General features: G+C 42.2%; 2 protein-coding genes and 1 non-coding gene across 6 annotated transcripts; 2 read left to right on the top strand and 1 right to left on the bottom strand.

Annotated features, from left to right (window-relative positions):
* The first annotated feature begins 10,856 nt into the window (after positions 1 to 10,856).
* LOC135272223 (U4 spliceosomal RNA) lies at positions 10,857 to 10,997 on the top strand. Its single transcript, XR_010340305.1, has one exon. It is a non-coding gene; the product is annotated as a U4 spliceosomal RNA (small nuclear RNA).
* Positions 10,998 to 28,003: 17,006 nt separating this feature from the next.
* On the bottom strand, positions 28,004 to 64,574 carry KLF3 (KLF transcription factor 3). Of its 4 annotated transcripts, none has more exons than XM_064366308.1 (6): positions 64,474 to 64,574; positions 48,336 to 48,431; positions 40,188 to 40,677; positions 39,376 to 39,526; positions 34,310 to 34,470; positions 28,004 to 31,866 (listed from the first exon to the last, which is right to left on the bottom strand). In XM_064366308.1, the coding sequence occupies exons 2-6, from the start codon at positions 48,390 to 48,392 to the stop codon at positions 31,685 to 31,687; spliced, it is 1,041 nt and encodes a 346-aa protein (XP_064222378.1). In that variant the 5' UTR covers positions 48,393 to 48,431; positions 64,474 to 64,574; the 3' UTR covers positions 28,004 to 31,684. The 4 variants fall into 4 exon arrangements, with proteins under 4 accessions (XP_064222378.1, XP_012330407.2, XP_012330405.2 ...); XM_012474984.3 differs by lacking the exon at positions 64,474 to 64,574 and adding an exon at positions 54,782 to 55,605; XM_012474982.3 differs by lacking the exon at positions 64,474 to 64,574 and adding an exon at positions 54,796 to 55,605.
* On the top strand, positions 64,319 to 129,948 carry LOC105732678 (putative uncharacterized protein FLJ13197). The gene is made up of 6 exons (XM_064366314.1): positions 64,319 to 64,765; positions 103,684 to 103,889; positions 115,667 to 115,788; positions 117,004 to 117,104; positions 126,335 to 126,489; positions 127,009 to 129,948. The coding sequence occupies exons 1-2, from the start codon at positions 64,399 to 64,401 to the stop codon at positions 103,767 to 103,769; spliced, it is 453 nt and encodes a 150-aa protein (XP_064222384.1). The 5' UTR covers positions 64,319 to 64,398; the 3' UTR covers positions 103,770 to 103,889; positions 115,667 to 115,788; positions 117,004 to 117,104; positions 126,335 to 126,489; positions 127,009 to 129,948.
* The last annotated feature ends 9,684 nt before the right edge of the window (positions 129,949 to 139,632 follow it).

The raw sequence follows: 139,632 nt of genomic DNA, 5'->3' as shown, positions 1-139,632 counted from the left end.
GACTTTTACTGTTTACTGATTTGCAGTACTTCTAAGCCAGTGTTTGTCCTCCTGGCCTTCAGGGCCAGGGCCAAGGCCACAACAAGGCAGCCCTTCTTCAGTGGCCCTGTTACCTTCCGGGAGCAGGCAGGGCGTGGCAAGAACTCCAGGGTGTGGTGAGAACTCTGGGTGTGGCTGCCCAGCACAGGCCTTGGAGAAAGCAGTTAAGAAACAAGCAACAGGGCTTGGTGCTCCAGGTCTGAGTGTTGGAGCCCAAGGTTCTGACTGTGTTATGGAGTAGTTATGGGGACTCAAGTTCTCTGCCCCTCACTTTTCCTGGCTGTCCAACACAACAGCAGCAGCAGTTTTTTTTACTGAGCAAGTACTCAGTACTTACTGAGAAGTACTCAGTAAAAGTACTCAGCAGTGTATTTGTACTGAGTACTTACTGTCCACATGTGGGACTTCATAGCTCTCCCTTAACGGTTAAGACCAGATGCTGCACTTGCGTTCTATACCCACTCTCACTAGCTTTGTGACCTTAGAGAACAAGGGCCAGTGTGGTAACTCTGGCCCTTGTTCCTCAACTTTTTAATCTGTAAGAAGTGGGGCAGTTAAGAGTGCCCTCCTCTTTGGATTGCAAGAGGATTAAATGAGAAAGCCATGGAAGAGTTCGGGGCCCAAGGTAGTATTGACTAAGTACGAGCAATACTATGATAAATTTCACATGCAAGATCTCATGTCATTTTCTTTTCTTTTCTTTTTTTTCTTATCTTCTCTTTTTAGAGGGAGTCTTGCTCTGTCATCCAGGCTGGAGTGCAATGGCGCAATCTCTCGGCTCACTGCAACCTCCACCTTCCAGGTTCAAGCGATTCTCCTGCCTCAGCCTCCTGAGTAGCTGGGATTACAGGTGTCCGCCACCATGCCCGGCTAATTTTTGTATTTTTAATAGAGACGGGGTTTCACCATGTTGTTCAGGCTGGTCTCAAACTCCTGACCTCGTGATCCACCTGCCTCGGCCTCCTGAAGTGCTGGGATGACAGGTGAGCCACCACACCTGGCCTCATGTCATTTTCATAGCAACACTGTGAAATAGATTCTCCACAGGGGAGAGGCTCAGGGCACACAGAAAGAAGCAAGCAAGGCTGGGATTTGACCTCAGGATTATCTAGTTCTGAGTCCCAAACTCTGGATCTGAAATCACTGGGCCTTACTGCCTTTCATTTGCCCACGTCACCTGAAGAAACACTTATTGAGCAGCTTACTAGGAGCCAACCCATTGTGACCTTATTGAATTGGTTGAAAGTTCCAATTTAACATAGTTCATAAGCACTAATAGAGCTTCTCCTGACCAGGCACTGGGCTGGGTCCTGGCTCAACTGCAGTGACAATGGGGAGGATGTAGGCCCACAAGAAGGTCACAGGCAAATCTGCACACAAATAAAAGCTCCTGTGGGGATCCAGCACCTTTGTGAGTCTCCATGGTTCTCTTTGCTTGCAACTCCATCTGGAGAACGTCTTGGACTTCCTTATCTCCTTTGAGGGTCTTAACTAAAAACATCTAATCCCATTTGGCTTGAGATTCCCATTTCTAGGTTGAGGTTCAAAATGGACTGTGAAGGCCAGATATGGTGGCTCACACCTGCAATCCCAGCACTTTGGAAGGCTGAGGTGGGCAGATAACATGAACTCATGAGTTGGAGACCAGCCTGGGTAACATGGCGAGATTCTGTCTTTACAAAAAATACAAAAATTAGCTGGGCATGGTGGTGCACGCCTGTATCCCAACTGCTCGGAAGGCTGAGGTGGGAGGATGGTTTGAGCCCCGGAGGCAGAGGTTGCAGTGAGCTGAGATTGCACCACTGCACTCCAGCCTGGGTGATAGAGCTAGATCTTGTCTCAAAAAATAAAATAAAATAAAATGAACCATTAAATGAAATGACACAAATAAAGAAACTGGAGAGCTGTTTATCAGTTTACCCTTGAAAGACTGGAGAGATTTGATAAGGGTACAAGGAAAGGAAAGACTCCTATTGTGTATATACCGCACTGGGTAAGAGCCTCCTTGAGGAAGTGGGCTTTGGAAAATTGCTTCCAGATTCTGGAAAAGAGGTCAGGAGAATGACACTCACTGAGAAACTAGGAAGAAAGCAAGTGATGAGACGGGCTATTTGAAGGTATAACCCACCCCCAAGATGAGCTGTAGACTGATGCCCAGGGAGGCTCAAAAGACCAAAATCAAATCTGTGCATTGATGAAACATGGATATTTACAGGACACCCTGTAGGTGCTGTGTTAGTCAGGGTTCTCCAGAGGAACCAAACCATGAGACTAAGATGTGACTAAATTGCAGTGAGAGGCATGCCCAAATTTAGTACCGTCCACCTGGAATCAAGTGACCAGGAAACCCAACCATGAATGAGGGGGCTCTTCTGGGGCCTGTAGAAAAATCACCAGCACTGTGGGTAAGAATAGGGACCACGGAGACAGATTGCCCCTTACTGTAGGAGCCGCTCATCTTGAATCAATGCTTTACCCTCCCAAGGCCTCGCATTTTGGAACTCTTGGGGGGACAGCACATCTACTCCAGAGATTCGTCATGAGGATGAAATGGGCCATCAGGTGTGAAGTGCTTAGAACAGACCTGGCACACAGGAAGCCTCTATAAGTCCCAAAGTGGTTAAAAAAAAAAAAAAAAAGTTCCTCAGTTCTGGAGAGGCCTAACAGGCTGATATGGTTTGGCTGTGTCCCCACCCAAATCTCTTCTTGAACTGTACTTCTATAATTCCCACGTGTTGTGGGAGGAACCTGGTGGGAGGTCATTGAATCATCGGGGCGGTTACCCCATACTTTTCTCGTGGTAATGGATAAGTCTCATGAGATCGGATGGTTTTTTAAGGGGTTTCCGTGTTCATTTCTTCCTCATCTACTCTCTTGCTGCTGCCATGTGAGAAGTGCCTTTCGCCTTCCACCGTGACTGTGAGGCCTCCCTAGCCACCTGCAACTGTAAGTGCATTACACCTGTTTCTTCTTAAATTGCCCAGTCTGTTTCGTAAATTGGTGTGTCTTTATTAGCAGTGTGAGAAAGGGTAATCCAAAAGCTTAAAGGGCTTTCTATGGTCTGGCTGGGACCTGGGCCCTCTTGGGGCTGGATAAACCTTGACCCATTGGCCCATTGAAGGTCAATGTCCACTTGTAGGGCTTCATGCTGCCCACACACTTTCATGCTTACATCAAGGCTTTAGACCCTTATTTCAATGTGGATCATGTATATAGGTTTCCCTGAGCCTGACAGCCTCTGGGCGCTCACAAGAAAACCAGTCCCCAAAGCAAATGAGCCAGGGTTCCACCAGAAAACGGGTAGTCCAAGACCACATAGCAACAGAACCGGGACCAGAATTCAGTTTTCCTGGCTTCAGTCTTGGGCTTTTTACACCTGGAAAGGAACGTAAAATACTTCAAATGCACAAGAATAAAGTTTTAAGAATGTCAAGCTGCACTTAGAAAGACATTTTGAAAGTACCCAGCAACTGTGGGCTTAGCTGGGCATCATTTAGATTTTTTCTCTCTGTGAGGTCTTTACTCAGGGAGTGTGGGATCCCCCTGGATGGGACCCCCGGAAGGGATGGATGTCCAGGGTCCAATGAGAATGGGGAAGGTGGGCCCAGAGGCCTGGCAATGAGACTGAGGGTAGGCAGGCCTGGTTTTAGAATCTAGGGGCCGGGGTTTGAGAGCATGTGAACTCAAGGAACCTGCAGGGCTTTGGAGAGATCGGGAAATGGTTTGAGTTTAACAGAAACTGGATGCCAGATAGGCCCTCAGAACAGGCGTTCTTGGACTTTTGCTGTTAGAGCTGCGAGGCATTCTGTGGTTAGGGAGAGAAGGGCCTGGAGGTGCTAGCTTGGGTGTGGCCTGGGAGTTTACAGGGTCGGTGATAAGACAACCCCACCCACTTCCAAGCCCTGGAGGTATTAGAGCAAGACTCTGAGGATGCCATTCTATCAGAAAGGAACTTGGGTTTAGGCCTATTGACAAAGCCTTAAGGGAACAGAGCCTCTGGGGAGAAAGGGGGCCTGCCTCTAGAATCCAGGAAATCTGAAAGAGCTGGAAAGCATTCACTGTTCACATTCCATTCCATTCAATCCAATCCAACCCAAGAAATATTTACTAGGCATCTACTGTATACCAGCCTGGGAATGCAACAATGAACAAGATAGACAGTCTCCTCCTGCCCACGTGAAGGTTATAGGGTACACAGAGAGACAAATAAAAATGCAATGAAGTTGACATTTAATGACAAATCGCAGTACATGCCCTGGGACAGTTGTGACAAAGAATAAAAGAGGAGAGTTGGCCTTAGATGGGGTCATCCCAGGAAGTGACTTTTCCTCTGCCCACTAACAGGACGAGGAACCCCCAGGTTCTCCCTTCTCCAGAGGGGGGCCCCTTCTAATCCCTATTGCTTCACCCGGCCCTCTGATGCATTTAACAGATTTTTTCTTTTTAAATTACCATAATCTAGACTTTCCAGTTTTTCTTGGCAGGACCTTTGATTTGCTGCCGGCTACTCCATCCTACACAGAAGTGGTAGGTTTCTTTTTCTTTCTTTTTTAACTATACAAATTGTATATGAATACAGGGTCTTGGTAAAAATTAGCTTTAAACAGGAGTATATACGGTAAATTGTGACAGTTCTTTTCGTCCCTTTCACCAGACTTCCTGCCAATATAGGTAACTGAACCTTTTCACCCTCCTTGGTGATTCTCCCTGATGTGGAGTTGTGGCACCCTGGCCTCTCTCTCTCTCTCTGACTTTCTGTGGTAGCTGGGAGAAGAAGGAGGTGGTTTAACCTGGTTGGCAAATTTGAGGAAAATGCTAGGTGTGTCAGCCCAATGTTTCCCTTTCTTCCTCCTTGGAGTGAGCCGTCTGCAAAAAACACAACTGTCCCTCAGTGTCTACAGACCCTCCCTAAATGTTACCAGCTCAGCTCCAACTCCTCAACCCCCAGTAGGGAAGGCCACTGCCAGTCCTATGCTGCCCTGACTGGGAATACAGGCAGGTAGGCTGGCCAGATCCTGGGCCTCAATTATTAATAGTACGGCATTTGGACCTCACACTAAGCACATCCTTCATCTTAGCCTTTATCAATTGAAAAAGGGGAATATTTTGGAAATTATTTGACATGACTTTGGTGGGACCGAATTCTCTCTCCAAATCTCAGCTGCAAGAGAGGCTAGGGAATGTAATTTTCGGTTTTCTAGACTTTGCAGTACAGGAAGGTAAAGGATAGCAGAGTTTGCCACCCCAAAATATGCCACTTGGGCATAAGGATTATTTTGGGCTAAAGACAACTGAGAAGACGAAGATACACAAAAAGCTGGCATCCTTCTCCCTGTTTGCCTAAAATCAGGACATAAATTTGTACAACAATTAATCACTGACAATGCTAGACCCTTATCAGTACAAAGACAGCACCAGAACTTTCATATAACACATTTTCCTCACTGGTGCTGACCTTCCATATATTTTCCGGTCCACAATTTGCTGTCCTAGAAACTCAAAGTCCTTCTTCTTTGTCTTGTTATAGCTTTGAAATTTTTTTTTTTTTAAGAAAAGATGCTATTTAAGTCTAAGTTCTGGCCAGTTCTTTGGGTTACTCATCCCTGAATTTCTTGCATGTATACAGGAGATACACATGTTAATAAACCTCTGTTGTTTCTCTCCTGTCATCCGTCAGAGCCTCAGCTGAGAACCTACAAGGTGGAGGGAAATTTTTTCCTCACCTACAAAGGCATATTTAGAAAGAGTAGTCTGGCCAGGCACGATGGCTCACGCCTGTAATTCCAGCACTTTGGGAGGCTGAGGCAGGTGGATCACTTGAGGTCAGGAGTTCGAGACCAGCCTGGCCAACATGGTGATACCCTGTCTCTACTAAAAATACAAAAATTAGCCAGGCACGGTGGTGTGCACCTGTAATCCCAGCTACTCAGGAGGCTGAGGCAGGAGACTCGGTTGAACCCGGGAGGCAGTTTGCAGTGAGCCAAGATGGCACCACTGTACTCCAGCCTGGGCAGCAGAGTGAGACTGAAAAAAGAAAGAAAGAAAGAGAAAGAAAGGAAGGAAGGAAGGAAGAGGTATCCAATTCATTATATCCACCATGAGCATTAGTAGTGTGTCTGATAGTTTATCTTTCATCTCTGTACCCTTGGGGCAGTTAGTATTTGAAGCAGCCTAATCAGAAGCCCACAGTTGAGATGTGTGGCTCTCAGTGTTAAGGTTGTATCATCTACTTCTAGTCACTGGAGTCAGTTGAATTTTACCAAGAGAACCTGACAGTTGTTGCCCAGTCAAATTAGTTTGGATCCGTCCGCAAAAGGTTCCTAGAAATTAGATATGTATGGATTAAGTTTTGAGAAACACTATCGAATTACTTCCTAAACGATCTTTGTCAGTCTTCCTGTTTGCAGTGTTTGAGAATGTCTTGTAGCCTCCGCCATCCTGGGCTCTCTTCTTCTCATTTGCGTGTCCTTCTCATTCATTCTGAAAGTACAAACAGTAGTAACATAGTGAAAATATCAACTGTGACTTGTTGAGCAAATTCCAAATGTTGCACTAGGCATTTACCAACGTGATTTCATCAAATCCTAATAGCCCTATCAGCTAGTTATGAAGTGCTCCTGTTTTACAGATCAGGTAACTGAAGCTCAGAGAGCTTAAATAGCTGGTCAGGGAAGATAATGGCAAGGAGTAAAACAGGAACGTGGACAAAGGCGGTCTGTTCTGAGGCCTGTACACTTAGGCACAAAGATGTCAAAAAGAGAGTTTTAATGACAAGGGGCTGGGTGTGCTGGCTCACGCCTGTAATCCCAGCACTTTGGGAGGTTGAGGCAGGTGGATTACCTGATCTCAGGAGTTCGAGAACAGCCTGGCCAATGTGGCGAAAACCTATCTCAACTAAAAATACAAAAAATTAGCCTCTAAGCTACCTGAGAGGCTGAAGCAGGAGAATTGCTTGAACCCGGGAGGTGGAGGTTGCGGTGAGCTGAGACCACGCCCCTGCACTCCAGCCTGGGCAACAAAGCAAGACTGTCTCAAAAAAAAAAAAAAAAAAAAGATTTAATGACAAGGGTTGCTATTGCTTTAAAAATATTATTTAGTTAGTATTTGATTGTTCAAATGGAATCTCAGGGTCATAATTATAGAATCTTTTACCCTCTGGCTGTGCAGAAATACTTATTTTTTAAATGGAAAGTTCTCCTTAGGATTTAAGGAGCCTCCTATGAACTCCAGGTGGAATGCATTGACTTAATTTCTCACCTAAACTGTCTGCATGGGAGGTGAGTGGAAGTATAATTGCCTCCATTCTAGAACCCAAGGAGAAGACCAACGATTCCCAGTTTCCAAGTGACCAGTTCCAGATTCCAATCGACAGGTTCAGCTACGGATTTATTTTTTTCCCTGATGATAGTAATTTAGAGGAAGACACAGGTATGTGTGTGTATGTTGTGTGTCTCTTATTTTAAAACAGTCAGAATAGAGCTGCAAAGGGAGAGGCACGAAGTGTGTGTTTGTAATGGAGAGCAGTAATAGCAATCTGGAGAAGTTGGCCCTGGCCATTATTTCTTGAAATACCAGGACACTTTACAACAGTGGTGCTCAATTTTTGGGCTTCTCTGGGCCACATTGGAATAAGAATTATCTTGCGCCACACATGAGATACACTGACACTCAACAAAAGCTGATGAGCTTAAAAAAAAAAAAAAAGGCAAAAACATATCATAATGTTTTAAGAAAGTTTACAAATTTGTGTTAAGCCACATTCAAAGCCGTCCTGGGCGGCATTAGGCCCGCGGGCCACAGGTTGAACAAACTTGCTTTAAAAGATGATGGACGGGCCAGGAGCAGTGACTCACGCCTGTAATCCCAGCATTTTGGGAAGCCGAGGCAGGCAGATCACTTGAGGTCAGGAATTCGAGACCAGCCTGGCCAACATGACGAAACTCCGTCTCTGCTAAAAATACAAAAAATTAGCCAGGCGTGGTGGCACATGTACTTGTAGTCCCAGCTATTGGGGAGGCTGAGGCAGGAGAATTGCTGGAACCCAAGAAGTGGAGGTTGCATTGAGCCAAAATTGCACCATTGCACTCCAACCTGAGCGACAGAGCGAGACTCCATCTCAAAGAAAGAAAAAAAAGATGATGGACAGTTCACAGGTTGCCAGGACCAGCTCTGAAGAGAATGATTTTAGAAGGCTCAGTAAGTTCCACCTGTCCTCTCCTCCCTCCCACCTCCACGCACGCCTTACCCACCCCTCTTATAAGAGCTTCCAAAAGCTTCCCTTTTCCCTATCGAAGCAAAATCTGCAGAGGTGTTACCTTGAGGTCGTATTTCTCTAATAGGGCCTGCAGATGAGTTTGATTATCAGTCGGGTTTGCTGGCCTCTAGGGTTAGAGGTGGATTTACTGTGAAGTTAATGCACCTGCAGCTTTGGGGCTTTCCAAGTCCTGGCACGAGCCCCTGTGCTGTGTTCCCTTGCCACTGGGGTTTGTGAGATCTATGGAAGTACAGCAAGTCCTCACTTAATGTCATCAATAGGTTCTTGGAAATTGCGAACTTAAGTGAAACGATCTATAATTAAACCAATTTTCCCATAGACTAATAGATAAAAATACGAATTAAGTTCGCATGGCATATTTCTGGTCAGAAGAACATCATCAAACTTCTAAATAAAGACCAAAACACGGCAGGCCGGTGGTGGTTTATGCCTGTAATCGCAGCACTTTGGAAGGCTGAGGTGGGATCGAGACCATCCTGGCCAACATGGTGAAATCCCATCTCTATTAAAAATACAAAAATTAGCTGGGCATGGGGTTGTGTGCCTGTAGTCCCAGCTACTGAAGAGGCTGAGGCAGGAGAATGGCTTGAACCCGGAAGGTGGAGGTTGCAGTGAGCCGAGATTGCACCACTGTACTCTAACCTGGCGACAGGGTGAGACTCTGTCTAGGGGCGGGGGAAGGGCCTAGCACGGTGGCTCACGCCTGTAATCCCATCACTTTGGGAGACCAAGGCAGGCAGATAATGAGGGCAGGAGTTTGAGACCAGCCTGACCAACATGGTGAAACCCCACCTGTACTAAAAATACAAAAATTAGCCAGGCATGGTGGTGTACACCTGTGATCCCAGTTACTCGGGAGGCTGAGGCAGGAGAATCCCTTGAACCCAGGAGGCGAGATAGCGACACTGCACTCCAGCCTGGGTGACAGAGTGAGACTCTGTCTCAAAAGAAAAAACAAAAAACAACAACAGCCGGGTGTGGTGGCTCACGCCTGTAATCCAAGCACTTTGGAGGCCAAGGTGGGCAGATCACCTGAGATCGGGAGTTCAAGACCAGTCTGACCAACATGGTGAAACCCCGTCTTTATTTAAAAACAAAACAAAAAACAAAATGAAACAAAACAACAACAACAAAACTCAAAACACTTCTAATATTGAAATAAATGTGAGCTATATATGCATTTAAAAATATGAATAAAACAAGTGAAATAATTACCTAATTATTTCAGCTCTGGGTTGCAGGTGGCTGCAGCTGGTCCCAGGAGGGTAGGGCATAAGGTGGGAACCAGCACTGGACAGGCCATCCCATGGCAGGGCAACTCACTACCCCTGACACTCACTTGACCTGGGACCACGTCGATGCCAGTTAACCCAGTGTGCACAGCTTTGGGATGTGGGAGCGGGAAGCAGTGTGTCCAAAGAGAACCCATGCAGATGTGGGGAGATGTGCGACTCTGCATGGGTAGTGGTCCCGACCAGAAATCAGTTTTTTTCCTCTCAACGTTATATGGAAGCAACGTTGAATTAAACGATGTTGAGGACCTGCTGTTGGATATTGAAACTGCACATTGGTTAAGACTGCCTTCTCAACACCATTTATGGATTAAAGACTTAAACATAAGGCCTAACACCATAAAAACCCTAGAAGAAAACCTAAGCAAAACCATTCAGGGCATAGGCATAGGCAAGGACTTTATGACTAAAACACCAAAAGCATTGGCAACAAAAGCCAAATTAGACAAATGGGATCTCATTAAACTCCAGAGCTTCTGTACAGCAAAAGAAACAATCATTTGAGTGAACCGGCAACCAACAGAATGGGAAAAAATTTTTGCAATCTACCCATCTGACAAAGGGCTAATGTCCATAATCTACAAAGAACTAAAACAGATTTACAAGAAATAAACAAACCCATTCAAAAGTGGGCAAAGGATATAAACAGACATTTTTCAAAAGAAGACGTATATGAGGCCAACAAACATATGAAAAAATGCTCATCATCACTGGTCATTAGAGACATGCAAATCAAAACCACATTGAGATACCACCTCACACCAGTTAGAATGGTGATCATTAAAAAATCTGGAGACAACAGATGCTGGAGAGGATGTGGAGAAATAGGAACACTTTTACACTGATGGTGGGAGTGTAGGTTAGTTCAACCATTGTGGAAGACAGTGTGGCGATTCCTCAAGGACCTAGAAATAGAAATTCCATTTGACCCAGCAATCCCATTACTGGGTATATATCCAAAGGATTATAAATCATTCTATTATAAAGACACATGCACACGTATGTTCACTGCGGCACTGTTTACAATAGCAAAGACCTGGAACCAACCCAAATGCCCATCAATGATAGACTGGACAAGGAAAACGTGGCACATATACACCATGGAATACTATGCAGCCATAAAAAATGATGAGTTTGTGTTCTTTTTAGGGACATGGATGAATCTGGAAACCATCATTCTCAGCAAACTGACACAAGAACAGAAAAACAAACACCAAATTTTAAAAAAACCCAAAAAACAAAAAACAAAAAGCTTTGCACGGTGGCAGTATTGTAGCCAATGAGGTTTATCCGAGGCGCGATTATTGCTAATTGAAAACTTTTCCCAATACCCCGCTATGACGATTTGAAATATAGTCGGCATTGGCAATTTTTGACAGTCTCTACAGAGACTGAATTATAAAAAACAAGAAAAAAGAAAAACAAAGAAAAATAAACACCGCATGTTCTCACTCATAGGCAGGTGCTGAACAATGAGAACACATGGACACAGGGAGGGGAACATCACACACTGGGGTCTGTTGTGGGGGACTATGGGAGGGACAGCGTGGGGTGGGGAGTTGGGGAAGGATAGCATGGGGAGAAATGCCAGATATAGGTGATGGGGGATTAGAGGCAGCAAACCACATTGCCATGTATGTATGTATGCAACAATCCGGCATGTTCTACACATGTACCCCAGAACCTAAAGTACAATAAAATATATTTTTTAAAAATTGCTTACAGTGGTAAGCAGGGCACTCAGTTCTCATCAGCATCTGATTCATGCAGAAGTTCTTTCCTGTCAAGAATCTACTCAATAATGCAACAAATACAGTTAGAAATGAATCATATGAAATGGATTTTATCAGAATTTTTATATTTAGGGCAAAACCTGTGGCAGTTCTAGAAAAGTGAGTACATCTATGTGTGAAATCATCTATTTTATGAATCTGATTATTAATAATAAGAAAGTTTATGCCAGATGTGGTGTTCATGCCTGGCATAAACTTTGGTGTTCATCCCACTGCATGAACTTTGGGAGGACGAGGTGGGAGGATTGATTGAGGCCAGGAGTTTGAGACCAACATGGGCAATATAGCAAGACCCTGTTTCTACAAAATACAAAAAAAATAAAATTTTAAAAGAAAGAGTAATAAGGATGGGCATGGTGGCTCATGTCTGTAATCTCAGCACTTTGGGAGGCCAAGGTGGGTGGATCACCTGAGGTCAGCAGTTTGAGACCAGCCTGGCCAACATGGCGAAACTCTGATCTCTACTGAAAATACAAAAATTAGCCAGTTATAGTAGTGCGTACCTGTAGTCCCAGCTACTTGGGAGGCTGAGGCAGGAGAATGGTTTGAACGTGGGAGGCAGAGGCTGCAGTGAGCCGAGATCATGCCATGGCACTGCAGCCTGGGTGACAGAGCAAGACTCTATCTCAAAAAAAAAAAAAAAAAAAAGTAATGAAAAATAAATTTTAATAATCCATGCTAGGTAAAAGATTGCTTGTCTTCATAGTTCTTACAAAATTGATGTCATGGAAAAAGGCTATAAAGGTTATACAGCCAAAAAATATGTAGAAAACAAATCCTGTAGAGATGGTCAGGCGAGTCATTAAGAAATATTGCGAGATTTGTCTAGATTTGGTTATATTTAACATATCTATCATCTTTTAAAATTAGTAGTTTATTGAGACTTTTTTCTCATTTTATATAAATATAATCATCACTGGTTTCATATTCATATTTTAATATTCTGTTTCTTAAATCTTTTACTCCCCCACCCCCACTCCACCAAATAGGTAGGCGGCAGGCCCGACAAAACCAGGACCTGCCCCTGAGTAAATTACTCTGTACTTCTGAAACTCATTTCCAGTGTGGCTTCCTACCCACCTCCTTTCCTCTCACCCCTTCCAATAAAGCTGTGTTTCTCCTTGATTTTTTGGTTATTCTCACTTAGCAAGATAATCTCTTATTTAATCCCAGCCAACTTGTGTTCCCATGTATTAAATTCTTGTAAAATCAGCAGAGTGATTTTTGCTATGCCTGGCAGGCAAAATACTTGTAAGCATATTATATTGGGTCTAATTAAAAGCTCAAATACAACCAATTGTTCACTCCATTCTTTATTAGGGGAGAGAAGTCTTTAAAAGAAATTAGCCAGATGATGCCTGTTTCATTTCAAATACTCAATTCAGCATTTTGCTCAACCATTTTATTTTTAATAACAGGGAAGTTCTGATTGGTAAGGTTGAAAGCTTTTGCTTATTAAAAAAAAAACAACGGATCTAGGCTAGGTTGCACAATCTGACATGGATTTTCACAGTAGTGTAGAAAAGCAACTAACATAACTATATGACTAGCATGGGTCGGTACTAGACAGACATTTTACAAATGTTTTCTGATGTAAATTGTTTTTTCTGCTGAGAGGTGAGTTACTCATGGCTAGACTAATGATGGCCCTATGCTCTGAGCTGAGGTGTAAGTCTCTCTTATTTTCTTTTTTCCCTTCTTTCTTAGTCTCTATGCCCTTTTTCCTATCCCTATGCACACCAGCTTTAGTGTGTTTAAGTTGTGACCTTAAATATCCATGTGTTCTTGTAAAACATGTAGCTTTGTACATATATGTGTTTCTAATTTATATGAATGATGTGTGATATTATTTCTCGCATAAATTTGTCCAAACTCAGCTCGTCTAACAAAGGGAGGTTCTGCCTTTAATATTAATACAATGGTCCCCCATTGTCTCTGGGGGATATGTTTCATGACCTCCTGTGGATACCTGAAACCTCAGATAGTACCAAACCCTATATATACTATGTTTTTTGTTTGTTTGCTTTTATGTTTTCTTGATCTGATAGCCTAGAGGGCTACAAAGTGAATGACGAGTGGGTAGTGTAGAAAAGCATGGACAGGCTGAACAAAGGGATGGTTCATGTCCCAGGAGAGAGCAGGGCGGTACAAGGTTTCATCATGCTACTCAACATATGCAATGAAAAACTTATGAATTGCTTATTTCTTGACTCTTCCATGGAATATTTTTGGGCTATGGTAAATGGAATGGTGGAAAGCATGAAACTGTGGATAAGGGGAAACTATTGTATTTTTTTCTACTTTTCTTACTCAGTGCTGTTTTTGAGATCATTGATATTGATTTACTTGTGTTCTTAGGACAGTCCTCGTATAGATATACGAGGATATATCTTCTCCTACTCTGTTAGCTCCTGCTAACTTTTTCTGCTGAAATAAATTAATTTTGATATAGTCAGACCCATCAACATTTTGCTATGTGGTTTATATGTTTTCAGCCTTGTGAATATCTCTCCCCACTTGAAACTCACAATGATAAATGCCTGTATTTTCTTCAGTTAGGTTTCAGCTTCTTTCTTTTATACCAGACATTCATCTTCGCATAGGAGATAAGGGAGCAAATCCAGCTTTCTTCTTCCTTAAATAGTGAGCCAGTTCTTTTCATATCATTTCCTAAAGTACTTGTGTTTTTCTCCATCAATGTTTGGCACCATCTGTCTTACATCTCAAAAGCCCAGAGGTGCAAGGGTGCACAGCATTTCTCACGTGTCTACTCAGTCCCATTGGTCTATTTGCCCCATCTACTCCAGTATATTGCTCAAACAAAATCCCAGACACATGGAAACCGAGTTAAGTAACTCCTAGGTTAACAAAATCATAAGACAAATAAAATGCTTAGGGCTGAGCAACAGCCCCACCTCAGGACTCTCACTACCCAATATGGGATCTCTGTTTGAATCAGACAGAGGCACCTGCTTTGGATGGTCACAACCATGAGAGCCTATAAGGAGAGAGCTAGAGGTCCTTTTCTGCAAAGAAAAAACATTTCTTCCTTTTGCAGAGAGCTCTTCTCACCAGCTCATCCAGACCTTATGCAGTAAGCAAAATTGTTTACTCTATGTGGCTATTCTGCCTGTGAGAGTGACAAAATTTAGGGCACCGAATTAAAGCAGAATTTAGAAAGACATTTATAACTTGATATGCTTTGGCTGTGTGTCCCCACCCAAATCTCACCTTGAATTTTCATAATCCCCATATATCAAGAGCAGGGCCAGGTGGAGATAATTTAATCATGGTGGTGGTTTCCCCCACACTGTTCTCACAATAGTGAATAAGTCTCATGAGATCTGATGGTTTTAGACATGGGAGTTCCCCTGCACAAATTCTCTTGCCTGCTTCCATTTAATAGGTGACTTTGCTCTTCATTCACTTTCTGCCATGATTGTGAAGCTCCCCCAGCCATGTGAAACTGTGAGTCCATTAGTCCTCTTTTTCTTTATAAATTACCCAGTCTCAGGTATGTCTTTATTAGCAGCAGGGGAACAGACTAATACAGCAAATTTAAATACGTTTCTTAAAAAAACCTCATGAACTGGTGTGGTCTGAAAAATAAATAAATAACCCAAGGAAAACTGAAAACAAATGAATTAGGAATTACCTCAAGAAATTAAAAAATATAGCAGCAATACAAACTCAAACAAGAAGGAAGGAAATAGAAATTAGTGGAATAGAAACCAACAAGCTAACACAAAGCACTTCAGGATATTAATGAACTAAACATATTTGGCTGTTTGAAAAAAATTAAGAAGGTAGGCTTCTGGCAAAACTGATCAAGAAAAGAAAGAAGACACAAATACACAACATATATAATAAAAAGGACCTATAGACCTAGAGATTAAAAGAATTATAAAATGCTATTATGACTGTTTTCTAATAAATATGTTAACTTAGATGAACCAGATACATTTCTGGAAAAATATAAAGGGCAATAATTGGTGGAAGAATAGACTATTTCAATAGAATAATGAGTAAAACCTCAAAGGGTAAGCAAGAACCCCCTCTGCCCAGAATTTGGGCCAGTTTTTCAGAGGAATCTTACCAAACTTTCAAGGAAGAATATCTGCCTTTTATAAGATGTTCCAGAAAATTGAAAGAGTGAAAGTTGTCCAACTCAGTTGAAATGGTCTATATAAACAGACAATGGCCAGGCTATATATAAAAATGGAATTCTGCCCCACAGTCTGCAGCAACTGGCCCAGGAAACTAACCCATTATCTACAGTAGCCAGCCTAGAAAATCAACCTGCAATCTACAAATCAGACTTGTAAGAAGTCAGACCACTATCTCTAGCAGACAGTCCAGGAAGCCAAACAATAACCCCTGTAACAATCAGTCCAAAATAGCCAGGACTTAATTAATAATTGACAGCATCCCTAATTTTTTTTTTGAGGTGGAGTCTTGCGTTGTTGCCCAGGTTGGAGTGCAATGGCACTATCTTGGCTCACTGCAACCTCCGCCTCCTGGGTTTAAGTGATTCTCCTGCCTCAGCCTCCCCAGTAGCTAGAATTACAGGCACCCAACAGCATGTCTGGCTAACTTTTGTGTTTTTGTAGAGATGGGATTTCACCACGTTGGCCAGGCTGGTCTTGAACTCCTGACCTCAGGTGATCTGCCTGCCTTGGCCTCCCAAAGTGCTGGGATTACAGGTGTGAGCCACTGCACCCAACTAACATCCCTGATTTTTGTTCCTGCTTCCCACTTATGACCAACCAGAGAAAGCTAAATATGTACCCTAACCAATCACATAGGATATCCTGCTTCCAGTTAACCTGCTTCCCCAGGCTAACAGCCTCCAACAAGGGCTTACCTGTAGTCTTTCCTTTTTCTTCTCTGAAGCTTGCTCTCTCTTCTCCCTGTCTTTAAATATCTGTCAAAATGCAAGTGCTGGTGGCCAACTCCCTTACTCGCAAGCTCTGAATTAATTGCCTTTGTCTGTTCTCGTCTGGTTGGTCTTCATTCATTTGCACACGGTTTATGAAGCTAATGAAACCTTGATTGGGTAATTACAAGCTCATTTCAGTTATTCCCATGGATATAAAATTCTAAATAAAACATCAGCTAGCCAAATTTTACATTTTATTACAACTACATATTTGTATACCCCATGTACAAGCAAGCTTTATATAAGAAATGCAAGGATGGTTCTACATAAAAAAAAATCTATCACTGTCACTTGTCATATTAATGGTCTAAAGGAGAAAAATCCTAAAGGTATCTAAATAGATGAAGAAAGAGCGTTTGTTAAAGTTCAATACTTATTTACATTAAAAACACTCAGAAAACTAGAAAAAGAAAGAAGCCACTTTTACCCACATAAAGGTTATATGTCAAAAATCCTATAACAGAAATCATGCTTACAGGAGACATTTTAGACACACTTCCATGAAAATCACTATAAGACAAGGATGCCAGATGGTCGCTACTAATGCTTAATATGGTGTTGCATAATTTTGCCAATACCATAAAAAATGAAAAAAGCATAAAGATATGAAGATCGGTGGGGTTGGGGGGAAATTAAATAGTTATTACTGTAGTTATTACAGGTATTAAAACAGTAACAGCAAACCAATAGCATCATCAGGCAAAGTAATATAATTAGATAGTTCAGCCTGTTTGCCAGATGTAAGATGATATTGTAAAACCAATAATGTTCCTCTATACCAGAAACTAGAAAATATAATAGGAATAAAGAAGGAAGGGCAGGCTTACTCTAAACATTTGTGGGACCTGGGGCAAGAACATAAGGGAAAATACCATTGTGTATTTAAATATGTAAAATTTGAAGTCAAAGATATTTAAAATAAATTATAACTTTATACATTTGTACATTTAATAATAGCACCTACAAGCAAGCTCACCATTTGCTTGTCTCACTATACCAACATTTGAAAGAGGAGATGGGTGTCGTTTCTTTCTGCCTCTGTGCCAGTTGGCACGTATCTAGATCGGGTTCCCTGGAAATACATTCTGAGACAGAGATTTGCATGCAAGTGGTTTAAAGCAGGAAAGCACCTGCAATAAAGAAGTCTTACATGAAAGTGAGGGGAACAGGATAGGGCAGAGGGAGAAGCTAAAAAGTTTCATTTAATTTTTGAATAAAATATTAATGTTTTAATACAAATAAAACCATTTGTAATTCTAGTATTTCGTATCTATCTAGTTGTCAATGTAAAAATTCAATACCATGCTTCATGAATGTTATGTCTGACCACTCATTTTTTGGGTCTAGTTTTCAGCAGTTTGATTATGATATATTTAGGTAGAGATTTCTTTGGGCTTAATCTTTTGGGGGTTTGTTGACCTTTAATTTGTAGGTTTTTTTTTAATCTTTCAACAAATGTGGGGAATTTTCAGACATTATTTCTTAAAATATTTTTTTTAGCCCTGCAGTTTCTTCTCTCCCTTTGGAATTCTGAATGTTAGATCTTTTGTTATTGTGCTACAGGTCCCTAGCCTGTGTCCATTATTTTTCAATCAAATTTTCTTTCTTTTCTTTTTTTTTAATGAAGTCTCACTCTGTCACCCAGCCTGAAGTGCAGTGGTGCAATCTCTGCTCACTGCAACCTCCATCTCCTGGGTTCAAGTGATTCTCCTTCCTCAGCTTCCCTAGTAGCTAGGATTACAGGCACGTGCCACCACGCCTAGCTAATTTTTGTATTTTTAGTAGACATGGGGTTTCATCGTGTTGGCCATGCTGGTCTTGAACTCCTAACCTCAGGTAATCCACCCACCTCGGTCTCCCAAAGTGCTGGGATTATAGGTGTGAACCACTGTGCCCGGATTTTCAATCTATTTTTCTCTCTGTTGTTCAGACTGGATAATTTGCATTGATTTATCTATCTTCATATTACTGACTCTTTCCTCTGTAACCTCCATTCTGTTATTGAGCCTATCCAGTGGGTTTTTAAATTTTGAATACTATATTTTTTGGTTCTAAAATCTCCTTTTGATTGTTTTTTGTGTCTTGTATTTCTTGCTCAGATTTTCTAGTTTTCCACTTGTTCTAGGAGTGTTCATAATTGCTTTTAGGAAAATTTTTATGATAGTAACTTTAAAACTCTTTTCAGATAATTCCAATGTTTCTGTCCTTTGAGTGATGGTATCTGTTGATTTCTCATGCAAGGTAAGATTTTCCTGGTTCTTGCTATGCTGAGTAATCTCTGTGTGTACTGTTATGAGACTCTGGCTCCTTTTTAAATCTTCTATTTTAGCTGGCCATCCACCCATTTAGATTTAGAGCAGACATCCTGGCCCACTTTTGTGGGCTGTGGTTTGAATGTTAACTTAATTTTTGAACCTTTGTAGTACTATTCTGGTCAGCTACATTGTGCACAGAGGCCAGTTTGAAAGGTGGTGATATTCCATGCTGTAATTAATTCTCAAAGCTTCTTCTGTGTTGATTCCAGTTAGTCCGATGCTTGGGCTACTCAGAGATGAGTCAGGGACTTCAGATGTGGGTTTAAAATATCTCTTTCTTCTGATCCTTGCTCTCTATAATCCTCTCCCAAGCTCTATAATTGAAAGCCAATGCTGTGGCTTATGTGCAGTAATCCCAGCACTTTGGGAGACCAAGGCAGGCAGATTGCTTGAGCCCAGGAGTTCGAGACCAGCCTGGGCAACATAGCAAGATGTTTCATCTCTAATTAAAAACATTTTTCAAAAACAGTGTTATACTCCAGGTAAACACCATAAGAGGTGCAGCACCCCCTCACCATTGCCCAAAATATCAGGAAGAGAATGGTTCTGGAGGCTGGAGCCCTGTAATATAACTGCTGTAGTCAGCCACGTGCAGTGGCTCATGCCCGGAATTCCAGCACTTTGGGAGGTAATTAGCAGAAGGACTAGTGTGGAATGAATGCATTTATTAACATTGTGACTGGAACTCTTTTCCAGATACCCATTTTCTTAGGGCTTTAATTAATCCTATTATGACTTTAAACATACTTATACTGTTCTGACAATTCTACCATATAAATTTCTTATGTTTTGCTCTTTGCAGCATCTGTGCTTTTGCTTATAGTGTATGTTTCTTTATGAGTTTCGTTAGCTTGGTTTGTGAACTTAAATCAAAGTAGGGCTTTCTCTGTGAAAACTCTGTGTCATGGGTTAAGTGTGTTCTTCTAGATGTGTTTTGTGTTTGTTTATGTTCAGAGATTTATGTAGAAGGTCTCAGTTTCAACTCTCCATCTCATTCAAAGCCAGGATTTGTCATCTGTCCCTCTATGACTGCTAAACTCAATCCCCTGCACAGAGCAAGTACAGAAACCTTAGGTATAAATCTAATTAAATATGTCCATAACCTGTACAAAAAACCTATAAAACACTGATGAAAGAAATCAAAGAAGACGTAATAAATGGAAGAATAGATGACGTTCTTACATTGAAAAATTCATTTGCTCTATAAATTCAATGTAATCCCAAGCAAATTCCCAGCAGGCTTTTGTTTTGAGGGACTGATAAACTGGTTCTAAAATTTAAGTGGAAGCCCAAAGGAACTAGAACAACCAAATAATTTTTTAAAAAGAATAACTATAATTTTTAAAAAGAATAGCAATCTTAGCAAATTCAAACTAACTAATTTGAAGACTTGTTGTAAAGCTACTGTAATCAAAACAGTGTGAAAAGATAGACACGTAGATTAATAGAACGCAACAGAGAGCCCAGTAACTGACCCGTATATATATGGTTAATTGATTTTTTTTTTTTTTTGATGGAGTTTCGCTCTTGTTATCCAGGCTGGAGTGCAATGGCTCGATCTCGGCTCACAGCAACTTCTGTCTCCTGGGTTCAAGCAATTCTCCTGCCTCAGCCTCCTGAGTAGCTGGGATTATAGGCACCCACCACCATGCCCAGCTAATTTTTTTGCATTTTTAGTAGAGACGGGGTTTCACCATGTTGACCAGGATGGTCTTGATCTCTTGACCTCATGATCCACCCGCCTCGGCCTCCCAAAGTGCTGAGATTATAGGCGTGAGCCACCGTGCCCAGCCGGTTAATTGATTTTTTGATAAACGTGTACAAGCAATTTAATGGAGAAGGAATAGTCTTTTCAATAAGTGGTGTTAGGACAACTGGAAATACATATGAACCTTAACTCATAAGTTACATCTATGTGCAAAGATTAAGCCCAAATAGATCGTAGAGGTACATGCAAAGCCTAACTAAAACCATAAAGAATCTTAGGAGAAAATAGGAAAAAATGTTTGAGGCCTTGGATTAGGCAAAGATTTCTTAGATGAAACATAAAAATTATGATTCATAAAAGAAAAAATTGATAAATTAAACTTCATCAAAATTCATCTCTTCTGTTTAAAAACCCCATTGTTAAGAAAATGGAGTCGGGCACCATGGCTCATGCCTATAATCCCAGCACTGAGGGAGGCTGTGGTGGGCAGATCACCTGAAGTCAGGAGTTCGAGACCAACCTGAGCAACGTGGAGAAACCCCAACTCTACTAAAAATACAAAAAATTAGCCGGCTGTGGTGGCGCATGCCTGTAATCCCAACTACTCGGGAGGCTGAGGCAGGAGAATCGCTTGAACTTGGGAGGCGGAGGTTGTGGTGAGCCGAGATTGCATCATTGCACTCCAGGCTGGGCAACAAGAGCGAAACTCTGTCTCAAAAAAAAAAAGAAAGAAAATGAAAAGACAAACCACAGGCTGGGAGAATATATTAGCCAAACATTTTGCACATCTAGAATGTACAGAGACTTCTGAGAATGCAATAATAAGAAAACAAATAACTCAATACAAAATGTACAAAAGATTTGAAGAGATTCTCCACTAATGAAGATATAAGGCTGGCAAACAGGCACATGAAAAGATGCTCATCGTAAGTTATGAAGGAAATGCAAATTAAAACCACAGTGAGATACTGCCCTACCTATCTGGTTGGATAAAACAAAACAAAACACTTGACAATACCAAGTGTGCGTGAGGTTGTGGAGTACTTGGAACTCTCACACATTGCCGGTGGAAATGCAAAATGGCATAGCTGCTCTGGAAAAGAGCTGGGCAGTTTGTTAAAGGCCTAAATATTTACTTAGCATACAATCTAGCCGTTTAAGTATTTATACAAGAGTAAGGAACACACAACCCAATAATTGAACAAAAAAGGTTAATAATACCTGTACATGAATATTTATGGTGGCTTTATTCATAATTGCCTCAAATTGAAGATAATCCAGATATCCTTCCACTAGTGAATGTATAAGCAGATTGTGGTATATCCTGATTCAACAATGAAAAGGAACAAGTTACTGATACATGTAACCAAATAATTGAATCGCAAATACTAATGTGAAACAATACATACCAGACTCAAAATGGTGACACACACATATATAAGAGGTGAAAGTACAGGGAAATGAAATAGGCTTGGAGGAGGGGGTGAATACAAATGAGCCTGAGGGAATTTTTAAGGAGGGATGGGATTGTTCTCTGTCTTCATTGTGATGATATGACTGAATGTACACTAAAAAGAATGATTTTTATCTAAATGATACGATTCACCTGACATTAAAAAAAACAAATTGAGGCCAGGCACAGTGGCTCACACTTGTAATCCCACCACTTTGAGAGGCCAAGGTGGGTGGATTGCTTGAGTCCAGGAGTTCAAGACCAGCCTAAGCAACATGGTGAAAGCCTATCTCTACAAAATATACAAAAATTAGCTAGGCATGGTGGCATGTGCCTGTAGTCCTTGCTACTCAGGAGGCTAAGGTGGGAGGGTCGCTTGATCCCAGGAAACAGAGGTTGCAGCGAGCTGAGATGACACCACTGCCCTCCAGCTTGGGCAACAGAGTGAGATGGTATCTCAAAAAAAAAAAAAAAAAAAAAAAAATATATATATATATATATACACACATGCATATACATATATGTATATATACATATGCAGATATATACATACATATATGTGTGTGTGTGTGTGTATGTATGTATTTCTATATCTCAAACCTCTTATTTATAGAAACCAGCAAATTTCCCCCTTTCTTTACCCATCGGGGATTTCTGACTTCGCAAGTACTGAAGAATTAGCAGTATTTTTCTAGTGAAGGGATGGATGAGTGTGGGGCCTGGGATGGAGGGGAGGGCATCCCAGCAGATGGCACAGTATGACAAAACGTGAGCACACGTGTGTTGAATTTTGAGAGGAAGCACCAAATGGCCTGAGGGCCATATAATAACTAAGACAGCAGGCTCTGGACGTATGTGGCCTGAATTTGAACCTGGTTTTTCTTCTTCCAATCTTTGTGACCTTGGGTAAATTACTTAACCTGTCTGTGCCCCAATTTCCATCTATAAAAAGAAAATGGTAACAGTTACATGCTTTACAGTGTTGAGAATTAAACTAATTAATGCCTGCAAATTGCTTAGAATAGTGCGAAGTATATAGTAAGTGCTCACTTAATGTTAGCTATTACTACCCATTTGCTCATTCAGCACGCCTTCCTTGGCACACTTTCCACCATACACCCAGGCATACTTTGTGCCTGGTCCTGGGCATTGGACACTGGACACCCAGGAGAGAATCACGTTAGAGAGATCTGAGCTCTAGGGAGGGAAGCAGACGGACAAACTTATCATGCGGGGTGATAAGGGCTGAAAATTGAGGAAAATTCAAGGATTATGTGGTTACAGAAAGAAGTAGGAAAAGAGTATCTCTGCAGAGAGGGTGAGTGGAGTTCATTCTAGGAAAGCTTGAAGAAGAGGTGACTTTTGAGTGGGATTTTGACAAATGAGTAAGAATTTGGTATCTCCCTGAATGCCCTGTGCACCCATCAAACTCACTGAGCATGGGAAGTGTTTGAAGGTTCTTAGAAAAAAAAGGAAAAGGAAAACAAAAGTTAACTGATAAAAGATGAGGCTTTAAAGCGGGTAGGGCTGAATTAAGAAGAACCAGCTTCAGTAGAGTGAGGACCATGGAAGGATTCTAAGCAGAAGAGCATGACATGGTCAAGTCTTAGTTTGGGAAGGATGGCTTTGGTGGCTGGTGGAGGAGAATGATTGAAGTGAGAGAGTGAAGACACTTCTCTGCTAGCTCCAGTGAGAAACACAGGGGCTCACTGGCAATGAACACGAGAGAAAAGACCCAAAGTGGCCTCAGAAGCGATTAGCTGACTGAGAAGGGGTGAGAGAGAAGTTAGGGCCAGAGGTAGGAGCAGAACTCAGAATCACCTATTCCTTAAACTGAGAGGGAGCACCAACTTCTCTCAGGGGCTTGTTGGGCCCCCAAGAATGGAAATAAAAGACATTCTTGGCCGGGCGTGGTGGCTCATTCCTGTAATCGCAGCACTTTGGGAGGCCGAGGTGGGTGGATCACCTGAGGTTAAGAGTTCAAGACCAGCCTGGCCAACATGGTGAAACCCCATCTCTACTAAAAATACAAAAATTAGCCAGGCGTGGTGGCGCACGCCTGTAAACCCAGCTACACGGGAGACTGAGGCAGGAGAATTGCTTGAACACAGGAGGCGGAGGTTGCAGTGAGCCGAGATTGTGCCACCACACTCCAGCCTGGGTGACAGAGCGAGACTCCATTTTAAAATCAAGAAAAAAAGGAAAAGAAATTCTTGAGTTCCTTTAAGGGGAATTCCAGGCACCTAGCTAACCCTGAGAAGTAAATGAGCAATTTAATAAGCAAGAAGGTAATAGTGGCTTTAAACAATAGTCAAGGAAGTTAGAGTTACAAGATGTTTGGTTCCCTATATACACTAAATATAACATCTTAACTCATGTGCCTCAGTTGCTTTTCAGAAACCCAGAACTCCAGCAAATGGAGAATGCCATCTGCTGTCATGTAGACCTCAGATAAGGAGGAACTGAGGACTGAGTTCTGACCACAGCTTTTTGTTCTAAAGTTCTTCCTGAGGGGCCTGGAGGAAGCCATGCCCAAGGCTTCTGCTGACCCCAGGTCTTCAGATAAATCTTCCCTTCCTTAACCAATTGCAAATCAGAAAATCTTTGAAACTCCCTATGACCTGTACAGCTCCACTTCAAGATATGCCATCTTTTTAGGCCAAAGTATACATTTATGTATACATTTATGATTTTGCTTATAACTTTTGCTTTCCTGAAATTTACCTTTGCCTTTAAAACCCCTTGCTTAAAAGTCACTGGGGAGGTTGGGTTTTAAGCATAAGCTACCCAATTCTCCTTGCTTGGCGCCCTACAAATAAATGCCCTCCTTTCTCCTGCTGCAAAAACTTGGTGTGGATGTTTGGCCTTACTGCTCTGTGCTAGCAGATTCTGGGTTGGTTCAGAAACAAACTACCATCTAACAGTGTCTTCACAAAGATGAGCAAGTCCCAGCTCAGCCATGACGATCTCATCCTGGTGGTGAATGTGTGGGTGAGATATTAATTTCGTTGAGGGATCACATGAGCGTAGCTTTGGAGGTGTATAACTGACAGGCAAGCTATTGGACATTGCAGCAGGAGGTGATATCTCTTCTGGAGGAGATCAGCAAGGCTTGAAAGTCCCCAAGAGCCACCTCTTTTAATTCTTTAGACACCAAATCCTTAGACTGATGGAATTCTTGAATCATGAGAAAAGGAAGAAACGCTGAATGCATGAAGTGTATGCAGTGTGAAATAGCCATGATCCAGGAGCCTGAAGCTCCAGCTTCTGTTTTCTATTCTTAACGCCATCACTCAGGGTGCCTGTAGGGAATGCAAAACCAGGGAAATAATGAGCAGAAGCTCTCAAACCAATAAACATATCTGGACTTGATGAGAATAAACCTCCCACTTTTCTGTAAGTTTAAAAATAATTCTAATTTACAGCATGTGTCATTCTAATTTGGGAGTCACTTTCTCTATATACTGCACTATTACTAACTACTGTGACTGTGATCAGCTCAGGCAACAGGAAATGGTAACAGGTTCCGTTTACATTCTTAAAATGAAGGGACACTTGAACAATTCATTGTTGAGTTTTGTGCATACATACTGGTAACTCAGGTCTAGTAGTTTAACTTTTACATCTGTATGTTTATGTATTTCTACCATCTCAATCCATTGTTTTCATAAATGAATTGGGAGGCCATTAGGCTGAGACAGCTCCCATGCCTTGGTTTCCTGTGTAAGCGAATCAAAGCCTAAATCAGAGTGAATGACTGTAGCCTAGGAAAGCAATCTTAACCAATCAGAAACTGCCAACCAACCTCTAACTGCAAACTTTCGACTTCAACCATCAAATAATTTGTTTTGCTTCTGAGAACAGCTTATTCAGTCTCCTTGAATCAGCCCAACTGTTTACAACTGGTCCTGCCAGTTTCATGAATTGCTGTCTGCTCAAATAAACTCTTAAGATTTTAATGTGCCTGAGTTTATCTTTTAGCACTATTCTTCCCTGAACACAGCTATTTCTTCTCTTTCAGATTAGAATTGATAACTTGGCCCTCAGCAAGACTCCTAATCCTGCTTTCTTAACCTAATAGCATTTAAAATATAGTCATCCCTCGGTATCCATGGGGGATTGATTCCAGGACCCCCAGGGATACCAAAATCCTCAAATGCTAAAGTCCCTTACATAAAATGGCATAGTATTTGCACAACTTATGCACATCTTCCTGTATACTTTAAATTCTGTCTGGATTGCTTATACCTAATACAATGTAAATATTATGTAAATAGCTGTTATGCTGTGTTCTTTTTATTTGTATTATTATTATAGTTTATTTTTATTTTTCCTGAATATTTTCTATTTCCTCTGGGTTGAATCTGTGAATGTGGAACCCATGGGTGTGGAACCTACAGAGGGCTAACTGTGATGGGCAATAGTTATATATTGTCTTTTGTTTGGAACATCTTAACTTTATTCAATCATTTCCCCAAAGAATTCAGTTTCTCATAGAATCTACATTTGTCATCATCCTGATCATTCACCTGGGCATAATCCAGCTTGTAACAATTCTTCCTAGAAGGATGGATCTTATTCTGAACTCAGCAAGTGTCAAGTCATGCTTAAGAAATATAGTAGAAGAATTGGCCAGGCGTGGTGGCTCATGCCTGTAATCTCAGCACTTTGAGAGGCCAAAGCAGGTGGATAACCTGAGGTCAGAAGTTTGAGACCAGCCTGGCTAACATGGTGAAACCCTGTCTCTACTAATAACACAAAAATTAGCTGGGTGTAGGGGCGTGTGCCTATAATCCCAGCTACTCAGGGGGCTGAGGCAGGAGGATCTCTTAAACCTGGGAGGTGGAGGTTGCAGTGAGCTGAGATCATGTCACTGCACTCCAGCCTGGGGAACAGAGACTCCATCTCAAAAAAAAAAAAAAAAAAAAAAAAAGGAAAAAGAAACATAGTGGAAAAAAAAAAGGAAAAAGAAACATAGTGGAAGGATTACAGCCAGTCATCTGGACTAACTCAAGTCGGTATTCCACTAGGTTAACAGCCACATACACTTGCTTTTGAGCTTGCAGTCAACTACCTCGGTGTATAAGCAGTCAAGTTCCCTAGAGAAGGCTGGAGAGTGCCTCAAAGTCTAAACTTTGCCTTCTCCCAACCTCCTTCCACTCTCCAACCTGTGAAGGTAAGTCATGTGGGAAGTGCAGGCCAGACATTATCTTTTGTTTTGCTCAGATGACGTCCAGGCTGGAGGAAAGAGATCTAACAATCTAGCCTCAGTTTCAATTACATTGCAGGGATGCAGAGGGAAGAGGAGACGTGATTACATTTTGCCTTAAACAAAAGAACTCCAAATCCTTGGTTGGGCATGGTGGCTCATGTCTGTAATCGCAGCACTTTGAGAAGCCAAGACAGGTGAACCACTTGATGTCAGGAGTTGAAGACCAGCCTGGCCATCTCTACTAAAAATACAAAAATTAGCTGGGCGCAGTGGCACACACCTGTAGTCCCAGCTACTCGGGAGGCTGAGGCAGGAGAGTCACTTGAACCCAAGAGGTAGAGGTTGCAGTGAGATCACAACACTGCACGCCAGCCTGGGCAACACAGCAAGACTATGTAAAAACAAAAACAAAAACAAAAACATGCCAACTCTAAATCCCTATCAGAAATGACTTCTTCATGTGATGCTGGAGACTGCAGCATCCATGGACATGGTTACTAAAGGCTTGAAAAATATTTTTATCCAGAATTATTTACTTTATTGCATTATTGTCCTGTTCCTAGTTCCCCACTCCCCAGCATGAGTCTTGGTATTTTACTCTAAAAGTTTAAAGTATTATACACATGTGTCTTTTAATACAATACACTGCAAGTTCTTTTTGGAAGTAGGCAGGGGGGGTCATAAACAACAAAGTATTTCAAGAATGAACTAGGTGAGTTTCTAGATTTTTGCTGGATTGTCTGCTGTTTTATAATTTGAACCTGGAAGACTTCATGTTGGCTATTTTCAGAAAACCAGGGACATAGCTTGAGGGCTGAGTTCATTTCTTTAGTGCCTCTTCCAGTTAGATCTATTTTTCTGTCCCTCCATCAACAGTAACTGCCCATCAGAGTAAGTAAAGTTCTAAGCGAGGGTTCTTAAATTGCTCTGAGTTTTGTTGTAGTGATCACTGCATATGAAGTCATCACATGATCACATTTAATATTCTGATGGTTTTATTAACAAGTATATAATATATATTGCATACTGTATATAGTATATGAGGACTGTACAGTACAAATTTATGTTCACAGTTTGACATGACAAAATGTCATTACTGAATTCCCATTGGACTACAGAGTAGAAACAGAGAAGGTACATTAAACATTCACATCTTTAGTAAGAAAGATTACCAAAATGTTTCAGTATCTGCAAGTATACTAATGCATGCTAAAAACCTTTACCCATTCAGTCTTATTAGCTTATAAAATATATTACACTTTATTAAAAATTTCTGCATAGTTTATACAAGTATTAAAGTACTGTAAATGTAATAATCCTGCTATATTTGCAGGTATGGTTTAAGAGATGCTAAGCAGAAAGATTATTTTGACCCTCTAACACTAAGTACATAACAGAAAAAAAGTGCTAGTATTTGTAAAACAATATCGTTGTAGCCCTCGTTTAATGCATGTAAAGATGGCTTTGTAAATGTATTTATTGTTCAGGTAAATTTGCGATCATTTACCAATTGTTAACCTTGACCAAGAAGAGAATAAAGACAGCTTGGAGCAACTTCATGTATGACAGCAATTCCTTCAAGACAACTGTATATTTTCAAGCCAAATTATTTTAAAACCTTGGATCTTTCAGATTGTCTTTAAAACAATCTAATCAGGAATGATGAGCAGATATACAGTATCAGCAAAAGTCTTTCAAAAATCCATATTAGTGCAATACTGATAGTGCAGATGGGTGTTTAATAAGATATACATATACATATATAGTTCCCCTGTAATTCTGTTCCAAGGCTCTTGAAACTTCTGTGTATTTAGCATCTCCTTAGTTGAATATAGCTATGCTGCTAACACATTCTCCAAACCAAGCAATTTAGAATGTTAATGCCCATTGATGTAGATTCACAAAACTCTAAAATATGATGGATTCTGATTCTTCTGACTTCTCTAGGATGACACTTGGGTAACAACTGAAGAAACTCTCTAACAAACAGAATTTACATAATACAACTTCATGTTTACAAATCATTCTCATAAATTTAAAATATTGCGATTGAAATCACCATTGATGGTAACATGATACATCATTAAAACATGTTCAAGGGCATCTAATCTTGTATTTGAGGTCTTCCACAATAACAGCTAAAAATGACTAAGAGGCTAAATTTCTCAACTATCATAGTAAAATACAAATATATATATAAGAAAAGTTTGGTAAGGGCCAATTGGTAATGAAAGCGTATTGACCAGCATGGGAATAGAGAATGGCCGCTCTGGGTTGCTTTTGCTCCACAGTTAAAATGGATCTTTGTTAAATGAACTGTTAACACAATCTAAGCAAGCTGGACAGTAACATAGGAGTCTTTGCCAAGTCTTGCTTAAAATCTTTTGAACAAAATTTAAATATGCCACAGCAAACGCATCAATTCCATGAGATGCCCACGAGGCTATTCACTGAACTCAGGCTCAGGAAGCTGATCTTAGATCAGTTTTATCCTTTCTTGCCCTTTCCCCGCTTCTCTATGGATTGGAACACACATAAACTGGTTACCTCCATCAAAACAAGGTTTTCCTTGCATCCCATCTCGATTCTTGCGTGTTGTGGAAGAACCATCTCAAGAAATGAACACTCTGCCATGAATTATGACCAAGCATTTACAATACAGACAATATCTACTTTTCAAAGAGCCATTTTATCACTCAATTCATGTCATAGTTGCAAAAGAGAAAAACTTTAGCTTAAAAAAAAAACCCAATTTGCAGTGCTTTTAAAAAAAAGAAAATCAAACCCAAGTGCCAAGATAACACATTTCTTTGCATTTCTCAACTACGTGTCTTTACAGCTGGATCACAGGGCAGATGAGTGGGACCTCTGCACAGTCCCTAAAACTTTTATTAACATAGTGCCATCAAAGTAAGCTCCCCACACAATTCACAGGCCTCCGGAATCACTCATTCACAGATGTTGTAAAAATGGCGAAACAATGTATTCCTCCCAGTTAAAGTTGTGTTGGATCCTGAGTTGTGGCTGGGATGAATCTTCAGGATTTCATTCTTCTCTCTTCTCCTCCATTCTTGATGAAGAGGAATTTGGTTATATGCACCCACATTTAATGACTGTTGCTCACTTTCTTCAAATTCATGACCAATGACATTTCTATGTATGAATTATTTTTATTTTAGACTATGATGCTCAAAAGCCCGCTTTTGAATAACTTCCCCCAATAAATGGTGCTATTTATCTTCAACATAAACACGAGCCATTATTGTTTCTTCTGACACTGAAATTGTGATAGAAAATTGCCAGCTCTAACAGTAAACTTTTGGGAATTTTTGAGCTACATATATGAATCCCTGATCTGTGGTTTTCTATATTTTTTTATAAATTCCCAAAATAAAGGTATGTGTGCTTCACAACTAGTTATATTTACAAATAGTGTCACTCAGGTCTTAATTAGATCAATCTATTAAAGCATTAGCAGATGCTTTATGGTATGCGTCATGAATACAAATGACAGTCAATTTGGCACCTTACAGCTCACACAGAAGAGTTTCTGTATAAAAGCTATGTGATTAATTTGATAAGGGAATACAAGTACCACTCAACATTTCCCTGTTTACACAAAAAGCTCTAAGCAGATTGGGTAAAAGAAGAACCATCCATACTCTTACCCAAAAGATGTCTTACCATTACTGGGCAAATATTCCACGGAGTCCCTACTATCGATGTTTGATGATCTCATGTTAAGGACATTGTAGGAATGGAGACAGTTGCATCGATAACACCATCGGTGTATGGCTTTGCAGCAGGGTTCTGCAAAGCTGAGTATGCAGAGCCTGAAGCTCTGGGAATGCTGCGCACAGCTAACCAAATGTTGAAACCACACTGACAACCCCTAGCCCAGGAGGAATTGCCTCTTCTGCTGCCCCCTGCTCAGTGGCCCTCTGCTCTGACTCCATGCTATGAAAGCACAGCACCCTTCCCTTGAACTCTATACATCATCCACCCACATCGAAAACCTGGGCTCATCTCCCATTGGTGGCAAAGACCTCCATATGAGCCGCAGTCACAAAAGAGGGCAAAGAACTCGATTCAGCTGAAGTCTAAGATCCAGGTTGACAAGATTTGTGAAGGATGACGGAAGAGGTGACTGCACTAGCCTGAAATCTTGCTGTACTTCTTCTAGCTAACCGGTTCAAGGGGCCACCCTTCTTTTCAATGTCAAGCATAAAATATTAGCACAGGGCAGAGGTAAGAATGTCTCTGGCAAGGACTAGCAGTCTGGATACTGTATTTCTAATACATTTACTCTGACATTCTTTTGAGGAATACATGGATAACTGACAATTGGTTATGTTAGTTTACATGTTCCCTTGTTCTTATTACATTAAACGTATCTATAAGAAGGGTTTGCTTAGCATCCCCAGAAAAAAAAAAAAAAGTGTTCACATTCTTTAGGTCTGACCCGTGGTAAGGAGAGGGAGGATTAGAGAACATCTACTACTGACCATATGGAAGTTTTGGATGATATAAATCCAGAGATTCAGACCAGCTGAATCAAATTAAAATGTACATGTAAAAAATGTGTTAGATAATGGGAGGCAGGAGAGAGAGAGAGCCAGGTGAGTGGGGAGTCACGCTGAGGCAGGACACAGGGGCATTCAGACTAGCATGTGGCGTTTCCTATGAAGGGCAAGATGGTCAGAACGGGAGAAGCTGCGGTCACAGTCCGGGCACTGGAAAGGTTTGATTCCAGTGTGTTTTCGGAAATGTCTTGTTAGTTCATCAGACCGAGCAAACTTCCACGTGCATCCTTCCCACGTACATTTGTATGGTTTTTCTCCTGCAAAAGGCAAAAGAAAAGAGCTAAATTTTTTGGTAAAGGCAGTAAAGATCTTTGAGCTCATGCTTGACGAATATTATTTCCAAGATATGTTCATACATTTGTTCTTCAATAACACAGCGCATTATAAACTACTGCAGGTGAAGCAAGAAAAAAAAAGGAACTAATGTCTTATGTTTCATTGGCTCACTGCCGAAAAAAAGGGAGGAGAATTTTAAGAGTTCTTAAAACAGAGTCACTGAAATCCATTTGGAGGGACCACCACATAGTGAATCAACACATGGTGATCTGTATTTGCACATCTCCAAATCTTAAACCTGCTTGGGAGCTTAGTTATATGCAGTGTTATTCATTTAATGAGAACTCCAAATTGAAAGTTTGTGGGATTTTCCTATACTTCTCAATAGTTTTCTAAAAATATGAAGTCTCTAACAACTGAAGTATCTGTTAGGGATTAACATCTTATTATCTTGTTTAGTCAATAACAATTATGCATAAGTATAATGCTTTAATTCAGGGGTACTAAAATATATGAATTCCTCCCCATCTGTGCTGAGCCAGGTTTTTACAACCCCCTCCTGTAGGATAAGGATAATTTACAGATGAGGAATAGAAGCTCCTTGTGAGAAAATAATAGGGAGAACCAGGATGCAGGGAGACCTTCACAAATAAAAAGGCTGTTCTGGCAATCTTACACTTTAAATTAGTAATAAGGGTCATGAGTATGACAAATTAACTCCCACTTAACACCCCTTGTTCTCTAGAAGCCTTGCGGGATTACCATTCCTTGGGCATTTCAATGAGATATTTAGGATTTCTATAATCTGCTTCCTGGTACAGAATATACACACAAAGAAGCATTTTTTCCTACATCGAAACTGTCACCCAAATATTCAATGTCTTTTTAATTTTAGGCTGGAATTTGGTAACATCTACCTCTTGGGCCCCACTCATGCCCCAACGATGCCCTCAGTAATCATCGATTGGCCTCGCTGTTTGGGCATTCCTCTAGACACAAGGTTATCACCCGCAGCTCTCTCTGTGGCTGTTAGCTTTCTCTGCCTCCTCCCAGGATTCACTTAAAAACTTCACTTCCATTTTGCCAGACACTTTCCTTCCCTTTTCTCTTCCAAACCCCAGATTCTTCCTTGTTAAGTTTTCTTAGTAGAAATGATTTGCAAGACTCAGAAGAGCAACCTACACTGTTAAGGAAAATGCACACAGATGTAAACTGCTGTCAAACTAGAATTTCACCTTGAAGAGTCTGAGGTGAGATGAGCCTTACTGTATATACATCACCACCATGAATAGTCAATCAGGCTGTTCCAACAGTTCATTTTAAATTTTTTTAAGAGACAAGGCCTCTCTATGTTGCCCAGGCTGGACTTGAACTCCTGGGCTCAAACAATCCTCCTGCCTCAACCTCCCAAGTAGCTGGGAGCACGGGTGTATGCTGCTGCACCTGGCTGTTAAAACATTTTTGTATTATTTCCTTAAGATATTTGACTACCAAAACGTTCAGCACTGAGACCAATTTCGTATTTTCCTCGGCTATATAATAACTTTATTATGATCTGGCTGCTCATGCTCTATATTCAGTATTAGGCAAGATGGAAGAAATCCTAGAACCAATATGATAGGCAATGGCGGAAGAATTCCTCAATTTTAGATGATATGTATTATCCAAATTTCTTCACTTTTCTTTCCTTCAAGGATAGTCTTCTATCTGAATTGTGTTTAAACTATTGCATTATTATTATTATTAGTTTCACTCTGTCACCAGGCTGGAGTGCAGTGGCACAATCTCAGGTCACTGCAAGCTTCACATCCCAGGTTCAAGCAATTCTGCCTCAGCCTCCCAAGTAGCTGGGACTAAAGGCACCCACCACCAGGCCCAGCTAATTTTTATATTTTTAGTAGAGACAGGTTTTCACCATATTGGCCAGGATGGTCTTGATCTCTTGACCTCACGATCTGCCTGCCTCAGTCTCCCAAAGTGCTGGGATTATAGGTCTGAGCCACTGTACCTGGCCCTGTTGCATTAATTTGTGCTGCACAAAGACTGTTCTTCACTCTCAAAAATTTACAATGTATACATGTGAAATAGCTCATATGAAGGCCACATGGTCGTCTGTTAAAGCACTTCCCCTGTTCCAGCAGCGAAGGCTCCTACTCTTTCTCCCTCCTTTGCTAGAGAGCACAGAACTGCAAGTGACTATGAGCAGCCTTATTATGGGGATTACTTCGAATCTATTATAACTTATTACAAAGGGAAATCATTAGCAACTTCTTCATTCTGCACAACTCATATGGAGACGACACATCTGGAGACAACTATGATAACTTTCAAGATGCCTGAAAAAACTTTCATAGGAACAACCTTTGTATTCTATTCTAACACATCTTAAGAAGAAAGATAAAGTGACTCTGGTGTTTCTAATACCTGTGTGTGTTCTTCTGTGTGCTTTCAAGTGGGAGCTTTTAGTGTACACTTTGTTGCATCCATCATAATCACATCTGTGTATCCTCCGCTTCCTTTGAGTATCCGGGGATTCCACAGGTAAAGGTCTCTTCCCAGGCTGCACGATGACTGAAGGGTGATTCCTGTGAAAGCCAAGGTTAAAGGCAAAATGTTAAGAGCACGCTCTTTCTTTTTCATCAGTCTACTAAAAGCATGAACAACACTGGGCAGAAATAAACAAAAAATCCCAACAAAATAAACAAAAAGAAATTAGCTGATCAACCCAAGAAGCACCGCTATATTCATTCAACAAACATTGAGTGGGCACCTACCATGAGCCAGGCACTGTGCTTGGCACCGGGACACAAAGATGAATAAAAACAGGGTTCCTGCCCTCGAGGAGCTCACACTCTAGGGGGAGACAGACATGGAGATAAGTAATGACAGTCAGAAGGGTTAGGTGCTACTCTAGAGGCAGGCGCCGAGTGCTGGGGAGGCTCCTTCCCTCAGTCAACATTTGCCTATTTATAGAATCTTGTGGTTTCAGGCAATGCTGAACACTGTATTTTTCCACAGGCTGCTCTGATTTTCATTATTGTTCACTAGGGAAAAATGGAAAAGATCAAACTCCTAAGTCTCAGGAAACCACATGGTAGAGTATATCTACGTTTTTATCCTTTATGTAACTGGCATTTAATTGGAGTCCCTTAGAGACTGCCAATTCACATGCAATTTTCAAATGCCGGCTCTTCCAAAGGAAAAAAAAAAAGTTGGCCTTGCTGTCTTCACAAACTCAAACCTCCACTGTCACTGTGATTCCCGTATGAGGGTGAACCTCAATGCAGTGTGGTCACCCATGATGCTAGCTCACGTGGTGCCAGCTCCCTCATGGGACTGCCGTTCTCCCTACCTGATTTCTCTCTCATTCCTGAGTTTGCACCTTCCCTGGGTGGATTTGAAACCAAACCCTGTTAAAAATCTTATAATCTAAGCTTTCTCTTTTTCCACAAGAAGATGGTGGAGAAAAAAGGGAGCTGGAGGAACTGAGAAAAGTCTGTCAAGTTTTCTCAGGCTTCCCCCACTGATTAATGTAAGTAATTAAAATGTTCTAATCTGCTCATTCACTTTCCTAGTGACTAATTACTTGATACATCACAAGTGTATGTCATTGGCCTCTAACTGTCATGAAAGACTTCTTTCTCTTTCATGTTGAATCTATAGCTCCTAAAATGTTCCAGATAATGCAGGAATAATTTGCATAAGTGTGTTTGGGGAGAAAAAACATGGGTAAAAAGGAAAAAAGAATATGATGAGAGTAAACACTAACTCGTGAGCTTAAAAAAAAAAGGATAAAAAGAATTTATCCATAAAAATCAAAAGGGAGTCTCGATATAAAACGTCTTGGTAAGTATCTGAATACACATCCCTTGTCAATAACTTTTTCAAGTATGCTGAGAAGTGACTACAAAAGAATAAAAGGTGTGTTTCTTACGTGATCTTACTTCTCACGCTTTATTATGAGCAAAGGAAACTGTCAATTTTGACTCTCACCTTCCTACTCTAATATCTGGAAGGGGGGTAGTGATGGATAAAACAGGCCAAGTTTAGATACAAGGAAAAGTGAACATAAAATAGTGAAGAGGGGGAGAAGAACAAGGACTTCAATTATATGTGTATGTGCAAACAAATAGCAGAGCACAGCAAAGTGAGAGGTTTACAGACAACGTTTTTATAAGGCTGAATTATTCTTTAAAATCCTTCAATAAAAAGAAAATAGTTCAGTTTATTTTTAACTTTAATGCCATCTAATGAAAATGTTTCATCTCCATTAAAAGAACTTCAGGAAATAAAATGCCAGGGCAGAAATTTCATGATTAACCATAAAACTTGCATGTCTTTGGGATACTGGGAGACTATCTTTCTCAGATAACTTTAGAAATCTCTCCCAATTATTAGATTTTATGGGCTGGGAATCTAATCGTTTCTGTGCAGTAATTCTGACTGTCCTTTCCAGTTGTTTATTTTATATATAAAGGTGTATCCAAAGGCTGTGAGCTCCAATTACAAATCCCAGCCCTGTCACTGACAGTCTCTGTGACCCCGGGCCAAGATCTCACCCTCTCTGTGTCGTGGTTTCCTTTCTGTAAACTGGGAATGATGATGATGTTATCTCAGAAGACTCTATCTCAGAACAATGTCTGTTCCCAAGATAAAGCTACTAAATAGTAGTCATGAATACTGAGGTTTAAAATATTCTATTTGTAACTTTGTACCCTATGGTTGTTTAATTTCATGAGTTGTTTGAGGATGTCCCCAAACCAGGATACCTCTGCTTGAGCTGTGCCCCTCAAACATTCTGATCACAGTTAGCTGCCGCATCTCTTAAGAGACTGGTGTTGGTTCCGGCCAAGGCTAGATTAAGAGTGTTGGGATCTCACACTTTTTGGTCTCCACTCCCATTTTCAAAGAGTAATGGTTTGGGATTATTATAACCAACAAGTTAGAGAGTTAATACATGTATCTGTCCACTGTTTTGCGCGGAGACAGCCCATCTTTAAGGATGCTACAATTCACATACACAACTCAATAGGGAAATCTGATCCTTATGCTTTTTGTGCTAAATATAGTTTCATATATTTGTAACGAATAAATCTTTTTGTAAATCTGTAACAAAAGGAATTTGATGTACCTTTGAGTGCCTTTATAAATAATCCTAAAGCTGTAACACCACAATCAAGCAAACGGATTTCAAAGCTGTACTTTGAAGCCTGCCTCTGGAAAGGAAGGGTTTCCTAAGGCAAATATTATTGGGGTTGCTTCACTGCAGTGGTACTAAGTGCCTAGTTTCAAGTGATTCTTTCCTGGCTAGCTGGTTTCCTACGTGGGCTGCTACTGGGCACACTCCAAGACATTACTTAATCACATCTGTGGGAACATTACTTAAAGAGTACATGTCCCAGCTGTGGCTAATCTGTTGAATTCTTCTGAGATGCAAAATGCATTCTTAGGACAGCATTAAAATAAGCATATTACTCATTAATCATTAAAAGCCACTGGGCTTGAGATCATCAAAAGAATATTACTTAAAAGAAGAAAAAAGTATTTTCTTTTGAGCAGCATTCAAAGCACGAAATACTGCCTTCAAATCTTCTTCTGTAATGTTTTACATTGCAATTTGCAACATCCCAGACTTTGGAATAACACTTGTCCAGTCAACGGATCCCTCCCTATGGAGGCACTTGGCTTTATTTAGTTTTATAGCATCTTTTTCATCACCCATGCAGGAACAACTATAAGTGCATGCCCTGTTGCTTATCTTGCCAGAGACATCCCTCAACATAAAGAGTTAATTCCACCTATAAGATGTGTCCATTTTGCTTAGTCATGTTTTCCTTTCACTTGAGTGCATGGGCAGATGCAATGGGTTGGATATGACAAGACGCCAGGAAAAGCCCTGATTTGGAAGCAGGAGATCAATCCCAGGTTCCCTCAGTTGTTAGCAGTGTGATTACGGGTGAGTTATCTAATGTCTTAGGTAATCGGTTCGCCTTTTGCTCTGACTCCCACGTGCTTGTTGTGGAGGAATGACATAATTCCTTTGAAAACACCTGGGAAGGTTTTTTTGAGGGAAGAGGGCACTATGTGATTGAGAGGAATAACAACATACAATTCTATCAGAGACTCTCTCTCCCTACCTGCTCATGCAGCTGGCTGAGAGTCATTCTCTTCTTCATCTATCAGGGAGCATACAACAATCCAAACCAAAAAGGACTATCATTGGGTGCAGTGGACAATTAATCCATAAGCTACTATGAAGGTACCTACCCAAGCTGAATATGGATACAAAACTAGGATATATTTGAAGTTACCATAAAATAACTATTCTAAAATCAGAGAATTTGCATTCTGCTGCAGAGTTAATTGTGAGAGGGACCAGGGCGGAGGGGCTGGAGAAGATAAAGGAGAAAGGTGGGTAGAACATTTATTCAAGTTGGAGGAAAATGATGCAGGAAGACGATGGAAGGGGACCTGGTGGAGTTAACTGTTGCCTTTGTACTAGGAAGCTGGCTGCTGAATCCAATGTTGAAGCACCCATAACACAAGACAATTACAACAACTACAATCAATAATGAAAACAGAAATGAGGGCAGCGAGATTAAGTAGTCCAAGATCATACATATGGTAAAGAGCAGAGGTGGGATCCTTGTTGGACCCGAAGACCATCTTCTTAGCAACTATAAACCCCGCCCTTAGTGTAATCACTGGTAGAGGTCAAGGTTATCTATAGCAGGATCTTACAAATGAGGTTACTGAACCTGTGCGTGGCACTACCACCTTATACCATGTTAGACCTACAAGAAACCACCATTCGGGTGGTTGGATGCTGACCAATACTGCACAGCCTTCCTCTCGGATGGCAGTTCTACAGGATACTATACACTCTGTAGGCAGATATGATTAAAAAGACCAGAGAACAGTTCTTTCAATGCTGGTCTTCCCTGAGCTACACAGATGACTTTCTGTTGCCACCACTATTTCCAGGACTTGTTCTGGAGCATCTCTTTTGGGCTTGTGGTTGGCCTGCAGATGGTGATTACAGACATTTCCCATAATAGAAACAATATACTAGGTTAGAAGGGACAGCTGGGAGGACTATGTGTGTCCACATGAAAACTTTATATGACCCAGAGAACACCAAATTTAATCTACACAAGGATTCTCATCATGGAAGAACTATGTATACATAGCCTGGAAGAATGGAAAGAAAACAAAAATAATTCATGTGGTAAGGTGCAAAATCACAGATGACTGATTCAATGAAAACTTGATGTAACTTTTATCATAATGTTGTCAGTGTAACAGAGAGCATACTGTTTTTGGAGAGAGTCTCCCATCTTGGCCAGTGATACCCCGCCAGTTGTGGCCACAGACAATAAGCCATTCCTGGTCATTCACACCACATCACGTATGTGAAATCTTGTGCTTCCGTTCCAGGTTCCAAGAAGCATGCTACTATGCAAATGCTGGGTAGACCTAAATATACTTACTCTTGCAACAATGCTTGCGGGGGGGACACTGAGTTCATTAAGGGGGGTGACATTTCTTCAGGATAATAATCTGTCCTCTGTGGTTCGATCCCAGGTTCTATTTTAATTTTTTTCTGTGATATAGGCTTCTCATATGATTCAATTACAGGTACTAAAAAATAAAAATAGAAAAGTCACTCCACGTACAATTTACCAATTTCAGCTTATAAAGGCTTACTGCATAGCTCCTATCTACTAGACAGATAGAGAAATTTATTTGCCTTTGGCAGAATTATAGCAGGAACAAGTCTGTGGGAGATACTTGCTTCTCTTGACCATCATTTTGCCAGTAAGCAGCAAGTACAGGGACCTGGATTCTAAGACACCAGCCCTGAAATGATTCGTTCTTACAATTCTGGATTATTTCCTTTTAATCCCATAGTTTTGTCTATGACCAGTTAGTAAACAAGGTGGCTTTTGATCGGCATTAGTTTTCACCATGATCAAAAAGTATTTATTAAATGCCTTTTGTACCTAGAACCATGTTGGTATTCAATAAAGCAACATAAAGTCAAGGTTTTTTCTATCCCGATTGACTATCACACAGTGAAAGTAATCATGTCATGGTATCAAACAGACAAGCCTGATTCTTGGGATCTCTTCCAGTATCAACACTTTAGGGAAAAAAAAGAAAAAACGAAATGCCTTAGGCAGATGAGTATTTCCTTTGAAGAGTTCAACAGCCCTTGCCCTGTGCTTCCTCACCCAGCCCGTCTGGTGAAGCGCCAGTATGCTAGGCAAGTGCAGCGGCATGGAGCAGAGGCGGAATTTACCTTGCATGCTACTGCTGGAATTTTCCATCTCTTCTGACAAGGAGACCATGAGAGGCTGCTGGAGGTGACTCGTGTACATAAAGGGGACAGGTTGCACCACCACTGGCTGGATGACAGGCAGGATCCCCGGGCTCCGTATTCCGTGGCGTGAGAGGGCAGCTGCCATCACCGGCGGCATGGACAGTGGCACGCCAAAGGGCTGGACGCCTGGAGAAGGGGGTGAGTATTTTTTTATCGGTGGGCTAGAAGAAGGCATGCTCAATCCAGGAGAGGCTCTCCGGTGTGAGGACGGGAACTTCAGCGAGGAGGGCGAATTCCCAGCCGACGAAGGGGGTGAACTCCGCTTGTTCACCGTGAGGTCCACTGGCTCCATCTGTATTCCGTGCGACAGGCCTTCTGGGGTCTGAAAGAACTTATCAGGCAAAGGTGTGGAGTAGATGACCCCATACTTGTTGGGCTTCATGGATTCCATGTAATTAGATGGGTATGACTATAGGAAACGAAAAAGAAAACAACGTGTCAACAGCCAAATAAGTACATTTACTTGAAACATGAATTAAGACAAAAACATGCTAACAAGGCACTTAATCCCACGGGCTTTACAAAGTGGTTTAGATTTCGATCTATACTTGACCTTAAAAAAATGCTCTCAGAGAAGTGGTCTCAACAACATTAAAAATGCTACGAGAGCTGGGCGTGGTGGCTCACGCCTGTAATCCCAGCACTTTGGGAGGCTGAGGTGGGCAGATCACCTGAGGTTGGGAGTTCAAGACCAGCCTGACCAACATGGTGAAACTCCGTCTCTACTAAAAACACAAAAATTAGCTGGGTGTAGTGGCAGGTGCCTATAACCCCAGCGACTTCGGAGGCTCAGGCAGGAGAATCACTTGAACCTGGGAGGTAGAGGGTGCCGTGAGCCGAGATCACGCTATTGCACTCCAGCCTGGATGACAAAAAAAACAAACAAAAACCCAAAAAACAAAGAACAAAGAAAATGCTATGAGAGGTGGTCTCATAAACATTAAAACTAAGATCAATGTGGTCACTACTGCAGATGAAAAATCTGAAATTTAATCCCAAGATGATTCCTGTGTCAAACATTAAGGTTGATACCTGGCAAAATTTTAAGACGGGTGCTAGCACAGGCATGGGGGCCATTATCATTAGGAGTCAGAGCTGGGGTTCACCAAGAACCAGCCAAGCCAAACCAACCTGTTGCTTTTCTGGTGGGGTTTCTTGATGAGCAGGAAATGCTCTCTAGCTTTAGTGTCTAACTTCAGCAGGACATTGATTTCTCAGGATAAGTAGTGTCTTTAACTTCAGCAGGATATTGATTGCTCATCATACTTGTATATAATAAGGAAGAATGGGGCTGCATGACAGACAGTATCTTTCTTTCGAAGGGCTTCAGCAGCTGAACAATCCATGCCTAGGATTGGCCAACAATCCTAGTCGGCCTTAACTGTCCTGGTTTCAGCACTGAAAGTCCCACATCCCATGAAACTCTACAGTCTCAGGCAAACCAGGAGTGGGTCAGTCACCATACACACCTTTGTTCTGAAGGCCACCCTCACTGGGGCAATTATGTCCTTGGCCCTAACTTGCTCAACGTTCTTATTCAGAATCTGAATGAAGCTGTAGACTTGAATGCCAAGAACTATAAGAAACAGCTAATGTGCTATGACTTGAATAAGGAAATGTGGTAGTCAGGGTCATTCACACAAGCTGAGGCCCCGTGTTCTCTCCTCTACACGCTGCTACCCATTCATCAAATGAGGCTGGGGGACAAACAAGGGAGAGCAGGAGAGACAAGAGAGTCTGTTTCCTTCCCAAGATCTGATACACAACTGACCTCATTTATCTTCAAACACCTTTCTCTCTTAAAATATCACGATAACCTAATTTTCATCTGCCAGCTTTAAATACAAACCAATCATAATAATTTCACACTACGGGCACTAACCTTGACCATGGAGTTCACCTAAATTACTTCTATTCCTTAACTAACATTTTGTTGTAAATTTTCTTTGTAGAATGCAACATAATTTTTAATTTTTTAAAAAATTAAACAAGATAAACCAACTTCTTCACTCGGCATTTTAGGGAAACTGAAATTGTGCATGTCAAGCCTGCTTACCTGCAGAAAATTCTTTGTACATGAATGGCTGACATTGACAGTGATAAACCACATACGGTGCTGCTCTTCCAGCTCTAAAATCCTATGTGTTTATGATTTAGAGGCAATACTAACTCGGGATGCAACAAAGAAACCCCCTCAATGGCACCTTATAATTAAATATTAAATATTAAACTAAATATTAGGAGTGCAGGTGCTATGAGGATATGGCAACCTTGCTAAGGTTGTTCTGAATCCCCACCTTCCAGGAGGTTGTGAGGTTATGGGATAACCTACGCAATGAGCTCAACACACACTGTCCTAGAAGTCCCTTCTTGTCCCCGCTTATACAAGAAGCGCTCACTGTCACGGGCTCAGCCGCTCCCAACCAGAGCTTCTCAAACTTTACTGTGCACATCCATTTACCTGGGGCACCTGTTAAAATGCAAATTTTGAATTCCTGGGGAGTGGACCAAGAGGCCATAGACTACCTTTTGAATAGAAACACTCTAAATGACAGAGATATAAAACAAAGACACTAAAGGTCTATTTAAAGGAGGGGAAAACAATTTTCTTTTCTCTTTTTTTTTTTTGAGATAGGGTCTCACTGTTTCTCAGGTTGGAGTGCAGTGGTATGATCATAGCTCTCTGCAACCTCGACCTCCTGGGATCACATGGTTCTCCCACTTCAGCCTCCAGAGTAAGTGGGACTACAGGCATGTGACACCATGCCTGGCTAATTTTTGTAGTTTTGTAGAGCCTAGGTTTTGTCCAGGCTGGTCTGGAACTCCTGGGCTCAAGCGATCGGCCCGCTTGGGCCTCCCAAAGTTCTAGGATTACAGGCATAAGCCGCCACGCCCAGCCGGTTTTCACACTAATGCTGCTTAAAAACAAGAAAATGAAGGATATAACAATCACAAAACACAAAATGAATAAAAACAGCTTTGAGTTATATATATATATATATCAAGGATCAAATGAAGAAAAGCTTCTCTACCTTTCTTTAAAGCCAGGCACGCACAGTACCCACACAAGAGGTCCAAAACATAGCAACATTAAGTATTAAACAGATTTAAATTGAAATATTAAGAGAGGCATTATTAAAAGGCACACAAGGTTCATTAACAACAACAAAACACTATAAATCATGTACCTTGGAGAGTTTCAGGGAGTAAATACAGGAGGGAGAAGGATTTCCCCTAGTCCTAAAGTCTAATGTGCTTCATGTAATTCTCCAAAGGGCAATGGTTCTGGTATTAGAAAAAATAACCTTTAGGAAATGGGAGGCAGCATTTCTTCTATTGACCAAAATGTAGCTTCTCCCTTATGCTCAATCCAATTCTTCCAAGACCTCCCTATGACCTAGATTTTAATGCCAATAGTCACTGGCAGCTAAATGGGAAGCAAAATGAGGACATAGTTTTATGGCTGTCATTGCTGGATTTTTCTATGCATGGGGCGAGTTTTGGAAGAGAAGGAATTTAGAACCTCCAGATTTGCAAATTTAATAATATTCTCAGGTTTCTCAAGCCATTAAGACAGAAAAAGTCACATGTAAAGCTAAGTTTTATCAGTTTGCTGATATGCCTGTTCTCATATGAATGCCCTCACTCCCTCTATTAGTTATGCGATTATTGTAAGGCATAAGACTAACTGTGGGGAGACACATTTGCACACAGACACCCAACTCTGGGCAGATAATTAACTGTTTCCAGCCCAAGGCCTCACAAAAGGGTGAAGAAATGTGGCCCCTCAAACGGTTCATGTTATCTGGGTGGGTAGAGCACATAAGCTTTTGGAATCAGCTTCCAACAATCTGGTGTGGTGTAGGGACTGACACGGGGTGTGATCAGGGTGTGTGCCCTGGGCAGGTACAACCTGGTAACAGTCTTCCCCTCTCCTCCAGACTGTTCCCATGTTCTATCAAAGCAATGCACACAAGCACAGCTGTACTGGCCCGAAATCCAAATCAGAGACAAGTGTTGATGAGGCAGAAAATGCGCCTCTGGCCACGGACGGACCTCCAGTGCCCTCTGTGCATGCTGCTTAGCCCCAGAGGCCCTGTGTCCTGGAACAGAGCAGTCCAAAGACAAGACACAGACATGGGCTTTCCCCTTCCCAACTCTGGCCCCCACTGGGGATCACAAGGGCTTAAAACACAAGGGCCGGGTCAGGCACAGTGGCTCACACTTACAACTCCAGCACTTGGAGAGGCTGAGGCAGGAGGATCGCTTAAGGCCAGGAGTCTGAGACCAGCTTGGGCAATATAGTGAGACCCCGTCTCTACAGAAAAGGTAGGAGGATTGCTTAAGGCCAGGAGTTTGAGACCAGTCTGGGCAACATAGTGAGACCCCATCTCTACAGAAAAAACAAAATGTAGAGGGGTGTGGTGGTGCTTGCTTGTAGTCCCCAGCTACTTGGGAGGCTGAGGCAGGAGAATTGCTTGAGCCCAGTGATCTCGCCACTGCACTCTAGCCTGGGCAACAGAGCAATACTTTGTCTCAAAACCAAAACAAAACCAAAAAAAAAAAAAAAAAACCAAAAAACAAACCAAAACAAACTTCCCCCTGACAAAACCACCAATCTGCTATAAGGAAAAGTTCTTTCTGTCTGTAACACGCACTCAGATGTTCCTACGCCCAGTGTGCATTTATTGACTGACTGCTGCTTCTCACTGCAGTGTGAGGTGATGAGGGCCGGGCGCATGTTCTCAATTAATACTTGATGAATGTGGAGTAAATTAACACACTCTCTTAGCAGGGTTTTTACTACTGACAAGGTAAGGAAAAATATACCAATTATTTTGAACTTTGAGAAAATGATTTTAATTGCGACAGGGAAAGAGGTACAAGGTTTAGATAATTTCCCAAAGCTCTATCACTTTATGCTAAGGTGATAATTGCATACGTTTCTTGTTTTATTAGGAATAGTTTTGGTGAGTTTTCCATTGTAAGAGTTTCAGTGGATAAAGTGACTGAAACGTGGATGAAATCTCTATTTCACTATTCATCAACATGAAAAAAAGTGAAATGTCCGTGACAGGGCAAGTCAAAGGAATCTTCATCCAAGAGAGGGTTCCAGGCACAGAAAGGTGTGGTGCACGTATAAACACACACTCTGGAAAGAGCAAATGGCATGCACCCCCATGGAAACAGAGGTAGAAAGCTCTCTTTCTACCAGGCTTGAAGCGCCATGAAGAGTTTCTGTTAGAACACTGCAGAGGAAACTACTCATTTGACAAACTTTCCTATCTATAAGGTGTCTGTTAGATAACAGAATATTACTAATCCCATCTTCAAAAGTAATCTTTCTACAGGAATAGAAGAGTACTTTTTGTTTTATTTTTGCAATTTGTTTTCTTGCTAACTTCTTGAATTAAATCCTTTAATTTTCAATCTTTTGGGAAATGGTAAAAAAAAAAAAAATTTATGTACATGTACATTTTTTTACAGTTTCATATTTTGTAATTTTTCAAAAAAAAAACAAAAAAATCCACAAAACCGGAAGCTCAGGTTGCTGCTGGTGATTTGCCAACACTGGGTGAACAGTGAGTAGCAGAGATTTAAGGCACAGACTTGGGGAGACAGAGTCTACTCTGTTCCTCATTCTTGCAAATTTTAATAGGGTGACCCCAAGCCTCACAGTACAAGGCTTAGTGGAGAACAGTATGACATGTAGCAAAAGACCAACTGAGCAGATTGCTTCTGCTGTGCTGTCCTTTTAGGGGGTGGGAAGAGGGGGAGAAATAAGCTATCATATTTTTATTCATATGTAGACATTAAAAATATTTTTACAATGTCCTATTGTGCCTTAATGTTTACAACACTGACTTGAATAGCCAAAGACTTTGATCTTCAGGTCAAAGACTGAATTTAGAAAAAAAAAGGAATAAATTAGATTCAATATACTTCACCTATGAAGGCAGAAAAGATGAAATTTGAAGATTTAAGAGTAGGAACAAAAGCTTTTTAATTTTTTAAAGTAAAATCATTTTAACAGCCCACTCCTCAAATGTTTCTGTTAACTGAGGTTGCACAATTTGAATTAAGAAAAAAATACTTCCTGCTGAAAAAGTTAAAATCAAAAAAAGAAAAAAAAACCAAAAAAAAAAAAACCACCTTCATTTTAAGGACTGACAGTAACTTTTGGTGAAACTCAATTCTAAAAATGTCAGTTGCAGTTGAAATCTAGCACAAGAAGGAGAAAAAGATCATTAACTGCAAAAACACTTCTACATATTTTAACTTCGTGTATTAACATGTTAACAACAATACAAGTTTAACAGTTACTTCAAACTCATTTTACTCTACATTTTTTTCGGTTAAGTGCATTTCCTTGCACTTAATTATACATATCATACCAATTTAGCAATGTGGATCTTCCTTTTAGCTTTCTATTGGACTCTTGAGCCTGATTTTCATGCTTGATTAAAAGCACTGGAAGTACACTGAACAGTAAAATGTATCACTGATGGCTCGGCACCATTTGTAAAATGAATCATATTCTCCAGTGCTTAAAACCTATTCCTATTTCAAGAATATAATTAATGGGGAAATTTTATACCTTCATTTTCCTCTAATGTGATCATGCAGTAATGGCGGGGAGGGGGATTTGATGAATACAGTGACAGTACTGTGTAACATTCGAAGTAATTTAGTTTTCTGGTCAGGCTCGGTGGCTTATGCTTGTAATCCCAGCACTTTGGGAGGCTGAGGCAGGTGGATCACCTGAGGTCAGGAGTTCAAGACCAGCCTGGCCAACATGATGAAACCCTGTCTCTAGTGAAAATACAAAAATTAGCTAGGCGTGGTGGTGGGCGCCTCAGCTACTGGGGAGGCTGAGGCAGGAGAATCACCTGAACCCTGGAGGTGGAGGTTGCAGTGAGCTGAGATCACATCACTGCACTTCAGCCTGGGTGACAGATCAAGACTCCATCTCAAAAAAAAAAAAAAAAAAAAAATTTAGTTTTTTGATTAATAAAATCCTTATTGCTCAGTTGCTACCATATTCAGACACTCAGCTATTCAGTTATCATGCTGGAATATAAATGTTATTTCCTTAAAGCCCCTCTGACTTAACTCCCATTATAGATACTGGTAAACACTTCACTGGCTTAGTAATATCCATGGCAACTCAGCTCCAAGGGCCTTGGAGTGACCCCCGTGTCTTGTATAAACATTTTTGGCAGGAACCTCCAGAGCCAATGCATAAGGATGATCTAATTTTGCAAGCGTGTTATTACCAACCTTCAGATACACAACTCGGGCCAAGCTTTCCCCCTTGTGAATATTTTCCAAGCCCGTGGAAGAAAAGAGCAAGACAGAGTGGGGGCGTTGCCTTGTTATTCAATATTCACTCAAGCAGATCTCTCAAGTCGAAACCACTGCTGTCTCTGAAGTCAAGACACCTTTTTCTGTCACCATGTCTCCCCTCCATGGCACTGATGTTGTACCTACAGAAACCTTGCTAGTCCCTGGTGACCTAAAAGCAGCTAGTGGCCTGGCTCACAGGAGGGGCTGGCTTAGCGCTAAGGTGCTGAAAAGGACAATGAACTTAATTCCCACAGAGCCAGACTCTTCCAAGTAAATGAGATTCTGTCCTCACTGCCAAGTTCTTTCTCTCGCTGGCTTCCCTCAGTCATCTCTCATATAGTCACAGCTCCATATGGCTGTTGTCATTGGGCTTAAGCAAATCATTCTATTCTTAATATATTTTTACACACAAAAGGGCTGAGGAATTTTTGTGAACTTACTTCTGTCCCGAGAGGATTTGCCTACGGCCTAAGTCCTATGCTGATTATATCTTACTGGGACGCCAGGCACAGGTCTTAAGGAAGCACAGACCCCATTTATTAAAGGACCCATAGCAGCTAGGACAGTATTTCCCTCACTCATACCTAGGGATGTTGAGAAAAAGTTTGCCTATGAAATGCCTGTCAAGTAATGAGTGATTTTAAGGAATAATTCAACACACAATAATGTTATCATCACTTGGAAAAAATAAGGTGAGGTATTCCATTTTGGAAAACTTACCACTGAGACAGGGTCCATGGCCTCTTGCTTGACAGGAACTGGGTCAAACATGAGCATTCTTTTAGTTAAACCTTCTAGGGTGCTCTGGTGTATGGCCTAGAAAACAAAACAAGGTATCCATCTAAATCTCAAGGTTACTTTAAATACAAACTAGTAAAAATAAAATATAGGCTGGGTGTGGTGGCTCAGCCCTGTAATCCCGGCACTTTGGGAGGCCGAGACAGGCGGATCACCTGAGGTCAGGAGTTTGAGACCAGCCTGGCCAACAAGGTAAAACCCTGTTTCTACTAAAAATACAAAAATTAGCTGTGTGTGGTGGTACACGCCTATAATCTCAGCTACTTGGGAGGCTGAGGCAGGAAAATTGCTTGAACCCGGAAGGCAGAGGTTGCAGTGAGCCGAGATGGCGCCACTGTAACTCCAGCCTGGGTGATGTTGCTAGACTCCATCTCAAAAAAAAAAAACAACCCATAAATAAATAAAAAGTAAAATAAAATATAATACTCCTCATCCCACCTTTCCGCTCCTTTTTCTCCCCTACCCCTAGAATGGCTGAAATTTGTTTCCCTTACCTATGAAAGATGTCATTTACAAAATTAAAATCAGACTCCTTGGTCATAACCAGATGAGAAGCAACCAGCATTTCTAACTCAATACATAAACCCTGACATTTCTGGAACAATATGTACAGCGCCTCCTGAGCGGCAAAGCTTGCCTGGATTGCTGTGCAGCTCTTTAGAGAGGTTCACATTACATATGACGGTTAAGCACCTTCCCCTTTCCCCTTATGTTGGTTACAGGAAAATTAGGCGGCAAAAAAGACAAGCAAAAAGAAAATCTAGAACCAACCCTCATTAAAATCTCATTTTCATTCTAACAAACCCTCTTTAAAAGTGGTCTCACAGTGTACATGCTATTTAGCGCCTATCATTTCACTGAACAATTTATTGTGAAAACGTTTCTTCTTCAGTAAGTCTGATTCTGCACCATCAAATCCCCTGTGCCACTGTGTGAACACATCAGTTTACTTAACTTATGCCTTTTTAGTGGGCACTTAGGTTGCTCCTAAATTTTCACCATTACAAACAGCAATGAGCCTTTTAAATATATCGTTCTGCACACCATTAATTTTTAAGATAAGTTTTCTGTACGGGAATTCCTGGGTAAGAAGTATGTACATATCCCAAAGCATCTGATGCATCCATCATCTGGCAAAGACGAACTATTATTTTCATTAATAAAATACAACCTGTTTCCTCAAACCTCCTCCAGCAACATGTGTTACCACTTGTGTTATAAAAGATAAACATCTTGCCAACTTGTTAGTCTCAAAATGGCAAATGATTTTTATTCTAAATTGATTTGGTTATTGAAGTTAATTTTTTCAGCTTTATTGAGCATTTGGATTTCTTCTTTTGAGAAATGTCTACTCAGGTCTTGACACCCCTGCACAACTTCTTATTGTTTTCTAAGCACTTTTCACATATGAAGAATATTAGCTTGCTTTCACTCAGATTTCTCCTCATTAGAAAATGAGCCTACTGTAAAGGAAATGTCCTTTTCTTCTGTTGTTCTCTGCTTGTCATCCCTTCTATTTTCTTCTGTGTTCTGTATAGCCCACTCCTAACACTAATCTACATCAAGCCAACTGCTTCTTCACAAGACGAAATATTCAGTCCGCTTAACGGTCAGTGTGTCTCCTCAGTTACAGAAACACTGTCCTGCTACTAGACACATTTTCAGAAATCGACTTCAGGCACTCACTAGCCAAATCTAGTTTAGGTGCTCAGTGCTTTGGTTAGAGGTAAGGCCTTTATAGATCACCCTGGTTTGGGTGGCAAAGTGAACAAGTTCTAGAGCGAGTGCCAGCTGAAGAAGCTGCGGGAGCCCCGGGTTCTGGATGACTTCTTGCATTTCAGCGTTAACAACCCCCATCCCCATCTCCATGAGGGCAGCCCTGTAGTTTGTTGTGTTGGTGCTCCACGGGTTATACTAAGATATCTTCACACACAGTTATGGAAGTAATACTATGTAGTTCTTGTGCTTCATTGATTCGCTGAAGAAAGCCTGTTTTGAATCTCATGACAACATGTGAATTTCATCAGTAACTCGACTTAAGGTCCTGACTTCAAAACTGTATTTTCCTACATTACAGGGTATATTATAATCTGCAAACACAATTTGATACCAAGCTGCTCAAATCAATGGTGCTACTACCCTCTTATGTATTCCAGCAAGAACAAACCCCAACAGCCAGTGAAAAATAGATGATTTCATAATGAGGGATGAAAACGCTTTTGTGTCTTGGGATCTATTATTAACCAGTTCCCAGCCTAGCAGCTGTATGGATGAACGTGGGTCTAAGAACTGTCATCCAGTGCCCCACAGTGGACCATAAACAAAAGATGTGAGATCTCCTACTTACATCAATGAGGTCAGATCATTTAGCAGCCCTGACTCACGGCTGGCCACCCTGTGGCAGCCTCCCACCTCCACACCCCCAGCTTTTTACACTGAATTCACTCTTCCAGACTCATCTATTGCACTAGACAGTATCTTGATACAAATCCCCCTTTTTTTTGAGATGGAGTTTGATCTTGTTGCCCAGGCTGGAGTGCCATGGTGTGATCTCGGCTCACCACAACCTCCACACCTCTCAGGTTCAAGCGATTCTCCTGCCTCAACCTCCCGAGTAGCTGGGATTATAGGCATGTGCCACCATGCCCAGCTAATTTTTTGAATTTCTAGTAGAGATGGGGTTTCTTAATCAGGCTGGTCTCAAACTCCCAACCTCAGGTGATCCACCTGCCTTGACCTCCCAAAGTGCTGGGATTATAGGCATGAGCCACCACACTCGGCCTCAAATCCTTCTAAATAAAAGCATTCATATTCTCAGTTGTATAAGTAAGGAGCTACGGTCTTGAGACTCAAGCAGAGACTGCAAACTAGCCCAGCCACGGGGTAAGTGTGATCATTTGCAAAATGCAGACCATGCCTCCCTTACCTACTTCTCAAGGATTTAGGTCTATCAAATGAGAGTAAAAAAACACATGCACACACCTTTTGCCCTCATTTATATCCACATGCACATAAATTTTGGCTATATATTCCATACACACAACACTAAATGTGTTGGTTCCAACTTCTGGAGCAAAAATGTCTAGTGTTTGCCTCTTTGCTAACATACCCTCGCCTCAGAGGTCTATCCCCCATCCTTAAATAAAACTCACTAGATTCAGTTTCAAAGTTAACAGCTGCCTCCATCCTGTATGAGGTCTCCTATAAGGCCCTGTCATTTCACAGCTGTACTACTGCCACAGCTTCTGCGCGAGGCCACCATCTCCACACGTCATGTTACCCTGCACTCTTTACTACCACTAACTGCAGCACAGAATAAATTAAGATGATGGGCTCTGGAGTTCCTTTTGGTTCAAATTCTAAGTCCACTATTTAGCTCACAAAGCTTTCAACGACTTTGTCTAATGGCCACAGCAATGACTACTGAATCATTTTAGAAATGAATTACACATTAATCTGCTATATCTTTTTATCATTAAGACGTTATTTAAATAACTATGGTTCTTCAATTTTTTTGTTTTATCTAAGTTTAAGGAAATGCAAGACTTGTAATCCTAAGAGAAACATAAAGTCCAGTAAAAAACACCGGCACTAACAAAACCTGATTTGCTTTTATTAAAAAATAATTACAAAGCTATGTTTATTTGCTCAGAACTGTACCTCAAAGTAATCCAAATGTTGACGAATGGATATTCTCATTACAGAAGTATTTCAGTTAATAAACAAAGGAGTGATAGGATTAGAATACCTAATTTTGAAACTCCTAACTAAATAATGCATCCCTGGACATCAAAAAAAAGTCTGTGCAGAATTCAAACATCACAACGAATAGAATCAAATGCACTCACTATTTCACAGGTCTAAAAGCACTTTGTTCCTAATTGGGTAGCTTCTAAAATAGCTTTTAAATGACGATGCTTTTAGTGATAGTCACAGGATATAAAACAAGAAGATAAAGGACATGCAAAGAAAATGCCTGGAACCACACACCCAAAACTGTTAACAGGAACTTCTTGGGAGTCGTGGTGGTGGGTGGGACAGCTTTCTATACATCTGCGATCTATTTTTAAAGTTTGTTATTTCTATTTTTTTTTTCTTTTGAGATAGAGTTCAACTCTGTCACCCAGGTTGGAGTGCAGTGGCACGATCTCGGCTCACTGCAACCTCTGCCTCCTGGGTTCAAGCGATTCTCCTGCCTCAGATTCCCAAGTAGCCGGGATTACAGGCGCCTGCCACGATGCCTGGCTAATTTTTTGTAATTTCAGTAGAGATGGCGTTTCACCATGTTGGCCAGGCTGGTCTTGAACTCCTGACTTCAAGTGATCTGCCTGCCTCGGCCTCACAAAATGATGTGACTTTAGGCATGAGCCACCCCACCTGGCCAAGTTTATTATTTCAATAATCAAAACTTGTAATAAAGACAAGATAGGGAAGCTAAGCTAGGAAGGAACGAAATTTAGAAAGAAAATCAAACAAATGAACAGAAATTGGGCTTTTGTTTATGTATTTGCAAAAAGATTCTATACTTTGCACCCATATCTCTGAGTAGAGGGACCAGTTCTGTCATTGGTACGGATTTGTTTACACGTTCTGGTCTAGAATCATAAAAGAGTGCCTGTAAAGTCTTCAACGTGCTTTCCACATAACTGAGAAGTAACTTAAGCACTGGAAGAATTCGGGTCCCTAAACTTGGTGGTCTTTGGTACCCATGGGCGGCTCAGTGCAATGGGCTTATTATCACTCTGTAAGAATGCTAAATAAACCACAAATGTCTAGAAAATCATACAGCACTGACGGCAATCTTAAGTAGAACCAGTAGGTGGCGCACTAAAACAGGCATTAGAGACCAGGACACCGCAGTAAAAATCCAGTTTGCCAACGTCGGGGTCTTAAAACCTACTGGGTTTTAACCAGGCTCAAGAATTCTATTAATCATTTTATGTGAGTACCACAGAAGGAGGAGGCCCTAAATGTGGTTCTATTTTTTTTTTTCTGATGACAATTTTCCAATCCTAAACACATTTACATCTTCATTACATTAACTAGCTTAGTTAGCCTTAGAAACACATTAGCTAGTCTTAGAAATACATTCTAAGGCTAAATAAACTAAGCAATACCAGGATAACAAAACTTCATCTAAAAGGGCGGGGGGAAGGGAAAAACTTTTTATCAAACTTTCTAAGTTATAGAGGTGCTTAAAAGAAAAATATATAGGAACATCACCACCGCCAAAATAATTTTCCATAACTGGAGCTAATGCCATCTTCCCCAGCTGTGTTATTTTGCAGAGAAAGGCCAATAATACTGAATGATCCTCAAAAAAAAGAAACGGATTTCCCTTCACACTTTTTCCACCTATACTGACGTTTCCAATGTTAAAATAAGGGTCAAATTTCTGTCAAAATGCAAGACATAGCTTAAAGAGCTTGAAGATTAAAAGGCTTGGTGAATCATTGACATGAAATTTCAGAAGTAATGCAGTCCCGCTTTGGAGCCCCATCCAGTGGTGTCCTAGGCCTGTGCACTGCTGCTCTGTGGGGTGGGGGCAGTGCTGCAGGTGAGCTGCAGGGCTTAGAAACACACACGCAGTCCTTCATGGAAGACGAGGCTAGGAGGTTACTAAACCTCTGAAAGCAGCTTGCCTGGAGGCTACAGGATGATTTATTACAGAAACGACCTTAGAGATGACTGCCTGCCCCTTCCTGAGGGAGGAGGGAAGAGGAAGGTGGAGAGACAATGTGTACCTATCAGAAACAGTTTCCTCCCTGTTTCTTGGGGTTAGAGCAAGACCTGCCTCTGACATTTTCCCTTCTTATCTCCCTATTTATTCCCTTTTCCATGCCCTCATTTCTTCCCGCAGATCCTCAAAGGGTACCTGCATTATCTTCCCCAACCCAGGACTCACCGTGAACCTCCAACTCACCTGCCTTCCTCCAAGCAAACCTCAGTTTCCTAGCTGACCTCAGCTAGGTATAAGGAGCAATACGGCAACACACCATCACTAGGTGGCCCTTTCTATTCTTCCAAGTGTTTGGATTTTTAAACGAGGAAACATGTTATCTTCCCCCACCCCTACTCCCCAAAGGAACTTTAGAGAAAAAAAAAGAAAAAAAAAAGGCTGTGTGTGCATGTGTGTGTAATTATTGCCCACGAGGACCAGGCAGGCAAGCAACATCCTTGTAGCTAAACTTCCTGTCCAAAGAAACTTTTCTCTCGTTTCTTTACCCAAATTCTTCAAAATCTCCCAAAGGCTCCAGTATTTACGAGCAGTTGCCCTGGCCAGAAATACAGGGGACAGGCAACAGATGTCAGCAGGCATTTTTAAGCTGGACGCTCCCTTAAGAAAAGCCAAGCGCGATGGCACCTACCTGGAAATTCCTACCTGGAAATTCTTGGAAATTTTCATGCCACTCCGCGATTTTCACCTGCCTTACTCTTCTATTGCTCGTTTGAGAAGTAGAAAACTTCCATGGGATGTTTCTAAATCTTTGTCCCTTGTGAATTAGTTATTTTGCATTAATGTGTATTGTAAATGGGAAAGAAGTTAATTATTTCGTTTCAGATGAAATATAATGATCCAGTGAGCAAACAGCCCGCCCTCTCTCCTCTCTCAGCTAACAAGCCACCCAATTTTACTTTCCTGCTCCACCCATCTGCTCCACCCTATGGAGGGTTGCCAAGGCAAGTCCAACTTGTCCAAACAGGACATGGCTTCAGATAAGATTCTGCCCACACCCTGTACTTCGGAAAGACCAAGTGAAGCAATTGATTTTGCATGTCAATAAGGACAGGTGCAAAGGTAACAACCAAGCAAAAGCCTGACGCCTTTCCAAACGGGAGGCCCAGCAAAGCAGGGCTGGGGGCGGGGACGCCCACACCCATGCTACCCTGGCAAGTTCAAGGCCATCTGGCTAGTGGCATTCCACACCCTTCTCAGAGAAATTACAGCAAACTCAAATCATTTTCCCTACTAGGGTTACACACTTGTTTATGCTCTCTGACAAATTTGTGTTTTAGTTTTAAGGGCAAGCAACCCAAGCTAAATTGAAAAATACCCATAATGTCTAATCCTGCTGTGTACATATCTCACAAGGCCTCGCCTAAGCCCTCACAATTCTCTTCTGTGAAGCGTTATATAATCAAATCCAGAAGGGCTGCGTGAGGCCACGCTGCCTCTCATCTGCCTCTGCTCAGTGCCCTCCCTATCACTGGAGACCCACCCAACTCCACCCTCAGGAGCCTCCACCCATGGGGCCCCACCCTGCAGGGAGTAGGAGGCTGGGAGGGACCAGTTGGTGCTGGGCAGCAGCCAGTTCCTGGAAATTCCGGCCTGAACAGGGATGGTTGGAACCTTAAAAATAACCAGAAGGAACGGTGGGGTGGTGATCATTCCCTCCACTCCTGAGGATTCTCCATTGAAGTTTCTCCCAGAAAGCCACTGAACCTCTGGATACAAAACTATGAGCGAAGCCTGCCCTCTCCCTTTAAAAATAAGCAGAAAAGAAAAAAGCATTTTGAACCACTGCTTTCAACGTGGCCCAAGCCCACCCTACTCCTCTTCATTCCTGCCTCTAAGGCTGCCCCTCCCCACCTCCCACTGGCCTTATTTTCTGGTTCTTCACCATGGAAACCCAGAGGCCACCTCCAAAGCCGTCCTCACCTCCTTAGCTCTCCCCATCTCCACTCCTGCCTTGGGGGCCTGTGTAGCTAGCTGCAGCTTCTCTCTCTAGTCTCTCTTGGCCTCTCCAGTCCAGCCCTAGCCCCTGGCCACCGACGTTTTTCACAGTCCTCTTCTCCTGTCCTTTCCCAGCTCACAAACCTCCCTCCCATGCACTCCCCGGGACTGACAGCGGGCTCAGGCGCCCATGCTTGGCACCCCGTTCCCCACCAGCTGCCCCCTGCTCCAACAAGTGCCCTTCATGCTGGCTGCCCTGCCCACCCCCCAGGCCTTTGTTCATTTTTGGCCCTGATGCTGGGCAACCAGCGTGGAATGCCCCCTCCCCTTCCGGCTTATCTAAATCCTCCTAATTCTTCAAAGAGCAGCTCAAGGCCCTCCCCACTTCTCGCAGCCAGCTGATTGCTCCCTGGGGGAATCCAAGGCCGCCTCTTCTTACCTAGATACGCTGGGCCTTTTTGCTTTCCCAGTGGTGCGTGCCACACCGCCAGCAGTACTGGGAAGGACAGGCAGGCAGGCCTCAGCCTTCCTGAGAGGGCTCCCTCCCCACTCCCCACAGGAGATCGGGCTTGTTCCCTGAATGAAGTTTTTATGTCAAGCTGAAGGAGCTAACGTAAGAGCACTTAGCTCATAGTAGGAGTTCCACAATCATTTCCCTCTCCCTCTGAATGCACTTGAAATCTCTCCCTTAAACAAGTAATAGGGGTGAAGGGCCTAACTCTAAGGGAGACCTAGTAAACTAAACTTCCTAAGAACAAGTTACGGCCCCTAACCTTAGCCTGGCCCCTCACCTGTACTCCAGAGACCTTATCAGTACCATCTTCAAAGAATTTATCATCCACTCAGTGAGGTCTTCTAAACAAGTCTAGTGTCGAGCTCTCAACTGTTTTAAAATCTAAAATAGAAAAAAGAGAGCGAGAAAGGGAGGAGAGGAGGAGGGGGAGGAAACTGCCAGGGGAATGGGTGTGTACACAAACATAGGTTTTTGAAAAAGGATTAAGGAAAGCAAGGGACTAAGTGATGTCCCAGGTTTCCTGCCAATCACTACCACCTTCAGGATTGGTAATCACCAGGTACTGTTCTTTACATGAACTCTGTCATTTAATGCCTATGAGGTGGTTACTACCTTCCCAGTTTACTAAAAAAACAAAACAAAACACTGAAACAGAGAGGTCAAGTAATCTGCCCCCCAACATCACACAGCTGCTAACCTGTAGAGCCAGGACTTGAACCCAAGGTAGTCTGACTTCAAGACTGGTAGCCTTGGCACATCACTCTACCACTTCCCCAAGCAGAGGACATTACACCACCAACAGTTAAGTGCAGGATAGTGATTTCTGTGAATAGGTTGGTCCCTGGAGAAGACACAATGTGGGGACAGTCTATTTACAGTAGTGACCATTCCCACTCCTCCCAATTGGCCCCTGCTGCCCACCCTGTCTCAGTATACACACTTGGATGCAAGATCAAAAGACATATTCTGAAGGCCCCAAATTAGGTGATTATTCTTCCTAGCCAGTGCACCTGCAATTGTCCATATAACTGCTGAGAAAAATTGGCAGCTTGACCCAAGTAAATACGGAAATCCTTATAACAACTGTACAAAGGTGGAAGGGTCAGGTCCTCATCCCCATTTTAGAAATGAGGAAATGGAGGAACAGAGGTGAAACGACTTGCCCAATTTCACAAAGCTGCTTGGAGCTGCAGCCAGGAACAGAAGTGTTTCTGCCTGCAGACCCGGGCACTTTCTGTTCTGCTTCAGAGCCTGTGCTGTGGGACCGACTTTTAGGTAACATCTCCTCATGTTGGGGTCACTCCCCAGTAGGGAGAGTGTGGGTGTGCACGGCCACACTGGCCCATGGGAAGCAGGGCCCCGGGAGGTTCCAGCAGGCAATTAAGATTTCAAAATGCCTTTTCAGGTTAGATCACTGCAGGTCTACTCCATCCTATGGTACAACTCAGAGCAATGATTGCATATAATTTGAGATTAGCTCTAATAAGTAGGTACTCAATAAATACTTGTTAGATGAATAAATGAATGGATGTCAAACTACACTTCTCACGTGCTACGATAAATTAAGGGCAAAGGCCCTGGAATGATGGCACACCAGGTGTCCCACATGGAAACGCTGTCCGGCGGCTAGTGAAGCCGTCCTGACGTCTCATCTTCTAAAACGCAAAGTAAACGTGAAAATTTTGGGAGCCCAGGAGAAAAACTCCCTTGTTTGGAAACTCAGCGGAACAGGAACTTGATCTTACAAATGAAAGTGGCTTTGGAGTGTGAAGCTTTGGAAGGTACCAGGGGTGTAAAGTACAGGAAAAGATAAAGGAGTGGATCTCAGTGATTACACTTAAACAACAGTAGTAGTAGAAAGAACAACATACAGGCCAAAAGAGAAAAAAACCCCACGCTTGATTCACAGGTCGCTCTCCAGGGTAGAACCCACTGACCTCAATATCCATTTGATCTCTTATGTCAAGATTTGGCCAAACTCCACTGATTTGGGATAAGACTAGCTCTGGGCCATCCCTGGCGGGATCCCCAAGCCTTCCAGAGATTGGCAACCATCTTGAGGATGTCCTGGGCTAAGCAGGGCAATTCTGGGTCCTCCTGCAAAGGGCCTGCTTCAAGGAGCAACACCTTACTGGAAACAGGATAAGAGCCAGACCCAGCAGTTACATGAAATGCATGGGTTAGAGGGCCACTGAACTTGCTCTCTTCTGTCTCCAGTCCTTCCAAATAATTAGATGGAGAAATGATAATGAATTCAGCCTGCGACACAATGGAGTGAGTTTCAAAAACCTCCAGGAACCTGTTTTGCTAAAGAAAGAACTTTACTACAAACTCTGACCAACAGATACAAAACATACAGATAATTTTCTTTTTTTTTCAAATGTTCCATTGGGTATGGCCACATTACAGAATCAGGACAGGGCCAGTTAAGAGGATACCTTTTTTTTTTTTTGAGACGGAGTCTCACTCTTGTTGCCCAGGCTGGAGTGCAGTGGCACAATCTTGGCTCACTGCAACCTCTGCCTCCTGGGTTCAAGTGATTCTCCTGCCTCAGCCTCCCAAGTAGCTGGGATTACAGGCGCGTGCCACCATGCCCAGCTCATGCCCAGCTAATTTTTGTACTTTTAGTAGAGATGGGATTTCGCCATGTTGGCCAGGCTGGTCTAGAACTCCTGACCTCAGGTGATCCACCCACTTTGGCCTCCCAAAGTGCTGGGATTACAGGGGTGAGCCACCACACCTGGCTGAGGAGACTCTTTTTTTTTTTTTTTGGCTTTGGAGGAAATTAATCCTAGTTCTAATTCAGAAACTGTCAATAGCATTGTGCCTCTTCTATGACTACTAAATTTCAAGGAAGGAGAGCTGAGTTGGGGGGAAAAGTAGGGCTATCCCCTTCAGACAATGCTGTCCCTTATCAGGGCAGACTGCTGTCTGGTTTCCTGTCTCCAGCTTCGGCATGACTGCTTAAGATGAGAAACAGGGTCTAAGAAAGGAACAGAGTGGTCTTGAAAACGAGAATGCTAGTGACCATCATAATCCAACTCACTCCCAAGAGGAATTCTGACTAGAATATCACATACTAGCAAACCAGACATCAATTGTTTTAAGATTCTACAGATTTATTTTTTTAAAAAGCTAGAACCAATGATAAATGAAGCACTTCAGAAAGAGTCCACGTTCCAGAATAATTTAATTCTCAGTACCTTAAAAAATGAGGTTGCCTATATTTATTTTTCTTAAACACAACTGGGTGTGAAAACAGAGAACAAGAAATACTACCCAAGAAAGCTGTCATTTTATAGCAAAAATGTTGATTTGAAAATATTAAGAAGGCAAGTTCTCAGGGGGAGATGGAGACACAATGGAATTAAGAATCAGGATTTATTTATATGGCTAAATAAAACTCTTATTCCCATTTTTTTTGTAATTATAGCAACTATAAGATAGGATAATTTTCCTCAATTCTTCAGCTTAGCATTTAAAAGCTTGCAGAATGTTTTTCTGACAGACTATATTAGACCCTGATCACCTCTATCAACCACTTCATCTTCCTGCAAAAGGGAGAGGAAAGAGTTTTCCAAAAGCCAAATACAGACACTGTTTACCAAACCTAGTTAGATTGTTAACAACTTTGGAATCAAAACAAACAAAAAAAACACCCTGCTTCCATTTGACTTACTTATGAATTTTAAGCTTAAAAGCCTCTTGTCCTGCAGGTCAGCTTAGTATTTCAAGATGCTTTTCCCAAAGGAGAAAGAACTTGTTAGGACTTCCAAAACTCCGGGCCTTTTTCATAGAAGGTTATCAGTAGCCAAGTAATTGATCCAAGTAACTCTCTTAATACCATATTTTATACTTTCCATTTGTACATAAAGAATGTGGTGGAATGTGACATTTAAAACCAAAGCACCATTATCATCAATTTTGGGGAGCAGAGGGCCTGATTTGCCGCTTCAGCAACTCTTTGAATTAATTCCATGGCGACGTTGTAGATTATTCCTTTCGATTAAAAAAGAAAATCCCCAAATAAGTTTATAAAAGAACTTGCCAAAACTTTTCTTTTTCAACCAAATATTTCCTTAAATCTTAGTTTCTCAAGAACCAAAAGAAAAATAATATTAAGATAGGTCTTAAATAGTTAACTCAGAAATTCATTAACCCACAACTGACAGAATATTTAAAAAATAATGAAAAATGTTACTGCAAAAAGAAAATGAGAAGAGCATTCTTCTTCTGTTTTCAAAACAGAAGATTAAAATTTTCCAAACGATCTATCATTGAATGAATTTGTTATTGCCAGTTCTCCTTTTCTTTGAGTTTAATTCTTAAGAACAGGTTGAAAATGAGATGTAGAATATTGTACAGTGAATTTTTTGTCTTTAAAACATTATCCTGGTATTTAAATCTTTGTCCTTAAAAAGAAATAATCCTGGGATTTTCTCAATGTCTTATGCTTTGCTTCAATGATTTTTCCAAAGATTTCTTCTTCCAAACACAAGCAGGACTTTCAACTAAGCCCAGGCTGCCAACACTGCTTAAATCCTCCATCCACCGAAGCCACCTGGAGCATCCTGGGTTAAATGTGAACAAGGGTGGGCCACGTCTTTCAGATAATGCTAGGTCTTCTAAACTGTAAGGTGTTAATCCTGATCCAAAATTGACAGCTTCAGGGCAAAATGCCTATCTTAGAACAAATACCCTAACGACCTCAACACAAGAATCACAAACAAAAACAAAACTCCTTTAGGTTTCTTTGCCAAGATGGACTGAAATTTCCCCCAAATCACAATGTGGCAATGAAAAATTTAAGAAGGCAAAACCATTTATTCACCCAGACAAATGCAGTGGAGCAAAGGGTGGACGTAAAAAGGTTAACTGACTTCTCATTATGACATAACACAGGCATCTTAAGCAATATCAAGTGTGTAGAGACATGATAACTCCATGGGTGGGGATACGGAGTTTAGGGGCAGGGACCTCGGCCTGCTCTGGGCTACTGATCTACCAGAAAACAGCCTGAAACAGGAAAGAGCACACATATGCCACTTGGAATGTATGACGCAAACCCCAGCCTTGAAACAAAGAACAGGAAACAGCTCTGCTGGCTGTGCTGGAGAGAAAGCACAGAGAAACATTTAGCCGGCCCTCCCTGACCCTATATTCATGAGCAGCTGGAGTTTTTTAAGACAACAACAGGGGGGTGGAGGTGTTTGTTCTATGGGTGTGAATAATAACACCAGCTTTATACAGGGGACCTGCCCTATTTACAAATAAGAGCTGCCACATACAGTAAACATCATAAGTGAAATGTGATTTTATCATATTCAAGCAGCAGAGACCTCCCTAATGAACACTAGCCTCCCTCCTGATTTCTTTTGTCCCTTTCTGCCCCATCCCAATGGCTAGTCCCTAGCTCTGGTCAAATCCCAGGTTAGGGTAATGATTATGGTTCAGCCTCAGTGCATCAGGAGGAAAATGAAGATAGAACACTGTGTTAGGAATTCAGATTACAATTTGGGTACCCCACAGAACTAAAACTGGAGCAATGGTAAGCCTCCTTTAGTCACAAAATTCCAAGACAGACTGTGGGACATCTAGAGCAACCCAAAATTTTCACTGTCTTTTTCAAATGCAGTTATACACATTTTTGCAGAGCTGCTCATCTGTTTAGCATATACACACATTTACAGAAATTTACCTTTTAAGAATGTGATTCTGTTTCTGACATTTAATCTAAAAATTGTTACACAATCTGTACGCCAGAGTACTAATTTCTACAAGACATTCTAAAATGTCTATTTTCCCTTTGGGTTATTTTTAAGATAGTAAAATCCATTCACAGTTCCTTTCCCATTATTTCTCTTTACTTTGTTAGCCAGGACTGTTTAACTCAAGCTTACATTATCAGAGATTTAAGAATCTGGTGTGTGCAGATGTTAAGTACAGGTAAGGAAAAAAGAAAAAAAAAAAAAAAAGGAAAAAAGAAGCATCACTGTACCCATAGCAACAAAATTGGGTTTTAATTTAGAAACTTTGCAGTGAATAAAACAATAGCTTTCTGCAAAGCTCTGTTGTTTTGTATCTGACAAGGTTTTGTGGTCTAAGTAGCTACTTTTCTTTGTTATTTTCATGTTGAGATTTTCATACTTGTATTCTCTTTCATGCAAGCTAAATGTTCTTTACAATGTATCATCATTAAACTTACGGATAGATAGTACATTAGGTTTTTTCCTTCTAATAAATAGTTTGCAGCAAAGCCCACTGACTGCAGAAATGAAGAAATCAGTTTCTCTAGGGAGTTTAATTTAATCAAACATCTAATTTCAGGTTTCTATTAACAGCCTAAAGTCAACTAACAAACCTCTTTTCAAACCAGAAGAAATCATTCATGGACACTTTCTTTAAACACTATTACAAACTGAAAAAAAACTGGAGATATCAATGCTAACAGATTGTTTTTCCCCCTAAAAGCAAGTCTTCCCTAGGGTAAGGCAGATCATCCAGATGAATTTCTCTTGTACAAATGCTCCTCAAATTCATACAGAATAGGATAGCACAAAACTGCTGTGTAGAAAAACCTATAATGAACCACTGGCCTATTCCCCACTTGATTTTGCTGGCATGTTTCACATACTTGTCAGAATACCACTTCATACTTTTCCCCATATACCAGACTCTTAAGAGAAAATAATCAATATATTTAAAGTATCTTGAGTGATATTAATGGAAACATAAATTCTGAGTAAGAAATTCAGTGGTTCAGTGTAAAATGTTTATTTTAGTGAAATACAAGAAGGTGAGCAATTTCCAATTTCCGTTTAACTTGACTTATTAAGTCCCATTCACATTCTTCTAGTATTATTGTATAGTGCTATAAAATTTAAACCAGAAAAGTATTTCTCCTTGTTAGTAGTAATATGCCCAAAAAATGAATATGAGAATTCCAAGTCTTATCTGCCATCTCTAACAAAGCCACTTGGAAATGTTAGGTAGGTCCCAGGGGTCTTGGTCCAGGGATCTGCCCCTGGGTCCCCACCAGGTTCGGCTGCAGGCAGTTGCCTAAGGCATCCTCCGCCTTCAGCCACGCTGCAATCCTTGCTCCAGGCACTGCGGCAGGTTCTCTCCATGCCCCCAGGAGGACTCTCCAAACCCAGCCGGCTCATTTCTCCTGCCCCGGAGGATCCAGACGCCCTGGCAGCTCCTGGGCTCCAGGACGGAGAATGGGATGCTGCCTCCAGTCCTAATTGCCCCAAGTTTCTTTCCAGAGGGCCCGGGAGGCTGCTCCAAGTTTGCTCTGCCGGGCGAGCGACCGAGCGCCGGGTCCCGGGAGGGGGGCGGCGGGGGGCGCGGGCGGAGGGCGGGGAGGGGAAGGACGCGGGAGCCGGGGTTGGGGGGGCACCGGGAGGGGGAGGAGCAGGAGCGCGAGGCCTCGGCGCTACCTTTCTCCAAACAACGTTGCCACACGCGGAGAGCACAGAGATTTCTGGGGCTTTGGAAGGAATCGTGAGCGGGCGGGCGGAGGCCGGGGACCACACAGGTGAGCCCCCGCTCGCGCCCTGCCCCGGACCGCGGCGGGCGCTGCCGGCCCCGCTCCTCCGCACCCAGGGTCCACACGCTGCCTCGCCTCAACCCCTCACTTTCCACTGCGAACCTGTGGCCCCCTCCCCCGTGCTCGCCCTCCGCCCCCACCCCGGCTGTGAGGGGCTGCCGCACTTTCCCAAGCCCGCAGGCGCACCACCCCCAGCGCAGCGCTGCACCCCCAACTCATTCCCTGCGGCCCCCTCCGAGGGAAAAAAATGAAACCAGAGCGGCCGAGGAGGCGGGCGGCAGGGGCCGGGACGCGGAGGAGAGGTGAGGGAGAGAGGACTTACTTTGCGAGGCGCGGTGCGGGGCGCCGCCGACGAGAAATAAAGGCCCGGATCCGGGCTACCTGGAGCCCCTCGAGCGCAGTAATGTCAGGGCTCCAGTCCGGGCGCCGTAGGCGGCGGCGGCCGCAGGGGACGGGGACTGGCGCGCGTGCGGCGGACGCTCTCGCTGCGCTCCGGCTCGGGCCCCGGCTCCGCGCGGCTCCGCTCCTGGCTCCCCTCTGGCTCCCGGCACCAACTCCGGGCAGTCACATGACGCCGGCGCCGCTCGCTCTGCGAGCCTCCCGGGGCTGGCGGGGTAAGTAGAGGCTGGGACCCGGGGTGGGAGGGTCAGGGAGGGGAGAGGGAGCCGCCGCGGCCGCCCGGGCTGGGCGGGTCCCCACCCACTTGGGTGGAGGCAGCCGCCGGAGGGGTCGGCCGAGTCACTCGCGCAAACACGCACCCCGCCCTGCGCCCTTCCCCCGCCACCCCCGCCTCCCGCGCCGCCTCCGCCCCGCCCCGCCCAGTCACCCGGGGACGGCCTGACAGACACTTATTATTCCCCGGAGCCGGGCGCCGCCCCGCCGGCCCAACCTGTCCCGCGAGGCGCGGCGCGGCGCGGCCTCCACCCCCCGCTCCAGCCCGCCCGGCCCCGCGTCCCCGCCCGCGTCCCCTCCCTGCGCCCTCCGCCCCGGAGCCCGCGCCCCGCCCGCTCGGCCCGGCCGCCGCGCCGCCGCCCGAGCCCGGGGGGAAGGAAGGGCGGCGCTGCCCGCTCCGGGCGTCACACGGCCGCGGCCCGCTGCGCCGCTTCCAAAACACACAGCCGAGCTCCCGGGCGAGCCGGGGCGGGGGGCGCGGGCGGCCGGGGCCATCAATCAGCCGGCTCCGGCGAGAAGGGCGGTCCCGGGCGCGGCGGGAAGGGCTGGGCCCCGCGGCCGGCGCGGCCCCTCCTCGGCCGAGCGCACTCAGCTCCCTGCAGGAGAAAAGCGGAGCCGAGGCGGCCGCTTTGCAGGAGCGGGTGGGCCGGGCGGGTTCGGAAGGGGAAGAGCGGCCGCTGGGGCGCGCCGAGCCTCCCTGGCCCCGAGTCTGCGGGGGTCAGGGGACACGCTGTGGGTGCGCTGTTTCTTTGTGCCCCGGGGCGCCAGGTCCCTCTAGCGGACGGCCCAGGCGGCGCCCCCCGCCTCATGGGACTTTTCTTTGAAGGCCCGGAGACCCCCGGGGCAAAGCTTCCGGGGCCTGCCGCTGGAGCGAAAAAGCGGCATTTGCGCAGCCGGGCTTGCCTGGAAACTTGGCAAACTTTGGTCGGATCCTCCCCTGCAGAGCGAGGGCCCGGCCCAGCAATTCCTCATTTCAGGTCGCTTGCTAGGGACGGAGCGCCCCAAGCTCAGTGGCTTTCTGGGCGCTGCGAGCGGGCGGCACAGTAGGGCGTTTCGTCCAAGCCAGGCCCCTTCGAGGACTTTGTGTAGATTCGTACTGAAGTTTAATGCCTTTTGAGTTTCTTTTTAAACAGTATTAATGTAATCAGGAATGCAATAAAAAGAACAAAGGACAAATTGGTTCAATTGTTTCAGTCCTGTGTAATGTTTAAAACCGCCGCTGCTTCAGTGTATGGCTTGTTATTGCTTCAAGATGTTTTAAAGACCCTTTAAGTTCACCCTTCTCACTTTGATGCTTCATCCAGACATGGTACTGCTTAAAACAGAGTGGTATAGTATATTCCAAGCCGCTTCATGTAGCTACACAGTATTGTAAAATTAGTACCCGATAACCTCAAGTAGTGAAATAGCATATTGTAAATAACGCGAGTCCGGGAAAGGCCACGTGAAGGATACCCAGAACTGACACTGCTCCTGGGCCGGTCGTGCTGTCGCGTGAGCTTCATCTTTAAAATGTAAAGGGTGTTTTTTTTTTTTTTTCATAATGAATAAAAGACCTTCAAGAAAAAAAAGTTGGATTCGTGTCAATTACTAATTGCAATTTATTGATCACTGACATCATTAAATGTCTGATCGGCTGCCTTAAGGTTTGCATTAGCGGAACACTGTTAGGAATGGCTGGTGGAACTGACTCCTAGTAGGTTCTCAAAAAAGTATGGATTTTTCTCTAGGGACACTGATGAAAACTAGAAGCACATAAACCATGTTTTTTACATTGTTCATGTGGTTGTGGACGCAAAGGGGAAGAGCGAAATAGGCCTGTCGGAGAAAAGTGTGACCCAAGATAAGGGAGTGGTTTTGATATGAAAGGGGCAGGCGGCAAAGGAGAAGAAAAGCCATTTTAAAAAGTTAATTAGTAAACACAGCGTGTTTGGTGCCCTGTGGGAAGCTGTTCAAACGCAACTTGTACAAAAATGATTACCATCCAGTGCTGGGTAGCTCAGTGAAGGACACCATCATTCTTCAAAATGCCCAACAGGGTGGGGCGCGGTCGCTCACTCCTGTAATCCCAGCACTTTGGGAGGCCGAGTTGGGTAGATCGCTTGAGGCCAGAAATTTGAGACCAACCTGGACAACTTCGCGAAACCCCATCTCTGTGGAAATCACAAAAATTAGCCAGGCATGGCAGCGCACGCCTGTGATCGCAGCTAGTAGGGAGGCTGATGCAGGGGAATTGCTTGAACCCGGGAGGTGGAGGTTGTAGTAAGCTGAGATCATGTCACTGAACTCCAGCCTGGGCAAGAGTGAGACTCCGTCTCAAAAAAAAAAAAAAAAAAAAACCAACAGAAGTTCCGGACACTACACTGGTCCAGCCTGTTGTCACCGCATCTCGTTGGTTATCCTGTTTGCAGTATGGCTAAAGCGTGGGAAAGGTATTAGAGTATGGGAGTAAGAGTGCCCTTTCCAAAATGCAAGCCTAATCATGTCAGTCCCTCAATGGCTTCCCTTGGGATGAAGTCCTAAGCTTTCCACCCCTATTGGCCTGGCCTCTGACTGTCATTACAGACACTTCTCCCTCTTCTCTCTTCCTACTCTTTTCCAGCAATGCTGAACTTCTTTCTGCTCCTTTCTTCCAACTCTCTCTTCCCACCTCTGGCCCTTTGCACATGCTCATTTTTCTAGGTAAAAAAGCCTTGCCTTCTCCCTGAACTCGTGACCTCTACTCCCATTTCCCTAAATTCTATCCACCCTTTCAGCCTTGACCTAAATGACATTTTCTCCAAATATGTATTCTCTCACCGCACCTTTGGATAAGTTGAAGTGCTTTGGTAACATCTGGTGGGGGCTGCTGTTTGGGTCATCGGAGTGGGTCCTCCTATTTCCCCTCGTGTAACAATTTTCATTCTTGTAATTGGCTATTGACTGATCTCTCTGTAGCACTAGACTGGAAACTCTATGAGGGCAGGCACCTTGTCTTTTCAGCAAAATTGTATTCCCAGGGCCCAGATGTCTAATGAATATTTGTCAAAGGAAGAAATGTAGTTTATGAGTTGAGAGGAAGACTGAGTTGAAGAGATGAGCAGAGGCTACAGGGAGGCAAGTGGCTGTAAATTATATCTCCATTAGTACAGGGGCTTTGAAACGGTGAAGAGGAGGGAAAAGGGCGTTACTCCCACTGAGTGCTCTTTTTTCTTTTTGAGATGGAGTCTCGCTCTGTCACCCAGGCTAGAGTGCAGTGGTGTGATCTCGGCTCACTGCAACCTCCGCCTCCCAGGTTCAAGTGATTCTCCTGCCTCAGCTTCCCAAGTAGCTGGGATTACAGGCACCTGCCACCATGTCTGGCAAATTTTCGTATTTTTAGTAGAGATGGGGTTTCACCATCTTGGTGAGGCTAGTCTCAAACTCCTGACCTTGTGATTCACCTGCCTCAGCCTCCCAAAGTGCTGGGATTACCAGCGTGAACCATCGCACCTGGCCTCCCCACTGAGTGCTTTTAAGCAGCAGAGTGAGATAGTGAAAGTGGTGCCTAGGTCTTTTTAAAATTCCTAACACTAGCACAGTACCTGGAACATGGTCAGGTGTTCAGTAAATCCTGCATGACAATCTCAAGTGTGATCTTTGTAGTGGCTGCTTTGCCCTTTTTCCTTGTTCATGGCAGGCCAGTCTGGTTGAGGTGCACGAAGCCTATGCTCAGTGAAGGATACCCGTGCCTCGTCCCAGCAGAGGAGCCTGGTTACTCCCAGCTAATCCCAGTCTCTTTTGCCAGTGACTGGTTGGAGGGTAGGTGTGTGACCTAGTTCTAGCAAGTGGGACATGAAGGGAAGTGTGTTGGGGGTTTGTGGGAAATCTTTTTCTTCCTGATACAGGGAAATCCCCAGACCTGCTTTGGAAGTTGTTATGTGAAGATGTGATGCTTGAAGCTGTGGCAGCCATCTTGTATTCTTGAAAGAAAGCCAAAGTTTCAATTTCCATGTGGATAGTTCTTTTTTTTTTTTTTTTAAACCATTTAGTTTTCAGCTCAAATGTTACCTCCTCAGTAATGACTTCTTTGACCACAAAATTTAAAACATACCCCTTTCCTCTTTGCTGTGGTTCCGATATTTGTCCTCTCCAATTCTCATGTTGAAATATGATCTTATTGTTGGAGGTGGGGCCTGATGGGAGGTGTTCAGGTCATGGGAGTGTGTCCTTCATGGACAGATGAATACTCTCCCTGAGAATGGGGAATAAATGAGTACTTCCTTTGTTAGTTTCCAAGAAAGCTGATTGTTAAAAAGAGCCTGGGTCTAGCGCAGTGACTCAGAGCTGTAATCCCAGCACTTTGGGAGGCCAAGGCGGGCAGATCACCTGAGGTCAGGAGTTTGAGACCAACCTGGCCAACGTGGTGAAACCCTCATCTAATTATCCAGGTGTGGTGGTACGCTCCTGTAATCCCAGCTACTTGGGATTACAGGAGTATCGCTTGAACCTGGGAGGTGGAGGTTGCAGTGAGCCAAGACCATGCCATTGCACTCCAGCCTGGGCAACAAGAACAAAACTCCATTTCAAAAAAAATAATAATAATAAAATAAAGAGCCTCCCTCCCGGCTCTCTTGTTTCCTCTCTTGCCCTGTGATCTCTGCACATGCTGGCTCCCCTTCACCTTCCACCATGCGTGGAAGGAGCCTGAGGCCTTCACTGGATGCACAATCTTCCAACTAGAAGAACTGTGGGCCAAATAAATGTTTTTTCTTTGTAAGTTAGCCTCAGGTGTTTCCTTTACAGCAACATGAAATGGGCTAAGATGCCCATTCATTGTCTAGTCTTTGTCCCGTTTTACTTTCTTTTTTTTTTTTTTGCAAATAATTAACTAAAATTACTCTTTTTTTAAATTTTGTTTATTTGCTACCTTTTTTTCTCATTAGAGTATGAGCTCTGTGAAAGCAGGGACATTGTTTTATTCACTTTTTCCTCAAGCTTCTAGAACAATGTCTGACAAATAGAAGTAGATGTCCATAAGAATTTGTTGATTAACGTATAACAACTAAGCCACCCCAGGACAATAACACCATGTTGAAATGGATTCAGGGGCTAGTGGACACAAGGCACTGTAATCCTCCACTTTCTCTTTTGTCACTTATATCACAGTTCGTTCCATCTCAGGCAGTCTCTTCTTGCTACACAAATACATTTTCTTGAGATTCCTTCTTTCTTCTCCACTCTATTTTAGAGCTTTTCTATTCCTTCCCAGGGAATTTCTCCTCCTCATTTGATGACAGACAAAGCTACCAAGGCAGAAAAGTGTCATGTGCTTGTGAATTTATGAGCAGCACAGATACATTTACCTTAAAGGAAAACAAATCTGTATGTTTTGAAGTAAAATCAGAAATGCTAGGCTAAGGATTATCCTTCTTTAAAGCATTACAAAAGGTCTGTAGATTCTCTGCATCATCTCTACAAGCTTCCACTCATTATCTATCCATCCATCCAGTTTAGTATTGCCAGGAAATACTGACGTGGAGTTAGGTGACTATGAGTTCTGGTAAAGATCAAACTGGATGTATGATCCACCCCCACCTCCAGAAGCTCTTAGCATTTCTACGGCAGGTAGACAGTTGTCTTGGATTGTGTTTGGCAAGCCAGTGCAATCCAAGGACGGTGGCACGGTGGAAATGTTGGTTCTTGGAATCGAAGTCAGAGAAGTAAAACAGAAGAAGGCTGTAGAGAAGTTGGGGTCCTGTAGCTCACGCCTGTAATCCTAGCCCTTTGGGAGGCCAAAGCAGGCAGATCACAAGGTTAGGAATTCAAGACCAGCCTGACCAACATGGTGAAACCCCGTCTCTACTAAAAATACAAAAATTAGCTGGGCATGGTGGCGGCACGTGCCTGTAATCCCACCTACTCAGGAGGCTGAGGCAGGAGAATCGCTTGAACCTGGGAGGTGGAGGTTGCAGCAAGCCAAGATTGTGTCACTGCACCCCAGTCTGGGAGACAGAGCGAGACTCCATCTCCTCGCTCCCAAAAAAAATCGCTTGTATTTCATTGTTTATTTTATTGGTTATTTTGCCAATAAAATATGTCAGTAGTTTTGTTTTCTCCTTTTTATTGAAAATATATTATTTCTGCTTCATTGAGAGTTTCAGTCAGCTTTTGGAGACATGTCAGAGACCTTAGAATATTATTTATACTATGACTTCAAAGGAAAATGATTTATGATTTCCAAATCAATGTCCTACACATACAAAGAGACTGCAACTTCTTGCTGAGTTGGAGACCACCTAGATTTTTCCTGTGCTGCTAGTCAGAGTAAGGAAAGAATGGGAGACCTACAAAGTGAGAAAAACTACCTCCCTTGTTTTGGAATGAGGCTTTTTTTTTTTTTTTTTTTTTTTTGCTATTTTGGAGTAAGGTGGACTCTTGATGTTTCTAGCCCTGTCCTCTATGTTAAGGAAGAATTATTGGCATTTAAATCTTGAATTTAGTCTACTTCAGTTAGTATTGCTTGAACATTTACCATAGGTCTGGGTTGGGGTGATAGTACAAGAAGTATATATGACATAATCCCTGCATTCAAGGAATTAGAGAGAATATATGTATTATTCTGCTGAATTATTACACAATGCAGAATATAAGAATATCATGAATAAAATTTATTTATTTATTTTTATTTTCGAGACAAAGTCTCACTCTGTTACCCAGGCTGGCGTGCAGTGGCATGATCTCGACTCACTGTAATTTTCGCCTCCTGGGTTCCAGCATTTCTCCTGCCTCAGCCTCCCAAGTAGCTGGGATTACAGGCACATGCCACCACACCCAGCTAATTTCTGAATTTTTAGTAGAGACAGGGTTTCACCATGTTGAACGGGCTGGTCTTGAACTCCTGACCTCAAGTGATGCTCCTGCCTTGGCCTCCCAAAGTGCTGGGATTGTGGGTGTGGGCCACTCTGCCTGGCCAAGAATATAATGAATAAAATTTAGAAAAGGACAGTGATATGAGAGCTAAATGGATAAAAAGGTAAATTTATTTGTTCAAAAAATGAGTAGTAATGTGTGGTTTGGTTTTGGTCTTCAAGGAGCTTACAGTCTCACAAAAGAAATCACATCTGGTCAGGAAATCCTCGAAATCTTCATGGAGGAGGTAATGTCTGTGTTAGAACTTCATGGCTGCAGAAGGGGCTACAAATCACATTTTAGGGTCTGGAAAGGGCATGGAGGCAAAGGGCCCAATAGGAACCTGAGTCACTTGGGAATGGAGTGAGACAAGGCAGGAGAGGTCAGCCAAAGCTATGTTGTGAACAAAATTGGAATTGACATTGGGAAGCCATGGAAGGTTTTGAAGCAGGTGAGTTGCATAATAGCATGTCAAAATGACGTGAAGTATTATGTTAATATAAAGCTCCAACAGGGCAGAGCAGGAGGCAGCAGCCAAAGGGTGCATACATCTATTCATGTATATATACATATACCATCTCTCTCTCCCACTCTGTACACACTTGCACACATACATGTGCATGCGTGAGCATTTTTCTGTCTTAGCAACTAAGCCAGCCAAGAGACAGTATGTACACTGTGCTCTAGGAAAGTGGTCTTGCCACTTTTCTTTTCTGCCCATTCCAAGATCATTGCATCCCACACTTCCAAAACCCTGAAGTTTGAAGCACTTCCCTCTGTGTAAAAGCTCAGTTGCACAGGCTTCCCTGTTCTTGGCTGGGAAACAGCCTTTTATTCCTTGGTCTCCCAACCTGGCAAGCCATTCTGCACTCATGAATGCTTTGGAAGTTTCGCTGATCTGTCCTAGAAAAAAATAAGCACATGGTTGTACCACATGAACAGTGGAGAGTTCTTCATCACTCTGGTAATTAAGCTCATATTGAAGTGATAGGAGTAGAGGGGATATTTTTTCTTTGCCTTTCAATATTCTGTGTTTTTTTTTCTTTAATGAGCATGTAATCCTTTTGTAATAAGAAACAAGTGTTTTTTAAAAAAAATAGCTAAGATGCTGGGTGCAGTGGCTCACGCCTGTAATCCCAGCATTTGGGGAGGCCGAAGAAGGTGGATCACTTGAGGTTGGGGGTTTGAGACCAGCCTGGCTAAGATGGTGAAACCCCTGTCTCCACTAAAAATACAAAAATTAGCCAGGTGTGGTGGTGCATGCCTGTAATCCCAGCTACTTGGGGTGCTGAGGCAGGAGAATTGCTTGAACTTGGAAGGTGAGTTTACAGTGAGCCAAGATTGTGCCACTACACTCCAGCCTGGGCAAGAGAGTGACTGTCTCAACAACAACAACAACAACAAAAAGCCAAGAAAGAAAGAAATGGGCAAGTTGTGTATAATTAAGTGTCAGATCTGAAGCACGGTTTTGCAAGTTGGCCCTTTGAAAGCACCTCGGAGTCAGAGGTGCAGTCCTTTGCTTGGGATTTTGAAGGGGGCTGAGGCTAGGGGGGCAGGAGGTGTTGACGAGGGAGGCTCTAGGAATTGAGGGCAGTGAGACAAGGTGAACATCTCCTTTTATCGACTCTTTCCCTTTTTTTGAGACAGAGTCTAACTATGTCACCCAGGCTGGTTTGAGACAGAGTCTAATTATGTCACCCAGGCTGGAGTGCAGTGGCACAATCTCGGCTAACTGCAACCTCTACCTCCCAGATTCAAGCAATTCTCCTGCGTCAACCTCCCGAGTAGCTGGGATTATGGGTGTGTCCTGCCACACCCGGGTAATTTTTGTAATTTTACTGGAGACAGGGCTTCACTGTGTTAGCCAGGCTGGTCTCAAACTCTTAACCTCGTGATCCACCTGCCTCAGCATCTCAAAGTGTTGGGATTACAGGCATGAGCCACCACGCCCAGCCGACTCTGGGTTTTTAAAGACTGCTTGGATAGTTGGACCTGTGCTGATTCTTGGAACTGAAATTTCTTCTTCAAGATAATATGTCCAGTATTTACTTGACAAATCTTTCCAAAGAGAAAAAAGCTAAAAACAAATAAAAAACAAAACAAAACTAAAACAAAAATAGAAAAGCCAGCAAACTAGAGTGAATAGAGCCGAAGTTCCTATTTCTCAAGATACAGGAATATATTAATACTTCCTGGAGCAAGGTCCATTCATCCTCTCTGGGAGTCTTTTGCCAGGATCTGTTGGTTCGACGGGAAACAGAGGTGTCAGCAGTTGTGTATGTGAGTATGTGAGAGATGACCCGCAGCCCCCAAGCACCATTAACACTCTGGTGCGTTGTCTCAGCAGGAGGGGCTTCTAGCTGCTCCGTTTCTTTCTGAGCTGCTTCTGTTTGTCTGTTATTGTTCATAAGGTTTTCTGGGTAACTATAAGCAACGGCCTAGTTAGTTCCTCTTGAGATTGCCCACTACTCCCCACCCTTATTTCTCACCTCCCAGCATCCTGTTTGTCTCCCTGAGTCTGTTCCCCACCCTGTCCCCACCCTTACAGAGCTACCAGCCCTTTTAGCCATGCTTTTCTTCCCTTAGCTCATTAATTTTAATCTTTTTTAAAGTGTTCTCACATCAAACAAGGCACACCACCTATCCACTTTTTTATTCATCGATTCGTGCTTTCTTCTATCATGAATATCTTTAAAATATGTCTAGATACATATTGTAGTGTGTCTTCCCTTCCTCCCCTTGTCTCAAAAATACTGTATTTCCAGAAATTCTAAAAGAATGGAAGGGGATAAAAGGAAGCATGGACAATTTTAAATTACGTAAAAGGAGTTTCTGGGGGCGCTTTGCCTACTTAAAGTTACTTGGTTATGATAGGAACAAGAAATCTACAACATATAATGTGTTCACGCTCACATCAAGATGATGTTTAGTTTATTAGATTTTCGAGAATATTTTAACCAGTCAATAATTTTATATGAAGTATCTGGACTTACATTTTAATTTTTCTCGTTGTTGCAAATGGATCTATAGACTGTGAAACATTATAGACTCTAGCACTAAGTTTTGCAGGTTTATGAGAAATATTTAAACCTTAAAAAAATGCCATCATAAAAGAAGTCATCAGTGCCCCAGCACAAGTAAATATGTAATTCTGCCTAGTAGTCATGATATCTTCACAACAGAAAAAATTCATTTTAGGCTGGGCGCGGTGGCTCACGCCTGTAATCCCAGCACTGGGAGGCCGAGGCGGGCGGATCACGAGGTCAAGAGATGGAGACCATCCTGGCCAACATGGTGAAACCCCATCTCTACTAAAAGTACAAAAATTAGCCGGGCGTGGTGGCACGCGCCTGTGGTCCCAACTACTCGGGAGGCTGAGGCGGAAGAATCGCTTGAACCCGGGAGGCGGAGGTTGCAGTGAGCCTGGATTGCGCCATTGCACTCCAGCCTGGGCAACAGAGCAAGACTCCGTCTCAAAAAACAAAAAACAAAAACAAAAAAACAAAACTATATATATATATATAAAGAGAAAATTCATTTCCTAAGAAAGAGAAACATTTCGTTTTTAAGCAAGGAGGGAAACACTTTCAAAATTTGAGTACCACTTTTGCTACACAGTAATGTATCTCATCAGTTTTCTTTTCTGCACTAAAGGTAAGGAAAATGGATTCAAAAGAAGCAGAAATTGATGATAATGGCATTCTAAACTCATATCAATATCTTATGTTTCTTTTGCTATTTCCTCAATATCTGAAACATAAGTTTCCTTCCCAGATTCACACGAATGTGTCTCCTTTTCCATGTTTGTTTATTTTCTTATGTGGCAAATTGTTTCAAATGCAATTCATTTTCTTTCATTTGGTACTATGAAGATGAGGAGTTCTCAGGATTCAGGAGGAAACAGAAGTCTTGAGCATTTATCATCACGTCCCAGGAGAGATATTCTTGGTAGGATATTAGCTTACTTTCTCAAACCACCTATCTCAAGGTATTCCCAGTTGTGATGCTTTTCAAAGTACCTGTCTAAAGTTCAGTCCTCAGGACTTTAAAATTTTCATTAGGTGGTAGTTATCACATGAGTAGTGTGGTTTGGGTAATGACAAAATTAGTCACATTTCTTACAGTATTTCCCTTAACTTTTTTCTGTACCTGAAAGTACCCTTAGATCCAAACAAACAAACAATAAAAACCAACAACAAACCCAGTTAATTTAATCTAGACCATTTGGTACAGATGACTGACAAAGATGCATTGTGTAAGAGGCCCTCCCTAATTACACTGTTCGCCCCCAACCCTACCCTCTCTGAGATGGAGTCTTGCACTGTCACCCAGGCTGCAGTGCAGTGGCATGTCTCGGCTCACTGCAACCTCCGCCTCCCAAGTTCAAGCAGTTCTCCTGCTTCAGCTTCTCGAGTAGCTGGGATTACAGGCGCCCACCACCACACCCAGCTAATTTTTGTATTTTTAGTAGAGACGGAGTTTCACCGTGTTGGCCAGGCTGGTTTTGAATTCCTGACCTCATGATCTACCTGCCTTGGCCTCCTAAAGTGTTGGGATTACAGGTGTGAGCCACTGTGCCCGGCCAACACTATTGATGGTTATTACTTTAATTCGAGATAACAGTCTTAATTTCTTTCTTTCTCTCTCTCTCTTTTTTTTTTTTTCTGAGATAGAGTCTTGCTCTGTCACCCAGGTTGGAGTACAGTGGCTCGATCTCTGTTGACTGAAACCTCTGCCACCCAGATTCAAGTGATTCTTCTGACTCAGCCTCTTGAGTAGCTGGGATTACAGGTACGTGCTGCCACGCCCAGCTGATTTTTGTATTTTTAGTAGAGACGGGATTTCAGCATGTTGGCCAGGCTGGTCTTGAACTCCTGACCTTGTTATCCACCCGCCTTGGCTCCTAAAGTGCTAGGATTACAGGGGTGAGCTACCACGCCAGGCCATATAAATGCCTTTTAAAATTTGAATTTATTTCTCCATAAATAGAATGCCTATTTATGTATTGATTTGTATTTTTATATCTTATACCTTATGGTATATCATTTGCTTTAGTACCTCTGTTATATTCCTAAAAATATAAACTTTACTCAAAATAGTATAATTTAAATAGCATAATTTAAAGCCTATTTCCCAAGGAAATTTAATTATAATGTTTAATAATTGCATATTATATTTAAAGGATTATAAAGAGTTTTATGTAAAATGTCCTATTATATCACATAAAAATGGATGTCCTATTGAAATGAAAAGAATTCCCTTGTCCCCTTCTCAGGACATGCAATGGGGTGTGGCTTGGACTCGCTTCTTCGGTGTCCAGCTGCTCAAAACCTCTAAGGGGTGGCTGGGCGGGTGGCTCACGCCTGTAATCCCAGCACTTTGGGAGGCTGAGGTGGGCAGATTGATTGAGAACAGGAGTTTGAGACCAGCCTGGCCAATATGGTGAAACCCTGGGTCTACTAAAAATACAAAAATTAGCTGGGTGTGGTGGCACATTAAAACCCTGTCTCTACTAAAAATACAAAAATTAGCTGGATGTGGTAATCCCAGCTATTCAGGTGGCTGAGGCAGGAGAATTGCTTGAACCTGGGACGTAGAGGTTGCAGTGAGCCGAGATCACACCACTGCACTCCAGCCTGGGCAACAAAGCAAGACTGTCTCAAGAAAAAAAAACAAAAAAACTCTAGGAGGAGCAGGCAGATGGGTAGGTCATGGGGAATGTGGGCTCCAACCCCATGGCAGCGTCTAGGGGTGAATGTTTACAGCTCTTGAAGCCCCAGTGGGCGTGTGTTACCGTGTGCTCTTTTAGTTTAGCAGTCAGTCCATAGGCGGCTTGTGTCAGTCGGCTCAATTAGACCCCCTGCGTTATTGCAAGGACAGAGGGCTTTCTGTATGTTGGGGTTTCTTGCCTTAGTGTACTGGAAGAACTGGATCACATGTGGGCTTGGAGAATGAGTGCAAATTTTTTTGTTTTGAGACAGAGTCTTGCTCTGGAGTGTGGTGGCACCAGCTCGGCTCACTGCAACCTCTACCTCCTGGGTTTAAGCGATTCTCCCGCCTCAGCCTCCCAAATTGGTGGGACTACAGGCATGTGCCACCACACTCAGCTAATTTTTGTAATTTGGTAGAGATGGGTTTTACCAGATTGGCCAGGCTGGTCTCGAACTCCTCATCTCAAGTGATCTACCTGCCTCCCAAAGTGCTGGGATTATAGGCGTGAGCCACCACACCCAGCCTGCGTACAAGGTTTTATTGAGTGAAAGTAGCTCTTGGCAGATGGGGAGTGGTTTTCCCTTTGAGTCCAGCCCCTCAGCAGCCTGGGCCCACCTCCAACCACTCTGGCCAAACTGCGTTGTTCCCCAGTTGATGGCCTGCCAGCGTCTGTCGGGGTACTCTTATACCAGTGCATTCCTATCAACATCCAGCTGCTTGTGTCTCTGCCTGTTTGGGTCTCAGGGTTTTTATAGGCACAGGATGGGGGCATGGCAGGCCAGGGTGGTCTTGGGAAATGCAACATTTAGGCAGGAGAACAGAAATGCCTGTCTTCAGGTAGGTCCGTGGGCACAGGCTCAGGGGTGGAGCTCTCGCCAGGGACCACACTCTTCCCTTCCCTGCACTTCCCTGCCCCCCTCTTGTATCACTGTTATATCACATAAAAATATTAGACTGGGGATTAAAGGAGGAATGCTTACTGAAATAGTCAAGGACTGACATTCATGCTTATGTGTGAGGAACCACCCTCCTGCCTCACCCTAACTACCTTTATTTATCATATTGCTTAGATGCAGTTATATGGAAAGAAACATAGCAACAAGATTTTTAAAGGTCACATGAAGATGGGATCAAGTGGCTAGAAAGCCACTTGAGGAATATTACTCTCCTTTTTCCTAAAGGGTTTGCATTAAATTAGAGAAAAAAAATTTTTTTTGAGACAGGGTCTCCCTCTGTCACCCAGGCTGGAGTACAGTGGCACAATCTCAGCTCCCTGCAGCCTTGACCACCCAGGCTCAAGTGATCCTCCCACCTCAGACTTCCAAGTAGCTAGGACCACAGGCACACGACGCCATGACTGGCCAATTTTTTGTATTTTCGGCATGTTGTCTAGGCTGGTCTTGGAACTCCTGAGATGCCTCGGCCTCCCAAAGTGCTAAGATTACAAGCATGAGCCACTGTGCCCGGCCAAGAGAAAAGAATTTTTTTGACCTTGGCTCATGTTTTATATCAAATGAATCAGAAGAATCAGATAGTGGATTAAAAAAAGTATTACTTTATGGTATTTCTTCTACTTATGATTGCACAAACACACACTAACTGTTTGCCAAAGCCCACAAAACAGAGCTGAAATGTATTTCTCAGTCCTGCTGCTGATGTGGTTATCTGAGGCAATCAAAAAAACAGCAAGAGGGGGACCAGGAAAGGTGGCTCACACCTGTAATCCCAGCACTTTGGGAGGCTGAGGTGGGAGGATCACTTGAGCCCAGGTGTTTAAGACCAGCCTACTCACTATGTTGAGACCAACGTAGTGAAACCCTGTCTCTACAAAAAATGGAAAAATTAGCCAGGCATGGTGGTGTATGCTTGTAGTCCCAGCTACTGGAGAGGCTGAAGTGGGAGGATCCCTTGAGCCTGAGAGGTTGAGGCTGCAGTGAACCGTGATTGTGCTACCGCATGCCAGCCTGGGCAACAGAGCAAAACCTAGTCTCAAAAACAAGATACAGAGCAAGCAGTAAGAGAAATAGTATGAAATATTGGGAAGAAAAAAAAAAAAGAAATATTGGGAAGGAAATGCCCAGCATTAATCAAATAGATATTCAAAAATAGGGTATGATGGATATTTACTGTACTGATGTTAATGGTAAAGCGATACCTTTTGGAAGCCACAACATCACTGTGGACCATGTTATTGTGGTTCTTCTCTATTTCCCACTTTGAATAGGCTTGTGCTCAAGTTGTTAATGTTAAGAGACTTGGATTTGCCAGTGCCTTCTCTGGCTCTCTGTGCTGTCAAGGCTGGGGTTGGGTGTAAATGCCGACTATATGTTTTTCAGTGATTTAATTAAAATCTTTTTATAATATTTGCTGGATTCCAACCTGGATAGGGTAGAATTAAGTGTTTTCAAAAGTTCCTGTCCTCAAGGAGTTTTTAATCTAGAATGGAAATCAGAAAGACTCACACAAAGATAACTAATAGTATGAGGAAGTAAGTGATAACATTAGAAAAATAGAAGTCCCTAAAGTAAGTGGTATCACTTTGGTTTCAGAGGGTGAAGAAGGCTTTGTGTGAGAAGAGGGGTTTGAGCTGAGCCTAGCAGGATGGTATTTCTGGAAGTGATGCAGAGACCAGTGTGGTTTCAGCAGATGATCCTCTGGGGGACTTGGGGAAATGAGGTTGGATTGGCGAGAGAGAGAGAGAGAGAGAGAGAGAGAGAGAGAGCTATGGAGTGCTTTAAGTTTAGGCCGAGAGGTTTGGATGTTAAACAATTAAGGACCTACTCCACCAAAATTGGAGTTTCCAAGACCAGCTTGGATTTCATGATATTTTCTCCTTTTCAATTAAGGTGATTTAAGTGTGACAATATTTAAAGTTTAACAAAGCTTACATACATACATTTAAAATTCAGGTAATATATATATATTTTTTCAGACTGTGTTCTAATTTGGTATTTGGAAATAGAATCACTTAGCCAGTCTCAAATATTTGCTAATTATCTGTGCTAGGCTCAGGATTGGACATTTATGGAATAGTTCAACAGTTATTTATTAGGTGCTTACTAGGGGCCAGGCTCTGTTCTAGGCACTTAGGGTACAGTGTAGAGCAAAAAGAAAAATACGTGCCACCATGGAACTTTTATTTTAGTGGGATATTAGTTTGCTAGGGCTGCCATAGCTGGGTGACTTAAACAACAGATACTTATTTTCCTACAGTTCTGGAGGTTGGAAGTCTATGATCAAGATGGTGTTGGCAGGGTTGTTTTTTTCTGGGGGGCTCTGCAGAAAGGATCTGTTCCAGACTTCCTCTTGTTGACTTGTTGATGGCCCTCTTCTCCCCTTGTCTTCACATTGTCTTCCCTCTGTCTGCATCCAGATTTTTTTTTTTTGTTTTTTTTTTTTTTTGAGACAGAGTCTCACTCCATCACCAAGCACCAGGCTGGAGTGCAGTGGCTCGACCTCGGCTCACTGCAACCTCTGCCTCCCGGGTTCAAGCAATTCTCCTGTCTCAGCCTCCCGAGTAGCTGGGACTACAGGTGCGCGCCACTACGCCCAGCTAATTTTTTTGTATTTTTAGTAGAGATGGGGTTTCGCCATGTTGGCCAGGATGATCTCGATCTCTTGACCTCGTGATCTGCCCGCCTTGGCCTCCCAAAGTGCTGGGATTACAGGCATGAGCAGATTTTCTGTTAAAAAAAATCAGTCATATTATATTAGGACCTACTCTAATGCCATCATTTGAACTTAATTACTTCTGTAAATACTGTCTCCAAATACAGTCACATTGGGCTGGGCGTGGTGGCTCATACCTGTAATCCCAGCAATTTGGGAGGCTTAGATGTGCAGATCACTTGAGTCCAGCAGTTCGAGACCAGCCTGAGCAACATGGCAAGACCTTGTCTCTACAAAAAATACAAAAGTTAGCCAAGCGTGGTAGTGTGTGCTTGTAGTCCCAGCTACTTGGGAGGCTGAGGTGGGAGGATTTCTTGAGCCCTGGAGGTTGAGACCAACTTGAGCAATGTGGCAAAACTCTGTCTCTATAAAAAATTAGCCAGGTGTGGTGGCATGTGCCTGTAGTGCCAGGTATCCAAGAGGCTGAGGTGGGAGGATCACCTGAGACTGGAAGGTCAAGGCTGCAGTGAGCTGTGATCACACCACTACACTCCAGCCTGGGTGATGGAGTGAGACCTTGTCTTAAGAAACAAGCAAACAAACACAACCCAAATGCAGTCACATTCTTGGATATGAAGGTTTAGGACTTCAACATGAATTGTGGCTAGGGACACAATTCCACCTGTAACAAGTGGAAATTGGTGATAGAGCAGTGAATAAACCCTAGAATTTGGGTGGTCTTGTTTGCAATGTGCAGGCATTGTAACCAGCATGCTCGTGTGCATCATTTCATTGAATGCTTGTATCCAACCTATGAGGTAGGTGTTGTTATCTCCACTTTACACTGAGGAAACTGAGGGCAGACCACATTCATTCACAGGGAGGTTTACTTTTGTGATAGTATGTTTAATGCCTTCATTGGATCAAAGCCTTGGAAATAGAAATTGAGCTACAGCTAAATGTGTAGGGTATATATTTGTGGCAAATTCCTATTCAGAACAGACCAAAGTCTGGATGGTAAAATAGAGCTGGGGGTGGGGAAGGTTTGTTTGTTTGTTTTACATTAGGTTCTAAGAATAAAACCAAAGATGGGAGTGTTGTTTTTTGTTTGTTTGTTTTTTTGAGACAGAGTCTTGCTCTGTCATCCAGACTGGAGTGCAGTGGTACAATCTCAGCTCACTGTAACCTCTACCTCCCGGGTTCAAGCTATTCTCCTGCCTCAGCCTCCCGAGTAGCTGGGACTACAGGTGTGCACCACCACGCCTGGATGATTTTTTGTATTTTTAGTAGAGATGGGGTTTTGCCATGTGGACCAGGCTGGTCTTCAACTCCTGACCTCAAGTCATCTGCCCGCCCTGGCCTCCCAAAGTGCTGAGATTACAGGCATGAGCCACACACTCGGCCAGGAGTAATCTTTACAATTAAGTATCTTTTTCTCTCTGTAGACAGTCCAGTATATTATATAATAACATTTATATATATAATACATTATTATACAAATTTATGATAATTCTAAATAATGTATCATCAATATATAATCATTTTACCTATATCCTACATTTTATATAGTACTGATGATTTCCTTTTGATTGTCTAGATTCCAACAAGTTTATAGGTCATTTTTGACCTGTCCCTTTTGATTTATCTCCAGACTAGCAAGCTGCCTGGGCACTCTTCCTGTGGGAGAAACCCTCTTTGCATCGTCGGCTTTGCTTTTGATTTATCCCTGCTGCTCCTCTGGTGGGCAGATTCAGATTCAGCAAACACGGAGGTCCTGCCCACCATGCAGCAGGTCCTTTTACATCAATCCATGTTTCTCAAAAATATGGAAAAGAAAAGGATAACATGATATGTGTTCTATGAACATACATTTGATTTCATTATTTTATGAAAGAAAGGCTATCTAAGCTAACTGGCGAATAATTTAAAACATAATTTAAAGATTAAAACGATGCAGGTATATATGCAAGAACTTTTTGCATGAACTTTTAAGATAAAACCTGTTTCAAAGAAGTTGCTTTTCTTTTTTAGTGTACCTTGAGTTCAGCACAGATGTGAATATCCCCTTCTTCCAGAAGGGTTCTTGGGAGAAAACATTTGAGAAGTTCTAAGCACTTTTTTTTTTTTTTTTTTTAATGAGATGGGTTCTAACTCTGTTGTTCAGGCTGGAGTGCAGTAGTGCAATCATAGCTCACTGCAGCCTTGACCTCCTGAACTCAAGTGATGCCCCTGCCTCAGGCTCTCGAGTAGCTGGGACTACAGGCATGCATCACCATGCCCGGCTTGAACACTTTTTCATCCAAGTTTCATAACAACCATGTGAGGTATATGATCCTCATTTAAGAGATCAGAAAACAGAAGCTGAGATAAATTATCTTGTCTTAATTAATAAAGTCAGCAAATAGCAGAGGCAGATGTGAAGTTTTTTGGCTCTAATTCCAGGGCATTTTCTATTGTGCTACAGCCACTCCTGGGATGAACAGGCTCAGTCCTCATGGGGCTGAGCAGGTCTTGCAGCTCTGCATTTCTGCAAGTACCACCCTCCTTCATTCAGAAATTCATGAACATACTTATACCTTTACTCAACAAATATTTATTGGGAGGTAAATTTGGGCCAGACTTTATTCCAGATCCTGATGACAAGAGGGTAGTGATGAAGGCATACCCTCATGGAGCCTACCTTCTAGTAGGAGAACATATATTCAACAAATAATTATCAAAACGTTTTTAAAGACTGTAATAAGTATTGTAAAGGAAAAATACAAGGTGCTAGAAGAGGAATAAAATGGGTGCATTCATCTAGACTGATGCTCGAGGCCTGTTTGAGAGAGTTGACCTTTGATACGAAGTTTCAAGCATGAGTTAACCGGGGGCAAACTTAATTGCACTTAAAATAGTTACAAATTATCATCCTACAAAACCCTTCACGACAATTCTGTCTATCTCCGTTAGACTTCTTCTCTGGTTTACAAGATCACATACTAACTCTCAGGTATCACGCTTATTCTTTTCTATTATATTGTTCCTAGTGTCCATCCATCCATCCATCCATTATCTATCTAATAAACTTTCCTTGAGCACCTAATATGAGCCTGGCACTGTTGTGCCTCAAGTTCTTTATTTTTTTTTCCTCTTTTTATTTTTTCTTTTTAGCTGCTCTCTTCTCCTTTTTTCTCTTTGGCTCCTTTTTTTCTTTTTCTTTTTGATCTACCCCTTTATATGATTCTCGAATCTCCTATTTTTGACACCCATCTTTGATATTATTCTCTTCCCAATTCTCTTCCATCTTCTCCATCTTGACTAAGACTCCAGCTACTTACTCTATTTTCAACAAATGGGTTCTTCACATTTTTATGAAACAAATATTTTTCTAATCAGGTTCAAGAAAATAGATACTTGTTTGTTTTTACTTTTAATTTCCTTTTCCATTTTATCGGCTGATTGTAGTTTCTGTCTCTTAATAAATAAATGCCACTAATGTGAAACAAACTTTTTGGGGGATATCCATCTATTTATCTCTATCATTTATCTGTATTTTGGATCAGTTCTTTCTTTTCATTATAAATGCCTGGAGGTAGACAGCTCTGTTTGTTTCACATAATGTAGCATCTGGTGCTAATGATAATTGCTTCCTAAACTTTTCACATGCTTTAAAAAGAGGTAGATCTTTTCTAGGCCTGCTAATATGCTTGTTGTACCTATGATATAAATGTACAAATAGATTCAGAAATGCACAGCTACAAGCTAACCTTCTTTCAGCTTCTTCCATAAAGTCCTCTTTGTCTTCTCTATCATAACCTGGACATGAGACACTCTGGTCAATGGTAATATAGCATATCATCAACTATTTAGGCAAACCTCAGGAAAAGTTCTATGCTTTCTTCTCTAGCTCCATACAAGTCAGTCAAATCTAAATCTTTGTAAAGTCTGAAGACCCAGAGTATACTACATGGTAAGTTCTACCTATCAAATGACAAGTAGAGGGGATGTCACCTTATAGTCATGATCAGAAAAAAATGAAAGATGTAAAGAAGAACCAAGAGGGACTTCTAGTGATGAAAAAATACAGTATCTGAAATGAAAATTTCACTAGATGGGATTAATAACAGATTAGGCAGTGCAGAAGAAAAGATTAGTGAATCTACAAATATAGCAACGTTATCTATGCAAGATGAGTCACAGAGAGAAACAAAAAACTAAAAACAAAATTAGTGAACAGAGAGCCAGTGATTTGTGGGATAATATCAAGCAATCTATCATACATAGAGAAAAGGAGAAGGGACAGAAAAAGTATTGGAAGAAATAATGGTTGAAATATTTAGAAACTGGATGAAAACTGTATTTGATAAATCTAAGAAGCTTAATGAATCAGGAGCTGAAAAACATTCATTTAAAAAAGTTAAGGTCTAGGCACAGTGGCATGCACTTTGGTCGTTGCAGGTACTCGAGAGGCTGGGGTGGAAAGATTATTTGAGCCTAGAGTTTGAGACCAGCTGAGGCAACATAACAAAACCCCATCTCCAAAACTAAAATGAAATAAAGAAACAAAGGCACATAATCAAGTTGTTGAAGATCACTGCTGCACAGAAAATCTTAAAGGCACGCAGAGAAGAATACACGTTATATACAGAACAGACATCAGAAGGATCACAGACTTCGCCTCCAACTTTGCAAGCCTGAAGACAATGAAATAACATCTTTAGAGTGCTCAAAGAAAAAAGGCAGCCTAGAATTCTATATTTAATGAAAACATCTTCAAAAACAAAGATGAAGTAAAGTTTATCAGACAAAACTTGAGGGAATTTGTTGTCGGCAGATATATACAACAAAAAATGTTTAAAGGAAATTATTGAGGCCAAAGCAAAATGATACCAGATGGAAACTTGAAATACACTATGCCAGAAGTGATAAATATGTGGGCAAATAGAGAAGACTTTGTGTTTTCGTTTTGAAATTTCTTGAAAAGTGAATTGACTGTATGAAACAAAAATAATAATGTGTTTTTGAGATATATGAAATGTGTATTAATAGAAGTAAAGTATTTGACAATAACTTGAAGGACAGGATAGGGAGAAATGGAAGTCTATATAGATGTCCTTAATTTATAATGGGGTTACGTCCTGATAAACCCGTCGGAAGTAGAAAATATCATAAGTCAAAACTGGTGTTTTATGGACACGATGGGATGCAAAACCACAAAACACAGTATCCAAAAAACACTGGCAGCACAGTACACTGTAGAGTGTCTGTTGTTTACCTTCGTGACTGCACGGCTGGCTAGGAGCTGTGGCTTACTGCCACTGCCCAGCCTTGTAAGAGTCTATCACACAGCATATCGCTAGCCAAGGAAAAGATCAAAATTTAAAATCTAAAGTATGATTTCTACTGAATGTGTGTTGCTCTCCCACCAACACAAAGTCAAACCATCATAAGTCGATAGCTATAAGAGTTTTACATTATATATGAAGTAGTATAATATTAGTTGAACATGTATTATGAGTTAGAAATGCAGATTATAAAATGTAGGAAAATTAGGAAAAATAAAGAGGTTTTATACATATGCATAAAAATATGTGTGTATATATACATATATATATCTCCAACAATAGAGATAAAATGAATATTAAAAAGCACGAATTAATTCAAAAGAAGCAGAAGAAAAGAAACAAACAATAACAAGGATGGATGAGTGTAATGGAAAACCAATAGCAAATAGTAGATTTAAATTCAGCCATATCGATAATTATGTGAAATGTAAGTGGTCTAAACACTCCAATTAAAAGTCAGAGATTGTCAGACTGGTTAAGGAAAGTGAGGTCCTGTCATGTGCTGTGTATAAGAAAATCACTTTAAATTTATGGAATGGAAAGTTAGAACTAAAAGGATGGAAAAGATGTACTATGCAAACATGAATTACAATAAAGCTAGACTGGCTATGTTAATATCAGACAGAGCAGAAGATATAAAAAGGAATATTACTAGGAATAAGGAAGGACTTTTCGTAATGATAAAGGCATCAATTCATCAGGGTGATATGACAATCCTAAATGTACTAGAGCTTCAAAATACATGTAGCAAAACCTGACAGAACTGAAAGGAAATTTTAAGAAAACCCACAATTATAGTTACAGATTTCAACACTCTTAGTAATCAATAAAGAAGACAGAAAATCAGCAAGGATATAGAAGACAGCACCAGTCAACTGGACCTAATTGGGCTCTGCTCAATGACAGCAGAATATACGTTCTTTTCAAGTTCACATGGAACATTAACCAAAAGAGACTATAGGTTAATCATAAACAAGTTCCAACAAGTTTAAAAGTATTGAAATCATAGAGTGTGTCCTCCACCCATACTGAAATTAAATTAGACATCAACAGCTATTTAGGAGATCTCCAAATATTTAGGAAGTAAATAATAGATGACTAAACAATACATGGGTCAGAAAAGAAATCACAAGAAAACTGAGAAAATATTTTGAACTGAATAAAAATGAAAACACGCATATCAAAATTGTGGGATGTAGCTACAGCAGTGTCTCCAGGGAAATGTATAATATTAGATGTTTATATTAGAAAAGAAGAGCCAGATGCAGTGGCTCGCGCCTGTAATCCCAGCACTTTGGGAGGCTGAGGCGGGCAGATCACGAGGTTAAGAGTTTGAGACCAGCCTGACCAACATGGTAAAACCCATCTCTACTAAAAATACAAAAATTAGCCAGGCGTGGTGGTGTGTGCCTGTAATCCCAGCTATTCAAGAGGCTGAGGCAGGAGAATCTTGAAACTGGAAGGCGGAGTTTGCACTGAACGGAGATCGTGCCACTGCACTCCAGACTGGGGGACAGGGTAAGACTCTGTCTCAAAAAAAAAAAAAAGGTCTAAATTAGCAATCTAAGATACTACTTTAAAGAATCAAGACACGGAGGAGGACAAATTAAACCCAAAGAAAATGGAAGGGGCAAAATAACAAAGACAAAAGCAGAAATCAATGAAATATAAAACAAAAATTATAGAGAAAATCAATGAAACCGAAAGCTGATTCTTGGAAAATTTCAACGAAGTTTATAAACTTCTAGCTAGATTTGTTAAGAAAAAAGGGAGAAGACACATACTATCATACTAGAAATGAGAGTAGGACAGATGCTACAGACATCACAAGGAAAATACATGAATATGATGGATAACTTTATGTCAATAAATTCAACAGCTTAGATGAATGGACAATTCCTTAGAAAATACAACATACCGTATGTGACTGAAGAAGTAGAATAGCCCTATATTTAGTAAAGAAATTAAGTGTGTAGTTTAAAAACCTCCCACAGAAAAACCTTGAGGCCCAGATGGCTTCAGTTGTGAATTCTATCAAGCATTTAAGAAAGAAATATACCAATGTTTTACAAACTCTTAGAAACTAAGAGGATGAAATACTTCCCAATTCATCTTATGAGGCCAGCATCATCTTGGTACAAAATCTGACAGATATTGCAAGGAGAAAAAAGAGAAAAACGGCAACTAGAAACTAATGTCCTTCATAAACATAGATACAAAAATCCTTCCAGCACTTTGGAGGTCGCGGTGTGTGGATCACACCGTCAGCAGTTCAAGACCAGCCTGGCCAATATGGTGAAACCCCATCTCTACTAAAAACACAAAAATTAGCTGGGCGTGGTGGTGCACAACTGTAGTCCCAGCTACTCGGGAGGCTGAGGCAGAAGAATCGCTTCAACCTGGGAGGAGGAGGTTGCAGTGAGCTGAGATCGCACCACTGTACTCCAGCCTGGGTGACAGAGCAAGACTCCGGCCACACACATACAAAAATAATTTGAAAAAAATAATTCTTAGCAAAATACTAGCAAATGGAGTGCAACAATTTCTTAAAGAAATAATATGTCATGGCCAAATGGGGGTTACTGCAGGAATGTATGAGCAGCTAGAGGAAGACCATCGAGGGTGGGGGTATATGACAATGGGAAGTACAAATAAAAATAAAAAGAAGCATCTTTGACTCCAATAGTCTTGATTTCTATTTTGACTGTGACCAACATTACTGAGCATTTACCACATTCCAGGAAGCATGTTCAGAGTGTTGTGTGGATTCTTCTGTTTAGTCTTTATTAGAATCCCCTAAGGTAGGTACTGTTGTTGTGGGCGTTTTATAGATGAGTAAATTAAGGCACAGATAAATTTGAAAACCTGTCTGCAGTCCCCTGGCTGTTAAGATTTGGACCAATGCTAGTCTGACTTCAGACCCTGTAACTCTTTATTAATGCACCTCTTTGCACAGAACTGCTCATTTTCTTTGCTTTGGCCTAGCAAGTCTTATTTATTTATTTATTTATTTATTTTTTATTCCATTTTAGGTTTTGGGGTACATGTGAAGAACATGCAGATTGTTGCATAGGTACACACATGGCAGTGTGATTTGCTGCCTTCCTCCCCATCACCTATATCTGGCATTTCTCCCCATGCTATCTCTCCCCAACTCCCCACCCCACGCTGTCCCTCCCCTACTTCCCCCGACAGACCCCAGTATGTGATGCTCCCCTCCCTGTGTCCATGTGATCTCATTGTTCAACACCCACCTATGAGTGAGAACATGCGGTGTTTCTCTGTTCTTGTGTCAGTTTGCTGAGAATGATGGTTTCCAAATTCATCCATGTTCCTACAAAGGACATGAACTCATTGTTTTTGATGGCTGCATAGTATTCCATGGTGTATATCTGCCACATTTTCCTTGTCTAGTCTATCACTGATGGGCAGTTGGGTTGGTTCCAGGTCTTTGCTATTGTAAACTGTGCTGCTATGAACATTCGTGTGCATGTGTCCTTATAGTAGAACGACTTATAATCCTTTGGATATATACCCAGTAATGGGATTGCTGGGTCAAATGGAATTTCTATTTCTAGGTCCTTGAGGAATCGCCACACTGTCTTCCACAATGGTTGAACTAATTTACATTCCCACCAATAGTGTAAAAGTGTTCCTATTTCTCCACATCCTCTCCAGCATCTGTTGTCTCCAGATTTTTTAATGATTGCCATTCTAACTGACATGAGATGGTATCTCAATGTAGTTTTGATTTGCATTTCTCTAATGACCAGTGATGATGAGCATTTTTTCATATGTTTGTTGGCCTCATGTATGTCTTCTTTTGTAAAGTGTCTGTTCATATCCTTTGCCTACTTTTGAATGGGCTTGTTTTTTTCTTGTAAATCTGTTTTAGTTCTTTGTAAATTCTGGGTATCAGCCCTTTGTCAGATGGGTAAGCTACAAAAATTTTTTCCCGTTCTGTTGGTTGCCGATTCACTCTAATGACTGTTTCTTTTGCTGTGCAGAAGCTGTGGAGTTTGATTAGGTCCCATTTGTCTATTTTGACTTTTGTTGCCAATGCTTTTGGTGTTTTGGTCATGAAGTCCTTGCCTATGCCTATGTCCTGAATGGTTTTGCCTAGATTTTCTTCTATGGCTTTTATGGTGTTAGGTCTTATGTTTAAGTCTTTAATCCGTCTGGAGTTAATTTTAGTGTAAGGTGTCAGGAAGGGGTCCAGTTTCTGATTTCTGCATATGGCTAGCCAGTTTTCCCAACACCATTTATTAAACAGGGACTCCTTTCCCATTGCTTTTGTCAGGTTTGTCAAAGATCAGATGGTTGTAGATGTGTTGTGTTGCCTCTGAGGCCTCTGTTTTGTTCCATTGGTGTATATTTCTGTTTTGGTACCAGTACCATGCTGTTTTGATTACTGTAGCCTTGTAGTATAGTGTGAAGTCTGGTAGTGTGATGCCTCCCACTTTGTTCTTTTTGTGGCTATGTGGGCTCTCTTTTGGTTCCATATGAAGTTTAAGGTGATTTTTTCCAGTTCTGTGAAGAAGGTCATTGGTAGCTTGATGGGGATAGCATCGAATCTGTAAATTACTTTGGGCAGTATGGCCATTTTCACGATATTGATTCTTCTTAACCATGAACATGGAATGTTTCTCCATCTGTTTGTGTCCTCTCTTATTCATTGAGCAGTGGTTTGTAGTTCTCCTTGAAGAGGTCCTTTACGTTCCTTGTTAGTTGTATTCCTAGGTGTTTTATTATTTTGTAGCAATTATGAATGGTAGTTTGTTCTTGATTTGGCTCTCTTTAAGTCTATTGGTATATAGGAATGCTTGTGATTTTTGCACATTGATTTTGTATCCTGAGACTTTGCTGAAGTTGCTTATCAGTTTCAGGAGATTTTGGGCTGAAACGATGGAGTCTTCTAGATATACAATCATGTCGTCTGCAAATAGAGACAATTTAACTTCCTCCTTTCCTATTTGAATATGCTTTATTTCTTTTTCTTGCCTGATTGCTTTGGCTAGAACTTCCAATACTATATTGAATAGGAGTGGTGAGAGAAGGCATCCTTGTCTAGTGCCAGATTTCAAAGGGAATGCTTCCAGCTTTTGCCCATTCAGTATGATATTGGCTGTTGGTTTGTCGTAAATAGCTTTTATTATTTTGAGATACGTTCCATTGATACCTAGTTTATTGAGAGTTTTTAGCATAAAGGGCTGGTGAATTTTGTCAAAGGCCTTCTCTGCATCAATTGAGATAATCATGTGGTTTTTGTCTTTGGTTCTGTTTATGTGGTGAATTATGTTTATAGACTTGCGTATGTTGAACCAGCCTTGCATCCCCTGGATGAAGCCTACTTGATCATGGTGAATAAGTTTTTGATGTGCTGTTGCAATTGGTTTGCCAGTATTTTATTGAAGATTTTTGCATCTATGTTCATCATGGTTATTGGCCTGAAGTTTTCTTTTCTTGCTGAGTCTCTGCCGGGTTTTGGTATCAGGATGATGTTGGTCTCATAAAATGATTTGGGAAGGATTCCATCTCTTTGGATTGTTTGGAATAGTTTCAGAAGGAATGGTACCAGCTCCTCTTTGTATGTCTGGTAGAATTCGGCTGTGAACCCATCTGGACCTGGGTTTTTTTTGTGTGGTAGGCTCTTAATTGCTGCCTCAACTTTAGACCTCGTTATTGGTCTATTCAGGGTTTCAACTTCTTCCTGGTTTAAGCTTGGGAGGATGCAAGTGTCCAGGAATTTATCCATTTCTTCCAGGTTTACTAGTTTATGTGCATAGAATTGTTTGTAATAATCTCTGATGATGGTTTGAATTTCTGTGGAATCTGTGGTGATATCACCTTTATCATTTTTTATTGCATCTATTTGATTATTCTCTCTTTTCTTTTTTATTAATCTGGCTAGTGGTCTATTTTGTTGATCTTTTCAAAAAACCAGCTCCTGGATTTATTGATTTTTTGAAGGGTTTTTTTGTGTCTCTATCTCCTTCAGTTCTGCTCTGATCTTAGTTATTTCTTGTCTTCTGCTAGGTTTTGAGTTTTTTTGATCTTGCTCCTTTAGCTCTTTCAATTTTGATGATAGGGTGTCGATTTTAGATCTCTCCTTGCTTCTCATGTGGGCTTTTATTGCTATATATTTTCCTCTACAGACTGCTTTAAATGTGTCCCAGAGATTCTAGTATGTTTCTAGAACATTCTTCGTTCTCGTTGGTTTTGAAGAACATCTTTATTTCTGCCTTCATTTCATTGTTTATCCAGTCAACATTCAAGAACCAGTTGTTCAGTTTCCATGAAGCTGTGCGGTTCTGAGTTAGTTTCTGAATTCTGAGTTCTAACTTGATTGCACTGTGGTCTGAGAGACTGTTTGTTATGATTTCTGTTCTTTTGCATTTGCTGAGGAGTGATTTATTTCCAATTATGTGGTCAATTTTAGAGTAGGTGTGATGTGGTGCTGAGAAGAATGTATATTCTGTGGATTTGGGGTGGAGAGTTCTGTAAATGTCTATTAGGTTTGCTTGTTCCAGGTCTGAGTTCAAGTCCTGGATATCCTTGTTAATTTTCTGTCTTGTTTATCTGTCTAATATTGACAATAGGGTGTTAAAGTCTCCCACTATTATTGTGCAGGAGTCTAAGTCTCTTTGTAAGTCATTAATAACTTGCCTTATGTATCTGGGTGCTCCTGTATTGGGTGCATATATATTTAGGATCGTTAGCTCTTCTTGTTGCATTGATCCTTTTACCATTATGTAATGTCCTTCTTTGTCTCTTTTGATCTTTGTTGGTTTAAAGTCTATTTTACTGGCCAAGTGCGGTGGCTCACGCCTATAATCCCAGTACTTTGGGAGGCCGAGACGGGTGGATCACAAGGTCAAGAGATCGAGACCATTCTGGTCAACATGATGAAACCCCGTCTCTACTAAAAATACAAAAATTAACTGGGCATGGTGGCGCACGCCTATAGTCCCAGCTACTCGGGAGGCTGAGGCAGGAGAATTGCTTGAACCCAGGAGACGGAGGTTGCGGTGAGCCAAGATCACGCCATTGCACTCCAGCCTGGGCAACAAGAATGAAACCCCGTCTCAAAAAAATAAAAATAAAAAATAAAAAAATAATGTCTATTTTATCAGAGATGAGAATTGCAACTCCTGCTTCTTTTTGCTCTCCATTTGCTTGGTAAATCTTCCTCCATCCCTTTATTTTGAGCCTTTGTGTATCCTTGCATGTGAGATGGGTTTCCTGGATGTGGCACACCAATGGGTTTTGGCTTTTTATCCAATTTGCCAGTCTGTGTCTTTTGATTGGGGCATTTAGCCCATTTACATTTAGGGTTAATATTGTTATGTGTGAATCTGATGCTGCCATTTTGATGCTAGCTGGTTGTTTTGCATGTTAGTTGATGCAGTTTCTTCATTGTGTTGATGCTCTTTACCATTTGGTATGTTTTTGGAGTGGCTGGAACTGGTTGTTCCATTCTATGTTTAGTGCCTCTTTCAGGAGCTCTTGTAAAGCAGGCCTAGTGGTGATGAAATCTCTAAGTACTTGCTTGTTCGTAAAGGATTTTATTTTTCCTTCACTTATGAAGCTTAGTTTGGCTGAATATGAAATTCTGGGTTGAAAGTTCTTTTCTTTAAGGATGTTGAATATTGGCCCCCACTCTCTTCTGGCTTGTAGGTTTCTGCTGAGAGATCTGCTGTGAGTCTGATGGGCTTCCCTTTGTGGGTAACCTGACCTTTCTCTCTGGCTGCCCTTAGCATTTTCTCCTTAATTTCAACCCTGGTAAATCTGACAATTATGTGCCTTGGGGTTGCTCTTCTTGAGGAATATCTTTGTGGTGTTCTCTGTATTTCCTGGACTTGAATATTGGCCTGCCTTAGCAAGGCTTATTTCATCAATCTGAAACACTTATCCACTTTTTGGGTCCATAATTAAGAACTGACCTCTGAGTTAAGATGCTAGCTACTTTCAAATGCAGAATATTTCCAAAATAAAAGTATGTGTCTTAAATTGCAAAAGTCACAATACCACAGTGGGAGATGTGTTCTGTTATCCCCTCCTCGATTTTGATGTGGTTACAAACATTGTGGTGTCCAAGAAGAGGAAAAAAATCCTTTCCCCAGCTATGTGTAGAACAAAATGCTTTTCCTTTCCAGTATGTGTAGACCTAGATTTCAGTGCTGGCACAGTGGCTTGATGGCACATAGACCTGGGCAAGTTCTTTCAGTCCTGTGAGCTTCATTCCCCGTTTGTAAGATGGAATGTTCTGCCTTCCACACAGGATAGTGTGAGGATTAGAAAGCTACGTGGACATACTCCACTGTTCTTTTCCTCCCTCTGCTTTTGCCTGGCTTTTCCTCCTCAATGCTGTTTCGCCAAAGTCTCAGAAGTTTGAATCTCTCAAGAAAAGTGTTTATCAAATTTTAATTTTCTTTTTCTATATTCACCTTATCTTATATAATTGCAAACTTTTTTTGACCGTTGTCCACTGTAAGAAATATGCTTTACATCATAAACCAGTATATACATAATACACAAATGTATGTATAATGAATATAATCAACCAATTTACGGTACACATTGGAAAAGTTATGATTTTGAAAGTGTAACTATGCTGGGCTAATAAGAATAAAGCAGGCTATTCTGGGCAAATTGGGCCACGTGTCCCCAAATCACTTTACCTTATGTATTTGGATGCACTCTCTTATCTTATATTCTAGCTAATTTTAAAAAATGCTTTTCAGGACCTATTACATTAATTTTGTAACCTACTAATGAGTCTAAACCAAGCATTTCTGATTACCTCTAGAGAATAACTTGTCTGACTACTCCAGTATTCTTGGAGTATTCAGACATGCTGGAGATGAACACACACACATGTGGAGAATTTCTGGAGAATTCAGCTGCTCAGAACAAGGTGCATATTCCAGTTGCCAGAATGACACTCATTCTAACTTCTTTCATTTATTCTCTAGCCATTCTTTCATTCACTCATTTGTCAAATGCTTTGAGTGCATTCTGTATTACTGAGTGCTGGGAGTTATCAGACACTGGGTGCTGGGACATGGTTTCTGCCCTGGAGGAATTCCTGTAGTCTAGTGGAGCTGACACAAAAATAATCACAGGACAGGGAGATGAGTGACACCTTAGAGGTGAACAAAAGGCCCTAGGAACATGGAGGAAAGATCCAGCAGCTGTGGCAGGGAGAGGGAGTGGGTTCTGAGAAATAGAGTTAACATTGAAATTGATGAAGTTCTTGAGCAAGATGTGGATGCACTCAGGGAGTCAGAGGAGCGACTCAAACCGGCCACCACGCTGCTCAAGGCAGCTCACAAGCAGGTGTGCACAATATTTTACTATCAGAGTTAGTATGTATGTGTATCTGTTTCTGTTGTTTTTCTCAAACTTAGTTTAAACTTCATGAGCACACACTTATGTCACTTCATGACACCCCTGCTATGTCTGTCTCCCCAACCTAGTTTTTTAACCTACAACAAATGGGTGTGGGTTCCCTCTTCTCCTTTCTTCTGTCATCCGACTTACCCACCTTTCTTTTTCTTCACAGCGCTTTTCATTTTCTAAGTATACTATATACTTTACTTATCTATGATGTCGACTATCTGTTTCTTCCTAGAATGTAAGCTCAAGGAGATGACTGGTCTGTTTTTTGTTTGTTTTTGTTTTTTCTTTTTCTACTGGGTGCCTAGTACATATATGGTAGGTTCCTGATAAATACTGGGAATGCTTTGAAAGGGTTAGCAAATTTCTGTATCCAGGACATAGTTACTATCCTCTTATGTTGGAAGGAAAGTGTAAAGAAAAATAAAGGCCTACAAAGGATCATTTATGAAAGCATCCTTTTCCTCTGCCCGCTTCAACAGTACTCACTGGTCATCTGCTCCGGGTTAGCCTTGCTCTGGGATTTCGAGAAGAGCAAAACAGATCCCATCCTCTTTTCATGGAAGTCTCCTGCCAGAGTGGAAGCAGATGTTAATGAACTATATTATTGAAAATTTGGGATAACTGCTAAGAAAAACAAGTGGAGTATTTTATGCTTTTGTTATGAAAGCATGAAATAGCAGCACATGACTTGGCCTGGGAAGTCAGGGAAGTTATTTTTAAGCTGAGTGGAAGTCAGCTCAATGAAAGAAAGGAGTGAGAGAGAGAGCATTCAGGCAGAAGAAACAGAATGACAAAGGTCATGGCGTGGGAGAGAGAATGGCTGAGTGTCCCAGGTGTGGTGGGAGCCAGGGTGAGGGAGGAGGGGCCCAGCATCATAAAGGAGGTAGGTCGGGCAGACAGCACAGTGGGGCACATGCACCAAGGGGTTGGCCCTTTAGCCAGAGAGCAAGGAGGAGCCATGGGCAGGTTGTGAGCTGGTGAGTGAAGATAGTTTTGGTTAAAGCATGGACAGTGAATTGGAGAGGATGGCAGAGAATATAGGGAAGCAGGGTAGGATATAGGGAAGCCGTGGTCAAAGCATTTAGTGTGATAGTTGGAGTGGAAATGAAGAGAAATTAGCAGATTAGAGAAATATTTAGGAGATGGAATTGAAGTTAATGTCTGTCCTGATTTCCAAAAAAAGGGTGGCAGCTTGTCTGTATAAGGTTTTGAATGTGTCTATAAACCAGAATGTAAATAAAGCAGCATCTTGAATTGTTTGTCCTTATTCTCTGTGATATGTACAAACATATTAGTAAAGAAATAAGCCCAATCTGCAGTAAATCTAGTAGCCTGCCTCTGGTTGGTGGGCGTTCTGGGAAGGAAAATGATAAAATATTATTGGGAAGACCTATTGTAACTGAGGGAGGAGAGAGGTAATAAAAGGGGTGTGTGTGTGTGCACACTCTTGTATGGAAACATAGAACCCTGCCTCACCTCTTTTACACCCTTTCTTCTAGACCTGCTTCTTTTTTTCCACATATACCTTTCAGCCTATACATGTTAAAATCAGTGGTTCTTTATTTTTGTATTTTTAAATTTATTTGTTTGGTTTATTTTTATTTTTATTTATCCTTGCCAGCAGGAAGTCAAAAATCAGTGGTTCGTAATGTTCCTTGGTCCCTATCCTGAGAATAACGCACAACCAATAAGCACAGAACATTTTACACCACGTATCAGGGGCCTTGGGAACACAGATTGAGAATCTCGGGAGAGCAGAGTTTATAAAGAAGCAATTCATAGACAAAAAATGCATTTAGTCAATAAATGTGTGAAAAGCTGGTCTAGTGCATTAACAACAACAAAAAAGCCAACAGAACCAATCATGAGATAACATTTTTCATCTCTCAGAAGGGCAAAGTTTCAAAGGCTTGATACTACCCACCTTTGGCCATTGTGGGTGGATTGTGCAGTCTTGTGTAACCCTGGGCGAACATAAAATGGAACAACTTTTTAGAGAGCAATTAGGCAGTAGCTTTCAAAATTTTAAATGCATAGGTTCTTTAACCTACTAATTCAAAGTCTAAGAGACTGTCCTTTAGGAACACAAACATACATATGAAATAGTCAAGGATGTTCATTGCAGCAACAACTGGAAAATTAGGAACTGATTGAATGACCACCAACAAAGAAATGGTTCAATTAATTTTTAAACATACCCATCCCATACAGTGGAATGCTGTGTAGTCAAAAATAATGAGATCTGTCTGTACTGATAATTAAGTGAAAAAGGCAAGTTGCAGACCAACATATGTGGCACAATGTATTTTCTTTCTTTTTTTTTTTTGAGAGGGAGTTTTGCTCTTGTTGCCCAAGCTGGAGTGCAGTGGTGTGATCTCAGCTCATGGCAACCCCCGCCTCCCAGGTTCAAGCAGTCCTGCCTCAGCTTCCTAAGTAGCTGGGATTACAGGCATATGCCACCATGCCCGGCTAATTTTTGTATTTTTGATAGAGACGGGGTTTCTCTATGTTGGTCAGTCTGGTCTCGAACTTCCGACCTCAGGTGATCCACCCACCTTGGCCTCCCAAAGTGCTGGGATTACAGATGTGAGCCACCATGCCTGGCCGACACAATTCATTTTCTATTAGAGAACTCACAAAACATTATTTGTGTTGGACATAAATGCTTTTGCAAATATTTGTATATGCTTAGATAAGATAAACATAGATTTCCCTGAAACTCATAATAGGGATTAACTCTGGGGAGTAGGATTTGGTTGAGGGGATTGAAATATTTTCCTTTTAATTTTATGTACTTCTATACAGTTTGAACTGATTTTAACAGGCTTTACTGCGTAACCTTTTTTCTTAAAACATAAAGATAATATAGGAGTTTCTGATCTTGAGATTCTTTTCTGAAACAACACTGTTTTAAAATTTGAGCTGGGGGAAGAGGCAAACTGTGAGATGTGCCTCAATCTCCTCCCCTGATTAAAATAGTTCAGTGACATCCCAGTGTCTTGGGGATCAAGTCCAAACTCCTGAATGTGGCACTGCAGGTTTTCTTGATCTGGCAATGTGTCTACTTCTCCAGTATCTTCTGCAACTCTCCAACCCATAGACTCTGTTCTCACTGGAACTCACTAGGATGTGGGGTTTCGCAGGTGCTCTGTCACCCAGGCTGGAGTGCAGTAGCACGATATTGGCTCACTGCCACCTCCTCTGCCTGGGTTCAAGTGATTCTCGTGCCTCAGGCTCCTGAGTAGCTGAGACTACAGGTGTGTGCTACTAGACCCAGCTAATTTTTTAGTAGAGACAGGGTTTTGCCATGTTGGCCAGGCTAGTCTCAATCTCCTAGCCTTAAGTGATACATCCACCTCAGCCTCCCAAAGTGCTGGGATTACAGGTGTGAGCCACCGCGCCCGGCCGGGATTCTCCCTGACTTCTGACATGCTTTAGCTTTACACAGGATGCTCATGGCCTGTAGTAGCATCCTCAGCTGCCAAGATTCAGTGTAAGTGTCACCTTATCCAGAAGATCTGGCCCACATGCCTTCTTTACCCATCTGGGTCCAGAGCTGCTCCTAAATGCTCCCAGGTACCCCAGGTGTACCTCCTGTGTTATATCACTTGTGCCCTCCTGGGTTTTGGTCTCCTGTTGCTCCTTAGGTGACGGCACCCTGAAGGCAGAGGCTGTGCTTTGTGTAGCTGTGTCCTTATTGCATGCATGGCTCACTGCCTGGCCCCAGGAGGCCCTCCCTCAGAAAGCATGCACTCCCGAAATATCCTTCACGGGATCCACTCATTGGCAGCCTCAAAGAAGTAAGAGAGACTGAATTTTAAAAGTCCTTGCAAAGGCCAAGCACGGTGGCTCACGCATGTAATCTCAGCACTTTGGGAGGCTGAGGTGGGCGGATCACGAGGTCAGGAGATCAAGACCATCCTGGCTAACACAGTGAAACCTTGTCTCTACTAAAAATGCAAAAAATTAGCCGGGCGTGGTGGCATGCACCTGTAGTCCCAGCTACTCAGGAGGCTGAGGCAGGAGAATCACTTGAACCCAGGAGGCAGAGGTTGCAGTAAACTGAGATCGTGTTACTGCACTCCAGCCTGGGTGATAGAGCAAGCCTCCTTCTCAAAGAAAAAACCACAAAAAACAGTCCTTGCAAATGACTTACTTACAAAGAGCCTAAATTAAAATTTAGAATCACAAAACACCGCATTTTAGGACCTGGAAAGGATTCAGGAGTTATCTAGGAGGGAAGTTGTTTTCAGTCAAGAGTTGGTGGACTAGTACAAGTCTGAGACAGTTTTCACACTCTAGGGCAAAATGAGAAAAACATGAGCAATGGAGCAGACCAGAAACTCAGGTTAAATGCATTAGGTTTAGTGATACTTTCTTATTCAGAGATTATGTTGCCCTCCTCCTATTGAAAGGTTATTTATGAATGATATGCTAGTAGGTGGTGCTGTTTTGTTTTTATTGCCTTGGTAACCCGTGCATTAGTTGTTATTTCCTTCTTGATTTTTTTTTTTTTAGTTTAATTGGTCTATTAAATCTAAAAGTCTGGAAACCCTAGCTCTTGTGTCTTTCCCCTCAGAACTGAGATCCAGAGAGATGATGACTTTGCCCATAAACCAAACAAAGAAATACCTGTTTCAGTCCTGGGTCCTTCTGCTGTGGTGTGTAGTGCAGTTGTGTACTTTAAACAATATTGTCTGTATTTGGTGTGATTGGTTTTCTGTTCAGCATTTTAAATTCAGAAATGAACCAGTCAGTTAACATATTTGTTGTATTGCATTTGGAAACAGGCCTTCTCTCTCAGAAACGTCTATAACCATATGGTATTACTGTCTGTCAGTATTTGGTGAGGTTTTAAGACATGTCAGAGTCCTGAAGTTATATATTAAATATATGTAATGTTATTATTGACTTCGATATGAAAATAAAGACTGTTCTCTTTTAATTTTTGAATGCTAAGTTTGAAGATGCTGTAAGCACCTTAAAAAAAGAATTTAAATGACTGAATTTGGCTGTTGCTGTAATTCTGCTTTTTAACATCTGAATACTGTTCAACTAAGAAATTCCACTTCTAAGAGCTTATCATAAGAAAATAATGAGAGATACATTGTGCAGAGATGTATGCATAAAGATGTTCCTTTTAGCATTTGTGTTAAAGATCAGGAATATCATAAATGCCCAATAATAGGAAATTGGTTAAACACATTTTGTTGTAGTCATGCAATGAAAAGTACTTTCGTTACTAATAATGGCTGTATAGTGGCCCCTTGAACAACATGGGTTTGAACTCTGCAGGCCCTTCCACCTCTGTTACCCTTGAGGCAGCAAGGCCAACCCCACCTCTTCCTTTTCCTCTGCCTGTTCAATGTCAAGACTATGAATATGAGAAGATAAATACTTTTTTTTTTTTTTTGAGACAAAGTCTCACTCTGTCACCCAGGCTGGAGTGCAATGGCATGGTCTTGGCTCACTGCAACCTCTGCCTCCCAGGTTCGTGATTCTTCTGCCTCAGCTTCCCAAGTAGCTGAGATTACAGATGCGTGCCACCATGCCTGACTAATTTTTGTATTTTTAGTAGAGACGGGGTTTTGCCATGTTGGCCAGGCTGGTCTTGAACTCCTGACCTTGTGATCCATCCGCCTCAACCTCTCAAAGTGTAACTCCCAAAGTGCTGGGATTACAGGCATGAGCCACTGCACTCGGCTGAAGATGAAGACTTTTATGTTGATCCATTGCTACTTAACTAATGGTAAATATATATTCTGTTCTTTATGATTTTCTTTTCTCTAGCTTACTTTATTGTAAGAATACAACATGTAATACTTTTAACATACTAAATATGTATTAATTGATAGTTTAACTGTAAGGCTTCTGTTCAGCAGTAGGCTGGCAGTACTTAAGTTTTTGGGAAATTGAAAGTTATCTGCAGAATTTTAACTGTGGGATTTGTGGGAAATAGACACCTTTAACCCCTGTGCTATTCAAGGGTCAACTGCATTTTCATCTTTTATGTTCTTGTCTAAATTTTCTGGTTTTATCTACCGAAATTATATTGTACTTATATAACCAAAAAGTGATAAAATTTGACTAGCTCAATGCTTTGTACAGAATAATGTTCCTTGTTTTTCATTTGCTTTTTTTCAACTTGACATTGTTGATTAATATAATTTGACAGCCAAAGTTCAGTATATGCAGACTCTTAAGTTTTAATTTTTCAGTTTCACCTTTTACATCTTCCATTTTTATGTAGTTTTTCTTTTTAATACCTGAGACTGAACTACTGTAAATCAGCACATAGTCCAATGGGAAGCTGTCATTTTCACTTCCAGCCCTATGCTCTCATGCAGGTTCTTATTGGAGGTTCTAATTAAGTATCAATAGGGACAAGCAGCATAAACTCAAAGATCTAGAAGACATTCGGAGAAGTAATTGTCTAAATATTTCTTTTTTTTTCCTCTAGACCCAACAGCATCTTCGCTCAGAGTAGGAGTATTGGCCACGGGATTTTCTAGGCTTGCAGCCAGCCCATTGGCCTAAAAATGAGAAAGAATAGCATCCTTAGTGTTTCCAGCCCCAAAGTAGTTTCCTTGAAAAAGGAAGATAGTAGGAGCCTGATTATATCGTGGTTGTGTATGCCTGTGTATGTGCCCACTTGTGTGTGTGCCAGAGAGGGAGGGAAGGTGAGCTGGAATGGGTGAAGGGGTTTCTGGTATCTTTGGCACTAGGTTAGTTTGCCCTTTTATAGCTCACAATCTCCAATCAGTCTTCCTAGGAGCTATCCTACTTTTAAATAAAGAATTATGCCTGTAATCCCAGCACTTTGGGAGGCGGAGGTGGATGGATCACCTGAGTTCAAAAGTTCGAGACCAGCCTGGACAACATGGCAGAACCTCATCTCTACTAAAAATACAAAAATTAGGCCAGGTGTGGTGGCTCATGCCTGTAATCCCAGCACTTTGGGAGGCCAAGGTGGGCAGATCACCTGAGGTCAGGAGTTCAAGACCAGCCTGGCCAACATGGTGATACCCTGTCTCTATGAAAAAAAAAAATTAGCTGGGTGTGGTGGCACATACCTGTAATCTCAGCTACGCAGGAGGCTGAGGCAGGAGACTTGCTTGAACCTGGGAGGCAGAGGTTGCAGTAAGCCAAGATCTCGCCACTGCACTCCAACCTGGGCAAGAGTAAGACTCCATCTCAAAAAACAAACAAACAAACCAAAACCCCACAAAAATTAGCCAGGCATGTAGTAGGCGCCTGTAATCCCAGCTACTTGAGAGACGTAGGCAGGAGAATCACTTGAACTCAGGAGGCGGAGGTTGCAGTGAGCTGAGATCACACCACTGCACTCCAGCCTGGGCGGCAGAGTGAGACTCTGTCTCAAAAAAAAAATTAATTACTTGTTCTACATCTGATTCTCTAGATTGGAAAAGACACAAGGGCAGAACCATGTCTTTTCCTCTCCCCCACTATTTCTCAGGGCCTTTTTGTATATGCTGTGAAGGTTTCATAAATATTTATTGAGTAAATGCCAGTATGGGTCTTAAAAACCTATCTTTCTCCCTTTCCTTTTTTTTTTTAACCTTGGCTAACAGCTTCTATGGCTGTTGTAGTTTTTCTTCTTCTTCTTCAAGCCATTTCTAGAAGAGAACTACACCATTAGCCTGGAGCAGGTACTGGGCTGCTTCTGCAGCAGAAGGTAGGCCCACCCTCCATCTGTAGTTATCTCAGAAGCGGGAATCTAGGCCTCTGCCTTGTTTATGGATTGAGGTTTGCTTTTAGCTGTTCCTATGCTCTAGGTGGTTCTGTGGCAAAAGCCAAGGATCTGTCTCAAGGTCTGCAGTAACACAGGGCTGTCCTAAACACAGTTGCCTTATTAGGAAAACTGATTTGGATGAGAACAAACATCTTTAATTTGTGCAATGTACTGTGTTTTATCGTAGGAGAGCATGGTGAAAGCAGAGGGTGTCTACCCTGGAGGACGATGCATGAATGCCAGCTCTGTGGGCCCTCAGAATCTACTGGCTGAATGAGTGAGTGAAGGCTGGAATGTCCTCAGCGCTGCTGTATGTCATCCTGTGTTTGAAGTGCTGTTTCAGCTATCATTCGTCCAGTTAAGAATTGGAAATGAGTGCTATTTATGACAAAGGTGACACTTTGCTCATCCTTTCCCCAAAATTACAGTTCCAAAACTTTTCTATACAATCCTTCTAAATTGAATGACAACTTGCCCATTTTCCTTTTTGAAATGTACCAAAATATTAACATTGGTGACCACGGGCTAGGGATTATGATCCTAATAAATTTACAAATCTTCTGATCAACCATAGACTTTACAAATATAACAAATCAATTTTTTAAATAAAATTCTATATATATGTGTGTGATTTAGTCTTGCTTTGTCGCCCAGGCTAGAGTGCAATGGTGCGATCTTGGCTTACTGTAACTTCCACCTCCTGGGTTCAAGCGATTCTCTGGCCTCGGCCTCCCAAGGAACTGGGATTACAGGCATGTGCCACCGTGCCTGGCTAATTTTGTATTTTTAGTAGAGATAGAGTTTCACCATGTTGGCCAGGCTGGTCTCAAACTCCTGACCTCAAGTGATCCGCCGCCTTGGCTTCCTAAATTGTTGGGATTACAGACGTGAGCCACCACACCCAGCCAAATGCTCCACTTTTTAATCAGTGTTTTCTATAATATGGATTTTTGCTATGTGCTTCAGAAATTAGAGAACAAATGGTGATAATATATGCTAAACTTAAAATTAGTATGCCTCCTTTTATAGACAACAAGAACTTTGTCACTTCCCAGTTTGTCTTGTCATTCAGGAGGCTCAGAGCTACGATCTGTGCCCACTCGTGCTGCCTATTCTTAACTTTGATTTCCTGAAGCAGTGATTTCATCTCCATTTCCCCTCATCACCTTGTTTTTTTAACCATTTAACAACAGCATTACATTTTGTTGAAAGTGGCCTCAAATTCTTTTTGGTAGAAGGGAAATTGTAATTCGAGAGAAGAACATTTTCCTAACTATTCTCAGGTGCGTTTAAGGGCTGCATTCCATGATGCTATCAATGACTTCTTTCAGCTCATAGGATATCAGCCCTCTTAATGAGCCTGATGTTGTTAGTATCACAGGACCTGGAAAATATGCACATTATGCTGGAGTATTAGAATGCAACAGAAAGAGCCCTGGGCTTGGAGTGTGCAGAACTGGTTCTTGTTACAACTCCTCTTACTAGTGGAGGAAGTTACTTAGCCTCCTTGGACAAGTTACTTAACCTCTCTTTGCCTCAGTTCTCTTCTATTGGTTATAAATCACGTGTGGTACCTACTGCAGTGGGTTCTCATGATGTGAAATGACATAATGCATGCCAGTGTGTTTTGTAAACATTGCAGTTGTCTGCACTTTTGTGTCCCCCACAAGTCTGTAAGTTTCTCAGCATCAGGTACTGCATCTTGTTCAGATGCATGCTCCTAGGGCCTAGTTTCAGTTGACCTAAAGATGCACTTTAAGAGAAGGTCCTGGCTAGGTGCGGTGGCTTACGCCTGTAATCTCAGCACTTTGGGAGGCTGAGACAAGTGGATCACAAGGTCAAGAATTTGAGACTAGCCTGGCCAACATGGTTGAAACCCTGTCTCTACTAAAAAGACAAAAATTAGCTGGGCGTGGTGGTGCGTGCCTATAATCCCAGTTACTCAGGAGGCTGAGGCAGGAGAGGCGGTGGAGGTTGCAGTGAGCCGAGAGGTTGCAGTGAGCTAAGATAATGCCACTGCACTCCAGCTTGGGCAACAAAGTGAGACTCCATCTGAAAAAAAAAAAAAAAAAAAATAGAGAAGGTCCTAAATGTAGCTGACACTACGTTATTCATTGTTTTCTTGCAGAAAAGCCTACTGGTGTTTATTAACAAACCAGATCATTGGTCAGCTGGGTTTCATTGAGTGCCTTCTGTGTGCATTCTCTTGCCCCTAGGGTGTTCAGCTGAGGAAGAAGTATGGATGATGAACACAGAAAAATGGAAACACACACGTTATAGATTCATACGTGTCTGAGGTGACAAAACGGTGACTTAAGGGAAAAATCTGCCTCTAGATATGCTCTATTTGGCTCAAACACTAATTTTTAAAAATGTAAACTAACAACTTAAAATCCAGAAGTTTGGATTTTGCTTTCTCTTGAAAATATGAAGAGCTGCTCACACAGAGTCAGGCCCTCCGTGGAGACAATGGAATAGTGCAGCACGGCTACGGCCACTTCAGGCATGCCCTCACTTGCTTACCATGGAAGTGGCCCCATCACTTCTCATCATCTCTTGAACACCAAGGCAGATAGGAACCGCCATTACCATCACACTTGTTGTGCTTGCAGTTAGGTATCATTTATTGCATACCAGGCAGTAGTCTGAGCACTTTGGTTAAGTATCGTCCATCCATCTGTCTCTATCTGTCTGTCTGTCTGTCTCTCTATCTATCTATCTGTCTGTCTGTCTGTCTCTCTATCTGTCTATCTATCTATCTATCTATCTATCTATCTATCTATCTATCTATCTATCTATCTATCTATCTATCTATCTATCTTATCTATCCATCCACCTGCCTGCCCACCTACCTACCTACCTACCTACCTATCTATCTTAAAGGTAAGGAAGGCTGGGTGTGGTGGCTCATGCCTGTAATCTCAGCACTTTGGAAGGCCAGGTGGATGGATTACTTGAGTCCAGGAGTTCAAGCCGCCTGGCCAACATGGCAAAACCGTGTCTCTACAAAAAAAACACAAAAAATTAACCAGATGTCGTGGCACATGCTTGTAATACCAGCTACTTGGGAGGTTGAAGTGGGACTATTACTTGTGTCTAGGAGGTCAAGGCTTCAGTGAGCCATAATCAGGCCAGTGCACACCAGCCTGACCAACAGAGCAAGACCTCGTTTAAAAAAAAAAAAAAAAAAAAAAAGCCGAGTGGGTGGCTCATGCCTATAATCCCAGCACTGTGGGAGGCCAAGCTGGGTGGATCACCTGAGGTTGGGAGTTTGAGAGCAGCCTGGCCAACATGGTGAAACCCCATCTCTACTAAAAATACAAAAATTAACTGGGCATGGTGGCGCACATCTGTGATTCCAGCTACTCAGGAGACTGAGGCACAAGAATTGCTTGAACCTGGGAGGTGGAGGTTGCAGTGAGCCAGGATTGTGCCACTGCACTCCAGCCTGGGTGATAGAGTAAGACTCTGTCTAAATAAATAAATAATAAATAAAGGCAAAGAAAGTGAGGCACAGTTAGTGTGTGGTGGTCCAGGATGCAAACCCTGGCTATCTGGTCCTCCAAGTTCTTGCTCTTAACCACTCAGCTATTCGAATCTCAGTACTCCTGTTGTGGGAAAGATATCAGGCATCGAGCCTAATAGAAGTGTAAACTTGTACCTAAGACTCTTTTCCAGGACACTGTGTTCTGTTGAATTAGAGAAGGACTCATAAAAGAAGTGATTTTGTAGAATTTATTTTTATTTTTTTGAGATGGAGTCTTGCTCTGTCACCCAGGCTGGAGTCCAGTGGCATGATCTTGGCTCACTGCAACCTCCACCTCCTGGGCTCAAGTGATTCTCCTGCCTCAGCCTCCCGAGTAGCTGGGACTACAGGCGCCTGCCACCACGCCTGGTTAATTTTTATATTTTAAAGTAGAGACAGGGTTTCACCATGTTGGCCAGGCTGGTCTTGAACTCTTGAGCTCAGGTGATCCACCCGCCTCGGCCTCCCAAAGTGTTGAGATTACAGGCATAAACCACTGCGCCTGGCCAATTTTGTAGAATTTTAAAGATAAAAAGTCCAGGCCTGTTAAACACACCATGCAAAGGCCTCTTTGGGGATCTGGGAGTAGCACAAACTGAGAGAAAGCAAGGTTAACGTCACTGAAGACAGGTGCAGACAGAAGATAAGCAGGAGGGGAGCTGCTGCAGCGAAGACCCATGACTTGTAGCTCAGATCAGATACCTGAGGAAAGTAGACTGACCTGGGTGCGTTAGGGAGGGTGGCAATAAGGCTGAAGTCCTGTTTGACCAAGGTGATGGGAGCTGAATCGGCATCCTTACAGGAGGCCTGTTGAACTTCATTCATTGCTTTCACAACATAAGAAAGTCGATTTTGTAACACAGGTGTCCCTATAATACTGGCCTGACTGTTTACTTCTGCTTCAGTCCCTGAGCATATGAGCAAATACTTCAGGCACTATAACGAGCAGAAACTTGAGACAGAGCTTATCTTGTAATGCTGGGTCTTGCATCATATCCAGGGTGTGGTGTTACTTTAGAAGGCAAGTTAAATAATTACGTGTTTTCAGATTGAGCAAACAGTGCATGTGCTCTGAGAAGGCTAAGGACCTATACTTTGAGAGCCCAGTAAATTAACTTATTCAGTGTGACGGTAGGCTCATACCTGGGTATGTGAAATGGTCTCAATATATTACATATAATACATACACATACATATCTATCTACACACATATATATGTATACATGTGTATGTATAGATATATACATATGCATGTGTAAGTAGAGATTTATACATATGCTTCTGTTAAATATTATGTATCACCTTGTATATAATTATACTTACTTACAGAACAGCCCGGGAAAGCTTGGAGATGTTAAGTGAATCAATCAAAGCTAATTCATGCAAGACTCAGTCATTGGCCCACCCAATGTGTACTGTCTTTGTGATATGTGATATATTTAATATAGTATTTTTTCTTCTTTTCTTTTTTTTTTTTGAGACAGAGTCTTGCTCTGTCTCCAGGCACCAGGCTAGAGTGCAGTGGCGCGATCTCGGCTCACTACAACCTCCACCTCCTGGGTTCAAGCAATTCTCCTGCCTCAGCCTCCCGAGTAGCTGGGACTACAGGTGTGCACCACCATGCCCAGCCAATTTTTGTATTTTAGTAGAGACAGGGTTTCACCATGTTGGCCAGGATGGTCTCGATCTCTTGACCTCATGATCCACCCACCTCGGCCTCCCAAAGTGCTGGGATTACAGGTGTGAGCCACCACACCCGCCCAGTACTTTGTGTTTTTGATGTTCCCTAACAACATAATAAAGTGAAAGAAATTAATGTTGAGAAGCATTAGGGTCATCCTAAACTCCCTTCTTTAGAAAATACAAATGTGACATTCTTTTATTAGTTATATTATTCTCTTATTCTATTATTATTAATTGATTACATTCTTTTAAATAGCTACATTTTTATTCCCTTATTCTATTATTATTTCTTTCTCTTGGACAGAGAGATTGGAACTGTGTCTAACCCTGTGTTTTTAATAGCGTTTGTCAGCTATTGTCATGTAGTAAATGTTGATAAGCATCAGTAGTCATGATCTGGAGCCCCACCCCTGCCTAGTCTCTGTTTCCTTGGTTTATTGCTCTTAGATAATTTCTTCCTTTTCTATTTTCGCATATTCAAGAACAATGCAAGGCATGATAGTTATCTGATTCAGGACTTTTCAAACACACTTGAAATATGATAATTGCTTGTTACTCTAGCTTGATAACAAATCTAAGGGCAAGCTATTAAGCACTGATTTGTCCTTTTCTTCCTCATTCCAGCTACTGTGGACCTAAAGTGGAGGGCTTTGAAATTATCTACTTAATTGGGCTGCGTGTCATTGCTGCCTTAGAAGTGGCTCCGGGATGCAGGTGTTAGTTTCTTGGATCCCCTTTGCTGGAATTTTTACGTCTTGTTTTGTTGTTGTACCAGCTCTGTGGAGCAGGCAACATCTTTGCTTGCCCTGGGGGAAGTGGGGCAGGACACATTGTGGATTGCTCTGTTCCAGGGGTGTCCCATCTTTTGGTTTCCCTGGGCCATGTTGGAAGAAGAAGAATTGTCTTGGGGTACACATAAAATACACTATCACTAAAATAGCTTATGAGCTAAAAAAGAAAAATCGCAAAAAGATCTCATAATGTTTTAAGAAAGTTGATGAAGTTGTATTGGGCCATATTAAAAGCCATCCTGGACCACGTGTGGCCCGAGGGCTGTGGGTTGAACAAACTTGCTCTATTCCCTTTGAAGTAGATGCCATCTGGGTGTAGGTCTCCTTTGCTGGGGTCGTTCAGGTGTTCTGGACTTTCTATGCTCCTTCTGGAAGGTCATCAAATGTCTGCATAAAGACTTTTGGTGGACTTAAAGCTACGCTAGTGGAAGCATGAAATCGCCTCCCAAAGGTTGTGGCCTCCTCAGAACCAGGAGAGGGGAGGCCGTAACTGGAGCAGTAACCTACTGCAGCCAAGCCTCAGTTTCCTCATCTGTAAAGTGTGAGGGTCAGGCAGAATTGCCCCCAAGATCCTTTTCTGCTCGAATATTCAATGAGCCAAAGAAGGTTAAGAACACATATAAATTGAGAATTCTGCGATTTTGAGATTCATCTGGAAAAATGGTGCCTTGGCACCAGCCATCAGGACTAAGATGGAGAGTTTGCAATCAAATGAAATTAAGGTTGAATCCAGTTCTGCCAGTTCCTTGCTCCATAACCCCTAGAAAATTACTTCTTTCTGAGCCTTGGGATTCTCCCTCTCTTATTTATTTATTTATTTTTTGAGACGCGATCTGGTCTTACTGCAACTTCTGCCTCCTGGGTTGAAGTGATTCTCATGCTTCAGCCTCCCTAGTAGCTGGGATTACAGGTATGCACCACCATGTCTAGCTACTTTTTTGTATTTTTAGTAGAGATGGGTTTTTGCCATGTTGGCTAGGCTGGTCTCGAACTCCTGACCTGAAGTGATCTGTCCTCCTTGGCCTCCCAGAGAGCTGGGGGTATGAGACACAGCGCCTGGCTGGGATTCTCTCTTTAAAATGAAAATACTACTATCTACATAGCAGTATGGTTGTAAATATTTAGTACATGTTCATAGTACATTTGAGGTGTTACAAGCATAGCTGGCACACAGCAGTCATTCTGTAAATGGTAAAAGTTACTAGGATGATAGTAATCTTGTGACTCCGTGGTTTTTGAACTAGCTAAGAGTTTGAAATAGAGTTGATCTAAGGAAGATGACATATGCAGAGGTCTTTTAAGTTAAAGAGGGGCTAAGAATCACTTTGAGGATAGAGCAGCTACTGAAATAAATGATGCAAAGGTTGTGATTTTAAAAGTTCAGATGAGGGGTTGGGCATGGTGGCTCACGCCTGTAATATCAGCACTTTGGGAGGCTGAGGTGGCGGATCACCTGAGGTCAGGTGTTCAAGACCAGCTTGGCCAACATGGTGAAACCCCATCTCTACAAAAATACAAAAATTAGCTGGGCATGAGGGTGGGTGCCTGTAATCCCAGCTAGTTGGGAGGTTGAGGTGGGAGAATCACTTGAACCTGGGAGGCAGAGGTTGCAGTGAACCAAGATTGTGCCATTGCACTCCAGGCAGGTGGCAGAGTGAGACTCTGTCTCAAAGAAAAAAAAAGAATCAGATGAGGGGCTCTGATAGGCAAGATGATGTATTCATTTATTACCTGTGTATATGCTTGTTAACAGTGTCAATATTTTGATGAGAAAATCTAATTATTGTGTCTTGTCCAGGGTTTATCTAATGGACACAGTCCTTCTTTGCATTCAAAGATGGTGATAGGCCAGGCATGGTGGCTCATGCCTGTAATTCCAGCACTTTAAGAGGCTGAAATGGGTGGACCACTAGTGCCCAGGAGTTGAAGACCAATTTGGGCAACATAGCGAGACCCCATCTCAAAAAAAAAAAATTAGCTGGATGTGCCAGCACCTGTATCCTCTCAGCTACTTGGGAGGCAGAGAGGCAAGAGGATCACTTGAGCCCAGAAGTTAGAGGCTGCAGTGAGCTATGATTGTGCCACTACATTCCAGCTTGGCTGACAGAGTGAGACTCTTTTTTTTTAAAGATGGTATATGGATGACATATTGTCTCAGTCTATTTTGTGTTGCTACTCAATATCTGAGGCTGTGTAATGTAAAAAAAAAAAGAGAGTTATTTGGCTGATGGTTCTGTAGGCTATACCAGAAGCTTGGCCCCAGTATGTGCTCTGATGAGGGCTTCAGGAAACTTCCACTCATCGCAGAAGGTGAAAAGGTGCTGGAGTGTGCAGATCACATGGCAAGAGGAGGAACAAGAGAGAGGGAAGGGAATTGCCAGACTCTTTTTTTTTTTGAGACAGAGTCTTGCTCTGTCGCCCAGGCTGGAGTGCAGTGGCTCAGTGTTGGCTCACTGTAACCTCCTCCTCCCGGGTTGAAGCGATTCCCTTGCCTCAGCTGCCCAAGTAGTTGGAAGTACAGGCATGTGCCACCACGCCCAGCTAATTTTTTGTATTTTTAGTAGAGATGGGGTTTCACTGTGTTAGCCAGGATGGTCTCCATCTCCTGACCTCATGATCTGCCCACCTTGGCCTCCCAAAGTGCTGGGATTACAGGCATGAGACACTGAGCCAGCCCAGACTCTTTTTTTAATGATCGGATCTGGTGGGAACTAACAGAGAAAGAAGTCACTCATTACCATGAGAAAGGCACCAAGCCAAGCTTCCTGTTTGGCCCCCCGTGATCCAAACACGTCCCACCGGTCTCCACCTCCAAACACTCAGGATCAGATTTCAACATGAGATTGAAAGGGATCAAACGTCCAAACTATGTCACATATGGTTACTTTTGTTTATCCGTAATAGAGGTAAATGTATCTGAAAAGTCCAACCCAGGATAAGCAGTTCTTTCTCCAATACTCAAATATGAAGAGTGGCTTTATTTTGCAGCTACTATCAATGTTTATTACACCCGTCAGGTTTATTGTTTCTGCAAACATCTGGACTCTTACCTTAGTTTAGATCTTCTTTACCTGAGCTCTCTCTTAGAAGATTTTTCATGTCCTTGAAATTCTTTGCAGAATTGCATGTATATGAGCATATTTGTATTTTGAGGGAGTGCTGGCCAGAGAAAAGGGATCAGACTCAAAATAACAACAACAACAAAACACAAAAAAGCAAAGAACTGCTGCTAAGAGTGTCTCAGACTAGGGAAGAATTAAAATAATGTCACAAGATGGAAAGATGGCATAACACAGGCACAGAGAGGTCCCCAAGTATTCATCTGCTTCTGCAGCTTATTCTGCTCCCTCTAACACACAACGTAATGGTTGAGTCTCTTTGGCAAGGTTTTCACGGTTTCAGATCAGCTCTTTATGACATAATTCAGGGGCTGGTTGAATGGTCCGGAGGATCACTGCTGAGTGGATGTGGAGACTTTGCGCATTTCCCTTTGTCCCTAGAAAAGGCACTTTTGCTGTTTTACAGGAAACCTAAAGTGTCAGAATAAAGTTTCCAGGGAAATAAATGAAAATTGATTTTGACAACAGCAACCTAAAAGTGTAAAGTAAAAGTAGCAGGATGAGATTAAAAAAAAAAAAAAGAAGGAAAAGTGCTTGTTTTCCAGGTTTCGTTTGAAAAGAGAATAAGTCCTTTGTGTCTGGCTTTGCCCGAAGGCCAGCAGGGGCCCCAGGGCCACACCCTAAGGTGGTTTTGGCTCCACTCTCTTCCTGCTCCCTTCTCCTCTTCTCTCTCTCTCTCTCTCTCACACACACACACACACACACACACACACACACACACACCTTTAAAAGGCACAACAAGGGCTGGGCATGGTAGCTCATGCCTGTAATCCCAGCACTTTGGGAGGCCAAGGCAGGTGGATCACTTGAGGTCAGGAGTTTGAGACCAGCCTGGTCAACATGGTGAAACCTTGTCTCTAGTAAAAATACAAAAATTAGCTGGGTGTGGTGGCACGTGCCTGAAGTCCCAGCTACTTGGAAGGCTGAGGCAGGAGAATCACTGAACACGGAGGTGGAGATTGTGGTGAGCTGAGATTGTGCCACTGCACTCCAGCCTGGGTGATAGAATGAGACACTGTCTCAAATAAATAAATAATAAATAATAATAAAAGGCACAACCTTTATTAGATCCCTAGTGTCAGGATGTGGAACATCTTAAGGAGATGTTGACTGCCATAAATCTAGATTGGGAAAGGAAGCGGATTTTAGATGAACCTGATCTGAAAATACAAAACTTCTCTTTTAAAAAGGGAAAAAGATAAATAAATAAAATACAATTTGCTGAGCCTCCGTTGAGTCCAAAACTACTATTAATCTTTGAGGGAGTCAAACGTGTAAAGTTCATTCATTCAAAAAATTATTCTGTAATGCATGCTGGACGTGGAGGTCTGGAAGTTTACCTTCCGGACTGGGAGACAGACCTCAGATACGTGAAACAACTAAGGAGTAATCTGGTACAATCAGAGAAGGGGGAGTCGGAAGAATATATCAGATCATCAACAGAAAAACACCCAATGTCCATCCACAAGAGGAATGGCTAGATGAAGGTGGTGGTTTCAAACGATGGAATATTCAGCATCTGGAAGTAATAGATTTAGTTCATTATTTTTAATATGTGTGTGCGTGTGTTTTCTTTTTAAAGTTCTGGAAGAAAACACATTTAATTCACGATCATGGTTAACCTTTGGAGAGGGATAGGAGACCAGGATGAAGGAGCCATTCGAAGATATCTTTAGTTTGATGTGTTTTATGCTGATCTTGTATTTGGTGTTTTACTCTGGTGACTGGGAGTCTGGAGGCCCAGCTTTCTTCTGCAGAAAGCAGTTGAGGATTTTGTAAATATCCTGCCTTCTTTTAATAGACCACATGACTTCCTGGTAGTCAGAACCTCTCAGAGGTCCAGAGAGCTGGGTCTTTCCATTTTTTGAGGTTTCCAGCATAGTAAAAAATGAAGAAAGCCAAAAGAATGTTACAGCCAGCACAGGCACAGTATGTTTTTAATGTTTATATTTAGCTGTTAAAGTTGTGTGATGAATCCTTCCCCTTGACTCTTGTTGATATGTCTCTATGAGACCATCCAAAGACTACATTTTAAGCCTTGAGCCAGTGGCCCGCCCCTTCACTCCCCCAAGTGGCCCCCTGCTGGCCCCAAGGAGTCAGAAAAAGGCCTTGTATAGAACGGGCTGGCTGACTGGTGATGGGAGGGTGGTGGAGGAAGTCCTAGTGCCTCAGCCTTTTCCCCAGGGTGTAAGTCCTCTCCTAGGCCTGACCGTTGGATCTAGAGCTTCTCTCCTGCAAAATGGGTTTATTTCAGAACTATGTGCTGTTCTACAACAATGAATGGAAAAATTTTACCTTCCTAATCACCTTCCCCTTCCTCCATTCAGGGTATTTAAGGTCAAACAGGCGTTTAATACACGCTGTGCCCGCCCAGCCCAACTCACCCTCCCCCTGTGCCCAAGGAGAGAATTTGGGCCAAATGTATTGATACAGTTTAATAGACCTGTACAATGTCCAACCATTTTATTTTTGAAGTAGGAAATGTTCATCCTGAGAAAAAAGTTGCAAAGAGATATAAATATGAAAAATATGCATCTATTTCCCTTTATAAAAGGGAAATGGATCTCGTTTTAAAGTCTAAAGACTTTAAGTCTGCACTTGGTAAATTCTTTGCATAAATATCTAGAGAATTAATAGCTCCAGCCAATTATGAACACACTTTTGAGATGTTTTAAAGGAGTCTGTCCCTCCAGTCTACCTCTTTTTAATATCATATTAAGAGTTTTATATCATCTAAAGTGTTCTCATTATGAAAGCACTGACTTGTCATTTGAAAGAATAGATTCATCTCAGCAAATACCTCCAAAGTGAACCAAATGTGAATGCACAGTTTATTGGATGAAAAGACAAACAACACAATTATACTTGAATTTCAGGGAATCAAAGGTAGTGAAACAGCATGTGCACCAGACTTCAGGGCAGGGTTTGTAAGTTAGCCATACACATGCTCATTTTTCCAAGCTGGGGTAGTTTGCTAAAATGAGCTGAGGGCTACTTCACCAGACTGACAAAAAGGAAAATGTCCATCAGTTTTTCTTTTGTTCTTTCCAGATCCTGTTCAAGTATACACTGAGCCAGCAGGTTCACCAGAAAGCTATTGAATGCTTGCTGGAACACATTATGCAGGGTGGATTTCTTCTGGAATGTTGCCAAGGATTTTTTATGCTTCTGTGGTAGGCATTTCTTCAACGTTGTCATGTAGCCAAGCAAGGAACATTTGCTTAAAGGATAGAAAATGTTTAAAAATTTTTGTTTGTTTAAAAATAGGTTAAATGGCAATCTGATCTCAGGATAAGGCAAAGAAAAGCACTTATTTCTCTAAGTGATCTGAGTCGGTTAGTGATCTTTTGCCTTTAAACAGATTCATCATTTTCCCTAAAGTATTACTATATTAATACTGTCTTATAGAAAGTAACACCCAGTGCCTACTTTTTTTTTTTTATATCATTAGCTGTTTTCCAAACTGAATTTGTTCTTCAGGGATTTCTCATATATTTGTGTATAAGGAACTACTGGTAATAGCCAAGAAAATTTGGAGGTGCAGAGAACATGCTGAAATATAATTTTTCACTTTCAATTCCAGAACTATGCCATAAAAAATAAAAAAGGAAAATGTAAAAATGTCTTTATAGTACAGCAGATATTTTTAAAGTATTGCAAATTCAATTATAAATTCTAAGGTTAAAATTGGATGCATCAAAAATACAATATGTGAATACCTCCCCAGAAATTATTATCTAATGAATAGTAAAAGCTGACTGCAAATCATGTCACTTTAACAAGGGTTCAATTAGTACCAAGATTCTCATCCTATTCTCTGGCATACTCCATGATGTACAAGGGTTCTCTCTAAACATGGGGAGGAAAAAATTCCAAATATAAGGATTTGAATCTTCCCTTTGCCATTCACTAGGTGTGTGATCTTTCGTACGTTACCTGGCTTCTCTGAGCTTCATTGTCATCTGTAAAACAGGAATAATAATACCTAGCTCATGGGGCTGCTGTGAGGATTAGAGGTGTTTGTAAAGTATCTCAGTAGTGTCTACATATTGTGAAGGCTTATGCATATATTTGTACCTTTCTCATCTTCCTCAATTCATTCCACCACTACACACCAATCTAGAGATTAAAATAGGCGAAACGGTGATCTGCGTCGAGTGGTAGGTGATTTCTGGCTGCTTCATTTTATACTTGTATTTTAAATATACAAGTTTTTGTAAACATTCTTAAAACAAATCTGTTTTTATTTTGATGAAGATTGGACTGATTCTGATATAATGTTTGGAGAACTAAATTACACGCAGAATTTTGTCCCTGAAGAGTTAACTCTGTAATGAAAATGCACTCAGTGAAAAGTAAACATGATGCCCTTTCTCTACTCCCTACAGGGTATTTGAATGGACGCATATGGAAAAACATGACAATGCTTCTTTTATGCCTAAATCCTATGGAATTTGTCACCTCCTGTATTCGGGTTCGGGCTGTGATGGTAAACTTGGTTCCCTTCAACTGAGTGTTGTTACGTCCTTGGCAGGTTCCCACACCATCTGTAAGCTGCACCTGCAGTTCACAGATTCAGCTCGGAGAGCTCTGTACTTCCGGGCCACTCAGGTACTTGTAAGTGCAGACTGTAAGTTTCTACCCCACAGTTTCTCCACCAGTTTAGATGCTGCAAACATTTGGGTTTTGCAGTTCCTGCCATTTTTGTTTGGGTTCTTTAAAAATAGCTCTTCCCCCACCCCTGGCACACCACCATCTCTCCAAGGCACTCATTGTGAGATGGGAAGCCTGGTGCCTGTTGTTTGTATTCCAGATAGAAACTAACAGAATTGAGATTTTCCTCCCTTTTTAGTGCCATGACAAACAAAAGAGGAAATGACATATATTTATTGTTTGGTAAAATGCAGAAGTATCAATTCCAGGAGACGCTGCATTTCCCTCATCTTTGCCTTGAGTTGTTTATGTGAACTATGGCCCCGTTTGTAATAGACAGGGAGAAAGTACAAATTTGGTGGGAATGACAGGGGGAGGAGGAGGTGGTGTGGGAAAACAACTTCACTCTCTTTTGCCATGAGGCATTTGATTCCTGGAAAGAGCACGGGTTAATGGCAAATAAAATTTCCTGGTCTTTGGGGCCAAGACTTTGTGTTGTGTGAGTGTGCTTTGTAAGCCTGTTGCTGCTAGATGCAGGCTTGTGCTTATACGGCTGTCCTTAGCCTTAGCTTTTGTGTTTCTTCCGCCTGGACAGTAAGCTCTTCTGAGGCGACTGTGGCTCGTTGAGAGACCAGGCTAAAGCAGAATAGAGCAGATAAACAAATTCATAGGAGTTAACCATTTGATTTTTATTTTTTTTGAGGTGGGGCTTTGTTCTGTTGCTGAGGCGGGAGTACAGTGGCATGAGCACGGCTCACTGCAGCCTTGACCTCTGGGCTCAAGTGATCCTTACACCTCAGGACCCCATACCCAGCCCCCGGAGTAGTTGGGACTACAGGTGCACACCACCATACCTGGCTAAGTTTTAAAACTTTTTGTAGAATCAGCATCTCCCTGGGTTGCCCAGGCTGGTCTCAAATTCCTGAGCTCAAGCAATCCTCTGGCCTCAGCTTCCCAGAGTGTGTGGATTACAGGCATGAGCTGCTGCACCCAGCTACAATTTAATTTCTTTTAAAAAACGTTTCAAAAGAGAATATCCGAAAAAGATGTGGCCAAACCACACCCTCCCTGAAACGGATTCTTGATTGAGGGGTGGAGCTGGAGGCAGACATAATATGTCAGTAGGGGTTCTTAAATATTCTAAAATAATCCTTGGAAAGATAGTACTGAGGATGGATGGGTCAATATGATGCTTCTTGGTCACGCTGAGGCTCAAGTTAAGGTCTAGGGAGTTTTCAGCACTGGCATCCGAATTTCTTTTCACCCTCCTCCTGTTCCCTCTTCTCCTTTACAGTGGTTTGAGACACGTCTTCGAGTTGCTTGTGAAAGAGTAAAGGAGGACTCCAAACAAACAAATGCAGAGAGCCCAGAGTGGAAAGGGCTGTAGAAGGGGTGTGTACCTGCCACATGCAGAGCAGCCAATCCAGAAAGGCTCCATTGAGGTGGTGTCTTGCAAATAACTAGGTAAACAGGAAGTGAGGAGGAAGTGCTGGTGGTGGGATCCTGTGGAACTAGTTTGGGCAAAGGGAAAAAGCATATGAAAACTAATAATAATACGAGTGCCTAGCCCTTGTTGAGAGTTTATTACAGGCAGCTGCTCTGCTGACTATTTTACATGGATGATCTCATTTAGTTCTCACACACTCAAAAAACCTTTGGGGCCGATTTCGTCCCCATTTTAATTCAGAAAAATCGAGGCAGAGCAAGGCTATGCTACTTATCCTCAGTTGCACAGCTAGTAAGTGGTAGAATCAGGATTTGAATCTCAGAGTCCGGTCTCTTAACCTGTTTGCAGAAAGGATCTGCTCTGTTTGGACTCTGTTAAGGAGCTTGATAAACTTAGAGCCTTGCCTGCTTTCTAGGTGGGAGACTGTTGAATTTTTACTTGGGAAGTACAAACCTGAACAGAATTTGCAACTGGAATTTTTGGAGTTGGGGCCAATGAGGGATGGGAGGGTGTAAGTGAGACTTTAGTGATATAAAAAATTCTTTTGCTTATTTATATATGGGAGTAACATTTTTCCTAAAATTTCCTTATTTTTTCTTCTAGGCATATGTGTGAAAAGTAACTTGTAGGTGGCCTGGGAAATTAGTTGTGTGTGTGGAAAGGCATGCTTGGGGGCGGGGGCACAGTTAGAAAGCAAGAGATATTGATGATGTTGATGATGACAGTGAATATTTAAGTAAGCACTTATGTACTGTGGAACTTATGTGCTACTCTCTTCTTATTTAATCCTCTCAATGGCCAGAAGAGATAGATAGTAATACTCAATTTTCAAATGAAGAGACTGAGGTTCTCAGAGGTGAAATAACTTGTCCAAGTTCACACTGCTGATAAGAGGCAGAGATAGGATATGGGTCTGTCTGATTTCAAAATCTTTTTGAGATGGAGTCTTGCCCTGTTGCCCAGGCTGGGGTGCAGTGGTGCAATTTTGGCTCACTGCCACCTCCACCTCCTGGGTTCAAACGATTCTCCTGCCTCAGCCTCCTAAGTAGCTGGGATTATAGCTATGAGCCACCACACCTGGCTAATTTTTAGTAGAGACAGAGTTTCACCATGTTGGCCAGCCTGGTCTCGATTTCCTGACCTCAAGTAATCCACCCGCCTTGGCCTCCCAAAGTGCTTGGTTTACAAGCGTGAGTCACCAGGCCTGGCCTGATTTCAGAATCTTAACCCTTAAACTCTGACAGCATGCCCCAGTGAGGGAGGCAGGCATACCCAGAGAGGTCTTACGGTGCCTGAGGTGCCAGGAGAGCATAGAGATGTCTGGGAAAAAGTATAAATGTATACATTTGGAAACTTGGAAACTGACATACAATAATGGACTCTAGGAAATGAATGTGTAGAGGAAGAAGCTGGCTGATGCTGGTGTCCTGGGGACCACTCCACGGAAGGGAGGACACTGAGAATAAAAGATCTTTGAAAGTGTCCTGAGGGGCATGAAGACCCCAGCCTGGGCCCCACCACTTATTCACTCTCACTTGGCATCTCAATCTCTGTATCTGTAAAAATGAAGAAAATAATCCACCCCCTGGATGACTTCATGAGCTTTTTTGCACTCATCAGTGAGGTACTGTACATAGATGTGCTGTAAGGACTGAAAGTTCTTCACATTAGGATGTGTAGGAAGGCAAGCAGGGATCAATGGAGGAGGCTGAACCCAGCACATGGGCTGAGGATGTCAGGGGAACAGGGATGGGGGCTGAATTCTAACAGGGGGAAGCTGTTGAGCTGCTCCTGTAGGTTGGGCCCAGATGGAAACCCTGGAAGCAATAACTCCCTAAGAAAGACTCAAAATGTGGGACAAGAAGAGCAAGAACCAGGAACGGAAAAACTCCAAGGAATGTAAGTGAAGAGGTTGGTGCCACAGAGGAGCCTGGTGGGGGTCTGTAAGTCAGGGATTCCTGCCCCAGCTCTGACCCTAACAGGTTCTTTGACCTTGAACACATGGCTTCCACTTTCTGGGCCTCGGTCTTCTCCTCTGTGAAAATGATAAAGTTGGCATAGATGAAGCCCACAGTGCCAACTGGGAATGGCAAATACTGCTACGTCTTAGCCCAGGTCCAGGGCTGTGTGGAAGTGATATGGGAGGGGTGCAGGGAAATGCTGGGTAGAGAAAGGCAGGGTCCCTGGCAAGGGCCTGTGCGCACGGACCTAGGTGAGGACAGGCACTCCTGTTTTCTCTCCTAAATGTTGCATTTTCCAAGACCACCTTGGCCTGTCACACCCCGATCCTGTGCCTATAAAAACCCAAAGACCTTAGCAGGCACATACACAAACAGCTGGATGTCAAAAGGAACACATCGGCAGAAACACACACCCATGGCTGGACATCGACAGGAACACACGGGCAGAAGAACACGCAGACGCCAACAGGCCATCAACAGCAGAACGACAGAGGGTGGCTGGAGGAGAGGCCAGCTGCTGAGCGGCCCGACTCCAGGGGAAGACCACCTTCCCACTCCATCCTCCTTCTGGCTCCCCGTCTATCTGCTGAGAGCTACCTCCACCATTCAATAAAACCTTGCACTCCTTCTCTAAACCCACACAGGATCCGATTTTTCCGGTGCACTAGGGCAAGAACCCGGGATATAGAAAGCCCTCTGTCCTTGTGATAAGGCAGAGGGTCTAACTGAGCTGATTAGCACAAGCTGCCTGGAGACGGTAAAGCTGAAAGAGTGCACTGTAACACACACCCACTGGGGCCTCAGGAGCTGTACACACTCAACCCCAGATGCTGCCACGGGGTCGGAGCCCCCTCTTCCCGTGACCTGTCCATCTGCCCACTCCCACTAGGGGTTTGAGCAGCAGACAACGAAGAAGTGGGCCACACTCCCATCGCACGCCCTTTGAGGGGGATGAGGGAACTTTTCCCGTTTCAGAAGGTTGTGTTGAGAGGGTGGCAAGGCTAACAGAGCAGGTATCAGGGCGGAGGAGTGGAATTGGCTGTCGGCATGTAGTCAGGGAGGTGCTTCATCTGGGTCTTGCATTTGTTCCCTCTGACCCCGGCCTGGGAGAACAGGACACTCACAGTTCAGGAAACTGCCAAGGGTCAGAGCAGATGCCTCACTTGGCCATAGCGTGGTCCCTCAACTCCAGGGCCGTGGCGTGGTTCCGCTACTCCAGGGCAGACCTAGACTCATGGGAAAGTCCCTGCTTTGTCAGGAGGCTGAAAGAGGATGAGTGGGGAGTGGCCGGAGGAAGAAAGGTGACTCCCAGGGTCTGGGCCAAGGACGGGTTTTGGACAGGAAAAGGGACTCACAACAGGGCATGCTTGGGAGGAATTGTTTAAGGCTTTCAACCCTTGCCAAGGCGAATAACACAAGACAAGACCTGTAAGTTACTTTAGCTATATATAGTATATCTAGTGTGTAACCTCAAAATGCCTCCCGTCACAGCATTTATGCTGTTGACTTTACAGTGAGTCCCTCTGTGGAGGGTGGAGTGGGGGAAGGAGTTCTGCTGGGGACAAAGGTAGGGAAGCACTCACTAGCTTTGAAGAATTTCCTGCCTTTTTATGCCTGGGATGTAACCAGAGACCAGTGTCAACAAGGAATCTGGCTCAGGAATGCTTTGGTCCACAGCCCTCCTTGGAGGTGACTTGCTCTTTCAGAGGTCAGTGAATTGTAAATTGTGTGATTTCAGGATCTGCCTTTGCAGGGTCAGGAGACTTTTGAGGGGGTTGGTGGGAGAGGCGTGGGTGGTGTCACTCAGACACCTGGGAAACTCTTGACCTGGTCTATCTTTAAAGACCAGGCCAGCCACATGAAATCCTTATGTTCACAGGAGAGCAGAAAATATATGTGGTTTTGGGTGTTAACATCTGAATTTGCCATAGCAAACGGATCTCTGGCAAGTCTGTGACATAAAGTAACATCCTAAGTTGAAAGGGGGCAAAAGCAAAGCAGTCACTTACTCAGTAGCTTGACCACACCTTTCTGGTTGTAGCTGTGTGTCATGGCCTTATGAAAGACCACACCCTGTGCTCTGGGGAAGGGTACCAAGCTGGGACGTCCTAAAGGTTGGGGCTGGGTCTTGATCATTTTTGATCTGCACTTCCCCTCCTCTGCCTTCAGCTTAGCAAAGGATCTGACATTCACGTGTGCACTCTCCAATACCGATTTGGCATATCTCTTCTTCCAGCCACTGTGTTAAGTCCTGGGGCCATAGACACATACAGAACAAATCAGCTCTTTCTGTCTCCATAACTTAATCTACCGGGCTAGAGGGAGACAAACAATGAAATTGGCATATAATATGTCAGGTGGCAAGACATGCTACCAAAAAAAAAAAAAAAAAAAGGATACAAGAGATAGAAGAGGGTGGTATCTCTGGGGAAGGGAAATTGGAGCCGAAGTGAGGGAGCCAGGTCTGAAGCAGAGGAAGTGTTCTGAAAAGGGTGGAGGGAACGTGGCAGGAGGTGAGGTCAGAGTGGAATCAGAGGCAGAGGCCGTGTAGGCTCTGTGGGCCTAGTGGGTCACTCTGAGGACTTGGATTTTTCTCTTGATGAGATGGGGAGCCTGTGGAGGGTTTTCAGAAGCAAGACAGGATTATTCTGGCTGCTGTTTTAAACAAATTGAAGAGGGCAAGGCTGGAAGCACGGAAACAGGATACAATAATCTAAGCAAGAGATGATGGTGCCTTAGACTAAGGATTTACCAGATTCTAAATATTTTGAAGGAAGAGCTGGCAAGATTTTCTGATGGATGGGATTGGAAGGAAAGAAGTCAACTTCTTCAGTCTGAACAGCCAGAGGGATGAAGCTGTCGTTTACTAAGATGGGGAAGGCTGGTGGAGGAACAGGTTGGGCAGTAGGAGATTCAGGATTTGGTTTTGGAATTGTTAAGTCTGAGATGCCTCACAGAGGAGAGAAGATGGGGGCCATAGGTATAAACTTGGAAGCGGGCAGTCCATGAAAAATTAAAGCTATGGATGGGACAGAATCACCTCAGAAGAGAGAGTATAGGTAGAGAGAAAAAGCAAAAAAAAAAAAAAAAAAAAAAAAAAAAAATCAGTGACTGGCCTTGGGTGGTTTGGGGTATGAGAAGAAACCAGCCACGGGGATGAGGATAACCAGTGAGACAGGAAGAGGACTGGGAGAGAGTGATGTCTTGGGGAACATGGGGAGAAGCTGCTTCAATGAGGGAGTGTCCAATTAGGTCAGATGCTGCTGACAGATCAAGTAGGAAGAAGACTTTAAATTGGGCACTGCATGTACAACATGGAAGTCATTGGTAAATTTGTAACAGTGGTTATTAGTGGAATTGTGAGGATGAAAGATGAAGTCGTTTCAAAACAGAATGGAAAAAGAACAGGTGGAGATAGTGAATATGGAAATTCTTTTAAGGAATTTTATAGAAAGAGAAGAAATAAATGGAGGTGTTTGCAGGAGGAAGAAATGCCCAGTCTCTTAAATGGCTCAATAGCAATACCGGGAGCTGGTTTTCAAACAGTGGGTGGTTCTATTTTGAAGCAGGTAGCTCCAGAAGAGCCCTAGGAGCCTTGCCAATGACTCTACGATGGGGCTTGCCAAACACTATACACAGTGTCCCTATCTGTCACAGATCCTCTAGCATCATTGGATTGGCAGATCATATGAGCTAAGGGCACCTGACATGGCAGCTTGGAGATCATATGAGCTAAGGGCACCTGACATGGCAGCTTGGATCTGCTCCAGAGCTCTCCTTGTTCTGGGCCCCACACAAAACTGACAGCCTCTTAAGTCACTCAACACATTGGTGGGAGAAGTATTCCCCAATACAGCTTATCGTTCTCCAAAATCCAAAGAGGCTCACTAAGCACTGTATCTCCTTCTTAGTCCTAGTAAGTACAGGGTGTAATGACTTGTTCTTTATCTTACAGGGCATGTCCCAACATGCCTTAGACCACTGAACCCCTAAACACTTCACTAGCGTGGGAGGCATTGCAGGATCCCTTCACCAGAGGATGTAGCCTGTGGGGTCTGAGAACTGGCTCAGGTCTGGAAACTGTGGGTACATCAACTTGCTTGACAGCTCTTGATTTTTAAATTGTTCTACAAGTCATGTAGTACCCTCATTGGCTGCTCAACTAGCTCACTCGTAGGAACATCATGGTCTATTAGCCATCATCAAATACTCTGTGGACTGAAGCACTCCGGCCTTGCTGGCTGTTATGGTTTATATGCATCTTGACTCTGATGGTTAAGAGCAGACACCTGGTCTTTGTTTTTTTGAAATCCTAGCATCTTCATTAACACTAGGGAGCCCAGGTAAATGGCAGAATCACTATTCTTACCCTGGCCTAGAGTGGACAATCATTACTAAGCTTCCCAAAGATGTTGTCATCCCCACACCAATAAATGTGGTTGCCCCTCACTGATATATTTGAAGGGAATGTCCCTGAACCCTCTCAGGGAGTCTAGGTATCACCTAATAAGTTTGTTCCAACAGTCCTATCTCCCTGAGCATTCTGACCCCTTCCTCTGCCAAGGCCCTGCAGCCTCTTCCTGTAATTTAATGTAAGGCGTTGTCATGTCCAAGCCTCAAGGAACCATTCAGAAACAAATTAATAGTACCTCCAAGACAGTTCCTGAGTCAATAGTCCCTCCCTCTCCTGTTTATCATCCTTCCAAACTGTCCCCACTGTGTCCCCCTAGTTCATGCTGATACCAAGCCAAGCCCTGCAGCTCTTTCTGAACATAAGATGTTTTCTTCTGTATCTAAGTCTGTATTTCTCTACCTGGACTACCCTGAGAGCTAACCCCAGTTATCGGTCTGGAAGCAATGAATGAAGGCTGGGGCAGAGCCAGAGCAGGGCATCATTTCGTCAGTCACTATCAAGAATCTAGTTATAGGCGGGGTACTGTGGCTCACATCTGTAATCCCTGCACTTTGGGAGCTAAGGTGGGTGGATCTACCGGAGCCCAGGAGCTCAAGACCAGCCTGGGCAACATGGTGAAACCCCGTTTCTTCAAAAATTACAAAAATTATCAGAGTATGTTGGCACATGCCTGTGGTCTCAACTACTCTGGAGGCTGAGATGGGAGGATTGCTTGGGCCTGGGAGGTCAAGGCTGCAGTGAGCTGTGATCATGCCACTGCACTCTAGCTTGGGTGACAGAGCAAGGCCCTGTCTCAAAAAAAAAAAAAAAAAAAAACAAACATCAAGTTTCACCTAGATTTGGAGAAGACAACAGAAGCAACATTCAAATTGACACCAGTAGACCAGTGGAATATTTTGGACGAAGTAAGAGAAGCCAAGGAGGGTACCCTCAGGCTCTGGGTTTCTCCCTGAAAGGCTGGGAAGAAATTTGGAGGAGACAAAGTAAGAGCAAGTCAGTTGGAAGAGACATTATGGGTTGGGTGGGTGAGAAGTGTGGAAGGGAGGTTCGGGGTGCTCCATTTGGCAGGATTTTCATGGTGCCTGTGCAGTCCAGGGCTCTGATTTCTGTAAGCAGAATGATATCATTCATTATTTTATTCATCAATTTATTAAGTCAACATTTATTGAGAGACTCTTATGCTACTCACTCTGCTAGGTGCTAGGGCTCAATGATGAATAAAACGCTGTTTCCTTGTGTTTCAGAAATTCATAGTGTAGTGGGAGGTGGACAGAAGTGCCATTGAGTATTGATTGCCTGGCACCGACACACGCTAAAATGGAGGAATATACAGGATGCCATGGGAGTCCAGATGAAGTGAAAAACCCACTCTTACTGGTGTGTGTGCACACAGGAGGAGGTATGTAATGCCTTGTCTGGTTTTCTGTCCTGGCACGTTCCCATTCCTCATTTCTAGAGCCACTTGACCATAATGGCTGGTCAGGGATAATGGAAAGAACCTTCATTTGGCAGCTCAGAGGACTGCCCAGCCAACCTTCCCTTCCGTCCTCAGCATCTGTACTAGTCTCTTACTCTGCTTTTGGGACCCATCTCCTCTTGTACCCTAGACGTCTTTCCTACTTTCATACCTGTTGCAACCTCAAAGATCCCTTGAATCTCTCTTGCCTAACCCTCTTTGAGGTAAATCCTACCTTCTTTCCTCTATACCTGCTTTGGGAGAAGGGGAAAGTGTCTTAATATATGCACTAATTAGGCCCCTTCATGAGCTAATGTCAGGCTTACATTGTTTCATTTCATAAATGAGCCCTGGGGAAGTTAAGTAATTTGTCCAAATTCACACAACTAGAAAAGAAAAAAGCAGGACATTGAATGTAGAGCCAATATTCAGAGTGCCTGACTTTTTTTTGTTTTTTATAAGACAGAGTCTTGCCCTGTCGTCCAGGCTGGAGTGCAGTGGCGTGATCTTGGCTCCCTGCAACCTCCACCTCCTGGGTTCAAGCGATTCCCCTGCCTCAGCCTCCCGGGTAGCTGGAACTACAGGCACGCACCACCTCACCTTGCTATTTTTTTTGTGTGTATTTTAGTAGAGATGGGGTTTCACCATGTTGGCCAGGATGATCTCGATCTCCTGACCTCAGGATCTGCCCACCTCAGCCTCTCAAAGTGGTGGGATTACAGGCGTCAGCCACCGCATGCCCGGCCAGAATACCTGATTTTAGGTCCAGTATTCAAAGGACCAACTGCTGTGGTCTGAATGTGTTCCCTCCAAATTCATGTGTTGAAATCCGAACCCCCACGTTGATGTATTAAGAGGTGGGACCTTTACAGATGTGACTGATCATGAGGATGCAGCCATCATGATTGGGATTAGTGCCCTGTCAAACAGGAGAGACTGCAGAGAGCTAGCTAGCTCCTTTTTACCATGTGAGGGCACAGTGAGATAGCCCTGTCTATGAGGAAGTAGCCCTCACCAAACACCTTCTGGCACCTTGACTTTGGACTTCTCAGCCTCCAGAACTGTCAGAAATAAATTTCTGTTGTTTATAAGTGACAGAGTCTAAGATATTTTAATAGCAACAGGAATGGACTAAGACATTTACCAAAACCTTGAAGGCTCCCGGATGATCACCTCGAAAACACTCAATCACAACGTTTTTCTATTCAAAGTCTCCAGTAGAAAAGAGAAATCACTACAAAGATTGCCTTGTAATAGAATTCCTTCACTTTTTCTAACAAAGGTCCTGTCTGCCCCGTGCACCTAGAGGCTCACAAGGCACTTACATCTCTGCCTTGTGAGCCTGGAGGTGCACGGGGCACAGGACCTTTGATAGAAAAAGCGCACACACACACACACACACACACACACTTCTGCTTAGTAGATATCACCAATCTTCCAAAGTAATTGTATCAACTTACATTTCCACCAGCAGCATAGGCAGTAATTATCCTTGTCAACATTTGGTATTGTCAGTCTTTTGAATTTTAGCCATTCTGGTGAATTTGTAATAAAATATCATTGAGATATTAATTGCATTTACCTAATTATTAATGAAAATGAGCACCTACTTTAATAAGTATAATATAATAATATTTTCCATAGTTTTTTTTAAGATATTGTCTCTCAAATTAGAGATGTTCAAGGCCATAGAGTTTCTTTTAGCACAGCTTTAGCTATATCAAACAAAATTTGATTTATCATATTTTCATAATTATTCTGTTCGAAATATTTTCTAACTTCCTATTGTTTTTTCCTCTCTGAATCTATAGGTTTAGTTAGAAGCATATTTAGAAATTTCCAAACATATGGCTACTTTGTGAATATGGTTTTGTTACTGACTTCTAGCTTAATTCCCCTTTGGTCATGTAACATACTCTATGATTTCAGTTCTTGAAATTTGTTGAGACTTGCTTAATGCCCAGCATTTTGTAATTTTTGTGTGTGAACTAAGTGTGTATTCTGCAGATATTGGGTGCAGTATTCTATAAAGATCAAGTCAAGTTTACATATGTATACTCCTGTTAATATGAACTGATTTTTGTCTTGTTATTCCATTAGAACTCAGAGAGAATAATAAAATTTGAGTCTATGCTATTAGTTACATGTAAATTTAGAATTGTTATGTCTTCTTGACAAATCTAATTTTCATCATCATGAGATCACTTTCTTTGTCTTTAGGAATGCTTTAACTGTAGTGTCTAGTTTGACATTATTGTTAAATCTTTGAGAATTCTGATATTTTAGTCTTGTGTTTCGTAAGTAGCATATGAAATTCAGTGTTATTCAGGATAACAATCTGTCTTTTAATCAGGGAATTTAAATATTTACATTATCTAATTTTTGATATTTTGGGGTTTAAATTTACCATTTTGTTGAGCTTTTCAATTTGTACTGCTTGTTCTATGTTCATTTTTTTCATTTCTTGCTTTCATTTGCATTGATTGAAAATTGTATAAAGTTATTTGAGTCCTATAAATTCTTGTGATGATTACGCCAATATTGCAATTTGTATATCTGATAAAAAAATAAATATTATTTGGTTCTTTTTTTCTCTTCTTGGGAATGTATGTACTGTAAAAATACTCTCAGTCTATTTCTCTCCTGACATAATGCTTTTTCAGTATACTATAATTTTCTATATAATAATCCATAAGATACTACTTTGGTTTTATATAGTCAATATTCATTTATAGTTATCATGCCTTTCTGCATGTCTGACCTTCTACCTGGAATCTCTTCCTTTTGCCTGAAGGCAGATTTATATATATGTAAATATATAAATTCAAGTCTTTTGGGAATGAACTCTACCAGTTTTGGTTTGTCTGCATGTCTCTTTTTATTTTCATTCTTTACATATATCTATATCTTGGGAGCGGAATTCAGGGTTGGCAGTTATTTTTTTTCAGCACTTTGGAGCTATGATTCCATTGCCTTTTGGCTTGGAATGTTGCTGTTGAAGAATAAGTTGTAAGTTTGATTATTGTTCATTGATGGCAGTCTTTTTCTCTGGTTGTGTTGAAGATATTTTCTTTGTTCATTTTTTTGTTTTTAGCAGTTTTACATAAAGTGCACATAGGTTTTCCCTTATTTAACTAGTTTTTGATTTCCTGAATCCATCATTTGATGTATTTAATTAATTTTGGAAATGGCTCAGCTAATTACTCTTTAAATGATGTTTCTGTTCCATTATTTGTCCCTGTTTAGTACTTCAATTAAATATATATCAAGGCTTTTCATGGATCTTTTGTAACAGTGCCATGATTGGGAAAAAGAGAAGTACAAGATAGAGATTAAGTATTCCAAAGCCAATTGGCAGAGTAATTTTATGTCTTTTGAATCCAATAAAGATTTGGGCATATATTTGGTTTGTCTTTTTATTATTTTGTTGTTCTAATAATTCAATTAAATTATATTTTACAAAGGTATCATTTTATGACATTTTGGATTTTTTTTAAGTTTGGAAAGTGCTAGTAAAGCACTTCCAATTATAAGAAGGTTCCTTAACCTTCTTATAATTTATTTTTAGCTTTGTCTTTTAGCTTTGTAGTCTGGATATTTTCTTCTATACTATGAATTCTCTCTTCATCTATTTGTAATTAACTGTGAAATCTGTTTTATTATTATTTTTTAATTCTAGCATTTTCACTGGCTCTTTTAAAAAAACAGTTTTCAGTTCTCTGTCAAAAGTCTCAAGGTTGACTTTTGTCTCTGAACAAATTAAGTATGGTATTATTTAAAATCAATACACTTTTTTTAAGTTTAAAAACTCTAATTTCTGAGCAATTGTAATGTATATCTGTTTTCTTGGCTTTCATTTGTGTGGTCTTGTTTTTCTGTTTTTTTTCTTTCATTATATTCAGATATTTGTACTTAAAACATTATTTGTAGTCATAATTAGAATTCTATAATAATGTTGTCATTCTCCAAAGTGAATTTATATTTACTTCTGCTAGGTACTTGGGGCCTCAGCATTATGGGATCACTGTAATTCAATTTCAGGTACAGTGAAACTGAGTTTCTGGAGCCTTCTTTTGGTTTATCATTGTTTTTAGGGTACTGTCCTTCAGTGGCCCATTCAAATGCAGAGATTCACCAGAGTTCTCCTGGCTTGGTGTTGCTGGGCCCCAAATTTAACCTTAGCTCTGTGAGACACTTTTTAACCGACTTCCTGCTCAGCCACTCGGTCTCTCAGTCCTACTTTTAGAAATTGGCATATACTCCTGGGTGCAGTGGCTCACATCTGTAATCCCAGCACTTTGGGAGGCTGAGGCGGGTGGATCACTTGAGGTCAGGAGTTCGAGACCAGCCTGGCCAACATGGTGAAACCCTGTCTCTACTAAAAATACAAAAAAATTAGCTGGGTGTGGCGGTGCACTATAATCCCAGATGCTCAGGAGGCTGAGGCAGGAGGATCACTTGAATCCAGAAGGCAGAGGTTGCAGTGAGCCGAGATCGTGCCACTGCACTGCACTCTAGCCTGGACAACAAAGTGAGAACCTGTCTCAAAAAAAAAAAAAAAAAAAAAAAAAGAAAAGAAAAAAGAAATTGGCATATGCCCTAGAGAAAGCTTCCCTACATGCCAGACTCAACTCCCATGGTCTCTATCCTTTACCAGATCCTAACCCAGTAATTCCGCACCATCTTGTCTGCTGTCTAGCACGTTGTAGTAGATTCTTAAAATATATTTTGTTTTGCCGATTGTCCTCAGTAGGAGGGATGGTATGAATTACCTAGTTCTCCATTCCTAGAACAGGAAGTCCTATATAATCTAGGTTTATCCAAACATTTCGCTTAATGAATAAGTAATTATAAAGACTTTTTAAAAAGAGGTTGAGTCAGAAGATTTCCCTAATAATACAAATTTAACTGAACAACAAGAAAGGGCAGAGTTGTCATTTTCCTAGCTCCTCATCTAAGTACTTCTTTAACTACGTTACCAGAGAAAGCCATGAACAAAATCATTTGGCCAAAACATTGTGAAATTATTCAGATAAACGTGATCTTTTAATAAGCGAGGAAGTAACTACGTTTCATGCTATGAGTAGAGCATTTTGAAAATGGACTTTTGGAAAATCTCCAATAGTTATGTGATTTTTATTGCCAAAAATGCAATGAATATGCCTCTTTAAAAACTTTCATATCTACATACTTGGAAATAGAATTTTTAACCTTTTAAAAATGATAAACAGTTCTAGGGGACTTTGAATCAATTTTTTAAGTTTGTATTAACAAGTAGTTGACATTAGGGAAGATAAAAATTTACTAGCCAATTTTTATTGGAAACTTTATCTAATTGACGAATAGGGTTGAAAAGCAAATATCATCATACTTTAGGGAGATGAGCAATAAAGCTCTTCTCTTGTTTTAATCAAAGTATTTTAGAGATATCTTTTCCATGTCTGATGAGTATTAAAACCAAACACCAGGCCAGGCGCTGTGGCTCATGCCTGTAATTCCAGCACTTTGCGAAGCTGAGGTGGGCCAATCATAAGGTCAAGAGATGGAGACCATCCTGGCCAACATGGCGAAACCCCGTCTTTACTAAAAATACAAAAATTAGCTAGGTGTGGTGGCACGCACCTGTAGTCCCAGGTATTTGGAAGGCTGAGGCAGAAGAATCACTTGAACCTGGGAGGTGGAGGTTGCAGTGAGCAGAGATCATGCCACTGCATTCCAGCCTGGCAACAGAGCGAGACTCCATCTCAAGACACACACACACACACACACACACACACACACACACACACAACTAAAAAAATCAAGCACCAAAAGAAATGAATGTAGAATCAGACCTTTTATTCATAGAGGTTTAATTGATGAAGCATGTTCAATCACATAGTTCTCATCAAAATATTAATTAAAATTTCAAAGGTAAGTGCAAAATAGTTTTTTGCATCATTAATATTATAAAAATTTAAAATATTTTAGATTTCAAATTTCATCTTTTACTTTTTCTATATATTATACATCATTTGTTTTCTATATATTAAGTATACAATGTCTATATTGTATGTATATATGTATAAATATATACATATGCAAAATTTAAAACTGAATAAAATATAGATGTTTTGGGAGTGCTTACTCAAAAGTTTTGATTGATTAGACTTAAAAACTTGGTGATCATTATTTAAGGTTACCTGTGGAAAGTTGCTTTCTAGGTTTTACCAATTTGGATGAGTAGGTCTCTACCCGCTACCCTCACCCCATTTTCTTATTTATTTATTTGTTTATTTGTTTATTTTATATATATTTTATTGCACTTTAGGTTCTGGGGTACATGTGAAGAACATGCAGGATTGTTGCATAGGTACATACATGGCAATGTGGTTTGCTGCCTCCATCCCCGTCATCTATATCTGGCATTTCTCCCCATGTTATCTCTCCCCAACTCCCTACCCACCACTGTACCTCCCCTAGTCCCCCCAATAGACCCCAGTGTGTAATGCTCCCCTCCCTGTGTCCATGTGTTCTCATTGTTCAATACCCTCCTATGAGTGAGAACATGCAGTGTTTGATTTTCTATTCTTGTGTCAGTTTGCTGAGAATGATGGTTTCCAAATTCATCCATGTTCCTACAAAGGACACGAACTCATTGTTCTTTATGGCTGCATAGTATTCCATGGTGTATATGTGCCACATTTTCCTTGTCCAGTCTATCACTGATGGGCAGTTCGGTTGGTTCCAGGTCTTTGCTATTGTAAACAGTGCTGCAGTGAACATACGTGTGCATGTGTCTTTATAATAGAACGATTTATAATCCTTTGGATATATACCCAGTAATGGGATTGCTGGGTCAAATGGAATTTCTATTTCTAGGTCCTTGAGGAATCGCCACACTGTCTTCCACAATGGTTGAACTAATTTGCACTCCCACCAACAGTGTAAAAGTGTTCCTATTTCTCCACATCCTCTCCAGCATCTGTTGACTCCAGATTTTTTAATGATCGCCATTCTAACTGACATGAGATGGTATCTCAATATAGTTTTGATTTGCATTTCTCTAATGACCAGTGATGATGAGCATTTTTTCATATGTTTGTTGACCTCATAAATACCTTCTTTTGAAAAGTGTCTGTTCATGTCCTTTGCCCACTTTTGAATGGGTTTGTTTGTTTATTTCTTGTAAATCTGTTTTAGTTCTTTGCAGATTCTGGATATTAGCCCTTTGTCAGATGGGTAGATTGCAAAAATTTTTTCTCATTCTGTTGGTTGCTGGTTCACTCTAATGATTGTTTCTTTGCTGTACAGAAGCTCTGGAGTTTAATTAGATCCCATTTGTCTATTTTGGCTTTTGTTGCCAGTGATTTTTGTGTTTTAGTCGTGAAGTCCTTGCCTGTGCCTATGTCCTGAATGGTTTTGCCTATGTTTTCTTCTAGGGTTTTTATGGTGTTAGGTCTTATATTTAAGTCTGTAATCTATCTGGAGTTAATTTTATTATAAGGTGTCAGGAAGGGGTCCAGTTTCTGGTTTCTGCACATGGCTAGCCAGTTTTCCCAATACCATTTATTAAATAGGGGATCCTTTCCCCAATTACTTGTTTTTGTCAGGTTTGTAAAAAAATCAGATGGCTGTAGATGCCTCACCCCATTTTCCTCCCACTGAACTCTGTTTGTATTGTTCATAGTACTTATCACAAATTATTATGATATATTTATTTGTTTGTTTACTTATTTATTAGATTATGAGCTCCAGGATGGTAAGGATTATGTTTATTTCATTTACCAAGAATCCCCAGAGTCTAGGATAGCATCTGGAAATGACCAATCCTTCCATATTTACTGAAGGAATAAATAAAGAGATTATATGTTTCAAAGTGAGGCAGACTTGGTGTGGTAGCCATCCTCTGGGATGGCACCCAATGATTCCACCTCCTGATATTCATCCGTTTGTGTAGTTCCCTCTCACACTATAGTAGGATTGGTCTCCATGACTGAAAGAGTACAGCAGGAGGGATGGCATGTTACATAGAACATGGGCTTATAAAAGGCACTGTTGCTTCCAGTGTGATTGCTGTCTCTCTTTCTTCTATCACCTGCTCTGGAGGAGGCCAGTTGCCATGTCATGAGCTGCTCTATGAAGAAGCCTATTTGTCAAGGATCTGAAGCCTCCTGCCTACAGCTGCATGAACGAGTTTGAAGATCTAATTCTAGCCCTTCAGATGACTGCAGCTTGACATCAACCTCACGAGAGACCCTGAGACAGAACCACAAAGTTAAGCCCCTCTGGATCCCTGACACTTAGCAACTATGTAACAGATGTTTGCTCTTTTAGCGACTTAGTTTGGAGTCATTTGTTACTCGGCAATAGACACGTAATACAGTTGGGTTTGAATACTAGCATTGTCCCTTACTAGGTGTGTACTTGAACATGTGACTTCATCTCTTGGAGCCTCTTTTGTTTCCTCAAAATGGTAATAATATTTACTTACAGTGCTATTGAAGCAACTTCTCCGATATTTAGTAACTACTTCATATAGAGCTACATTAATTTTTATTATATTTATTATTAAGTAAAATGAATGCTTAAGAACAAAGAGAGCTGGGTGTGGTGGCTCACACCTGTAATCTCAGCACTTTGGGAGGCCAAGGCAGGTGGATCATGAGGTCAGGAGTTCAAGACCAGCCTGGCCAACATGGTGAAACCCTGTCTCTAATGAAGATACAAAGAATTAGCTGGGCGTGGTGGTGGATGCCTGTGATTCCAGCTACTTGGAAGGCTGAGGCAGGAGAATCGCTTGAACCTGGGAGTCAGAGGTTGCAGTGAGCCGAGACGGCACCATTGCATTCCAGGCTGGTTAACAGGGCAAGACTTCATCTCAATTAAAAAAAAAGAAAAGGAAAAAAAAAAAAGAACAAAGATTGCTACAGAGCAGCTAAAAAAGGAAGCTTCTAAACCCCAAAAGAATAGTTACCTTGGGCCATTATGTTTAGGGGCAAGTAACTTTGTCGGCTTTCCTCGATACTAAGAGCCTCATTGTTTCACAGGCCACGTGGGGCCGGGAAGGGGGTCATAAGTTATTCAGCAAAGGCCCGTCAGAATTTATATACTATACTGTTTATTTCCATTCTTTTACAGAGAAACCACATTAAAATATAGAATACACATATCTTTGTCTTCCTGAACAATGTATTTGTGTTAAAGGATGTTTCCACAGTCTAGGAAATCCTTTTCTCTGGAACAGTGGTTCTCAAACTTCACCATGAATCAGAATCACATGGAGGGCTTATGAAGGTGGGTTGCCCAGCCCCCACCTCCTGAGTGTTTCATTCAACAGGTCCATGGTGGAACCTGAGAGTTCGTGTTTTTAACCAAGTCCCAAGTGGTGCTGATGTTGCTGGTCTGAAGACCACATTTTGTGGACCACTGCTTTACAACATCATAGTCTCTGATAAATGAAACTCCCCAGTGCTAAAGAATTAAGAGTAGTAGGCCAGGCGTGGTGACTCATGCCTGTAATCCCAGCACTTTGGGAGACTTAACTGGGTGGATCACCTGAGGTCAGGAGTTCGAGACCAGCCGAGGCCAACATAGCAAAACCCCGTCTCTACTAAAAATACAAAAAATTATCTGGGCGTGGTGGTGCGTACCTGTAATCCCAGCTACTTGGGAGGCTGAGACAGGAGAATCATTTGAACCTGGGAGGCAGAGGTTACAGTGAACCAAGATTATGTCATTGTACTCCTGCCTGAGCAACAGAGTGAGACTCTGTCTCAAAAAAAAAAAAAAAAAAAAAAAAGGAATAGCAATGTTTAGGTAAAATATGGAGCAAAATCAGTCCAAATTCCTTACTGTAACATATGAGGTCCTGCACGATGTTGCCCTGCTTTGTCTCACACTGCGCTTCTTATATTCACTTTGGCCTTTGTTCTGCTCCTTAAAGACACCAGGCTTATCTCTGCTTGTTTGCATTTGCTACTCTTTCTGCCTGAACCTCTTCTCTCTTAGATTATGGCTCTCTTTGTGTCATCTCGAAGGCCCAGCTCTAATGGTCACTTTCCCAGAGAGGTGTTCTCTACCTGTAGAAGCCATTCTCTCTCATGCTTCCCACTCTCCTAGTTTATTCTGTTCCCATCACCTGTCCTGATCTGAAATTGCCTTTTTATTTGCCTGTTGGAAAATTTCAATATAACAGACACTTCATCTCTTAGGTTCTTTGCTATCTCCAGGACCTGGATCGGGGCCTGGTATGTGGAATGTGCTCAACTAGGTATCTGTTGGTTGCAAACACGGGTGTGTGGCATGAGACTCTTAGTTTATAACTTAGTTTTGAGGGGAAATGAAGAGCACTGAAGAAGGAACGTGGGAGCCTGGGGAATATGGAGGCAGCCCACATACCCTCCGCACCCTTGTCACCGCTGCCAGGATTCTACCAGCTTGCAGTGTGAAGGGAAGGGGTTTGCAGTCTTTCCTGCTCCTTGCAGTGTCTTCCCAGGATTCTACCAGCTTGCAGTGTGAAGGGAAGGGGTTTGCAGTCTTTCCTGCTCCCTGCAGTGTCTTCCCAGGATTCTGCCAGCTTGCAGTGTGAAGGGAAGGGGTTTGCAGTCTTTCCTGCTCCCTGCGGTGTCTTCCCAGGATTCTACCAGCTTGCAGTGTGAAGGGAAGGGGTTTGCAGTCTTTCCTGCTCCCTGCAGTGTCTTCCCAGGATTCTGCCAGCTTGCAGTGTGAAGGGAAGGGGTTTGCAGTCTTTCCTGCTCCCTGCGGTGTCTTCCCAGGATTCTACCAGCTTGCAGTGTGAAGGGAAGGGGTTTGCAGTCTTTCCTGCTCCCTGCAGTGTCTTCCCAGGATTCTGCCAGCTTGCCGTGTGAAGGGAAGGGGTTTGCAGTCTTCCCTGCTCCCTGCTGTGTCTTCTACGCCCTTGGTTGCCTCATAACAAGACAACATGGGGACTTGGGCAATTCGTTTCACTCTCAGGATTCCAGAGAGTTGCTAAATGGGTCACTTTTTCATGCATCTGGAACACTTGTAACTTATGTAGGTGATTCTCTTCAGGCCGGCCCGACTCTGTCAAGTTGTCCCCAGTGACAGCAAGGGAAGGACGGCTGCTTCCCCACCCCTGTTGGGTGTCGGGTGGGCTTTGTCTGCAGACGTTTGCTCCTGGTGCTTCTAGCTGTTTGAGATCCCAGCTTAGGAACGAACTCAATCCAACTCATTGCCAAGGACATGTGGACACTAAGATGAACAAAGAAGCCAACCTGGTTACTCAGATAGTTTAAAGTTGTATTTGTTTTTCTTCCAATGGTTTGCTCATTAAAAATTAAGTGCCTGTGCCAATGCTGGCTTAGACAAGGCCTGGACATTCTCTCTGCAGACAATTGCTGGTGGTCTGAGCTGACTCACCCTCACGCCCTCACCTCCCATGACTCTGCCCTCGGCGCCTGGTCTTGGGAGGTTTGGATTCTTGCAATAATCTCGGGTTGCTGCCATGAGCCATAGGCAAAAACAACAGGACTTTCTTTAGGGAATTCAGGAGTGAGTCTCGTGGTCTAGCCACTGGCTTTTACTGCATGAGGCTAGGGGAGGGTTTTTCCCAAATAAGGAGACTTGAAAGTCCTCTTGGTTGGGGATGCTCTTGACCTGCACAGCGCTGGAGTGGAAATGTTTATACAAATGCACTTCACGTTTTATCCGTTCTTTAGATAGGCCTGTAGAACATTCCAACTGCACTCACTTCTTTCGCTTCTGTCCTTTATCCGTGTTAAAGCCAGTTAGAGACACTGGTATTTAACTAGTGACTTTGGCATTGCTTGCACACCTTGTTGTGCCAGGAATGAACTGAAGATGGATTTGACAAGAAGCAGAGGTTGTGGGCGGGGAGGCTTTGGCAGCTCCCAGAGGAGCTTCCTCGGGGGTTTTGTTAGAATGTCTCATCCTCCTCTAGAGCTTTCCTGTGTTTGTGTGGGAGTTTAGTTCAACAACAACTTGTTAAGCACCTACTCCATACCAGGCACTGTCTTTGCCTTCAAAGAGCTCAGAATCTTTACAGGAAGTGAACCTGTGGCGGTGGTTTCAAGATGGCCACACGTTCTCCCTATTCCTTCCCTTGAATTTGGACTGACCCTCTCTCTCACTAGCTTTGACCAATAGAATGTGGTGGAAGAAATGTACAACTTCTGAGGTTGGGCCTGCAGAGATCTACAGCTTCTGCTTCCGTCACATCTAAAAATGCTGCTTATAAGGAGCATTTGTCACCCTGTCAGGAGCCTGACTTACAGGGAGGCCACCATGCTGTGAGGAAGCCCAAACTAGCCACGTGGAGTGGAAGTGTGAGAAGGACACTGAGGCACTGGGCGTGTAAGTGAACCAACCCTTCATGGACCTAGAATGGCATTGCTCTAGCTCAGTGCAGCTCAGTGAATGAACCTCAGCCAATGCCTTGTGGGGCAGAAGAACTGACCAGCCAAGCTTTGCCTAAATTCTTGATCCACAGAATTGTGAACAAATAAAATGGTTGTTGTCTGAACCCAGTAGGTATTGGGGTAGGTTGTGACACAGCTAATAGATCATTCAACACACACACGTATTCTTAGATAATGATGGAGAAACGCATAGGATGCTACAGGAGCACAGACGAGGGGTCCCCGAGCCATCCTGTGGTGATGATGGGATAGGCACTGAATGCTTTCCAAAGAAGGTTGGCTAGAGTAGCAAACTTCACATCTCTAAAGACCTAGATGCAAACCAAGCTTGAGGGAAGGTGAAGGCTGTCTAGGTACAGGAAAACAGAACAAGAAAACATGGAGGTGATGAACAGCCTGGTACATATGTGAGGGCTTTTCAAGCAGGTGAAAGCAAAAAGTAATGGATAAGTTTGAAGAGGTGTCATCATCATCATCTTCATCATCGGGACAGATGCCATTTATTGAACACTTAATATAGGCCAGATGTGGATCTAAGGTTTTCTCTGTGTTAACTCATTTAAATAATTCTAACAGCAACCCTGTATTATTATTACCTTTTTACATTAGAAGAAAATGAGGCACAAAATGATTAAATAACTTGTTCATGGGCGCACAGCTGGCGAGCACAGAGTAAGGATTTGAA

The sequence above is a fragment of the Aotus nancymaae genome, unplaced genomic scaffold, assembly GCF_030222135.1.
Source record: "Aotus nancymaae isolate 86718 unplaced genomic scaffold, 86718_ANA_hifiasm-v0.15.2.pri h1tg000006l, whole genome shotgun sequence".
Lineage (NCBI taxonomy): Eukaryota > Metazoa > Chordata > Mammalia > Primates > Aotidae > Aotus > Aotus nancymaae.
The sequence above is the reverse complement of the archived record's forward strand: the minus strand, read 5'-3'. Positions and strand labels throughout refer to the sequence as shown.

What these genes read in the sequence shown, in the direction of transcription:
- KLF3 (XM_012474982.3), bottom strand. Translation starts at nt 54,819, where the DNA reads ATGAAAATTTCCAAGAATTTCCAG. An exon ending in CCATGGACCCTGTCTCAGTG is followed by an intron (nt 40,678 to 48,335) that starts GTAAGTTTTCCA and finishes CGTTTCCTATAG; the next exon opens with TCATACCCATCTAATTACAT. An exon ending in CCGCAAGCATTGTTGCAAGA is followed by an intron (nt 34,471 to 39,375) that starts GTAAGTATATTT and finishes TGGCTTTCACAG; the next exon opens with GAATCACCCTTCAGTCATCG.
- LOC105732678 (XM_064366314.1), top strand. Translation starts at nt 64,399, where the DNA reads ATGAAACCAGAGCGGCCGAGGAGGCGGGCGGCAGGGGCCGGGACGCGG. An exon ending in AGCCTCCCGGGGCTGGCGGG is followed by an intron (nt 64,766 to 103,683) that starts GTAAGTAGAGGC and finishes GTTTTATCGTAG; the next exon opens with GAGAGCATGGTGAAAGCAGA.